This window comes from Convolutriloba macropyga, chromosome 14 (assembly GCF_964194025.1).
Source record: "Convolutriloba macropyga chromosome 14, txConMacr16.3, whole genome shotgun sequence".
Lineage (NCBI taxonomy): Eukaryota > Metazoa > Xenacoelomorpha > Acoela > Convolutidae > Convolutriloba > Convolutriloba macropyga.
In genome coordinates, this window is record NC_134481.1 from 11,630,434 (window position 1) to 11,741,026 (window position 110,593).

The following is a 110,593-nucleotide window of genomic DNA, read 5'->3' on the forward strand; positions in this document are numbered from 1 at the left end:
ATGGTCTCCAAAAACAGTTCTCTGCCGAGGAGGGCTTGTTTTTTAGGTGCTGACTGCCCTATGCTATGTGATACCTTAGTCCGTAAAGTATGTAATTGAAGAGCGAATGCTTTTCTAAGATTTGTTACTGGATTCGAGGCGTGCATCCAATATAAATGATGTAGCTTGAAATCACAGCTTTCAAGATTATTGTGGAATCCTGTTACCATTCCAATTTTATTCTCAAGTTAATGAAGGCTGATGCGATTCGACTAACAAACTATTCTCAGTCCAAAACAGAAGAGATTGACAAGCAACTTAATTTGAGAATAAACTGAAGAAGAAGGAAATTACTAGGGACAACAAAAGTGGGACGCATGAACATATATGAGAACTTGACGTTTTAACTGGAGGTTAACCTCAGTGAATAATGAAAAGTTAACGGATGAACGGAATGGTTTTTGAGAAGTAATATTTTAGTTTATGTTTCAATCATCTGATATCTATATATCACACTCACTTCCGTTGTTTTCATTTTCCGTCTTTTTAGCTGAAATTTTGCTTAAAATATCAAAAAATATTAACGATTCTCTATTTTGCGCAAAAAGATAAAAATTAGTTGCTGAATTATACGGGGCATTTTTTGTTAAAACTTTGAAAATGCTGCTGTTTTTTTTTTTCATTTTTTATGAGAAAAGATGCCAAATATGCGTCTTTAGCCCAAATAAGCTTCATATTGATTTCTTTTGTCAAATTAACTATTTCAGTTTAGAAAAGTCAGAACCAAAATTTGTTTTAAAGGAGGAGCAACATTAGCAAGGCTAGTTTTTTGGAAATTAGAAATTCAAAATTTATTCGGACTGCATTGGCGCACGGTCATTTTTTTTTAATTCGCTTTATTTTTATTTTAATTGCAGACAAGAATATAATTTCAAAATGAAATTCAAAAAATGACAGTTCAAATGTACTTGCAGATGAAGAAGAAAGAACTTAATTTATAATTTCAATCGTTTGTGCCATTCTTTATTGGAACATGAAAAAAGCATTGTTGTGGTTATAAAGATAGCACAATCTAGCACAGCCTAATCTTTCTTTTTGGTCAGTCTTTTTTAGGGATCTTTATTTGACATGTTGCCGTAGTTTATCGCAGCTTTATTTGAAAAATATCGTTGTTGTTTTAACCGAAATATTCGCAATAAGAAGAATCTTTATATCCATAACTTTTTTTTCATTAACCAAAAATGTAAAGTATTCGACCATTTGCTTGAATCTGCATGACCAATAATGGTGAAAAAAATTTTCTCTTTATCATCGTCCCTTTTTGAATTTTTAGTTTGCTGGTTTCAAAGTATGTTAATTGCTCCGAGCCGTTTTAATAGGAGAAGAACTATATGTTCAATTGGGTATTTTTTGTTCGGTCATTTTTTTCCAGATGATATATTTGTCGTACAGAGCTGAGATGTGAATGATATCATTAGAAAGATTGTCATGATTAAAATATATCATTGAAATTTTTTTCCCTTTTTCCAAGGAGCCATTGAGGTTCAGAGCTTTGTGAGCGTTAGGCTCACTTCCGTTGTTCTCATTTTCCGTATTTTTTGATGAATTGGTCTATTTCGCACATGAACATAAAAGTCAGCTGCTGAACTGCTTGTAACGGTTTTCTCGGCGAAAATTTTGGCCAAATTTTTGAAAATTCGGCATCTTTTCATTTTTCATGAAAAATGGCACCAAATAAGCCTCCTTAGCCCACTTTAACAAAAGTAATTGTTAATGAAAGCAACATCATTGCTGACAAGATCATCTTGTATTCAGAGGAGAAGATTTGTCTGATTGCTGATTTTTGGAATGAAAAATCATTTCGATTGGTTTTGACTCTGTTTCTTTTATTTTTTGTTCATTTTTTCCGTCCGAATAACAGAAAAGTCTGTTGTCACCTAGATTTTAAATTAATGAGAGATCCCATTCGGGTTCAAATGAGCCCAATGAAAAAATTATAGTGGTTACTGGGTATAAATCAAAGCTCGTGATCAGTATCTATAAAACTGTTAAAGAAAAGGTCTAATGTTTTCAGTTGATATCTAAGTAGTTTTGGTAACATAATTCGATAAAATCCAAATTTCATCTTTTCTTCGATATATTGATTATATTTTGTCAAATTAGCTATTTCAAGAATATAGAACAAATATTTGTTTAATAGAGGAGCAACAACAGCAAAGCCAGTTTTTGGAACATAACTATTCAAATATTATCCGGACAGTAATGGCGCAAATTTACAAGCAAATGAAGGCCAATGCACATAAATTATAATTTCAGCAAAATTTCATGATTATTGGCTTCAACACTGTGTTTGCTTCAAATCGAAAATTGTGTGTAAAGTTTTTAATTCTGCCTGTATTTGTGGTTATCTTAAGCAAATAAAGGTTTTAAAAAATGTTTTTTTAATGATTTAATAGTTTTTCAGATTTGCCAATTTTTATCATATTTCTGTGAAGTTGTACCGTAGAGTCAGTAAAGTTTTGTAACATTTTTCATAACAATTTATGTCTTCAATGCTGTTTTTATGTTAAAATTTTGAAAAGGCTGCTGTTTTTTTCATTTTTTATGAGAAAAGATGCCAAATATGAGTCTTTAGCCCAAATAAGCTTCATATTGATTTCTTTTGTCAAATTAACTATTTCAGTTTAGAAAAGTCAGAACAAAAATTTGTTTTAAAGGAGGAGCAATATTAGCAAGGCTAGTTTTTTGGAAATTAGAAATTCAAAATTTATTCAGACTGTATTGGCGCACGGTCATTTTTTTTAATTTGCTTTATTTTTATTTTAATTGCAGACAAGAATATAATTTCAAAATGAAATTCAAAAAATGACAGTTCAAATGTACTTGCAGATGAAGAAGAAAGAACTTAAATTATAATTTCAATCGTTTGTGCCATTCTTTATTGGAACATGAAAAAAGCATTGTTGTTGTTATAAAGATAGCACAATCTAGCACAGCCTAATCTTTCCTTTTGGTTAGTCTTTTTTAGGGATCTTTATTTGACATGTTGCCGTAGTTTATCGCAGCTTTATTTGAACAATATCGTTGTTGTTTTAACCGAAATATTCGCAATAACAAGAAACTTTATATCCATAACTTTTTTTTCATTAACCAAAAATGTAAAGTATTCGACCATTTGCTTGAATCTGCATGACCAATAATGGTGAAAAAAATTTTCTCTTTATCATCGTCCCTTTTTGAATTTTTAGTTTGCTGGTTTCAAAGTATGTTAATTGCTCCGAGCCGTTTTAGTAGGAGAAGAACTATATGTTCAATTGGGTATTTTTTGTTCGGTCATTTTTTTCCAGATGATATATTTGTCGTACAGAGCTGAGATGTGAATGATATCATTAGAAAGATTGTCATGATTAAAATATTTCATTGAAATTTTTTTCCCTTTTTCCAAGGAGCCATTGAGGTTTAGAGCTTTGTGAACGTTAGGCTCACTTCCGTTGTTCTCATTTTCCTTATTTTTTGATGAATTGGTCTATTTCGCACATGAACATAAAAGTCAGCTGCTGAACTGCTTGTAACGGTTTTCTCGGCGAAAATTTTGGCCAAATTTTTGAAAATTCGGCATCTTTTCATTTTTCATGAAAAATGGCACCAAATAGGCTTCCTTAGCCCACTTTAACAAAAGTAATTTTTAATGAAAGCAACATCATTGCTGACAAGATCATCTTGTATTCAGAGGAGAAGATTTGTCTGATTGCTGATTTTTGGAATGAAAAATCATTTCGATTGGTTTTGACTCTGTTTCTTTTATTTTTTGTTCATTTTTTCCGTCCGAATAACAGAAAAGTCTGTTGTCACCTAGATTTTAAATTAATGAGAGATCCCATTCGGGTTCAAATGAGCCCAATGAAAAAATTATAGTGGTTACTGGGTATAAATCAAAGCTCGTGATCAGTATCTATAAAACTGTTAAAGAAAAGGTCTAATGTTTTCAGTTGATATCTAAGTAGTTTTGGTAACATAATTCGATAAAATCCAAATTTCATCTTTTCTTCGATATATTGATTATATTTTGTCAAATTAGCTATTTCAAGAATATAGAACAAATATTTGTTTAATAGAGGAGCAACAACAGCAAAGCCAGTTTTTGGAACATAACTATTCAAATATTATCCGGACAGTAATGGCGCAAATTTACAAGCAAATGAAGGCCAATGCACATAAATTATAATTTCAGCAAAATTTCATGATTATTGGCTTCAACACTGTGTTTGCTTCAAATCGAAAATTGTGTGTAAAGTTTTTAATTCTGCCTGTATTTGTGGTTATCTTAAGCAAATAAAGGTTTTAAAAAATGTTTTTTTAATGATTTAATAGTTTTTCAGATTTGCCAATTTTTATCATATTTCTGTGAAGTTGTACCGTAGAGTCAGTAAAGTTTTGTAACATTTTTCATAACAATTTATGTCTTCAATGCTGTTTTTATGTTAAAATTTTGAAAAGGCTGCTGTTTTTTTTTTCATTTTTTATGAGAAAAGATGCCAAATATGAGTCTTTAGCCCAAATAAGCTTCATATTGATTTCTTTTGTCAAATTAACTATTTCAGTTGAGAAAAGTCAGAACAAAAATTTGTTTTAAAGGAGGAGCAATATTAGCAAGGCTAGTTTTTTGGAAATTAGAAATTCAAAATTTATTCGGACTGTATTGGCGCGCGGTCATTTTTTTTAATTTGCTTTATTTTTATTTTAATTGCAGACAAGAATATAATTTCAAAATGAAATTCAAAAAATGACAGTTCAAATGTACTTGCAGATGAAGAAGAAAGAACTTAAATTATAATTTCAATCGTTTGTGCCATTCTTTATTGGAACATGAAAAAAGCATTGTTGTTGTTATAAAGATAGCACAATCTAGCACAACCTAATCTTTCCTTTTGGTCAGTCTTTTTTAGGGATCTTTGTTTGACATGTTGCCGTAGTTTATCGCAGCTTTATTTGAACAATATCGTTGTTGTTTTAACCGAAATATTCGCAATAAGAAGAAACTTTATATCCATAACTTTTTTTCATTAACCAAAAATGTAAAGTATTCGACCATTTGCTTGAATCTGGATGACCAATAATGGTGAAAAAAATTTTCTCTTTATCATCGTCCTTTTTTGAATTTTTAGTTTGCTGGTTTCAAAGTATGTTAATTGCTCCGAGCCGTTTTAATAGGAGAAGAACTATATGTTCAGTTGGGTATTTTTTGTTCGGTCATTCTTTTCCAGATGATATATTTGTCGTACAGAGCTGAGATGTGAATGAGATCATTAGAAAGATTGTCATGATTAAAATATTTCATTGAAATTTTTTTCCCTTTTTCCAAGGAGCCATGGAGGTTTAGAGCTTTGTGAACGTTAGGCTCACTTCCGTTGTTCTCATTTTCCGCATTTTTTGATGAATTGGTCTATTTCGCACATGAACATAAAAGTCAGCTGCTGAACTGCTTGTAACGGTTTTCTCGGCGAAAATTTTGGCCAAATTTTTGAAAATTCGGCATCTTTTCATTTTTCATGAAAAATGGCACCAAATAAGCTTCCTTAGCCCACTTTAACAAAAGTAATTGTTAATGAAAGCAACATCATTGCTGACAAGATCATCTTGTATTCAGAGGAGAAGATTTGTCTGATTGCTGATTTTTGGAATGAAAAATCATTTCGATTGGTTTTGACTCTGTTTCTTTTATTTTTTGTTCATTTTTTCCGTCCGAATAACAGAAAAGTCTGTTGTCACCTAGATTTTAAATTAATGAGAGATCCCATTCGGGTTCAAATGAGCCCAATGAAAAAATTATAGTGGTTACTGGGTATAAATCAAAGCTCGTGATCAGTATCTATAAAACTGTTAAAGAAAAGGTCTAATGTTTTCAGTTGATATCTAAGTAGTTTTGGTAACATAATTCGATAAAATCCAAATTTCATCTTTTCTTCGATATATTGATTATATTTTGTCAAATTAGCTATTTCAAGAATATAGAACAAATATTTGTTTAATAGAGGAGCAACAACAGCAAAGCCAGTTTTTGGAACATAACTATTCAAATATTATCCGGACAGTAATGGCGCAAATTTACAAGCAAATGAAGGCCAACGCACATAATTTATAATTTCAGCAAAATTTCATGATTATTGGCTTCAACACTGTGTTTGCTTCAAATCGAAAATTGTGTGTAAAGTTTTTAATTCTGCCTGTATTTGTGGTTATCTTAAGCAAATAAAGGTTGTAAAAAATGTTTTCTTAATGATTTAATAGTTTTTCAGATTTGCCAATTTTTATCATATTTCTGTGAAGTTGTACCGTAGAGTCAGTAGAGTGTTGTAACATTTTTCATAACAATTTATGTCTTCAATGCTGTTTTATCTATCAAAAATGGTTTTCTGCTTTGATAGTACTAGTTTTTATATTCATTTTTTTAGTTTCTGAATATTTTAAAAAATTTGAAGCTCTTTTACCACAGTAATGAAGAATCACATATCACGTCAATGGCACTAGAGATGGCTTAATTGATAGCGTTTAATGTTGTTAGTCTATTAATTCATGTTTTATAGATATGCCCAATTTTGAGCATGATTATTCTTTCTATTTCAATTTTTGGCTGCTCTCTCAATTTGGTTTGCGGCAATCGAATAATTTTTAAATTACAAAATCAATGACAAAAAATTGTCATCTTTTTCAACCGTTTTCACATTTAGATCAACTCTTATAAAGAATAAACAGCAATTAACACACCGCGTTTTTTAAATTAGACCATCTGACTGTGAATTGCACTCAGTGACCATCATTTTAATGGCGTCAAACATGAATTGAAGCATCAAAATTAAATAATAAGCGTCAGAATATTTTAATACGAATCCCGCAGTGCTGTTTTCTTTTAAATAAAAAAGCGTTTTGAATAATATAATGAAAATCCTCATTGATGTTAATAACAACCCGCATCGCTGTTTTTGTTTATGGATAAAATTGGTCTTACGATTATTTTGATAAAAGTCCCTCAGTGCTGTTTCCCTTTATAGAAAAAATTGGTACTATGGTTTGCTTAAAGAAAACCCTCAGTGCTATTTTTTTCAACAACTGATATTTGGGTTCAAAACAGATTTTGAACAGATTGCTAAAATAATAAAGCAAATGCAAAAAACATTTCAAGAAATTTTCCGAAGTGTATTCTAGTGCGATGAGCATCTAAATTGGAACACGGAAATGGTCGGATCCAGCTAATAAAGACTGCAACATGTGAATATATTTAATTAAAGCCGTTTTTGACTCAAAAGAAAGTATTTACTGAGGGTTTTTTCACAAAAAAATACGTCATATAGTTCATCAGTCATTGTTCATCACTCCTTTTTCATCAGCTTAATTGTATCTTGATGATTTCCTTCAATTTTGAGCAGATTTGAACTAGTTTCCCGTACTGTTACTGTTGTCCGCAAAAGCCTGTAAAGCCCTTTTTTAAAACATGGGAGAGCGGACAATGCTGAATTCAGTTAGCAGGTTTGCTTGCTCAGAATGTAGGATTGGCGGCGTAATGAAGAAAAATTTTCCTTACTGAAACAAGCTATCAAAAACGCATAAATTTGTACCTGATTTTTGTCGAATGAATTCTTCCGTCCACATTGAAAGTCAATATGAAATCTACTTCAATTATTTAAATTGGTGCTTCTTGTTTCTTGCTTGCCTCAAAAGTTTTTTAGGCATGACTTAAAAGCTCAAAGTGCAAAGATTGTGATTACACTTTTAATTTGAATTTTTAACTGCTTGACTGGCAATTTTTGACCCCAGGCTGAATTAAATATACCTGTCCCAACACCAAAAATATGCTGTTTATATTTGTTACGATAATTTTGTCATCTGTTCTTGCAGTTTTCTTGTGCTAATGCTTTTCTCACTTATTACTGTTCATCAAGGGAATTCAAAAATATTTAGCTCGAATTGTCTCGGCGGTTTCAGAAGCTGTATCCAAAATATCTTAAATTGGATTCCAACACCTCTACCCCCTCCACTTCCAGTTGTCGCCTCTCGATGCCACATGCCACTAATATCGCGAAATTCACAATGGCATGGCCAGACATTGCCCAATAAAAACAAACTTGATAGCCTAGATATTAAACACCGAATTTCATTTTCACCCCACAGTAACCCAACGGTAACCCCACAAAAACCCCACAGTAACTCCACAGTAACTCGAATTTCAACTTCACCCCACAGTAACCCAACAGTAACCCCACAGTAACCCGAATTCCAACTTCACCCCCACGGTAACCCTACAGTAACCCCACAGTAACCCCACAGTAACTCGAATTTTAACTTCACCCCACAGTAACCCCACAGTAGCCCCACTGTAACCCGAATTTCAACTTCACCCCGCAGTAACCCAACAGTAACCCCACAGTAACCCCACAGTAACCCCACAGTAACTCGAATTTCAACTTCACCCCACAGTAACCCAACAGTTACCCCACAGTAACCCGAATTGCAACTTCACCCCCACGGTAACCCTACAGTAACCCCACAGTAACCCCACAGTAACTCGAATTTTAACTTCACCCCACAGTAACCCCACAGTAACCCCACTGTAACCCGAATTTCAACTTCACCCCGCAGTAACCCAACATTAACCCCACAGTAACCCCACAGTAACCCCACAGTAACTCGAGTTTCAACTTCACCCCACAGTAACCCAACAGTAGCCCCACAGTAACCCTAATTGCAACTTCACCCCCACGGTAACCCAACAGTAACCCCACAGTAACTCGAATTTCAACTTCACCCCACAGTAACCCCACAGTAACCCTACAGTAACCCCACAGTAACTCGAATTTCAACTTCACCCCACAGTAACCCAACAGTAACCCCACAGTAACCCCACAGTAACTCGAATTTCAACTTCACCCCACAGTAACCCAACAGTAACCCTACAGTAACCCGAATTGCAACTTCACCCCCACGGTAACCCAACAGATTTACAAACCTTTAGGATCTGAATATTGTTTCGAAAGAAACGAACTCTTAAATGGAAAACTGGAAAAATTATTCATTTTCTTGCTAGATTATTGTGGCAAAATGTTTGTAGATATCCTAATCACTCAATCATGCGAATTATAACTCCCATACAATCGAGTTTATAATTCACGATCCGATGCGTTCACCCTTATTCCATCGTTATTAAGCAAAAATAAGGACCTAAAGCCAATTCCACTCACAATTAGCAGAGGAAAAGCATTGTAATTTTGAGGAAATCAGTTTTTCTACACTCTTTGCACTTTTTAGTCCAGCCTTATTACACTCTTAAAATTACACTGTAATTACATTCTTCAGTCCAGTTCTATTACACTCGTTTCCCTGGTGAGTTAAAGCAAAAAGGAATGTACAATATCCACTGAAAGTGTAAAAAATACTTAAAACAAGCTGGCTGTGCTGCATTATTGAAAATATTCAAGGAACACCTAAATTTAGAGCTAGCTAGCACTGTAGATTAATAAATTCATAAACGCATATGTTCAGGCTTTCGTGTGCTTTTCAGATGGTTTCCGGGCAGAGGATTTTACCGCAAAATAACGGGGAAAAGAGTGTAAAGAGTGTGAAAATGTGTTTGGACAGTCATTGCTACTTTTAATAAGGGTGGAAAAAGTGGGAAAAAGATTGTAATTATAAGAAAAAGGGCAGAAAGAGTGTAATAAAAAGATTAAATCGAGTATATTGAAAGTGTAAAGAAAGTTAATGTTGTGTAATTAAACCGATTGTAAATTGAACTAATTCCACCTTTATTTCAAATTTAATTCTTCCTTTTGCACTTTTTTTTCCAATTTTTCCACCCATATTAAGGTAGCACTAACGGTGTAAACATATTTTCACTCTGTACGTTCTTATCTCCGTAACTTTTTGTTAAAATTATGGATCCGGGTTTCTGCGCAAACTGGCTTAGACTAGCGTGCGTCCAGTTGGCGTTGATTAATTGAAGAATTTCTTCGTCAATTGGTTGACAATTAAGTTAAAATGTGGATGTGCCGGCTCAGATCATTATGTGCAAATGAATATTACCGAGCCTGCATGTCACACTTCCAGTTAAATCAAAGAATAAATTAAACCGAATTGGCGTTGAAAAGTTTCCACTCATATAAAATTTTCCCAGCACTTTTGAGAAAAATATTGATGTATTTTGAACTGTCAAAAAATCAAACCTCTAAATGAATTATTTATTGCCACAATAGTGAACTGTTGAGACCTGCCATAAAATTAGGGTCCTGCAGTTTAGACCTGCCGGACCATTGGGGCCTACACAAATAATGATAAACTTTAAAAAAACGAAAACAATATTTACGGACGAACTAAATGGTCAAATAACTTATTCAAAGAAGCTCTTAGCAACAAAGTAACAACTGAATCCTACCCTAAATAAATCAACCTGTACTTTACTTAAAAGCGGATGCCACTTGCTCAAAAATCAATTGGATTTTGAAACCGAACAAATCTCGAAACAAAAACAGCCGTCAGTTTTCTACTAAACAATGGATTCACTTGTAACTGCTTGAGATTTAACATCACTTGTCTTTAGAGACACTTAGTAATAAAACTAAAACTAACTAATAACAGTAACAACGAATACAGCCAAGACTAAAATACCACAAAGAAGCACAAAGTTTGTATGCAAATAAAGCATGAGATACTAAGAGAAAAATTTTGAAACAGATTTTGTGTACATAACTCGAACATCATTAGGACTGGCTTCCAAAATGGTAATATCAAAACACAACAAAAAAACGAGGAGAACATTGACCTGTTTCAAAAGCCCACAACTTAATTTTATCGAAACTCAGTGTCAAAGATATAAAAATGTCATCCAAAACGCAAAACAGATAAACATTTTTAATATCTTCTCGACAAATTGGATGAAATTTTCAACATTTATGACTCTAAAATGTTTTTTGAGAAAAAAAAGAAAAATTACAACTCATCTTGATTCCTTTAAACAAGAATATTCAAAGGCATTAACACCATCAACGGTCAATTATTAGATTAAAATAAGCAACCGAATGAGTACCTAAATAGGGACCTACACTTTAGAAGGAAGCTATTGAGACTCTCAATTAATCACACAAATTCACATAGCTACAAAAAACATCAATTACAGGCAAAATCTAAAAACTTAGAAAAACAATTGTGAGAAAAGTGTTACAATAATCAAAAACGTTCACTATCCACTAGAAATGTTTTATATGTCTAATTGAGCTTCCTTTCAGCAGCAATGGGACCTGTAGATTGTGTGAGATTGAGAGAAGTGAACGAAAAACAATCACAACTACAGGCAAGTAGTTAAGAATATCAAAAAACTTTCATGAAAACCCATAGTATAATAATAGTATATTGTCGTTAATTAAACCATAAAACCGCAAATAGATTACAATTTGCTTTGCTAAAAATAATTTGATGCTGTTCCTTAATTGCACTACGTTACAAGTTGACAGAAATAAAGTTATGAAGGCGGCAATTTCAAAAACTCAAGGATGTTTTCAGAGACAAAATTTTCCACGTCATTGGAGCCCTTAGTTACAAAAATCTCCACAAAAGTTAATTTTGGTTTCACTAGAGAGAATCTGTGACCTGTTTTTAATAAAACTAAACAACAACTTGGCAAAAACCAGGTGAAAATAAAGGCAAAGTATTACACATAGTTGCTTAGTATAGACTAACGTGCAAAAGGAAATCTGAATATATCAAGACAAATCATGCTTTTTGTTAAACCTCAAATGAAATTAGTGAAAAGCCGGCTATGTGTTAGTTCCAGAACGTTTTCTTAAGAAAAGGAGCTAAAATAGCCCTCATATTGCTATACATTTTTTTTGTGTGCGATTTTCTTTCTTTACTACCGGGAAAGTCGTAAACTAAGAGATATAGAAGCATTTTTCATGCTGTCTTCAATTAAAAATGAGAATAAAAACGGTGAACTTTTTAAAATATAGCAAAAGTTTTAACCAATGGAGCCTGTTCAAATAATTCACTAAGTCGTTATTGTTTTTGAACGTAAATCCAAATACACTTTTGATAACATTTTTTTCATATTTTCAGCAAAATGGTCAAAAATTGAACAAGAATGAGGAAAAACGTGAATCTTTTGAACCAATCACCGGGAAAGTCTGTACTACAATCACAGGGAAAGTCGGTACTACAATCAATTGCTTAACATCTGAAGCAATTGACTGAACCAAAAAAGCAGGCACCGTTGAGCATAGTATTCTGTCTTCCTCTAAGGTGTGACCGGAATGAAAAAGTTTCCTTACCGAAAGAAACACTAAAAATTGTATACAAGTTTAACTGATTTTTAATAAGTTCTTCAGTAAACGTCAGATGTTAAAACAAAATCTAAGAACCAAAAAACAGCCCAGTTGAGCATATTGTTCATTCCCGCTCTAAAGTGGTCGGAATGAAAAAGTTTCCTTACTGAAAGAAGCACTAAAATTGTATACAACTTTAACTGATTTATAATGAGTTCTTCAGTTCTTAAGTAAACGTCAGATGTTAAAACGGAATCCATTTCTCTTTCCTATCTAAATTGATCCCGTTGGAAAAAATTTTGATTGCTTCAAAAGATACATTTACGCATGTTCTAGAAGTTATTTGAACAAAATTTTGATTAAAATTTTGGTTTATTTTTCATTTTTTCATTTGCTAGATGGGTAAAATTTGAACACAGGTTTAATTTAATTTACTTGTTGAAAAACATAAATGGTCATCTTGTATTAACTTTTTATGGTACTATTGTTACCTTCTCTTGCATTTTTTGCACACTGGTTTTTCTCAGTTATTACTGTTTACGAAAGTGAATTCGGTTTGCTCGCATTGTCTTGTCGGTTTTTAAATCTAGCCAAACGTAAAGAGCTCTATCTTCAAAGAGCGGTTATAAAATACTTCAGAACGCTTTCGAATCAAAACTTTTCAAATATATTGTGCTTGTATGTACACGTTCTAGCTTCTTTAACCACGATGTGTTAAAAAGCAATAAATCAAGCGCATAGTTTTGTTTTTACTTTTTGCCATCAGGGATCCATAACACAATAAAATACTTTCAAAGTAGACATAAACTTCAAAATACCTCACGTTAAGAGATCTCCGGTGTTATGTTGTAAGAGGCGTTGTCGATTTTTTCGGCACACTGAATTCGGGACTAGTTTTTTGTTTGATTTAACAACTTAGTTTTCGAACAATGTTTAAACGCCATTGTTGTGAAAAAAATTTTATGGTTGAGATAATAGTTAAAATCTAACTAGTTGATATTTTGTAGATTTGTTATTGTTTGTATCACGCAGTGCTTTGGCCCTTCCCGTCTAAATATTTAACATAAACATCGCACTCTAAATTCTTCTCGAGTCTGAAGCAAACAAACATAAAATTTTTTATTGTTTTGGTTTGTTAAGTTAAATTTACTTAATATTATCTTTGTAATATCCGGACTGGAAAACGTTTCCCATATTTTCCCAGCTTTTTGCAATCACTTTTTATTGTTACGCGGCTTTTTCGAAAAAAAGTTATTTCTTTACTTTAGTGGTTAACTTTCAAGTTTTTTTACATTTCTCGATTTATTTTATTTTCTATGTTTATTTTTGCTCCCTTTGTTTATCAAAATTGATACAATCGAAATACAACTAAATTATCAACTCATTCATAGATCTAATTAATCACGTACAATTTCTGGGTTCGATTTGGGCAAAATTGAGCAACCTTATTTGGATTTTTTTCTGGGCCAGTCTAAATGTCGGGAGGTGGTGGTCCTGGATACTATCCGGATGAGCCGGGCAGATACAGGTCTTACTACGATGCCCTATACGGACCCAATCCCCTTATACACCAGGTACACAAAACGGGGCTCAAAAATTCTGTTTCCCACTTCAACATAAAAACTAATATTTGGGACTAACTATCATGCAAAAGCACGCCCTCCTTTTCCAACAAATGAAAATAAACCCTGAAAAAAACTTTCATCTTTTCAGCAAGACTTTTTCTCTGAAAAGCGTTTCCAAAATCAATCGCGACGCAATTCAAAATTAACACTGTCTTACGTAATTTTTCTACCGTAGCAGAAATTTTGCGGTCGAACAATCACTTTGTAATTTTACTTTGATAAATATGATTTGAGTAGTATACTAAAATGCACGTATTGTCACGGGGGGGGGGGGGGACATCCCCCCCCCCCGTGACAAATCGTGCATAACGTTTTGTCACCGGTGGGGACGTCCCCACTCGTGACAAATCGTGCGGTACATTTTTGAGGTCGAAAAATTTTGTCTCTCAATTTTGCCGGTGGACAAAATTTTGTAAAATTTTCTCAAATTTGAGGGGGACAAAAACTTGTAAAATTTTTGTCAATTTTGTGCGGTGAGAAAAACTTGTGAAATTTTTGCCAAATTTGTTCGGTGGGCAAAAACTTACGATATTTCCAGCTATTTTGTGCGGGGAATAAAAACTTGTTAAAATTTCACAGTTTTCTGGAATTATTGAAAAACTTGTGAAAATTTTGCAATTTTTGGGGGTCCCTTAAGTTGGTTTTAAAAATTAAAAATTCTTAAACCCTTTTTTAGACAAAAAGACTATTCATGGGTTTTCAAAAGACAGAAAATTTACTAACCTTTTCATTATTTCAATCTCTTGATCAGTTTTATGTAAAATAACTACATTTAAACGAAAATGGAGTCAAATTTTGGTGGTTTTGATCCAACATCTGGTTTTGATCCATCATCTGGTTTTAATTTGATAGTTTTATTGCCCATATGTAATCCCAGATTAGGGAGTGTGGGCAGATTAGAAAACCAATAAAATTTAAGTGCCAGGGCTCCAAATTGAGAATTGTTGTGTCTGATAAGATATTTGCAGCGTCCAAGGTGAAAAGAATGCAACTTTGCAGAAAATGAGAAGAAATATACGTATGAAATGCACAAAATAAATGCTCGAAACTGTATGAAATGTTCCAAAAAAGTACTGAAAAAGTGTTTGAAAATGTGCGGTAAAGCAATTCATATACCACAATTGTATGACGGGAGAGTTAAAAATCGAGAAAAAAATAGTGTATTTTTAGAGTAAAAATTGTTGTTTTTGAACAATTTTATGCAAAATACTTCCTCACAAAGCAATTCCATTATGCACAAACTGTTTTGCATTGTAAATGACAACAAGTGCAGACCAGTAAATTGTGTAAAACAAGGTGTTTGAGGGACAATGCAAATGTGATCACGTAATATAGTGTAAAACTTGGGGAAAACTATAAAAATGACAAAATTTTAACGGGAAAAACTGATGTCCGACTGAACCTTACTGCGTAACTTAGGCAAAATGATAGAATGAGCAGTCTATTTCCCTTAAGTACTTAAGAAAACTAACTTCTATTTTTTTGTGAATGATATTCTAATTTTTTCTTTACATTAATAAACAGTTTTCCTGTTCTGTTTTTGTTCACCAAAAATCTTCATAGCACTAACAATAACTTAACTAAAGCTGTATGTCTACAGTGTTTATCAATTTTTATCTAATCTGCACTTGTTTTTTCCGACCTGTGATTGGTTGAAAGCTGACTGAAGATTAATTTTAGACTGGTGCATATGACAAAATATGTTTTTGATTTTTGTTTGTTTTGCAAGTTTTGGTCTAGTCTTTTGTGATTGTTTGGCCGAGTTTTAGGAATTATTATGTCTACTACATGTGCCAACATATGTCTTTCATTTCCATAAGCAATTCAGTGTGGTCGTCTCAACTTCTCTGATTGGTCAGTCGGGTTTAGTCTTGTCTTTATTACTGTCTTGCACATGTTTGAACACGTATTGTTTTATTATCAAAGACAAGGTGTGTTCTCTTTTATTTACATAAGCAATTCAGTGTGGTCGTCTCCGCTTCTCCGATTGGTCAGTCGAGTTTAGCCTTTATTATCGCCTTGCACGTGTTTGAACACGTATTGTTTTATTATCAAAGACACGGTGTGGTCACAAGTTTGAGTTTGTATTTAAAAAGAAAGTAGTATTTCGTCGTCTCAAGATTACTTTGATTTTTATCACGATATAGCGCGTTCTGACAAACGATATGTAGTTGCCTGTGTGAAAACATATGATAATACTGGAACTTATATATCGCTGAATTTTTTCAAAAAAGAGAACGGAGACAACGAATTTCGTTTCAACCAAAAACTCACTCTCTCTATGCAGGAATTGGAGCAAATGGGAGAAAATATAGATGCTTTTAGAAAAATAGCTCTCTCAAAATTTGCGAACGAGCAGAGCAGCTCTGGCAAAAGGAAGTTACAGCCTGGTTCCAGTTTAGAAACGAATGGTCAAAATCGTAGCTGCAGATTCAAAAAATCAAAAAAAACCTCAGAGAGTGATAAAGAGAATTAAATAGCAAATGAAAATGGTTGAAGCAACGTTTGAGCGTACAACTGATTATTTTCGACAATTCCAAAAACTTTATCGATATTTTATTTGCAATAGTGAGCCTCAATTTGATTCTAATCTTACAAAAAACTTCGCATACAGCCAGCACAAAAATGAAGATCATTGCAAAATACAACAATTTCATTACCATGTCATTGCTGCTGTTGATCAATTACCGCAGTCCTTCAAGGATACTTCTTTTAAACCATATACAATACCATGTCTCTTCACTTGTTTTCAATTGCTCATTCAGGGTTCTTCTCACATAGTGCATTATGGCGAGGTGATGGAAAAACTTCAAGAGGCAGTCAGTTACAACTATCAGCACAATCTAGCTGTTTCAGTTTCTAAGAAAAAATTACCAATTGTAAACATGCTAATGACACAGGATGTTCAAACGCAAACTGACTTTTTACCTATTTGCACTATTGATAGATTTTATAGTTTTTATAATGGTTGTATGTACGGTGAGCTTTCCAAAATACTTGATATATTAAATAGTGGCTATGGTTGTTTGCATGTTGATAATAGTTTGATTTTGATAAATTTTAATATGGAATTGAAATCTTTTAATTAACAATTGTCTTGTTCTCTTGTCTTTGAAGAAATAATTGAGCAAAAAAAGTTAATTAAAAAATGCTAGAGCATATGGTTAGCAAAACGTAGCAAATCGTTCATGTTCAACATCAAAGGATATTCATAACCAAACATCACATGTGCAATATAAAAGCAAAATGTCCAAAAGGTTTTGAGTTTTGATTTTGAACTGGCTTAAGTTTGAGTATTTGAGTTACTTCATTGTAAAATTTTAACAGTCGGCAATACAATAATTGGTAGTTTTGTATCGGGATTCCAAGCGGATCTGCCAAATAAACTTTGTTTTTGTGAAACAAAAGAACCATCCAATGACTTCCTGCATGTTGCGACTGTGAAACATTGACTATGATAAATCCTTCTCTTGTTAACATTGGGAAATTGTCCGCGGCAAAAACTCCATAAAAATAATGCTTCAAATGAATACATTTTCCCAACAAATAGCGTATTTCATCACTCTCCATCTGTGGGGTAGGTGATAATCAAGTTTTTTGTCACCTATCGTTCCGAATTAACATAGAATGTTGAGCTTCTTTCACCCAGAAATAGAATTTCTACGTTGGCTGCCAATGTTCCGTCAAATGTAAGTTGAACTGAAATTGAGCAATTTGTAAGTTCTGGATGAACGAAATCATGAGAAGCCTCTTGCGTTGATGTTAAATCAAAAACTAGAATAAATTTGGGATAATTGTCCAGAGTTATGCCATGCCCACTTTTGTCAAGAAAATCTAGGGCTTCTAGAGTATTGAAATAAATGCGGTGGTTGAAAGTTGTTGAGACAGGAGTTCCAACAATAGGTTGACCATTTCGATAAACAACAATTTGGCTCAAGTTGAATTTCAGGTAGTGAAAAGGATTTGTGCGATTAGTTCCGAGGTATGCTTGATTTGTTGCCATTGCAATTATCATACGCCGTACAGGTTCTTTCGAGAAAATATCCTCATGGCTCCATCTTCTCATTCCAGTTGTAGCTAAAAAAGTTCGCGGCAATACTTCTGTATAGCGATACACGGCAGGTGTTTTTAGTAGAGTTTTCTCAATTGCCGTCAAATCATGATCCGCTATTGTCATTTTTCTAACGTAGACATTAGCTTCAATTATTTTGACTTTGTAATGTTTGTTTGACTCTGAAATTACAGCAAAATCATTTGTAGACCTTCTAAATGAAATTCGCAGAGTAACACCACTAAGTAAGTGTTTATCACAAGTTAAAATATCACTCGCCGGCTTTCCAATAAAACAGTTTTCCTGGCAATTAGCAACAAGAGCTTTTCTGGCCGCTACGTTGTCCGGGCGACCGTCGGCGCCATCAATTTTAGCTGGCTCATCCTCGTAATAATATCCCTGACAAACTAGCCATGTTCTTTTGCAGTTTTTCCTGACGAAAATTCCGTTTCAATGAATGCTTTGTTGAAACGGAATTTTCTTGAATGCGTTGTTGCTAAAGTATGGCGCGTCTGTATTTGTAGCATCAGTTCCTGTTCTTAAATCGCCGTCATTGTTTCGGGAGATTTTACATTTAATTTCGAGGAGAAGTTTCTGTAAATCTATGAAATTGTTTCTATCGCCCAAAACTTCAAACTCAAGCATTGGACCGTCCGGTGAATATGATGGTCCGACTTTTTGAGTAAAAGCATTGTCAAAAGTAATAAGCAGAGGTTGTTTTTCAAACAAATCAGGTGTGGTGTGTGTTGCCTCTGCGGGCAGTAAATTATTAATCATTTTGAACTTTAGAAAAGAAATTTGACCGACTTCTCGTCAAGGGCTTCCTCTTACGAATGCCTTGTTTTGGGTTCTCACCGTTGGTTTTTAATTTACGTATTCTTTTTGATCCGCCCACTTGTTTTCTCACAGTTTAATGCACAGTCGATTTTAATGCTTGTTTTGGAGACTTTTTCTTTGTAACAACCTCTACCAGCTCAGGAGCTGCTTGAACAATTAATTCACGTCCAATCTTTTTGACTACAGGCCAAAGAAACTTTCTTGCAATCGGCAATGCCGCTCTGCCAATACCTGCTGCTAAAGCCCCAAAACCGCTTCCTCGTTGCCGATAGTGCCCTGAAAAGTATGGTGACACCGATTGCTGTTGATAGTAGGCTTCCATTTAGTCGAATTTTTTTTAAAATTTAAAGTCAAAATAACTTTTCCTGTTCCAGCGAATGGAACTAATTCTCCAGTTTCTGTCCGCAATTAAATTTCAATTGACTGAAAATTTTTTGATATTAATTTTTTGTATTCCAGGTTGCTGAAGACAATTCTGTGCGTTGGCTCTATTTCGCAGGGGCTACCGTTTTTCAGGCGTTGTTTTGAATCAATGACTCGAATAAGAGGAACTTTAGTATCACCTACGTATTGATACTCAATTTTGTTAACGTAAATAAAAATCAGTTGCTTCCCTGCAGACAAATCAAAAGGATAATCGCCAACAAAAGTTTTTTCTTCGTCATCAGCCATTGTCAGATTTTCAAAAGTGTCCAACATCTTGTATCCAATATGATAACCAGACCCACCATGAATACCGTTGAAACCTAGTATGCTTGGAATTTCGTTATCTGGAAAAGTAATTCCTTCGTTTTTACCAAAAAGAGGAATAAAACTCCGTTGATTTTGTTAAATTGAAAGCCAAAATGAGGCAATCCAGTAGCTGTTTTTAAGGATCTCAAAAGATGGTCACGGTTTTCATAGGAACTAGTTCCAATAATAGCTCGTTCTCCACCGTATGGTCTGGAGACAGCATCAAATGGAATACTTTTCTCAAAAAACTTAAGGCCTTCAGGAGAAAATATCTTTAAATCACTTTTGTTCACTTGATTTATTGTTGCCGGGAAGATAATTTCACTTAGTGCAACTGGCCAATCCTCCTCCAAATTAATTTCTTCATTGAAATATTTTTTGAATGAGAACAAGGTGTTTTGAGGAAAAAAATTCATAGAGTCTGATGAAACTAAGTGAACCGTGAATTCATTCATGTTTTGTTATTTCACTACTGTTGTTTCTAACTTTGACCAACTCTAATTCATAAAATTTTCCATTGACTGGCTCCTGGGATGCGTCAATGAGACTATAAATAGGAGGATTTGTTGTAGGTATATCGTAAATCTCAAAAACTTCGTTGGTAAATGTTTGCTTGTATCCTTTTCTAAAAGGAAGATCCGCTTTTGATGTTCGCACAAAGTCCGCAACGTAAGACTTTGGTCGGCAAACTAGAATTGCTGAATCATTAAAAATTAATGATATTATGTAAGGAACGTCTTTCTTTGTCACTTTATTCGGCGCCAATTTCGTTACTCTGTTGACTCTAAAGTTAATGGTTTGTACAAAGCTCTGCAATTGATTAATATACGAGTATGTCCATTTGTCCTCTAAATACTTGTATATCAAATTCTTGAGCGATCGTATATTTCTTTCCACAAATGCTGATTTTTTCTCGCTGAAAGTTTTATAAACTTCGATTTCATTTTTCTGACATAGAGTGCTGAAAGAGCCCTTAAATTCTGTACCAGCATCTATCCACACTTTTTTAGGTCGCTTGTTCCTTATCATTTTCTTAAACGCATCTGCTGTTGTTGTGGCGTACTTTGATTTTAAGGGTTCGACTCGTAGATAACGTGAGAGACAGTACACCGCAACCAATAAATATTTTACATCTTTGTTCTCTTTTCCTAATTTATCCACAAGAGCCAAGTCTAGCGACCAAATTTCGTTTACATCGTAGGCAATAACCTTCAGTGTTGGAAATTTTTTTCTATATTTTTTATGCTTTGTGTGGGCATTTTGGGGACAATTTCACTTTACTTGGTTTCAAGTTTGTGATTCTTTGTAGATTTTTTACGCTTCCTTATGCTGCGGGACCTTTCGTATATTTCAACTCAAGCAATTTTTTCTCATTCGTCAAAAGACTCCCAGTTCTTCTCCTCTTGCTGAGTTCTGTCTTCCTTCGAAGTTTCGAAACCACTTCCGGCGTCTGAGGATTCTTCTGTAAGTAATTGACTGGTTTCTTTGTGCTTGATTCCTTTTGGCGAAATAGTTTTCCTTTTCTTTTTTGGTTTGGCAGTTCTTTGAGTTCTTTTCCGGATCGCAATTTTAGCATTTCTGTTGATCACCAAGTCCTCTTTTATGTTTAAAACCTCAGGAATCTTAAAATAATCTGGATTACTTAGTTTTTTAGTTGGTTGTTGCAAATCATAGAGAAAAATAGGGACATTTATTCCTGTTGCTGTTCCGTCAACAATGAAATTTTCATTTTCGTCTATAACAAATTTTTTTGACTCTTTAATGAGGCTAACTATTTTCTCCGTCCTGTTGAATTTCGCTGGCACTAAAACGTTAAGATTTTGAAGCATTTTGTCTGCTTTCTTTTTTGACAACTCAGTGGGATCAATTGTTTCCCTTGTATCTAAAATTTCCTGGTACTCTTTATTAGTGTTTTCATTTGGTCGCATACGGTTCAAAAAGAAAATTGAGCACCTCTATGCTGAACTCTGGGATCAATTAGAATTTGTGAGGAATATGGTTGCTCTTTCATATATTGATTTTTGGGAGTCAAATTAAACTCTTCAGCAGTTGACGTGGTTTTACTCAAATGGATGAAACAAAATTTTATAATGAGTTGTATCAATTCGAAACCGGTTTTTGTCAGAAAAAGCGCTCGTCGTTTATCCATTGATGACATTTTCTTGAGAACACTTTGAAATATGTGTCTGTATTTTTCTAAGTCTCTTACTTTCACTCTAACATGACCCAGCATGACATTGTGAAGGCATTCACATAGAATCAGTATAACATCACTATCACAATCACGCAGGTTTTTCCTTAACTTTTTTGGTTGCAAATGCACCATTCGCTTCAGTATAGATAATTTTTTCTCTTTCATTGTTTAGAGAGGTTGTTTCTGCTTTATCAGATGGAAGGTAGAACACTGTAGGACCTGGCTCAGTAATATTTGAACAGTATCGTAAAGAATCCGAAGTTTTTGGATCAAGATCGATAAGCAAATGCTCAAATGGTTCTTTCGTTGCCAATTGATAGCAATGTTTTAAAAATTTAACAAGATTTAACTGCTTGCCTAAAAATTCGACTTGTTGAATATCGCGGGCTGATTTGAACAGAATGATGTGTGATGTGTTCAAGTCTATTGTACGAGACCACTTGCTCTGCTGATAATGATTGTGCTTTATGTAAATAACATTAATCTTTTTGTGACACCCTGCAGCGGCCAGCTTAACAAATTCTTTGTCGTTATAAATTTTTTCGCACGAGTCGTCGATTATCAAAAGACAGTTTTCAAAGTTATTCAAAAATTCTAAATTGGCATAATTTTTGAAAATAACTCCAAGTTTCTGCTCCATTTTGACGTATATTTGTTGCATTTCTCGGTATAAAAGTATAATGTGGTTAAATTTTGGGTAAAATGTGTTTCCACTCAACATTTTGAAAATTATCTCTGTTTTGCCACAACCTGAGGGCCCTACAACGGCCATGAAGACTCTATTTTGCGTAGATATAATATTATTGATAGTCTTGGATTTGGTAAAATGTATCCAACAAAACTTGACAATATGGATATCCAAACTGAGGTTTCTTCACATTTTGGGTTTAACACGCTTAATTTCACAATACAAAGTGATATTAGTAGTAAAATAACAAACATTTGCACAAAAAATACAACTTCCGAGCGTGGCAAAGTTGTTTGGTTACAAAATTTCCAAGACGATTTGCTGCTACTTTCTTTTTCAAAATAATTTTCCTCGGCAACGGCGTCAAATTGATCGACTTTTACTCCCTCCATCTAAACAAAAAAAAATCTTGTTAAAAAAGTATCAATTGGGTATCAGATTACATAAAACAACTCATAGCAATTAAGCTCAGTTAGAAAGTCTTTCATATGAACCATGAAGCACTCAGAGATTCTCTCAGTTTTGTTATAATGAACAATTTTGTGCACTCTTCCTTCCTTCACTAAGAGTTGAATCTCTTTTGGCAGTGAAGGATCATTTTTGTCAATTCCCTCACCTACCGGGTGCTTCGACATCAGTAAGAATTTCGGAGGACAGACTCTGGGTTGATTTTTTGACATTCTGCTTTCTCCACTGAAGAAAAGGTTCAATATAATACACTAAATGAGTGAATGAGCGAATTTCGTCCTCAGTCAGCAACAATTTAACTTTTCTCTGTAAAAACTGATTTCCGGTTTTTATGGTTTCGTCTTTGGAAATTGAAAGACTCAGATTCCCGTCCCCCGTAATCAAGGCACAAATTGTTGAACTCGGTGACAACGGTGCCTCCACTTTCGTAAATTCCTCTCTCATTGGTTAACCAGTTGAAATAGAAAATGGCTTTTTTTGCACAATGTTTGTTGAAAATGTTTTTGCCCTTTGAATGATTTTGACAATTTTGTGTAAAATAGTTCAAAGATATCGAAGGACACTCAAGTGAATTCAGATCAATAACAGGACATTCAAGCAATTCTGACAAAAATTTAACTTTTTCCGCTCCCTTAGCGTAGAATATTGCACCAGGATTCCGCAAGCGAACGCTTTGAATTATTTGTCTTAGATAAATATAGGGATAATTTCCTATGTCGCAATCAATACCGTGCAAATTTCTACTCAACCAACTGAAAGATTGCTTTTGTTGAGCTGTTAACTCAGTATAACTTGTTGGTGATAAAAAAGACACGCAGTCAAGGTAGTCTTCAGTACAAAATCCAAACTCTTTAAAAAGAAATATTTCTTTTCTGTGACGAAATCCTTCAACGTCTAACACAACCGTTTTGCTGCTCAGCATTCCAATAAGTGAAAAATTGACGGATGAAAAATCTTTATATATAAGCAAATTAATATTCCCGACAAATGCCCGCTAAAACAATTGCTGCTTTTCCACGGAAGCAAATAAGAATAACCAGGTCCTTGGTTATATATTTCGTATATGAAACCTCCTGCGTCGTGTAAAATAGCGTGCAAACGTAAAGTTTTTGATACTTTTAGATACTTGTCGAGAGATGAATTGTCGATGCCAATTAGACCTCCATATGGACGCAACTTTAGAGCAATATCATGATCAAAGCAGTCCAACTCACTAAAATATTCACTTGCTGCCAGGAAATAGTTTAATCTTACTGATTTTTCAGGATAAGATGTAGAAATGGATAAATATTTGTCGTGAATGTTTTCCGAACAGTTTCTACAAAGAACTGGTTGATCAAAACGCATGCCAAGTTTTTTTTCTCACTTACCAAACTGAAACTCAACAAAGTTTTTAATGCTTTTCGCTGAAGAGTCTAAAACATTTTTTATTAAAAATCTCTAAACAAAGAGTGAATAAGATTTTGTTATTCTAATAAAAGCGACAGACTTATTTATCGGGCTTTGAATTTTATAGTTTTAAACACTAAGAACCAATAACCGCAATGCTGACTGCATGTTGTATTTGTTTGTTCATGAATTCTCCAATTGGTTATGATAAGACATAGAACAACGCATTCGTATACTATGTAGTCACTCTCCTTTCGCCTTACTAGAACTAAGGTTAAATTTTAAAATTTTGCTGTATTTTGATTGGCTAAGATAAAAACCAAATATATCCAACTATTATGCTCTACGCGACAAGTATAGTTATTGCTGTTTTCTGATTGGCTAAGATAAAAACCAAATATATAAAACTATTATGCTCTACGTGACAAGTATGTTTTTGAGCTATTCTTAGAAGCAACACGCCTAAACATGTAGCAAAAACAATTGAACACAAATAATCATTTTCTTTCAATTCTTGCATACTGTTTGGTTGCTCACAAAATCCAAATCTTTTCTCTACAACAAACTGAAAACTGTTTGCAAACTCTTTTCACAGTCTTTCCTCATTTCTTTTTGTCTTTCTCCACTATTGATAACAATCTAATTATTCTCGAAACAAGATTGATACAAATTTCCTAAGTCTTAGAACAAATTGTTTTATCTTTTGATTATATAGAAAAGCTGACCAAAAGTTTTCACGACCTGACAAATTACCACAACAAATCATTAATTGCAGCATTGTCTTCAAAGCAATTATTCTGAAAGAACAGCAATGTCTCCGGTGGCAATTATTCTGAAAGAGGAGGCCAATCCCGATTTGAGAACAATAGCATATGAAACTTACAAAAAAGAGAAAGTCGTTATTGTTAAACAAGAGTTGCGGGACAACGAGTGGATTACAATTAACCCCATGGCGCTACCAATCGTAATTTTCGACTACATCCAATCATTCAGATTTGAAAAGGCGCTGATGAAAGGAGCACAGTACACGATCGATCATGTTACCGGCTACATAAGAGAATTTGTTTTCAATCCAGAGACGATTGATGAAAGTGTTAGGAAAATTCTTTATTACTGTGATATAAAAGAGATTCCTCTATACGAAAATCAGGAGGGCTATTGGAGGGACCTGGAAATTATTGATATTTTCTGGCGGATTCCAAAAAGCCCCGAAAGCCCAGACATTACAAGTCGGTCAAATTCTCCTCTACCAGACTCAACGCCAACTCCCTCAACTCCCAAGGTAGCGGAAGTTTCCATAATTGAGCTATTCTTAGAAGCAACACGCCTAAACATGTAGCAAAAACAATTGAACACAAATAATCATTTTCTTTCAATTCTTGCATACTGTTTGGTTGCTCACAAAATCCAAATCTTTTCTCTACAACAAACTGAAAATTGTTTGCAAACTCTTTTCACAGTCTTTTCTCATTTCTTTTTGTCTTTCTCCACTATTGATAACAATCTAATTATTCTCGAAACAAGATTGATACAAATTTCCTAAGTCTTAGAACAAATTGTTTTATCTTTTGATTATATAGAAAAGCTGACCAAAAGTTTTCACGACCTGACAAATTACCACAACAAATCATTAATTGCAGCATTGTCTTCAAAGCAATTATTCTGAAAGAACAGCAATGTCTCCGGTGGCAATTATTCTGAAAGAGGAGGCCAATCCCGATTTGAGAACAATAGCATATGAAATTTACAAAAAAGAGAAAGTCGTTATTGTTAAACAAGAGTTGCGGGACAACGAGTGGATTACAATTAACCACATGGCGCTACCAATTGTAATTTTCGACTACATCCAATCATTCAGATTTGAAAAGGCGCTGATGAAAGGAGCACAGTACACGATCGATCATGTTACCGGCTACATAAGAGAATTTGTTTTCAATCCAGAGACGATTGATGAAAATGTTAGGAAAATTCTTTACGACTATGATATCAAAGAGATTCCTCTATACGAAAATCAGGAGGGCTATTGGAGGGACCTGGAAATTATTGATAGTTTCTGGCGGATTCCAAAAAGCCACGAAAGCCCAGACATTACAAGTCGGTCAAATTCTCCTCTACCAGACTGAACGCCAACTCCCTCAACTCCCAAGGTAGTGGAAGTTTCCATAATTGCCAGCAGCAGTCTCGAGACGCCACCAGTGAGCCTTTGCTTTGCTCCAAAGAAACGAAAGCTGGATATCAACTTCTAACACTCATTTAAAGATATTGCTTCTTTTGTTTCTGAGACCTTCTAGTGTGAAGTCTATTTTGTTAGTATTGTTTGTTCCGTGTTATATAGCTTAATACTTCTTTCCATTTTTTGTCTCTACGCACAATGTTCCACTTGAAATTGAACTTTTGCTTCCACTCCACTTTTATCTCATACACAGTAAACAGTATACACATTCTATTGAACATGCGATATCGTGATAAACATCAAAGTAATCTTGAGACGACGACATACTACTCTCTTGTTAAATACAAACTCAAACTTGTGACCACACCGTGTCTTTGATAATAAAACAATACGTGTTCAAACATGTGCAAGACGATAATAAAGGCTAAACTCGACTGACCAATCAGAGAAGTGGAGACGACCACACTGAATTGCTTATGGTATTAAAAGAGACCACACCTTGTCTTTGATAATAAAACAATACGTGTTCAAACATGTGCAAGACAGTAATAAAGACAAGACTAAACCCGACTGACCAATCAGAGAAGTTGAGACGACCACACTGAATTGCTTATGGAAATGAAAGACATATGTTGGCACATGTAGTAGACATAATAATTCCTAAAACTCGGCCAAACAATCAGAAAAGACTAGACCAAAACTTGCAAAACAAACAAAAATCAAAAACATATTTTGTCATATGCACCAGTCTAAAATTAATCTTCAGTCAGCTTTCAACCAATCACAGGTCGGAAAAAACAAGTGCAGATTAGATAAAAATTGATAAACACTGTAGACATACAGCTTTAGTTAAGTTATTGTTAGTGCTATGAAGATTTTTGGTGAACAAAAACAGAACAGGAAAACTGTTTATTAATGTAAAGAAAAAATTAGAATATCATTCACAAAAAAATAGAAGTTAGTTTTCTTAAGTACTTAAGGGAAATAGACTGCTCATTCTATCATTTTGCCTAAGTTACGCAGTAAGGTTCAGTCGGACATCAGTTTTTCCCGTTAAAATTTTGTCATTTTTATAGTTTTCCCCAAGTTTTACACTATATTACGTGATCACATTTGCATTGTCCCTCAAACACCTTGTTTTACACAATTTACTGGTCTGCACTTGTTGTCATTTACAATGCAAAACAGTTTGTGCATAATGGAATTGCTTTGTGAGGAAGTATTTTGCATAAAATTGTTCAAAAACAACAATTTTTACTCTAAAAATACACTATTTTTTTCTCGATTTTTAACTCTCCCGTCATACAATTGTGGTATATGAATTGCTTTACCGCACATTTTCAAACACTTTTCAGTACTTTTTTGGAACATTTCATAAAGTTTCGAGCATTTATTTTTTCCATTTCATACGTATATTTCTTCTCATTTTCTGCAAAAATGCATTCTTTTCACCTTGGACGCTGCAAATATCTTATCAGACACAATAATTCTCAATTTGGAGCCCTGGCACTTAAATTTTATTGGTTTTCTAATCTGCCCACACTCCCTAATCTGGGATAACATATGGGCAATAAAACTATCAAATTAAAACCAGATGATGGATCAAAACCAGATGTTGGATCAAAACCACCAAAATTTGACTCCATTTTCGTTTAAATGTAGTTATTTTACATAAAACTTATCAAGAGATTGAAATAATGAAAAGGTTAGTAAATTTTCTCTCTTTTGAAAACCCATGAATAGTCTTTTGACTAAAAAAGGGTTTAAGAATTTTTAAATTTTAAAACCAACTTAAGGGACCCCCAAAAACTGCAAAATTTTCACAAGTTTTTCAATAATTCCAGAAAACTGTGAAATTTTAACAAGTTTTTATTCCCCGCACAAAATAGCTGGAAATATCGTAAGTTTTTGCCCACCAAACAAATTCGGCAAAAATTTCAAAAGTTTTTCTCACCGCACAAAATTGACAAAAATTTTACAAGTTTTTGTCCCCCACAAATGTGAGAAAATTTTGTCCCCGGCACAAATCGAGAAAATTTTTACAGGTTTTTGTCCCCCAGCAAAACTGAGAGACAAAATTTTTCGACTCAAAACTGTACCGCACGATTTGTCACGGGTGGGGACGTCCCCCCGTGACAATACGTGCATTTTAGTATACTACTGATTTGTTTGATTTGTATGATATCTAAGTAGTCATACAAAGGTCATGTATGGTTTTCTGGAAACCATACACGAATCATGCAAAATTTTTGACAGCCCCAAAACTTTATATTCTTCATTTTCAGAGTGCATTCATATTGAATATATTGAATATATAACTATATAATCAGATAGAGATTTTGTTGCTTCTTTCACATAAACAGGCACTTATAGGTATCAACTGGCTTCAGCAAATATCAGATCTTTAGTCATATATGTATAAACCTATGTTTCATTTAGTACCAATCTTTGCGCTTCAGGTTCTTTGATAGTGATGCAGGGGAGTCACATAAGTGATCTCAGTCGATAAAAACTTAAAATATAAGTGGAAGGAATTGAAGGATGTACAGGGTATAATTATAGCTCTGAATGAGTAATGATACATAGACTTTTCTATGAGACTTGCCCAGTACTGATATCGACTTGGTGCTAAATACGGGGTAGGATTATTGGTAATCATAATAGGATCTTATATGATTTGTTGGTAATCATACAAGGATAATATACGATTTCTTGGTAATCATATAAGGATCATATATGATTTCTTAGATTTCATACCAGGATCGTACTAAGAAATCAAGTAGGCACATTTTGTAATGTATGATCCTTACATGATATCAAACAAGTTTCAACCCAGTCAGGTGAAAATATTGTTCAAGAATAGGAAGTTTCAGTTTCAGTTTTGAAACCCATCTTAACGCAGTTGTGTTATAGAAGGGCTTTTCAACAGTTCAATGTGATGACAAGACATGGTCTTAAAAGGCGCTGCTGGGCCGTTCCATCTCCATTTATATTTTATTATACATGATGGTGGTTTTGTACTTTCACGTAAAATAATAGATAATTCAATGATCCCACTATTGGCAGTATTAAAAAACTGGATTACAAGTTCCAATGACTCAACCAACTGGTTTAAACTTGTCACCGATACAATAATTGACCTTTGGCTACTGTTCTCTCACAACAAAATTTGAAACTTTGGCAATTTTTTTCAAAAATCTGCTTTTGAATACGAAACAGAAAACAGTTTCGTATCTCTGTTAATATTAAAAGTTTTGCATCATTTAAAAAATTCATTTAAAACTTCATCAACTGGAAAAATTTTTTGCGTACGTTATACAAAGTGTAAGTTTTTTCGCAAAATCTTTTACCACTGCTGAGCAGCGGCAATTCGTATGTTTAGATCAGTTGTAATAGACCACTTGTCATCTTTTTGTCAGTGCCTATGCCGCGATGAATTTTTTACATCATGAATTTGGAATTAAACTATAGAATTTGAATGTATGCTAGGCTCCCATTGTCAACAGACAATGCAAAAACAGTTTTTATCTTTTTAAAACTTAGAAAACTACTGTTAACACTAAAAAAGACATTTTAGATTACCAAAAATTAAGTAAATCTTAATTTTGGATGTTTTTGTTATTCGTGCTAGCCACTTGCATATATCTGATGATGCTGATAGCAGATACCTTGACTTGAAACATTTATAAGTTTGTCTCTCGCAATTTTTTATTCAAATTTTCTGCACTATGCGATGTTAACGCATATTATTTTGCAAAAAATAGATTTTTTTCCCACGTAATTTACCCTTAAAGTTACTATAAATGATCCATGTAAAATTATTTTAATTTCACTTTGTGCAGGTTAATTGCAGGCAACTTTTGTAGGAGGACAACACGAAATAGTTAACTTACTTGCAATTGGGCAGATAGTGTGCAGGTAGCGCGCGGAAACGCTAACTACGAGCACAATTCAGGTCACTTCAGCTGATTTTTAATTATATTTTTAATTGGACCATCTTTTACAAATAAATGTCGGGTTGGGGTTGCCTTGTAAAAAATTCCAGCTGTGTCTCTGCACAGTCATGAAAATTTTTAGCTTCATTATCAACTAAATAGAGAGAATTAAAAATACGCAGCAATATTCTGCTGAGAGAATGCATTACGTTGACGTTCGTTCGTGCAATTGTTTATAGAAATGAAGCGCACCAAAGACTGTATTCTGGGAGCCCAGCAAAACAAGAGACACAAAAACATCGAGACAGAGGCCCTCTTATGAAAGAACGTCAATAAAATGTGTACTCGCAGCAGAAACTTGATGCGTGCCTTAAATGGCAGATTAAATTTCAAAAAGTTTTTTCCGTGAGTTCTTGGACTCAATGAGTTTTTTCTTCTTTATAATTCTGTAGATAATTTTTTCAAACAATACCGACCCAAAATTCTGTATATTTTTATACCTTTAACGTTAGATGGAAAACTGAGTGTAAAGATCGGGGTTTTTGTTACTGATTCCAATTACAAAGTAAGAAAAAAAGTGAGAAATAGTAAGGAAAAGTTTTGAAATTCGGTAACATTTTTAATTCAAATAAAGAATTCTTCTTGATAACAGAAGCTGAAGCTGTGACGGTATCAGAAAACAAGTAAAAGTAATCTTTGAGCAGAAGTTAGCCTTTATTCTTTTCTAAATTGCTAATTCCTTTCTTAATTGGTGAAAATGGGATAAAACTTTAAAGAGTTTTTTTCCCCAAACTTTTATGAAAAATATTTCTTAAATATATTTTTTTCTATTTTACTATTTTAAATCAATGATGTGTTTGTGTGTTTTAGCAGCAGTATCCAGAGTACAGGTCAAATTGGATGCCACCTCCTCCACCCCCTCCGCCTCCTCCTTTTGCATCTAGATACTACATGCCACCAATAGCCCCACCAGCACAAAGGCCAGGTCAGTCATTACCAAGTCGGGAAAAAAATTGATAACCTTGATCAAAATATGCCCAGCCATTATTGAAATCCAAAAAAAGACTTTTTGAAATGAATTAGCTGAAATTTCCACGTTTTACAACCCTAATCTTGCATCTCTGACAGTCGAATTTTGGATATTTGATACGGGTACCAAAACACTATAAATATATAAAATTCTGTTATGTTACATGGCAAGAGAAAACTGCAGTTTTATCATACTCTTGATTTATTTTTCTCGTAACAATTTTGTTCTTTACTAGAAAACCCACTCAATTGATTTTTACTACTTATCCACATGGTTTTTGTGTTATATCTCTCATCTGTCAAACGAAAAAGACAATTAAATGGAAGTGCTTTCAATGCATTAATTGAGTCTTTCCGATGAATAGGCAGTCAGCGTAATTTAAAATCTCACTTAAGTCAACTATTCACAATATCGTCAGGTGAAACTTTGATTAAGCATGATCAAACTATCAAATTAGTTGTTTTTTTTTAGTTTCTGAGAACTCTTAAGCAGTTTTATTTTGTCAAAAGTCAAAAGTTTGATGAATTTTCACATTTTTTTGTCAGCCCCAGTGATAAGCATTTGCACCTCGCTTTTTGGTAAAGAATACTCCGTTTTCATTTTTCGTATCATCCCGAGTAAAATTAGCGTTGCCTGTCACTTGAATATTTGGCCACCAAACCAATGCTGATGGCTGTCCTCTCGTGAGAGAATTCAGTTTAAGTCGTCGCATGAAAAATGTTCGCATGTCAGAATGAAATTGGTTGTCGAATTTTGCGTAACCGGGGGAAATTTTCTGGTGATTTTGTGCACAGATTGCTATTTTGCTGTTTATTGTGAAAGAAATTATTAGAATAATTGATATGTGCAAGAAAATTGAACAAAATAACTGGAAATATTTTAGATTCATTTTGGTAACAACCCTGTTTGAATATTTTGGAATCGTCTTTTTTGTTTGAGGCAGTTATCGATTGAATAAAAGGTTGAACAATTGATTGAACAAAAGTGAAATAATATATTTTTTAATTTGTTAATAATTGGTAGCAGCAGGTTAGAACCAAGAAATAATAAATTTTTGAATTATACAATCTAGATGTAAAGATGTTGTAACAATGCTTCAAATCTATCTGATTTATTTCGTAGTCAACTTTGTTTATTCAACAAAAAAGACGAATTGATGGATAAGATAAAACTTTACCTCTAATTAAAATGTTGCTTTTTGATTAGAAAAGTAAAATCAATCACGTACGGAAGTGAAATTTTTTCTTTCCTGAAAATATCTATAAAAAGTTTAATCAGAGGTATGCTTCCTGTTTTTGAGAATAATTTACCCTCTGTAATATCCGGCAGTATGAAATGATTTCACTGAGGATTAGTCAGGATTTTCAGTCGATAAAGTATCTGCTGTTTAATTAATCGAGACCAAAAAGTATGGAGCATAATTTACAAAAAGGCAATATTTCAAGCTACGCACGAAATGCTTGTTCAGTTTTTTGATTGAAACACTCTATACTTATTTCCTAACTCTTATGTTAGTTGCAAACTATTTTGGTTGACATTTAACCAGTAAAGTCTGGATGTACTTTAGGGTCAAATTAACGGGTTTACATATTAAACTGAATGTTAATTGAGATATTTTCGAAGGGGAAGAAGTGTGAACTTGTCAGTATTGGATATCAATTCATATCTATATATGTTCTGTTCGACGTGGAAAACTCCCTTTCTTTTTGGATCAAGGCTTTCATCAACTTTTGTACCAAAATCATTGAATCAACTGCCAAAATTTGAACAGATTATCAATAGTTTAGTTTTAACTTATTTGTCTTTGACAAATTTCTCGTAGTAAACAACAATAAGATTGATCAATGTGTTGATGCGAATCTTAGCTGCATGGTACAAATTTCCAAAAAATTTGTTTACTTGTAAACAAAATTTGCTCGTTTTGCACAAAACGATGCCTGAAAAGGTGAATGAATATCATAAAGGCAAACAAATAGTCAAATTTGAAGAATTGGTGTAATTCTTACCATAAAAGGAAAGACAATAGACTCCTTATTCACAGAACTTCAGCTGGTTTCTCATTATACGAGTTGTTTACAATTTGATGTAAACAATAACAACAAATCTGAAACAGATTATAATCATAAAAGCACTTGCGAGTTTTGCAAACGGTTGACAATTCAATTCTCGATCGATTTCAGATTTTTAAAATTCGTTCTTTGTAACTTTGAAATAGTTGATCAAATTCAAATCTAATCAAAAATGGAAGACGATGGAATTCAAGCTTTGGTTGTTGACAACGGATCCGGAATGTGCAAAGCCGGATTCGCTGGAGACGATGCTCCGCGAGCCGTCTTCCCCTCCATCGTTGGACGACCCCGACATACCGGAGTCATGGTAGGCATGGGTCAGAAGACTAGCTACGTCGGAGACGAAGCTCAAGCCAAGCGAGGAATCCTCTCATTGAAGTACCCGATCGAGCATGGAATCGTCACCAACTGGGATGACATGGAAAAGATCTGGCATCATACATTCTACAACGAGCTTCGAGTTGCCCCCGAGGAGCACCCCGTTCTGTTGACCGAGGCCCCCCTGAACCCGAAAGCCAACAGGGAAAAGATGACCCAGATCATGTTTGAGACATTCAACTGCCCCGCCATGTACGTCTCAATCCAGGCTGTGCTGTCATTGTACGCATCTGGACGAACAACCGGAGTTGTGTTTGATTCCGGCGATGGTGTGTCCCACGTTGTGCCAATCTACGAGGGGTACTCCCTGCCCCACGCTATCATGCGAATGGATCTGGCAGGACGAGACATCACTGACTACTTGATGAAGATCTTGACCGAGCGAGGATACTCGTTCACGACCACCGCCGAGCGGGAAATCGTGCGAGATATCAAGGAAAAATTGTGCTACGTCGCTTTGGACTTCGACGCCGAAATGGCAACCGCAGCTTCGAGCTCCAGCTTGGAAAAGACCTATGAGCTTCCGGACGGTCAAGTGATCACAATTGGCAATGAGCGATTCCGAGCCCCAGAGGCCCTGTACCAGCCCTCACTTTTGGGAATGGAAATTGGAGGAATCCATGACCAGTCGTACCAGTCGATCATGAAGTGCGACGTTGACATCCGAAAGGATCTCTACGCGAACACCGTCATGTCCGGTGGTACCACCATGTACCCCGGAATCGCCGACAGGATGCAAAAGGAAATCACAGCTCTGGCTCCCCCAACCATGAAGATCAAGATTGTTGCCCCTCCTGAGAGGAAATATTCCGTCTGGATCGGTGGATCTATCCTGGCTTCCCTGGCTACCTTCCAGCAAATGTGGATCAGCAAGAACGAGTATGACGAATCTGGACCTTCGATTGTCCACCGAAAGTGCTTCTAATTGGTCAATTATTGGCCAATCAAAACAAAACTGAATTACACCAACCAAGTATCTGTAAATTAGCATTTTTAATGTTGATTGTTGAATTTTAAGTTATTGCCTTAATTTAATTAAAGTTATTGAAGTTTAGTCTTGTATTATATTTCTTCAAAATGAGATTGAACAAGAAGGCAGGGTAGTTGATTAAAAGATGGAACAATTTATACAAAAGCAGCTACCGGCGTCGAACTAAACTTAGTTTGAATAAAAATTGACCCAATTAATTACGAGCCAATTAGAAGGTGTTCATTTGAGTTTGACTTTGCGGCGGGACATTACAAGTGTCTACGGGTACCCAGTATTTGAGTAAATTTCCTCGCTTTTGAAGATGGATTCCACTTTGTATATTAAAACATTGTAGAAGTTTTACTTACTTACACTTAATGAATAAGTAAATTCCACTGTTACAATGTAAAGATACAAAAGTGGAATCCAGCTTCAAATGTATGGATTCCACTTTACTCAAATTTACTCAAATTCTGGGTACCGGCAGACACTCGCAATCTCCCGCGACAAAGTCAAACTCGAGTGAATACCAAGTGAATGGAATTTTGATATACACCATGCTAAGAAGCATTTTAAAACATAATAAATCTTTGCTAAGATCTCGAATTGGCGCTTGATATGAAACCATTGAGATATTATATACGAACTGCAACCATAACATGGCACGATTTACCAAGTTGTGAAAAGTAAAAAGCATCTTTAAAGAAGATATAGCACGAATTCATAAGATTATTTGTAGTCTTCTCTATTCATTTTCCTATCGAAAAACTTACAGTCCTTCTAATAGAAAAATGGATACGAAAGTCTAAATGACGTCAAGAGTACAATATGCAAGTTTTTACACTGGGCGTTTTCAACAACGATATAATGTAAAATTGGCTCATAGGAGTGTATTTTGAGAGTTAAAAATGCTAAAAATCTAAAAATAGCTAAAAGAAAGCAAGTTTTATAAGGAAAATTATCGCTTCTTTAAATGTCTCAGGTAAATTAATTAGTAGAAAAATGGTTTGATTCTTATATCTGCCGCGAAAACCATTTTTTGGCTTTCAATTTTGATTGCTGAACAAAATGAGCATATTGCCCACAAAAAAGCTCACAATCCAGAAAATTATGAGAATCTATTGATGAAATGGTAGAATGATAGTTAAGAGTTTCATTGGAAATATTAGTAAATGCTTGCCTGCTTTATAACGAAAATTTACTGCGTTTTAAAATGGTTTCCATGGTTGGCTTTTGATGAGTCTTGAACAAAGACAAGAAAAAATATAAACCTAAACAATTTTTAAAGATTTGAAACGTCAGCAAATTTGTATTGATCGAAACATTTTTTATAAGCAAGAAAACATTTTTTTAATCATGGAAAAATTGCTAAACTAATTGACCTGAGCTATTGAATTTCAACATGAGAATTTTGTGAAGTAATACTCTTGTACTCTCACACAGAAAATAAAGATTTAGCTTCACGTTAAGCGGGGTAAGAAACCGATCTGAGCCTTTAAACTGAGACAAGAAAAACCGTGTGGAACAGACACAATTTATGGATTAGCATTAAGAATGCCCTTCTGAACGTTATGAAATAATGGCCCCTTTTGATAAAAATTACGCTTTTTGATGAATGCAGAAAAATATCTATAGATATCAAGTAAAGTCTAAATGTAGTATGTTGACTAAATTTATCATCTTGACAATTTGTTAAAACTGTCCCACCACTGTTGGTGTAGCTGAAAAAAAATCTATTCGAAATAGAAGAGAGAATATTTTTTGAAGGAAATTGAAACCCTGATATCTCTCAAAACCTGCATTTTGTTGCTTTTCGGAAAGCAGTTGCTTTTGTTCTGCCTTTTTTGATAATTCCTCTTATAAAAAAATAAAAGATTTTTGTAAAAAGTTGCCTATCTTAAAACAAGTAATTATCAGACTAAAAAAATAAGTTCAAAAAGTGAATTAATTGTGCGTTTGTTAGCTGGTTTGTTACCTTTTCAATGCATGTCTAAAATTTTAGGCAACAAGATCAGCAAAATGCCAAAAGGGGTTTTAATTAAAAACTAAAAAATAGAAAGTCTAGAACGCATGAAGCTATTAGCCTTTTCTGGTTGAGAAGAAAAATGAACTTTTAGGTTAATTAAATTTTCAGAGGTATTGCACATTTGGAGAACGTTAAAAACCTTATTGATTATAAAAGATTAACTGTAGTAGTAAAGTTCTCAAAAATTGGGTATCAATAGGTCATTTTGTGTGTTTGTTTCATATGAAATAATGGAAATATTTTGTCCTATATAAAAAATCAGAAAATTTAAACAAAGATAACTTGGTAACCAGATTTTAGCGCTATTTTAGGTGTCTCTATGAAAAGTTTTGCTTAAATTGCATGTTTACTTTCTTTTTTATTTATTCGAACAACTTTAAATGTAACCAATTGTACAAAAAGGCTTCGTTAGTTTTTCTGGACTTTTGTTCTAGTTTGGTCAAAATTAAGAGATTTTGAATAATTTTGTGTCCAACATCCTTTTCCTCCTCAAAACCTGTTTACGAGCTGCTTTTATTTATTCAACGTGTAGCAGCAGTTTTTTTTTGCTTCATAAAAACGTTGCTAAGCGAGCCAATTTCACTAGTTCTCATGCACGTTTTTTGAACTTTAATCATTCTTCTTGGTTTTTCGTCTCGATTGAGTCTTCCATTCTCTTTTTTATTTTTTGTCAGCTTCAGCGTTTTTGTTTCAATTTTCTCCTCTGAACAAGGAAAGTTGAAATAAATTCAGAATGAAATCTTGCAAACAATTTACATGCTAAAATACAGTGATTAGCGAATGTTTCCTTGCATTTGATTGAAATTGTTTTTCCAACACAAGGGAGCTCAAAATTCTCAAAATTGCGCTATATTTAATTTTTGGTGAGAACAGCCAAATTATTGCCAAAAATGAAGAATTGATTTTTTCCCTACCTGTAGTAACAATTTCTGAAATAGAAATGAAATTTTTCCCTTTTGAGCTTCGTTAGCTTTCACAGTTGCTTCAGAAAGACACAAGAGTTTTAATTGCCGAGGTTGTTTAATGCAAGATTGTATGAGATATTTTTATTTAAATTTTTAGAGAATGTTTAAGAGAAAATCTAGAGTTTCTCCTGTTTATGGAATTTACCAATTTGCATAAGAAAATGAGTATTGTAGAGAAAATGTAGAGAAAAAATTTCCTGTTTGCTTGGTCATTGGTGCTTTTAATATATTCATCAAAATTTTTCAGGTTGCAAGGGATATTTGTTTCTGGTTCCAAGAGAAAATTATCACCAGATGCTTGTTTCCAACTAAACTGCTCTATCAAATGTTCATCTGAAAACAAATTGACTGCTCCTTAGGAAAGTGAAAAAGAACCTCTGTGAGTCGAAAATGGTTTCAACTACATGGTTTTGAGCAAAATTACTCGGGTATTTTTCCGGAAAAGTGTTTGGCGAACTAGATTTAGTTCAACCTCATTTCCTTGTAGACTTTAAGTTATCTTGACGTGTTATTGAATGTGTTGTGTCTGTCTCATAAAAAAACTTTTTTTTGCGAGCAACTCTCTATTAACAACAGTTGTCTTGGAGGAAGTGTTTAGTGTCAACAATTACGTTTAAAGATGAGGAAGTGATCCTTTTTATGAGGAAGTGATTTCACAGAAAACTTCTTTGAATATTTTGTCAAAGATTTCCATTATCGAAAACAGTTCTTTTCACCGTTCTATAAATTATTATGACTCGTTTCAACGTTTAATGAATAAAAACGTCTTGCCGTTCACTATAGTTTTAAGCTCTAACTTTTGTCTATTTATTCGAAGGAAGAAAATGTTTATTATTCATGTAAAAAAATAACAATGGTTAGGAGAAGTATTTAAAATAAATTGCTCTCGTATTCTGTGCAAAATATTTTAACAATACATTACAATGTGCAACAAAGAATTTGTTTTGAATCGACTTTTTTTGTTTCTTCTAACATTTTTGGTGACAAGGTGAAGAATTTTAGTCGCAGAGAAATAAACTACCACGTTGAATGGTCATCTCTTTCAATCATATAGAGGCTGTCCATTCTGTTGTTGTCTATTCAGTGTTAGAATTGGATTTGTTTTGCCAGAGTTAGGCCGCCACCACACACAAAAAAAAAACAAAATTCTTCAATTTATGGTCATATTTTTATGAGGAATTTTCCTACTAACCTGAAACATTAGCTAGTCATCGAATTTGAAAACCAGGGCAAAACAATAGTGAATATGACCAGCACATCAGTTCATTGTTGAAACCATTAAAAGAATAAGAAAGAGCTTTTAATTTAAAATTATATATTCCTTAAATGTTATTTTTGAGTGTTCCTTCTTTTTTGCAATTCTTAATCGTTCTTTCTCAATTATTTTTTTGATGCTATCCCTGTTTGTTTTTTGGTATTTTCAAAGATACAAATTTTTGAAAATTAATTAATTTAACAAATCTTCAAAATAAATTTAACGATGTTTTTAGTAAAATTTTTAGCATTTTTGTGCAGTATTTTTACTAATATTTTGAGGGAATATTATCCAATCAACATATTGTAATCTTTATCAATCGAACGCCCGTGTTTTTTCAAAAGTGCTCTAAGAGCATAAAATGGGGCAATAATTTTTCTTGTGTTGTCATTTTCTGTTGCAAATCTTAAACAACAGCGTCGATTGTGTTTTTTTCGCAGAAAGGTTTTGTATAAACGATATGCAAATATCTAGACATTCAAACTTTAACTTTTGGTGAAATTTTTGTTCAAATGATATTTAATCAAATTTGGTCATTTTCTAACAATTTTTGTCATTGGTTTTTTTTCGAAGTAGTTAATTAGATCTTCAAAATTATCTGAGGGTGGTTTCTTGTAAAGACCTTAGTTCTATAAAGATTGCATTTCATGTTTGAATCCTGGATCTGTTTTTCTTTGCTTAGAGTAGAAAAGCTTTGGAACAGCATTTTCAATTTCATATCAGCGTTTCTTCTTGTCTCTTGCCAAGTCGAGAATCTTTCAAAAAGTTTTTATCCCAAAAATATTTTTTTGTTCTGCTATTATTTTTCTTCGTTGCACAAAAGAGAAAATTCAATATTAAGATGTCTTTATTATGCGATCATTAAACACTTATTCATCAAGGACAAGGACTATAAGTGACATAAAAACACTGGGGGGGGGGCATTGTCAGACTTTGCCCATTTATCGTTACTTTTACCAATTCGTTTTGAACTAAATTCTACAAAGTCTGACAAAATTAGTTCACTGCCTTTTCTGAAGGATAACTTGAGTTGACATTCACGGTGACTACATTCGTAAGTTTTTGGTACATTTAACAAATTAATATCGAACAAGTATTTTTTGCCCTCCAAAAACTCATTTTTACAATCATCTCCACAGCTCGTTCAGACTAGAAAGCGTCAAACTAGAGCGGAAATATTAGCCAATCGCCGGATGTAAAATACGTAATCTACTACCAAGACACACAAGAAAACATGATGAATCAACCTTACGTAATATCGAATAAGATATGGAGTAATTAAGCCAGGAAACAAGAAGTTGAACATCTATCGATGTCACTAAGACGTAAGATAAAACGCAATACTAAGTCAGATAGTTTCAGAACTATATCGGAATGTTTCGCGTTGACAAATGCTATTTCCTTCTTCACTTCACCAACTTTATGATGTCACTATGTCACAAGGGAAAAAAGTTATTAATTTTAGTTCAGTTAAAAAATTGTTTCCGATGACAAATTAGACAACCAGCACACATACGAATACACACACACACACATACACACACAGACACACACATACACACACACACACACACACACACACACACACACACACACGCAAACACACACAATCATACACACAACACACCCACACACACATACACAAAAACACACACACACTCACTCACACACTCTCTCGCACACACACGCACGCACAACACACAACACCAAAACACACACTTAAAAACTCACACACAAACACACACACAAACACGCATATATATATATATATATATATATATATATATATATATATATATATATATATATATATATATATATATATATATATATATATATATATATATGTATTTATATGTATATGTCGTTTTGGCTCGTATTCATAGTACTTATCTATGCGAAAATATACATAGAAAAATTAGATTAGCTAAAAAAATTTTACTTGATTGACATGTGAATGGATCTTAGTTCCTAATCCCGGAGGTGACTTTCGGTTTTCCTCATTAAATCATGAGAATCATATAAGGCCTAGATAAAATCGAGTTCACTAGTTGGATGTCGGTGGATGTTAGAATCAGATTTTTGTTGGTGGGACAATTTACTTCTGACATATTAATGATAGGCCAATAAGATAATGATAGCACCAATAAGGAATTAAAATTGAGTTTAGTTTTGTTGCCATTACTTATTGAAAAAGTTCGTCAGGTGAGTTATTCTTTCGTTCATTGAAACTTTAATAAAACTTTTGAATTTCTTGATGTTGGTTTGAAACCATGGCATCCTCCCTCTTTTTTTAAGCAAGTTTGATGGTATATGTTTTCCAAATCTGTCGGTTTGTTTTCTGTTTCTTGTTGATATTCGTGAAAGCTCGGATGGTTCGGGTTGATGTTGCTCTGCAAATGATGTGGCTGCAGAAGCTTCATCTTGATGTGAGGGCCCCACATCTGTTTTCTGAAGTTGTCGTTGTGTTTGAGATATGGTCTCCTCCACTGGTGTTTTCACATTGTCCTTGTCTAGTCTCGCAATTTGGTTGTCGCTCACTAGATTAGTCCGTGATGAGTTTCGGGCTGTATGAAAGATGTGTTCATACCAAAATTGATACTAAAATTTTTGGTATTCCAAATCTTGCAAAGATTTGATTAAGATATATTTTAACTCTTTCTTGTGTTCTATTTCCCGCGGGGAAAGCTTCTATCCAGTCAAAATCCGCGTCAATAACTAATAAGATATTGCCTTGGTGCTTAACATAACACCAGTCCTTTTGAAACCGTTCCCAAACGTCTGATTCTGGTCACGTAGAGGTTGTTTTTCCCAGGCCAGGCTTGTTTATTGCACAATTTTTACAGTTACTAACAAAATGTTGACGTCTTGAGTAATGCCAGGCCACCATGCTATTATTCTGACTGATGCTTTAGTTGCATTCTTCCCAGAATAGATGTGTCTTATGCGCTTTTGCCAAAACCAAGTGTCGTAGTCTGGATGGAAAGAAAGGAACAACACCTTTGAAGATAATTCCATTGTGTATTGTCAGTGCATCGTTGTGTTGTTGGAATGTTTTTTCCGCTTCTGAACATTGTGTCCAATTGCCGCTTTTGATTCGTTTCATTATGTCCTGGAAGTGTCTGATTGTTCCAAGTTCAGTTTTGATTTCTGCTTGGGTCACCAGTAATTATTAGCGAAGTAGATGTTTTTGATTGCTATGCACACTTGATCGTTGTCGGATTCGTCTTCGTCAAACTCAATTTGATAGTGGGCATCTGAGAGATAATTTTTCTCAAAGTATGATGCACCATGTAGTTTATAGAAGACCGTTTTCATATCTGGTATCGGCTAGTCCTCATCCACTACGTTGCCATTGATATGCACTTTGAAGTCCACAAAAAGTCTTGTTTCCCCGTTGGTTTTTGAAAGTTTTTTTTTTGAAATTGTACCCAATTCTTTTTCACAGTAAAAGGCTTATTACCTGCTGACTTCCATTGCTTGACTTCTGAACTGTAAGCTCTCGGTCATTTCAAAAACCGACATTGCTGGTTTTGCTTTATTACCGTCTAGTCGTCTAAGTTTTGCTTCATGGTCCCTAAAACCTGAGATAAATTTATTTTTAACAACTTTTTATCGGGGTTAGCCGCTGATTTGAATTTTTCGATATCAAAATAGCGTGTTACTTCTCTAGGACGTGCTAGGAAATGCTCGTCTGACTCCCCTACACCTTGTTTTACGAACAGAAATTCGGCCGTTTCTGGCGTTACTACACTATCTTTAGGAGAAATATAATTTTGAATAGCCAATCTGATGTCTGGTGACTATCAAATTTCTAGAACTAAATAGGCTGCTGAGTTCAATGATTGCATCTTGCCCGCACATACTGGGAAAAAAATTGGTTACCTGTAGGTCTAGTACAGTTCTATCGGCGTTGATTTTGTCCTCTTTCTTCTCCCCGCGACAATTTGCCACAAAAGACATAAACCACGCAGTAGCTGATCCTGCATTCTGAAGACCCAAGTTTTTCCTGTCTCTAGGTGGTCTGGGCACCATTGTCGTGGTCGTTCAATCAATAGGTTGAAATTTCAATTAAGATGGGATTTAAAAATATACAAATTTTGGCTCGTATTTATAGTACTTATCTATGCAAAAATATGCAGAGAAAAATTAGGTTAGCGGGAAAAAAATTACTTGATTGACATGTGAATGGATCTTAGTTCCTAATCCCGGAGGTGGTTTTCGATTTTTATCATTAATTCATGGGAATCATATATGGCCTAGATATAATCGAGTTCACTAGTCGGATGTCGGTGGATGTTAGAATCAGATTTCTGTTGGTGGGAAAATTTACATCTGACATATTTTTGATAGGCCAATAAGATAATGATAGCACCAAGGCTGAATTAAAATTGAGTTTAATTTTGTTGCCTTTACTTATTGGCAAAGTTTGCCAGGTAAGTTCTTCTTTCGTTCATTGAAACTTTAATAAATCTTTTAAGTGTCTTGATGTTTGTTTGAAACAATCACATCCTCCCTTTTTTATGCAAGTTTGATGGTATATGTTTTCCAAATCTGTCGGTTTGTTTTCTGTTTCTTGTTGAAATCCGTGAAGGCTCGGATGGTTCGGGTTGATGTTGCTCTGCAAATTATGTGGCTACAGAGGCTTCATCTTGATGTGAGGGCCCCTACATCTGTTTTCTGATGTTGTGGTTCTGTTTGAGATATGGTCTCCTCCACTGGTGGTTTCACATTGTCCTTGTCTAGTTTCGCAATTTGGTTGTCGCTCACTAGATTAGTCTTTGATGAGTTTCGGGCTGTATGAAAGATTTGTTCATACCAAAGTTGATACTAAAACTTTTGGTATTCCAAATCTTGCAAAGATTTGATTAAGATATATTTTAACTCTTTCTTGTGTTCTATTTCCCGCGGGGAAAGCTTCTATCCAGTCAAAATCCGCGTCAATAAATAATAAGATATTGCCTTGGTGCTTAACATAACACCAGTCCTTTTGAAACCGTTCCCAAACGTCTGATTCTGGTCACGTAGAGGTTGTTTTTCCCAGGCTAGGTTTGTTCATTGCACAATTCTTACAGTTCCAAACAAAATGTTGGACGTCTTGTGTAATGCCAGGCCACCATGATATTATTCTGACTGATGCTTTAATTGCATTCTTCCCAGGATAGATGTGTCTTATGCGGTTTTGCCAAAACCAAGTGTCGTAGTTTGGATGGAATGAAAGAAACAACACCCTTGAAGATGATTCCATTTTGTATTGTCAGTGCATCGTTGTGTTGTTCAAATCTTTTTTCCGCTTCTGAACATTATTTCCAACTGCCGCTTTCGATTCTTTTCATTATGTCCTGGAAGTGTCTGTTTGTTCCAAGTTCAATTTTGATTTCTGCTTGGGTCACCAGTAATTATTAGCGAAGTAGATGTTTTTGATTGCTATGCACACTCGATTGTTGTCGGATTCCTCTTCGTCAAACTCAATTTGATAGTGGGCATCTGAGAGATAATTTTTCCCAAAGTATGATGCACCATGTAGTTTAGAGAAGACCGTTTCCATGTCTGGTACCGGCTAGTCCTCATCCACTACGTTGCCATTGATATGCACTTTGAAGTCCACAAAAAGTCTCATTTCCCCGTTGGTTTTTGAAAGTTTTTTTGAAATTGTAACCAATTTCTTTTTTCACAGTAAAAGGCTTATTACCTGATGAAGAAATTGCAAAAACCATTGCTTGACTTCTGAACTGTAAGCTCTCGGTCGTTTCAAAAGCCGACATTGCTGGTTTTGCTTTATTAGGCTGCTGAGTTCAATGATGGCATCTCGCCCGCACATACTGAGAAAAAAGTTGGTTACCTGTAGGTCTAGTACAGTTCTATCCGTGTTGATTTTGTCCTCTTTCATCTCTGCGCGACATTTTGCCACAAAAATTATTAACCACGCAGTAGCTGATTCTGCATTCTGAAGACCCAAGTTTTGCCTGTCTCTAGGTGGTCTGGGCACCATTGTCGTGGTCGATAGCATGGGTCAAACAGATCAATAGGTTGAATTTTAAATCAAAATGGGATTTGAAAATATACAAATTTTGGCTCGTATTTATAGTATTTATCTATGCAAAAATATACATAGAAAAATTAGGTTTGCGAAAAAAAATTACTTGATTGACATGTGAAAGGATCTTAGTTCCCAATCGCGGAGGTTGTTTTCGATTTTTGTCAATAATTCATGAGAATCATATATGGCCTAGATAAAATCGAGTTCACTAGCTGGATCTCGGTGGATGTTAGAATCAGGTTTCTGTTGGTGGGAAAATTTACCTCTGACATTTTTTTGATAGACCAATAAGATACTGATAGCACCAAGGCTGAATTAAAATTGAGTTTAGTTTTGTTGCCTTTACTTATTGGCAAAGTTTGCCAGGTAAGTTCTTCTTTCGTTCATTGAGACTTTAATAAAACTTTTAAGTGTCGTGATGTTTGTTTGAAACAATCACATCCTCCCGCTTTATTAAGCAAGTCGAGGGTAAAATTGTTCCAAATCTGCCGATTTGTTTTCTGTTTCTTGTTGGTATTCATGAAGGCTCCGATGGTTTGGTTTGATGCTGCTCTAGAGTTGATGTAGATGCAGAAGCTTCATCTTGATGTGAAGGTCCCACATCTGTGTTCTGAAGTTGTGGTTCTGATTGAGATATGGTCTCGTCCACTGGTATTTCAAATTTCACATTGTCCTCGTCTAGTCTCGCAGTTTGGTTGTCGTTCACTAGAATAGTCCGTGATGATTTTCTGGGCTGTGTGAAAGACGTGTTTAAGACTTTCCACATGATGAAGGTAGCAGGAACTGTCTTCGTCTTTTCATTGACCTTGAATGGAATGTGTTCACACAAGTCGAAATCTGCTATTGCTGTTATTCCACCTCTGCGTCCCAATAGAAGCTCAACTGGAGTTTTCTCCACGTCTTTGAAGTGCTACATTTTGTCATCAGTGCCATCTGCAGGAATGCTTAAGTGACACATTAAGATGGGACTACAAGCTTGAAGTGCCCGCTCCACTGTCTGAACTGTCTGAACCAAAACTTCTAAGTTTCTGGATAATTGTTTGAAAACATCACAATATTTATAAAAATAAATAAATGTATATATATATATATATACATATATATATTTATATATATACTTATATATATATATATATATATATATATATATATATATATATATATATAGTTTTGTGATATAACGTGACCGTGCCATTAAAGGACTTGCAACTTTTTAGTTTTCTTATCTTTTAAGATCTTACACAGTGATCGGTTATATAGCAAAAAATCAAGTTTCTGCAAGACGAAAATATATCTCAAACAGCTAAATTTTTAAAAAACAAACCCGTTTTCCTAGCAAGAACTCGATACCAAGAACATTAATTTAAAGGATGAAGGCCCTTAGTCTCAATTTGTTTTTGCATATCGTTTTTTTAGCAATACATCATTGTTTGATTTTTTCCAAGAATTGTTTTTTTATCCCGTACTTTAACGGAGCATGTAATAGAGATCTTTATTAACGAATAAATCTTTTGAGTAAGAAAAGAAATCAAAATTATTGGCTACCAAAGTACCTTAATTGAATTTCTAAAACACTACTTCTCGAGTAATAGACGTTTAAATTTCATGGAGCAATTTAAAACAAATGATTTTTCTCAGAGATTTGGGGTTTCTTTTTCGAACGTGAAAAATTTAATCAAACCAAAATTCTATTCAAATGTGTTTCTCATTGGTATTTAACATAGCTATCCGGAAAGTTATTGATTTTCTAATTCTCAAAGTTGTAAATTAGATAATTGTAAGTTCCTACGTTGAAATACACGCCTTGAATTGACAAATCAGTATTGACCACGTCTTATCTCAAGTCACAAGATTTGTGAAGACCTGTCAAGACTTGTCATGTCTGAGTCACGTTTTGGCCGAAATTTGGTAAGTTTTGAGGCAAGTCTTGACGAAGAGTTGAAAAATTTTGGTTATTGCGCAGTTAGGCCAAATAGAGTTTTGAGAACAAATTTATAATAACAAACAATCAATGCCTTCCAAAACGAGCAAAAATTGGTAAAAATTTTATTACGAGGTATTTGATATTCTGGCAAAGCTAGTTCTGAGGTGAGCATATACTAACTTCAAATGTTCCACATATTCACCCAAAAACCCAATTGTGTTTCAATGGGCGGGAGAAAAATGACCCTGACTGGTATCTTTGGACTGCTATCAGATTTTTTCTCATTCTCTATCAATTGATCTTTGGGGAAGCGCAGGTGTTGTCTTTTGTTTCTCTTTTTACTTTGTGAAGTTTTTTCACCCTTTTCACTTTTTGGCCACGAATTGTGCAAGAGTTGTCAGGTCTTTGCCACGGCCTGCCCCAGTCTGACCAGGTCTTGGCCAGGCCTTGCGCACAACTTGTCAAGACTTAAGACCTAATTTAAGACGTGCTAAGTCCTAGAAAGTGACATGATCAGAGCTCTGATGCAGTATTGATCCAAATCTTGCAAGTTCAGTGAATCAGCACTGATTTTGACTTGATGTTCAGTCCGGGAATTTGGAAGCAGCAGCAATATTCATCTGAAGTCTTTTTGTACGTAAGATCTTTTTTTATAAAATTAAACAAATTCGAGTCTCTTTAATACAACGTTTTAATCTTCTTTTGAGTTTAATCAAAATTTTAAGTTTAAAGACCTGATCTTACTAAAAAAAATCCTTTTCTTCTTTTTTGAAACATGATGACTGGATCGCGAAAATCCTTTTCCCGCTTTTGTGTTTGAATTTTTTTGCATGCATTTTTTTGAACGAACAAACATATTCATCTAAATTTTGAACAAACTAAGCTTTCGATCATGGATTAATCACATCTGACAGAGTTTTTTTCATAAGTAAAAGTGGTCTGAATGGGTATTTTCTTACAACGTTTTGAACGAAGACCTAAACCATTATAGACCGATACAAGGTATGAATTGTCATAATTAAGAAATGAGTAAACTACTGTAGATTAGAGAGCAAAGTCCATTTTACAATCTAAAACATGGCAAACAGTGTTTCAAAACGCATTTCTATTACGCTTTTGTTTTTTTCTGTCTTTGAGCAATTTTGATCACGGAAAGGAACTGAGAATATTCGTCTCATGTAATGTGAAGTATGGAAGTTCAGGCGAAACACGGGGTGGGGTGATCAAAATGTAGTTCGACGACTATTGTCTGGAAGAGGTACCCCCTAGACTTTAAATAAACGGTCTGGCCCATACATTTGTCGCAAAATTTCAATTCACAATTGTTCAAATTGAACTTGGATATACTTAAAATATCAATTCAATCCTAGTTAGGACTGAATCCAGTCCATTTTGGCATTGAAAGAATTGGTCTCGACTTTAGTAATGTCCTCGACGATGTATTGAAATTCAATTCCATTCCTCAACCTTTTTAAGTCTTTTCATAGGTTCTGATGTCGATTAGGGGATATAAGCTATGATTAACAATGGTAACATGTATTTGTTGGTTTGTTTATTCTTTTGTTTGTTTAGACATGATGGAGTTGATGATGATGCAAAGTGCACAGATGAATCAGGCTATAATGCAGAACATGCTCATGGAGAGGCTTGCACCACCACCACCACAAACCCCCAAAGAAGAAGTAAGTTACAATTAATTAAGCACTTTGTAATAGATATTTTCATTAATTATAACTTACAACTTAAATATAACTTACAACGTCCAGGTCTGAGTATCCTAACATACTGATGCCGGTCGAGGTGTTCCGGTGATAATTTAGCGTTTTTTTGCAGTAAGAGCGATGGAAAGAGCCTAATCATTTTTGTAAATGAAACAAACCATTATGGGGAAAATTGATGGAAATAAAATGAAAAATGAAAAAAATACTGTAGTGGATTAAAAAACAATATCGGATTAAAGGTTTCAAAAATCATTTTTGGAGACGAACCACTTTTTGTATAAAATTTTTGTTCACACAGAATTTTATCACTTCAGCAGCGCTCATAAGCTTTCAGTTAACTTTACATCGGCAATTGGTTTTTGTATTTCAGAACAATAAATGTGATTAAATTTGGTTTTAGCCCAAACCTGTTGTCTACTATGTGCAGCAACCACCTGTTCGCATGCCTCCAAGACCACAGTAAGTTATTATCACTAATAACAATAGAGACAAAAGAGAATTTGACAAGGATAGTTAAGGCCGTCTAAGCAACCCCATCTATTGATTTGATCATTGAATTAATAATGGAGTACAATGGTTTATTATAAATTAATCAGTTTCGAGTTTTCAGTTTTACTGAGATTGGCAGTTCTTGATGATTTATGATGTTGCAGTTTTCCTGAATACTTGCTTAACTTTTTCTTAACCATGTCCAATCAACATAGATCAAAGATACAAATTAGTGCACATATGGCAGATAATCAACTGAGCATCAACGTTGATGACAGGTGATACAACAGAGAATTATTATAAAAAGGTTTTTCAAGATGGAAGTTTTCATCTCGTTTAATCACATTAGTTTCAAATTGGGAAGGAAGAAATTGGAAACTCAATATAGTGCAGATTCTCGAGTCTTTGTCGCAATCCAAAAAACATGAAATTGAAAAAAATCCCTGTGGGGGCTTAAAATTTTTGCGCCGCCAGGAGCACGTACAATAGTTTGTTTTCGTTAGACGCGACAAATAATTAATACCGGTTTGATATGGGAGTGAAAGAGTGAAAGAGAAAAGATTCTCGGACATTAAAAAAATTGGCTATTTTCAAGAATTTTTTGCCACTGTTTACGCTATCATATCCGTTATAACAAACGATAAAAAATCATAGAAAAATATTATTTTTCTGTTCAGATTTTTTTTGGGAAATAAAATGGTTACTGGGAAGAAGATTTCCTTTCTATTGATTGTTTGGGAGATCGGCAACTCTTTTTACGCTTAAAAATGATTTTATCATTTTTATCAAGAGCGTGCTTCTGCTTTCTGCACGACCAAGGGATCTTGTGAAACTCCATTGAACACAATTGAGGACTCTTTTGTCATCACATTGATGAAAATCAGGAAATGCTACGGTTACAATCTGAAGAAAAAAGTTTTTGTCTAATGCAATCATATAAATTGAGTCCAATACATCTTGCTAAGCCTTACAAATCAGGATTTTGTTTCGCAAAAACATCATTTTTTATCAAGATCAATGTAATTTTCTGATAAAGGATCAATTATTTTTGGTAAAATTCGGCTTGAATTATGGAAATTATGGAAATTAATGGACTTAATATGGAAATTACTGCACTAAGTTTACACGTTTCGACTTTTTCTCTTTTCTAACATTTTGTTTTTTTTTCAAAATTTTAACAAAGAATTTTATTGCTTAGCTTTATGTACGCCTGGTTTCGGATCGTGATTTCTTCCTTTTGAAAACAAAGAATCTTTTGAAAAAATTAAATGATAGCCTCGAAGCGTTTGACAAGATTTGGGAACAGCATTGTGCAATTTTTTCCAGCACGCATTCTAAACGATTTTGGAAACACCTGTTCTTTGCATTCCCTCAAACAATTAAAATTTGAGGAACGAAATGCTTCCCAAGCCGGATCCGAATGGTTATCTTGCAAGATTTTGCCAGAATCTGGCAGAATCTTGCAAGACGATACGTCGTCTTGCAAGAATTTCTGCCAGAATCTTGCAAGATCTTGCAAGATAACCATTTTTTGCAAGAATCTTGCAAGATAGCCATTCGTTCTGTCAGAATCTTACAAGATAACCGTTCGTTTTGAAAGAATCTTGCAAGATAGCCGTTTGCAAAAAAAAAATTCTTACACTTGAAAAGAAAACGCTAAAACGGTTGCAGTATTCGAATGGCACATATTGCACATATTTTGCGCATCGACAAAAAAGCGAAAGACAATTATTAAAAAAACATCAGAAAAGTATTAATCTAAGCATCAAATTTTTTGGGCATTGGCAAGCCTAAGGAGCTAAATTAAACGAAATAAAGCTGTTTAAGATGCAAAGAATAATAACACATAATTTTTTCATCAGAAAAGGTAATATAGACGTGAAGTTTTGTAAATCTTAATAAAGTTGAAGGAAAATAATTTTTGATAGTAATTTATTTTGTGTTAACAGTTCTCAAGGGCAGATTTTAATTTGTTTTCTTCAGATAATTCATATTTCCAGATTTAAAATCTATTCAAATTTATTTTTTTTTCTTAAAAAACACGCAACTGATTCTTAAGTAAGTTTCTGGTCGAAATGAAATGTGTTGCCTGAATGAGAGCCAATAAGAGGACAGCTCGACCGGAACGAACTTGCAAGAATCTTGCAAGATAACCATTTTTCTGCCAGATCTTGCAAGATAACCATTTTTCTGTCAGATCTTGCAAGATAGGCAGTTTTTGCAAGATTCTGGCAGAATCTTGCAAGATAACCATCTGGTCTCGACTGGGGTTGCTACACGAATGAATGTCATTTTAAATTTGAACATGATCATTAATGACTTATGGATTTAAATACAATTCAAACTCACAGAAATTTCTTAAAATTAAGGAATATATAATGGGGGAAGTTGTGGCAATATTGTGTCATGAAATTTTCAAGAAATGAGAGTCTGTAACTGCAAATTGCTATTAACGGCCTCTTGATTCATCATAATGAAAAAAACTTTAAATTTTAATTCAAAGCAAGCAAAGCTTACCAGCAAGTTTTAATTGCTTTGCAGTACAAATAATTATGATAATTTTAACTGCAATTTTTTTATCAATGAGTCTTTAGGAGACTCTAAATGTCACCACAATAAGAATACTGTACAGGTTTAAACAACACTTTTTTGAAAAATGAACCTTAAATGTTTGTCATGATCAAATCCAGGTAAAATCAGTGTATTTTTTGGGATGCTTCCCAATAAAACGTAAACAAGGTTAAAAATTTCTCGAAAGTTTTACTTCCATCAGTATATGGAAAAATTAAGTTGACCAAAGACAACCTGCATGCAAAATGGCCTTTTCTATAAAAATAGTTTCCAAAAAAGACTTTATGCTGGTAACAGGAACTAATAAGGAAATTGTTGATGCTTTTCTGTGTCCTTTAGTTTATCTGTTTAATCACAGAAAAAACGTTAACTCATTTTTCCCCCGGATGAAGCGGAGGATTAAGATCTGTAACTTCTGTAAAAGGAATGGGTTAGCATTTTTTTCGTAATTGACCGGACGTCATTTAATTTAACAAGACTAGTTTCAGTAAATACTAGAGTTTTAGTATTTACAATGATCTTCTGGCATTTCTGAAGATTAAGGTTCTCATGTTTACTATTTCTGTCTTCCCTCATATTTCCGCATAATGAAAATTAATTGTTCATGAATTGTTAGGTTTGAAGATGTTGTTCTTGCTAAGTATATTGAACTGCTTCGAGGCATCAATTAACTAGGCTTCATTAAAGCTCATGGAAGACCTGTCAGACCTGTCTTGGTTTTTATTGAATTATTAACATGTTATTAGATTCTGAAAACCAAATTATTCTTTCATTTCAATTCTTTATATCAATAATATAAACGGTCGTTGTTAGACGAAGCCACTTTTACATAAAATTTCCTTTTCAAATGAAACTGGAGACATTTTTGACAGTGGTGAATCATCGGACGGGCAATTTGACCCGAGCAGTTTACCCCAGCAAGATCAGACGGACGGCTTTTCCCCCTTCGCAAATTCCGTCCCTTACGACCCCTACCTCGGGTACCCAAAAGGCATCGGATCAGAAGACCCCGAACAAACCGAGTTAAGTTCCGGTCTTCTTGGAAACCGAGACGAAAGCGATAGTTCGGGTCAAACTGGCGGACGCAATTCGGGAGGAAATTCGGCTAATTCAGCATCAGCTAATAAAGAGCCCGAAGATTTAGTTGAGGATGAAGAAATACCGCCGCCGCCCTCAAGAGAGTAAAATGAAATTAGACGAAAGTGAATTTGGACGAAAAGCCAGAATCGGTTAAACAGACATCTGATGCACTCAAACACTGTAAAAAGGTACATTTTGAGTTAACGAAAAAAAAACTGATGCTCAAAATTGTTTTCAAATTCGATTCGCGCCTAAATATTTCCAAATTCTGTATTTCTCCATTTCTGATTCTATTTGAACTGATTTTAAACTTCCTGTTAGCTCAAAATGTACCTGTGTCAGTAATATGGTTGGCCCTTCGCTTGATTGACTTTACTTCGTGTCGCGTTGATTGTACAATTTGCTTTTAATTGATTAATTGATTCGCTTAGATTGCAAAATTTTAATCTTTATTGCTTGTCCCTTCTGTTTATCCAACAACATCTCGGCTGGAATAATTAATTTTACTTATGTTTTCTTATATAATTCTCGTAATAAGGAAATAAATGATAAAATAAAGGCTCAATCAAAACCAAAATTAACGTTGAACATTTCGTTCTTAACTAACTTCGGTGCTTCTGGGGCGTTTATTTCATAATTTGTTTCCATACTGGGAAATACATTTTAAATTAATTGCCAAATATTGTAAAAATAATCTTCAAAACTCAATCGGGAACTAAATCTTCTTCTAACTTCAAAATTCTTTTTCACTTCAAATTCTTCTTTTCACTTCAAAATTATCGTCGAATAATATGTTCAAAGTTTGTTGTTAGTGATGATAAAACTTTTGAGGGTTGCTTTGTTTTCAGACCTCTACCTCCAACACCCAAAGCAGAGCCCAAATCAAACAATATTGTGTGTAAGTTCAATTCATTCGAAAGTTTTTCTTTGTTTTAGGGATTGGGTTTAGGAATTTTCTGACCTTTCTATCGAAAAGAAATTCTGAGTTCTGAAAAGTGTCGATCTTGGAAAAATTTTGTAAAATTCTTGCCAAAAATTTATGAATGCGTTGAAAAGCGCCGAAATTATGTCACAATTGCAGGGGGTTACCTTGTATTGTCAAAACTCTTTGTTTCAGATCTTCCGCAGCCCAAAATCAAGAAATGAAGAAAATGAACGACTATTGATCAAAAATCAGCAATGTACTCAACATTTAACCCTCAAAAATTTGCTCTGTAAATAGTTCCCACTCTTTAGCAAAAAGAAATTATTGTTTGAATATATTGTTTTGAATAAATCACTGTATGCTTTATTGCAAATCAATTATTAAAGCTCGACTTTAATATTAAAACCAGGCATTTAATTTTTTTCGACGAGGTGGTTTGAACGACAAGTTTCCTTCGAAGCAAAATTTTGTGTTATGCGAAAAATTTTTGCTTAGAAGATTTTTGTTGGTATACGTTTATCGGCTGCTGAAACAAATTAACTCACTGTCGGTGCTGACTGTTTTTGAAATTTCATAGTCACTTATTGCAGAATATTTTTCCGCAATTGAAAACTGAACTTCTACTATGTTTTTATAACTAAACTGATAATGCCAACTGCAACTGAAGGCAATCAAAATTCGAGACAGTAGTTTTAGTTTTTGTTGACCTAAATTTGAAATCCGATTTAGACATCAGTTTTTGAACTGAAAACTATAGCGTTTATGTTATTCAGTTTTTGATTTGGACAAAAGTATCTTTTAGAACGCTTAATATTTTTGAAAGAATAAAATTTCATTTGTTCAGAAAACGTATTGAAAAAAAGATGAAGCCATGAATTCAATTTTATTCGGAAGCCCGCAATTTATACTATGAATTAACGAATGAACACCTTTGAAAATGGCTGTACGAATCTCTGAAAAAAGTAAAATGTAGAATAGTAAAACAGAAAGCAAATCGTCCCACATTAACAGAAGACATTTATTCGAAAAAACAGAGCCTGTTTTCTTACACCAATGGGAAACAGGCTTGAAAACTTATCCAATATTTTTTCTGCATTTCTTCAACGTGTTTTTCCCTTATTGGGTAAAACCCTCGCGAAAAAAACTCATTGACACACAATCTCTGCTTCAAGCTGGAAACTAACATTTAAATTGCACAAAAAATAACACAAAAGAAAATTCTAAAATGCTAAGTGCTCAGGACAAAAACGAAAACAAAAATTCGATTTCCCATGCGTTACATATTCTACGTCCACACCGAATCGAAGCCTCAAACCAATCTACCAAAGCATCGAAACTTTAATGCAAAGTTTCATTACCACTCAAATTAAAAATTTTAATAATCTGTTTTCCACTTAATTTTTCCGTCACTTTGAAAATTTTTCCGTCACCTCGAAATACCTAAGAGCGAAAATAGAGTAGGAGCACGAAAACGCATTCTGGATGTGATTTACTAATACTCTTTCTTTGCAAACATTCTTTGCAATATGATACCTCAAAACCATTTTTTTCTCACCGGAATATTTACTATTTTTTCCTGCTCAGCGTTGATAAGGAGAGAAATTCATAATGATAGAAGAAGTTCAAATTGATAGGAGAAGGACAAAAAAATTATTTAAATAAAAAATGCGTTGCCTTGATATCAGTAATTATGAGCCAATAAATTCTCCATATTCCTTCGGCAGTAAAAATCAAGGAAATCGATGTTTGCAACAAAACGTTATTGTTGGAATTCAGGAGTTTTTTGCTCTACGAACAGAGTGTGCCGCTACAGGAATTTTTGGGCTCATTTAATGGCTGGAATAATTGCTGTAAGCGAATAACTTGAACGCTCAGCTATCTAGCTCGCATATAGATGAATTTGAGGCATTCAGTAGTGTCTCCTCGAGGGCCATGGTTATGCCTATGGGCCTTGTTATGAATCTATCACAAAAAGAACAAAATATCGCGACCAAAAAAAGCTTTTTCGCGATAACATTTTTCCGCTTTCGGTTATTGTCTCCTTTCAGTCTATTATTCAGTCTCATTTTAGTCTCCGTTTGGGTAATATTCACGGAAACGACGTTTCACGTCCCAAATGTCCTGTAACTGGTTATCACAATTAAAGTACTTTTAAAGTACTTTTGTTTTTAGGTGAATTTGCACTTCCTCACTCAGATTGAACCTGACAAGAAACTATATCAATCAAACAAAGTATCACAATACCCGTTATGAGTGAATAAAAAGCTGAAAACGATTTTGATAAAATGTTTCTCAACTATGGAATGTAAATATCAAAATAAAACAGCTTTTTATTGGGCTAATTCGGAGTACGTGCTTTTAAAGTGGTGGAACACTGTTTAAACTGCGTCTAACTTGTGGTTTTTTGCCTGATCAAAATCATTTTTTCAGAAATTGCGAAGTGGACACAGAATTTTTCAAAAGATTGGGAAATTTTCGAAACTGAACCAAAGGGCTACTCTATACCAGAGCCAAATCATGCAGGAAAATTGTTTAAATCACAAAATTATACTCTACTGGAATGTCTGACTCAGAAATTTTGCAAATTGATCTCAGCTTTTTTTCTAAAGCTGCTTTCCTTCTTCAGTGTGGCAATAATCAACACCAGTAATTTCACAACAACATGCAAACAACTTACAGAAAAGAAGTTAAAAAACGGCTATTGCACCAACAATGTGGTAAAATTAGCCATCAAGCAAAAGTTGAAAATAAGAAGAACCGTTAATGAGCGTTGCATATGAGGCGTTATCTCAGTTTTAATTTCTTATATTTTGAAGCCTTGAAGATATAATGTTTCTTTAAATGTTCCAATAGATCTGTTGAGCAATTTGTTATCTGTATTCAGTAACAATTTTATTGGAGTAAAAAAAATTCGGACGTTACCGATTGAAACATAAGCAGGCTGCCTTAAAAAATTCAGTGAAATGGGTAATTCTTTAAAAATATGTCCGAAACAACATTCTCATCCACAAAAATAGCTGTTTCAAAACTGCCATTTGAATTATTTGTGTAAGTGCTTTGTTGCAGTATATTATTGGAAAGAAAGCTATTTAAATCAAACAAAGGATCACATTACTCATTATGAGTGAAAAAAAGCTGGAAAAAAGTTTGAACAATTTTTTTTCAACTATTGAATCTAAACGTCAAATAAAACAACTTTTAATTTGGATATTTTGGAGAAAAACCTCTATTGCACCAACAGTATGGTAATTTTAGCCATGAAGCAAAAATTGAAAACAGGAAGAGCAGTTAATGAGCGTTGTGTATTAGACCTTATCTCAGTTTTAGCTTCTTATATTTTCGAAGCCTTAAAGATGTAATGCATCTTTATTTATTCCAATAGATCTGTTCAGCAATTTTTATTCTCTGTCTTTAGTAAAAATTTTATTAGAATAAAAAAAATGAGGACACCATAGATTGCAATATAAGTGGACTGCAATAAAGAATAGGTCTATTAGGTACTTCTCTTTAAATGCGTCAAACGCAACAATGTTCACTGAAAACTGTCGAAATTGTTATTGAAAAGATTTGTGTTAGTGCTTCGTTGCAATACATTATAAAAAACGAATCTATTTCAATCAAACAAAAGAATAAGTTACCCGTTTTGAGTGAACAAAAAGCTGAAAAAATTTTGATATTTTTTTTTTCATCTATTGAATATAAAATCAAATAGAACATTGTTTTAATGGGCTATTTCGGACTGAATGTTTTGTCAGATTTAGTTTGGAGATGTACTGTTTAAACTGCGTCCAATTTGTTATTTTTGCTTGATCAAAATTATCAAACAAAAATAGCCACAAAATGCGAAGCAGACACAAATTTGGCAAAAATATTACAGAAGTGTTGAAGTTGACCCAAGGGGCTAATCTAGACCAGCGAGAAATCAAGCAGGAAAATAGTTTAAGTAGCAAAAATCTACTCCGTCGGAATGTCTGACTCTAATTTTGCAATTAGATATCAGTTTCCTTCAGTTTCAATGGAAAAGAAGCGTTATAGAAGCTCGTTATGTCGCAAAACCACTAGCCGTAAACTACTTTTTTTCTTCAGTCCGAGATCAATCACCATCAGTAATTTCAATCACAATACATAAACATGTTTTAGAAAAGAAGTTAAAAAAACTGCTAATGCGCCAACAATGTGGTAAAATTTTTAGACTCAAGCAATAGTTGAAAATAAGAAGAATAGGTAATGAGCGTTACATATCAGGCGTTATCTCAGTTTTAGTTTCTTATATTTTCGAAGCCTTGAAGATGTAAGGCATCTTTATTTATTCCAATAGATCTGTTGAGTAATTTCTACTATCTGTCTTTAGTAAAATTTTTATCAGATTTGAGAAAATTAGGACATTATGGATTGCAATATAAGTGGACTGCAATAAAAAAATTAGTCAATTAGTTACTTCTTTTTATATGCGTCAAACCCAACAGTTTTTCCCAGAAACTGTCAAAACTGTTATTGAAAAGATTTGTGGAAGTGCTTCGTTGCAGTACATTATAAAAAACGAAACCATTTCAACCAAGCAAAAGAAGACATTAACCGTATTGAGTGAATAAAAAGCTGATAAAAATTTTGATAGATTGTTTTTCATCTAATGAATGTAAAATCAATCAGAAAATTATTTTATTGAGCTATATTGGACTCCGTGTTTTTTCACATTTAGTGTGGTGAAGTACTGTTTAAACTGCGTCTAACTTGCTGTTTTTGCCTGATCAAAATTATCAAACAAAAATAGCCACAAAATACGAAGCAGACACAAAATTGGCCAAAAGATGACAGAAGTGTTGAAGTAGACCCAAGGGCTAATCTAGACCAGCAACAAATCAAGCAGGAAAATAGTTTAAGTAGCAAAAATCTACTCCTTCGGAATGTTTGACTCAAATTTTGCAAAAAGATATCAAATTTACTTAGCTTCAATGAAAAGAAACATTATAGAAACTCACTATGTCGCAAAACCACTAGCCTTAAACTACTTTTTTTCTTCAGTTTGAGAAAAATCATCATCAGTAATTTCATTCACAATACATAAACATGTTATAGAAAAGAAATTAAAAAAGCTGCCAATGCAACAAAAATGTGGTAAACTTAGTAGCCATCAAGCAATACTTGACAATAAGAAGAATAGTTAATGAGTGTTGTATATCAGGCGTTATATCAGTTTTAGTTTCTAATTTTTTTGAAGCCTTGAAGATGTAAGGTATCTTTATTTATTCCAATAGATCTGTTGAGTAATTCTTACTATCTGTCTTTATTAAAATTTTGTTTCAGATTTGAAAAAATAAGGACATTATAGATTGTAGTATAAGTGGACTGCAATAAAGAAAAAAAGTCAATTAGGTTCTTCGTTTTAAATGCGTCAAACCCAACAATCTTCACAAAAAAAACTGTCAATTTTTTTATTGAAAGGATTTGTGGAAGTGCTTCGTTGTAGTACATTTTAAAAAACGAAACTATTTCAATCAAACAAAAGAAGACGTTACCCGTTTTGAGTGATAAAAAAGGTGGTAAAAATTTTGATAGATTTTTATCGTCAAATGAATGTAAAATCTATTAAAAAACGATTTTATTGAGCTATATTGGGCTGCACATGCTTTGTCACATTTAGTGTGGTGAAGTACTGTTTAAACTGCGTCTAACTTGCTGTTTTTGCCTGTCCAAAACTATCAAAAAAAATAGCTACAAAAATGCGAAGTAGACTCAAAATTGGTCGAAAGATTACAGAAGTGTTGAAGTTGACCCAAGGGGCTAATCTAGACCAGCGACAAATCAAGCAGGAAAATACTTTAAGTAGCAAAAATCTACTCCTTCGGAATGTCTGGTTCTATTTTTGCAAATAGGTATCAATTTTCCTTAGTTCCAATGAAAAAGAAACATTATAGAAACTTGTTATGTCGCAAAACCACTCGCCCTGAACTACTTTTTTTCTTCAGTTCGAGAAAAATCATCATCAGTAATTTCATTCACAATACATAAACATATTATAGAAAAGAAGTTAAAAAAAAACTGCTAATGCACCAACAATGTGTTAAAATTAGTAGCCACCAAGCAAAAGTTGAAAATAAGAAGAACAGGTATTGAGCGTTGTATATCAGGCGTTATCTCAGTTTTAGTTTCTTATATTTTCGAAGCCTTGAAGAAGTAAGGCATCTTTAATTATTCCACTAGATCTGATGAGCAATTTTGTTATCTGTATTTAATAAAACAAGGCGGCTCGGTAATGTGCGATGGCACATAAAGTTCCGACCCCGCCCATCCACAATTTTGGCATAATTGTCTACCAAATAAGGAACAGATAGAAAAATCCAAAAATTATTTTTTGCGAATCCCAAAAAAACCCAAGACTTTTTCAAAAAATTCTGTATGAACGATAAGATAGCCTCCAAAGCAAATAACTCAGTGGAGAAAAAATTGATGCATTAGATTGCTGTAATATGTCAATATTAAGAAAGCGAGTCAAGACGAACAGCAAAATTAAACAACAACAACAACAAACATCAATTACATCAAAAAATTTATGTCCTCTTAAAAACTAAATTTAATAACAAAGTCAACATACCGCCAGATAAACCTAAAACTAAACAAAAATAACTTAAAAATCACCCGAAAACATATGCGACCAGTCCATAAAGAGGTTTGGTAACAATTATACAAAAGAACAAAAACAGTAAATTAAAAAAGGTAACTTATTTTTTTGAAACAGTTAACTTCAAAGTAATAAATACCAATAGGAATCAATCAATATTATCACAAATTTACGGTTACCACTGCTTCTCTAGAAAGGCATTAGGACCTGTCCTTATTCATTTTTTAAAACGGCTAAATAGAACAACAAAGAATAAACAAAATTGAAACTTGCCAGAAAACGCCGTCAAAACCGTCAAGCCAAATTTTGGCACTAAAAATGTATTTGATTGCGCCTTCTTCAAACAGCTATAATGTAGCACGTAGCCATTCATTAGTAAGACTAGGTAACAAATAGACAAAAAAGCGAAGTGCTAAAGTATGCAATACTTTTAATTTTTTTTTCGAAACAAAATTACATTCAATGTCATGAAAGGCTTTAATTACAAAAAGAGCTAATTAAATAGGGTAGTTTATTCATGAAAATGAAGCCCTCGAGACATGTAATTATCCAGAATATTTCTTGCGTCTACAAAGAGAACGTCAAATATGACAAAAATCAAATTAATTTACTTTTTTTTTGTGAAAAACCGGTGTCGAAGCCAGTAAGGTCATAACAAATTCTTTTTAAAAAAAGATTTTGGGACACTAATCCTTTTATTCCCTTGACACCCATAATGTCATATTTTACCTGTAATTAACTCACGAGATTAGGTAACAAAAAGAAACATAAAAAGAACAAAATTGCGAAGTTAAAAATTTTTTTTTTAATTTTGGAAAACGATTGTTTTCAAAGTCATGAAAGCCATCAGCTATCAACTAATATCAGAATTTCGGTTCTTCTGTTTTTTCATGAAAAGCCAATGAAAGCTATCACTCTACAGGAAATTTTATACGACCGAAACGACAAAGTATAAATGACAATTAGAGAAAAAATATAAAAATTCAATTGATTTCTTCAAGAAAGAGGCGTCGAGGCCATTAAAACGATGATGTATATCTTTCAAACTTTTAATATGTTCAATTGTGCCTTATTCTGAATGCTAATAAGGTGACATGAGAACTGACAACAATGTGATAATGTGACAAAATTAGAAAACGTGAAAAACTGGCAAATATCAAAACAAACAAAAATCTAAAATCTTGTAGTATCAAAGCTATAAAACAATAACTTCAGGCTTAAAACTGCAACCGAGAATAAATGTTAAATCAGTAGAAAGAAGAATCAGTCTTTCTTTGCTGACACGGAAGTTGAACAAATTAAGAAAAAAAATAGAGGAAAAGTTATTTGAGCCATTATTTATTGAAAAGTCAATTATTTTTAAAAAAAGAAACGACCATAAACTTTCAATTAAAAAACTAAATGCATTAGCTTGGAGCTGCTTAGCAAGCGAATTGGTTGGACCTATCACTCCTGAACTTTGATTTGATATGTTCTGTTCTTTATTATTAAAAAAAGTCTTTTTTTTTTAAAAAAAGACCGACTGATTACAATCCGATTTTTTTTGGATTGTAACAGTCCAAGAATGGCCCAAAACTAGCCCTGCTAAAATTAATTGTCCGTTAGGAACAATTGATTTTTCGAATGTTGTAGATTTAGATAATTTGTTAGTTAAAAACTCAAAATAAATTCTGCTTTTTTGATAATCAACGAGTAAAGTTAGCAAAAAACGGCAAAGTTTTAACTACAGTGCACTCTCAGCGGACTTTGAAGTAGAAATAGCCCCCCTCTGAGTCTACAAAGATTGTATGAGTGTTGTTTGGGGTGTAATTTTGGCAAATTTAAGCAAAGTGGACTAAAGTAGCTTATTTCGTGCTGTTTTTGATGAAAATTTTGAAATGTTTATCCAGATTTTTTGACCAAATAAATTAAATCAAAACATTCAACAATGCTTGTTCGTCTTCAAAAAAAAAATCAACGACACTATTCTTAAAAATTACAACAAATTTTAGCAAAATTGACGAAAATTTAGTCAAAAATTCCGGAAAATGTGAATAAAAACAACGTGAATTCACGCTTCTTTTCTCAGAAGTTTAAACCTCGATAACTCCCTGTAGAAAACGAAAATTAAAAAAATCTTTTTTATTCCATATTTTACGCTGGACGAGCTTTCTAATGATACCAGTCTCAACTCTCTACGATGAATATATCGAGCGGCGAAAATTCACGGAACAAAAAAAACCCATTTGAGTATATAGTTCCTCCCCCCTCAATAGGGTGGGAACAATTATATTGAAGTAAAAAGATCGGACGTTAAAGATTGCAATAAAATGGGAGTGCAGTAAAAAAAATAAATCAGATAGGTCTTTTTTTGTAACTGTGTCAGAAACAACACTCTCGTCCACAAAACTAGCTGTCAGAAATGTTATTGAAAACAATTGTGTTGCAGTACATTATAGAAACATGAGATTAGAGGACTATAAAGAACCGCCGAATGTCAACTTCTAATTGATCACCCATTACCATTTTTCCATGATTAGACATATAAAACCTTGAAACAGGAAATTGAAAAAAATGAAGAAAAGTACAAGAGAAATCAAATAAGTAGTAACAGAGAAAGCAAATCAGAAATCATACAGGGCATTTTGATTACTGAGTTTTTCCCTCCCTATTTTTGGAGAACTTCTTCACAGGCCACGGACGACAAAATGCAAAACGGCAAAAAGGAAGAACACAAATACTAAGAATCAGAAATCCACCGATAGCAGATTTTGTCTCATATTAATCGACATTGTTAAAGGTGAATCAAAACGGAAAAAGCAGGACACCAAAAACCAAAAAGCCCGTAGTGGGACTGACTGATAGAATTTCAGTCTTTGATGTCTTTTTGTCTTTCAAAAAACCCCAGCAGCAGATATTAACAACATCAAATTCTTAATAACAGCTGCAGGTTGAAATTTATTTCTTATTTAGTTCAAGAACTACCATTTTTATACTGCTTCTCAGTCTATTATTAGATAACGTTGTCTCTTTACCAGGCAAACTGCTTTCTAAAGTTAATTAACCCCACAAACTGAGCTAAATCTAACAAACTTTAGTATGAAGCTCATGCTGAATTTACTTAGGACAACTACTCGTAATAAAAGCATCCACATGTACTGTACAGGACATTAAATTTTCATTTGCCCTCTCCCGTGTATTATGATTGCAAAATGAATTTCTGTTGTATATTCGACTAAATATAGACGCTGCCCATAAATTCCAATTCCCAGCTAGAGATGGACTGTAATTTGGAGTGACGTAAAAGGCTTTATGTCCAATAAGGAATAATCTAGTAAAGAATAGGAGGGGAGGGGTGTCAAAGTTCGCATGAGTAAGATATTTCAGACCCAAATTTGGTACAAAATCGAGCTGTCAAACACTGGTCGAGGTATCAACGCTAAAAACTGCAAGCATAGGTTTGCGGTGAATAGGGTGAATTTTCGGAAGACTTGCAAGGAAAAGCAATCAACGCGATGAATGAAGTGAAATTTTTTCTCACCACTAAAAATTGCAATTCATACGAAAAATCACCGTTTGCAAAATTTGCTAGACATTTTAGTAACAATTGTGGAGAAAGATAGCGGTGACAATCTTAGACCATCAATAGTTCGATAACTGTATTCCAAAAATTTTGCTAGATCTTGAAATGATAATCTTCTGCAAAAATCTTGCAAGATCTTACAAGATAGTCATATACTGTTTAGCACCTCGGAAACCTCGACCCGTAAATTAATGCTTCATAAATTAATGTGACAGAAAAATTACTACAATTTTGGTCGCATCACAAGTCGGGCTCCTTTAGTTTTCTCTTCCTTCCCGGCTGTGAGTTCTTTCAAGTTGCCTCTGGAGAATTTCGGACAGTTTTGAAGGGGGACTCGTCTCTGGGGTAGAAATATACCCATGTCAATCATCTTCCAGTGTAAAACTCGGAGGCTGAAGGGGTTGGGTTTCTGTTCACGTGACAGTACCCAGGATCCGCTCTGTTTTGATCTTGATTACCAAATGCCAGTGTTCCCTGTGTGTTTCGATCTTAGAATAATCATTTTTTGAGTTCATTAAAATTACGTAAACATTTTAAAAAAAATTAACGAATGGAATTGACAGTGAGAAAACTAGCAAAAACAATAATCGTCAAAGATGACAGCAAGATTGCACGTCAGACATTTGTCTTATTTAATTATTAAAAAATTAATTGGATAGTTTATTCACATTCTTATGCATTTTCCCCTATAGATGGGGATCTCGTAAAAAACTGAGCATTTAATTTACTGGGTTGAGATTTTATCGCATGATTATCCTTTTGAACGATCTTAATCCGACTGTTTTCAATATTGATTATTAGGACAGTTTTATCTGACCTTAAGTGTTTTTAGTTCTGTTACAGGCCATCGGCCCGGATAAGTTGCCTTTGCTGCAAATTGCCTCTGGAGTCATAATTACCTGGATTACCTCCCACCACCTGGATGGTTAATTAAAAACGCGTGAAACTTACTTACAACACTTTAAAGCGTGTTCTGATCTTCTGATGTATGCAACAAAATTTCATTTGGCTATTACTTAACAACAATGATACATTAATAGTAAAAATCTTGCATCCTAAGTTATCACTTGAGCAAAAAAAAACAATATGGCTTAAAATTGCTATCTGCTGGTACTGGCACTTCTAATAAGGCATCACCGACGTAAACTGAAGGCTATGGTTTGCATTTTTGCGCAATTCTAATGTGGATTGATTGTTCAATTTATACATTGCTTTTTCCGAGGGTACAATAATCCCAACGCACTTAAGTTGGCAGTCTAAGTTTTCAAAACTTTAGTGAACTTTTTTTTCAGTATTGTTCTAGTTCTGGGGTTATGGTTTTGGTTTTTTGTGGCCTTCTGAATTTTTAGGGTTTCAGCTCTCAACGTTTGATTCTCCGATGCAGCTGCTCCAACTTTACTTAATTACTAAACATTGAATTCAATCAGAGCTTTTTGGTTCACAATGTGACATCAAAAAAGATCTGCGAAAAGCAAAGTAATCAAAATTGCCAATTTCGATGCATGCCTAGAAGACAATTGATCAATTCTTAGCTGATTTTGTAGACTTTTTCAAAGAATATCGTTTCTATTAAAATATTATTAGCACTTTTAGCATTATTTACAGCTATTCAGCGCTTTTGAGCGCTCTTTACGCAGAAAAATGCTGAATCGGTGCACGCACCTCGCTTCGGGAGCAAATATTTGTTAATAAACAATATGCTCCCGGGGGAGAAAAATTTCGGATAACACTAATTTTCAAAAACATATTACTTCAAATTTTTCAGGGAACACCTATTTTGAAAAATATTTTTTCCTTAATTGGAATTTTTTTTCAGGGAACACTTCCCCGTGACGGTCGATCCTGCAGTGGAATATAACAGTGAAAAGGTGATCCAAATACACGACAAATATATTCGGTTGCTCTATTGTTGGCAACCGGCCTTCCGAATCCATAATGAAAGAGCCCAGATTGGACATGGGGTAAGGAATTGCCTTCTGACAGATTATTTCTGCAGTTGAGAAAGTCTGGTTGTCATAACTAGTCACGTTCATTTGAAGAAACCAACCTGAAAGTTAGGAACAACATCAACTTCCCGGGTTGAATTTTTCCGCCCAAAATGATGTAAGAGTGGGGCTGCAATGGGAGGATTTTTTAGGAAAATGCAGCTCAAAACTCTTACGTCTTTTTGGGCTGCATTGGGCTTCCAAGGGGGGTAAAATGGTGTAAGAGTGAGGGGGTAAAAGACAAATTAACCCCCCACTCTTACATCTTTTTTGGTCTGCCAAGGGGGGTAAAACGATGTAATTTGTCTTTTACCCCCTCACTCTTACACCATTTTACCCCCCTTCGCAGACCAAAGAAGCTGTAAGAGTGGGGGGTTAATTTGTCTTTTACCCCCTCACTCTTACACCATCTTACCCCTCTTGGAAGCCCAATGCAGCCCAAAAAGACGTAAGAGTTTTGAGCTGCATTTTCCTAAAAAATCCTCCCATTGCACCCCACACTTACATCATTTTACCTTCCTTGGCAGCCCAACTCTTACATCATTTTACCCCCCCTGGCAGCACAACTCTTACATCATTTTACCCCCTCAATCTTACTTTTTTTTAGCCCCCATACCAGAAGACTGCCAGTCTTGAACCCACAACCTCTGTACCCTCAGCTGCGTCATCTTATCCTCCAGACCATCAAAGCTTGTCCAACTCTTGACGGTCTATATATATGAATAATGGTTGTTAGAATTTCCCCATCTCAACAAATTACCCCCTCACTCTTATATCGTTTTACCCCCTCAGAAAAATTTACCCCCTCATTTTTACACCATTTTACCCCCCTTGGCAGCCCAACTCTTACATCATTTTGGCCCCTCTGAGCAAATTACCCCCTCACTCTTACACCATTTTATCCCCCTTGGCAGCCCAACTATTACATCATTTTACCCCCTCTGAACAAATTACCCCCTCACTCTTACAACATTTTACCCGCCTTGGCAGCCCAACTTTTACGTCATTTTACCATCTCTGGACAAATTACCCCCTCGTTCATACACACTTTTACCCCCCTTGGCAGCCCAACTCTTACATCATTAAACCCCCTCTGAACAAATTTGCCCCTCACACTTACACCATTTTACCCCCCTTGGCAGCTCAAATCTTAGCTCATGTTACCCCCTCTGGACCCCTTGGCAGCACAACTCTTACCTCATTTTACCCTCTCTGGACAAATTACCCCCTCACTCTTACACCATTGTACCCCCCTTGGCAGCCCAACTCTTACATCATTTTACCCCCTATGAACAAAAAACCCACTCACTCTTACAACATTTTACCCCCATTGGCAGCCCAACTCTTACATCATTTTACCCCCTGTGAACAAATTACCCCCTCACTCCTAGACCATTTTCACCCCTTGGCAACCCAACTCTTACATCATTGAACCCCCTCTGAAAAAATTACCCTTTCATTCTTACACCTTTTTACCCCCTTTGGCAGCCCAACTTTTACATCATTTTACCCCCTCTGGACAAATTACCCCCTCACTCTTACACCATTTTACCCCCCTGCGGCAGCCCGACTCTTACATCATTTTAACCCCTCTGAACAAATTACCCCCTCACTCCTAGACCATTTTCACCCCTTGGCAACCCAACTCTTACATCATTGAACCCCCTCTGAAAAAATTACCCTCTCACTCTTACACCATTTTGCCCCCCCTTGGCAGCTCAAATCTTAGCTCATATTGCCCCTCTTGACAAATTAACCCCTCACTCTTACACCATTTTACCCCCCTCGGCAGCCCGACTCTTACATCATTTTAACCCCTCTGAACAAATTCCCCCCTCACTTTTACAAAATTTTACCTCCTTGGCTGCCCAACTCTTACATCACTAAACCCCCTCTGAATAAACTACCCCCTCACTCTTACATCCGCTTTACCCCCCTTGGCAGCCCAACTCTCACATCATTTTACCCCCTCTGGACAAATTACCCCCTCACTCTTACACCATTTTACCCCCTTGGCAGCCCAACTCTTACATCATTTTACACCCTCTGAATTTCAATCAGGGGGAGAGGGGTAATTTCTGAAAAATCCTCCCATTGCAGCCCACTCTTACATGGCAATTTCAGTCATAGGTGGGGTAATTCCTGAAAATTCCATCCATTGCAGCCCATTGCAGCCTACTCTTACATGGCAATTTCAGTCAGGGGGTAATTCTTGAAACTTCCTCCCATTGCATCCCTTTGACACCCACTCTTACATGGCAATTTCAGTCAGGGGTGTAATTACTTAAAAGACCTCGCATTGCAGCCCATTGCAGCCCACTGTTACATGGCAATTTCAGTCAGGGGGGTAATTCCTGAAAAGTCCTCCCATTGCATCCCATTGCAGTCCGCTCTTACATGACAATTTCAGTCAGGGGGTAATCCTGAAAAGTCCTCCCATTGCAGCCCACTCTTACATGGCAATTTCAGTCAGGGTGGTAATTCCTCAAAAGTCCTCCCATTGCAGACCAACTCTTACATCATTTTACTCCCTCTGAACAAATTACCCCCTCACTTTTACACCATTTTACCCCCCTTGGCAGCTCAAATCTTAGCTCATGTTACCCCCTCTGGACCCCTTGGCAGCACAATCCTTACCTCATTTTACCCTCTCTGGAAAAATTACCCCCTCACTCTTACACTATTGTACCCCCCTTGGCAGCCCAACTCTTACATCATTTTACCCCCTATGAACAAAAAAACCCCTCACTCTTACAACATTTTACCCCCATTGGCAGCCCAACTCTTACATCTTTTTACCCCCTGTGAACAAATTACCCCCTCACTCCTAGACCATTTTCACCCCTTGGCAACCCAACTCTTACATCATTGAACCCCCTCTGAAAAAATTACCCTCTCACTCTTACACCTTTTTACCCCCCTTGGCAGCCGAACTCTTACATCATTTTACCCCCTCCAGACAAATTACCCCCTCACTCTTACACCATTTTACCCCCCTTGGCAGCCCGACTCTTACATCATTTTACCCTCTCTGAACAAATTACCCCCTCACTCTTACAACATTTTACCCCCATTGGCAGCCCAACTCTTACATCATTTTACCCCCTGTGAACAAATTACCCCCTCACTCTTAGACCATTTTCACCCCTTGGCAACCCAAATCTTACATCATTAAACCCCCTCTGAAAAAATTACCCTCTCACTCTTACACCTTTTTACCCCCCTTGGCAGCCCAACTCTTACATCATTTTACCCCCTCTGGACAAATTACCCCCTCACTCTTACACCATTTTACCCCCCTTGGCTGCCCGACTCTCACATCATTTTACCCCCTCTTAACAAATAACCCCCTCACTCTTACACCATTTTGCCCCCCTTGGCAGCTCAAATCTTAGCTCATATTACCCCTCTTGACAAATTAACCCCTCACTCTTACACCATTTTACCCCCCTGGGCAGCCCGACTCTTACATCATTTTAACCCCTCTGAACAAATTACCCCCTCACCCTTGCACCGTTTTACCCCCTTGGCAGCCCAACTATTACATCATTTTACCCCCTCTGGACAAATTACCCCCTCACTCTCACACCATTTTACCCCCTTGGCAGCCCAACTCTTACATCATTTTACCCCCTCTGAATTTCAATCAGGGGGAGAGGGGTAATTCCTGAAAAATCCTCCCAATGCAGCCCACTCTTACATGGCAATTTCAGTCATGGGTGGGGTAATTCCTGAAAATTCCATCCATTGCAGCCCATTGCAGCCTACTCTTACATGACAATTTCAGTCAGGGGGGTAATTCCTGAAACGTCCTCTCATTGCAGCCCATTGGCACCCACTCTTACATGGCAATTTCAGTCAGGGGGGTAATTCCCTAAAAGTCCTCCCATTGCAGCCCATTGCAGCCCACTGTTACATGGCAATTTCAGTCAAGGGGGTAATTCCTGAAAAGTCCTCCCATTGCAGCCCCTTGCAGCCCACTCTTACATGGCAACTTCAGTCAGGGGGGGTAATTCCTGAAAAGTCCTCCCATTGCAGCCCATTGCAGCCCTCTCTTACATGGCAATTTCAGTCAGGGGAGTAATTCCTGAAAAGTCCTCCCATTTCAGCCCACTCTAACATGGCAATTTCAGTCAAGGGGGGGGGTATATCCTAAAAAGTCCTCCCATTGTAGCCCATTGCAGTCCTCTCTTACATGACAATTTCAGTCAGGGGGTAATCCTGAAAAATCCTCCCATTGCAGCCCACTCTTACATGGCAATTTCAGTCAGGGGGGTAATTCCTGAAAAGTCCTCCCAATGCAGCCCATTGCAGCCCACTCTTACATGACAATATCAGTCAGGGGGGGGGGGGTAATTCCTGAAAAGTCCTCCCATTGTAGCCCATTGCAGTCCACTCTTACATGACAATTTCAGTCAGGGGGGTAATCCTGAAAAGTCCTCCCATTGCAGCCCACTCTTACATGGCAATTTCAGTCAGGGGGGTAATTCCTCAAAAGTCCTCCCATTGCAGCCCAACTCTTACATCATTTTACCCCCTCTGAACTAATTACCCCCACACTCTTACATCAATTTACCCCCATGGACAAATTACCCCCCCCCCCCCATTCTTACATCAAAATGGGAGGATTTTAGGGAGGACATTCGACCCGGGTTCAGAATCAACCCCTTATCTATATGAATCTTGTCATTTTCTGCATTAACGAATAAAAACATTGCGCCGCAAAACGTTTATATTGCTCTAATAAATTTACTGGATTTTGTCACTGTTTTCCAGGATTGCTCTTAGCAACGCAACAATTAGTCATAAATGATGGGAAGCCTAATTTATAAATAAATACCTAGAAGAGCCTCGCATTAAAAATCGTGGATTAAAAAGACAAATTGCATATAAGCGCTTGCCAATAAGATGGCGCTTTCCAAATTGTATCTGAAATAATTTATTTACAAATACAGAGTCATCAGCCATTAAGAGTATGTTTTGCAGCAAATGTGTGCATTTTGAGGTAACCGTACTCCTAGTCCGCCGCTTATATTGCAAGATCTTGCATGGTCCTTGCAACACACTCACAAGATCATACACAATATTTCCAGAGTATTGCAAGATTCTTGCACGATAACCCGTACCGAACTCCAAGTCTGAAGAAGTACAATGCAAGTCTAAAGGCAAGTCATTTATAGTTTTTCAGTTTTCCCTAAGCTATCGTAAACTATGAACTTGGGAGGAGGTAATATTAATGAGTTTTCAGCTATATTTCAGACACTTTCAGCAGTTTTCTGCCAAATTACAGCCTGAAAATAGCCGAAAACATTTTTTTGTAATTTTTATATCCAGAAAATGTCGAACTTTGCAAAACCTTCCCAAGACAGAAACATATGGAATCAGACCAAAATTCACGAAATCTTCCAATGCCTCTCAATTTCAACTAGACTGTGAGCCAATGCTACCCTCAGTTAGTTCTAGTGGGTTATGATTAATTGGATTACAATGAAATAATAATAAACCGTATGAGTTTAATTGATTTTATGACTTATTATCGATAATTTATCTTGATGGGGGCCATCACTGGGTGGTGTTTATTTCGGGAAATATGTGTCAAATATACGCGTCAAATGTCATATATATGCTCTTAACACCTATTTCACAGGCAGTCGGATAAACTGTGTTTTGTCCCGATCCCGATCGGATTAATATTATGATCAAAATTCCAGATTGTCAAAATAGTCAAAATACCCTAGGAAAATTGAGTCTGCCTGATTCTCGATTTCTAATAACTATTTTCAGTGTACGTAGGAAACTCTTTATTCAATACGCGTTAGCTTTTTATGTCTTCTAAGTAATGTTACTAATTCCTTCTAGTTCAATAGTTTGATTTGGATTTCGAAAAGTTAATAGCGACCGAGCATCAAGCACCTTATGTGCTCAAATGTTGAGGGAAACATCGCTCGTTGCTCTTCATTTTGTGAAATACTTGTCATTTTTTAAGGTTTCAGAAAGGAAGTTTGTCGGTGGTTTTGTACGTTTTGGCTGCTATAGAAACGTTTTCAAGCTGAATTTAGGCACAAAAGTTGAGATAAAGCCTACGACTTTGGTTGTAGCTTTTTTGCAGTTATTGTTGGATTTTTACACGGTTTGCCGGCTGTTTTAGTTGTTTTCTTCCTGGCTATTTGTGACGTTTTCTTGAGGATATTTTACTTTTTGAGGCTTTTAGGTCATTTTTTTTTGAGGCAACCAGGATTTCGGTTGAGACTTGCCAAGTCTTGGCCAAGAGCGGGGTTTAGACTTGCCAAGTTTTGGCCAAGACCTGGATTTGTGACCACAGTAAAAATAGAGAATTGGATCTAAGTTGTAAAATATCCTTGTGCATGTTTGGACGCACCGAACCCCTTATATGCTTTCAAAAATATTCTTCGTCAGATACGAGCTCAGACGCGTAGCTCGACCTGGGTGTAAACAAACCAGAGTTTTTGAATGTTCGGTACCTTTGAGTCACACTTACCATAACTGGCTTTGAGCAGAAAGAGGTCAACAACCAGACATGGGTCATCACTTCCACGTTTGCCAGGATTGTTGGCTGTCATTACAGGGTACCATCTACCCAAAAATTTCTCAAGTATCAGAGGAACTGCCGAAACATATGGACAGTGATCCGGCTCCTGATGATACGACCGGGAAAATTTTAAGTTCTTGACCAGAAAACAAAATGAAAGAAGTAAAATGCTCCTAGCATCGACCATATTGATTGGTGATTTACAAGAGTTGGATTCTGGCAAACAATCAAAAGGTCGATTTAAAGTTCATTTGACTGTTCTTAATGTTAAATGATTTCAGTATTTTGACAAACATTATGATCGGTGAAATGGCAACTCACTGAATGCAATTTGAAAGAGCCGCGAAACGGAGAGGAGAGATTTACAATCAAATGATGGCGTATTTTTGTCATCATTTTTTCTTATTTTTTCTTTTCCGAGTTGGGATGGCAATTTTTGTTGTGCTCCAGACATAGTTCTAGTGGATAGGAAACAAAACAACTGTTGTGAAAGTTTGCCAAATTTTCTTGTCAAATCAAGTACTGGTCTGTTTTTTTATGTTTCCGCAATATCTAAAATTCAAGTGGTATAAAAGATTTGAATAAGAAGCAAAAATTTAGGAAATTTTTTTCCCAGTCAATTTTTCCCACATTATTCCTTAATTATTACATTAAATTAATGCTAAAGGCAATCACATGAGCAAATATTTATTCGATAAAATAGGTTTTTAATTTTTTGAGGGCGGTGTTTTGCAAATTTTGAATTTATGATTTCAAATCATTTATTTTGAGAAATAATGAACAAAATAAACACATTTTGTGTTTATCTCTATAAATGTTGGATCGTATTTAATCCTTGTTTTGATCACTGATTATTACTCTTTTGGCAATTCAAAGAAGTCTTCCTTTTGTTCTAACTAAGTAACTATAGATATTTTTATGCTCAGTGTTCATATACTACGTTTCCGCCTTGAGAAAACTTCCGTTGAAAAAGAGGGCAACGGTTTCAAAAGAGTATGTTTTGATATAAGATTACAAAATTTTACATCAAGCGATATTCTAATGTTATCACTGCATGCCAACGCAATTTAAAACTAAAATTCTTTGGATTTTGGTTCCTTAGTCCATTTTAATTTTGATGGAGACTTTTTTCAAAGTATTTTTTCTTAAAAACTGAAATTATGGTGGCTAGCTGTTTAAACTGTTTTTGGCGACTAGTATATCTAATTTCTACAACAAAATCAATGAGTTTTCACACAAACTGTGCCAAAGAACTCTTCAGTTAGCAGTTAGATGTTTTATTTGTTAATTATTTGTTAATCAAATTGAATTTTCTAAAAGACATTGAAACTCATAGTTACAGTCTACAATTTTCGTAGTCAATCCTATGTTAGTACAGCGCCGATTTTTTATGCGATAATTATCCTTTTGTCCTCGATTTTTGTAATAGACAAGTTTTCCACGGATGGTGAACTTTAGATATATAGATATACATATTCAGAAATAATTGTTTGAATTATTTACAGCCAAAATTTTATTGGAGCAAGTCTTACGTCTCATTCGAGTCCAGGTCAAATTGTATAAGCAGTATCACCTGTAAAGGCAGCTAATTTCACTGCATAAGCCACAACTTAAACTTTATTAACAAGAACAATATTTTGATAAAAACCATTTTTTTTATTATAAGTAATTTTTATTGATAATATATTATAAAAAATTGTTCAAAAAATTGCAAATGCGAACTTCAATTAGCCAATTTTAATCTCCGCAGGAAGTGTTTCATTTAAAATGCCACATCTTTCTTTTAGAGAGACCTATATGTGCTATATTCCTATTATTTTCTCCCTTTGATTCAAATTGGGTAAAGCTGGATTTAATTTGGCTGAAAATATTTGACATTTTTTTGCTCTTTTTTCAATACAGGTTCATTTCCAGAGGCAGAATTGTACAAGTTCTTTGAAGAAATTGAACAAGATTCCTTGACAAATAACACAAAAACTTAAGAACAGTTTTGACGCAGGTGTTGTTTAAAATTTTCACGAAAAGTATACAAACAGTTTACTGTATGTCAAGGAATTAAGGAATTAGAGAAATGATTTGAACACAAAATATGATTTAATTTGATGCTTATGGCGTACAAAATTCTTCGGGTGTACGTAACTGTTTGAACCAGGATGTAAATTTACGTTTTTCATTCTTTTATGTTAGCTATTCCTGAAATAGGTCATTTCATTTGTTTATTAAAAGTCGGTCTTTTCTTAATAACGAAACGTTAATTGAAATGTTTATATCAACCTATTTTCTCTTGATAAATGAAAAACAATCACCTCAAATCACAACATCTCATTTTCCCATCACCTCAAATTGAATCCATAGCCCATTTTTTGCGCAATATTTGAATGCCGAGTTACTTTTTCAGTTATTTGACATCTTTTCAACCTCTAGCCAGTCCCCCTTTCGGGTACTCGCAAATAACGTAGTGGTTCTGGAAAGAATCACAAGGGTAGTCATCCAGACCTATATACTGGTCCAGTTCGCCCGGTTTCTTCTGGGCGGTGCATCTTTCGTCCTCTCTTCCCTCACCATCTCCTTTTTGTTTATGGTTTCGCCAAAGGTCAACTGGCATGTAGGTTCCAAACCAGAAGTCCAGGAAAAAGAACCTGAAAATTAATTCAAACTTCCTTGGCTACAAAGCTGACTTTAATAACCCAGCTTGTGGTATTTGATGAAAAAACGTTTCTAGTTCAGCTGACCAGATTTGCAGCTATAATCTGACGCCTCTAATTGCGAAATTTTTTTCCAGAAATTGAAGGTAAATAATTTCAATGATGGCTTATGCTGCCATAGCTAATAGGTCGACTCACGAAAAGGCGGTGGTAGGCCATCATTTGGTATGATAAGACTAAAGATCGACTTTTGTGGTTTTTAGTCGACCATGTGTCAACCTAACGATGGTCATAGTTGGCCATGGTACGGCCGTTAAGTGTCAGGATTGATCGTGGATCAACAGATAATTGCTGGGGTTGACTACAAGTATCAGAGTAAACAAAATCAAGTAATTGCAACATGTGCTCGACCCCCCCCCCCCCCACCCACACCGAATGAACGTTTCAATAGGTAGTGATGTTTTAGTCTGTTTAAAAAATTGTTCCGATCAAGTCAGACATACAATGAACATGCTTAGTTTTAGCTATTGAACTTCATTTATTTATGCTTCTGTTGCCATTGATGTTTTATATATATACCTTTGGGAAAAACGGGCAAAAAGATTACTCTGACTGGTGTCAGTTAATTGATATATCTGGCGTTGTATGTTCTATCGAAAGTATGGGCGATAAAAAGACCATGGGTCGATTTATCAAAAGGCTTTGGGTCGAAGTCACTCGTGTCTTTGGCCATATAACTTTTGTGGGAAATGTACCCGCACCACGACTATATCAATCTTTTCGTAAGACTGATCTTTCAACCTGGATAAAAGTGACAAGCCAGACACTGAACAGGATTCTTTCAGCATAATTGATCATTATTTCTTCATTTAGATTTATCTTTAAAAGGTTTTTACTCAATTCCTTAAAAGTGCAAAATCGAAAAGTCTGGTTTTCGAATAAATTTCAGTGGGTGAAGAAAAAAGATCAACTATGCTTAAAAAAATTTAGTTCAGTATCTGGCTGGTCACTTTTATCCAAGCACAAAATATACTTGTATCATTTAGTTAGCTTTCTCACTCCATAACTGTAGTGGTTCAAATTTACAAGCAAAATTGTGCGCAAATAAGTCCAATCAATCTGAGCCAGGTGCGTACAAGAAAATAAAACAGCAATAAGAAACAGAAGTTTTTTTCAGCACAAACTTGTAGCATCGGTTCAAACTTTGTTTTCATCTATGTAATTCTAATTATATTAAATCAGCATGTCAACAAAGCTGAGCCAGCTATCTACAAAATTTAAGCTTAGTTTTATCGTTAAGATACAGTCCATTGTAATCAAGGGCATTAAATGAAGGTTAAGAGCAAGATGACAGGAAGAAACCTAACTTTTAGTATCTACATTTTACATATTTTTCTACATAAATAAACAATATCTGAGATCATTAACAGTTAAAAAAGCAATTTGAACAAAAAAAGGGACACAAACCTAATTGTTCCCTCAAAATTTAACTGTGCCCTCAAACAACTTGATTTTACCGTCCCAGGGTGAAATGATTTTATTAACAAAACATATCATTCCTTGGTCCGGCCGCCTTACTTCGTCAACGGAAAATGGTCAAATGGTAAAACATTTCATTTCACGCTGAATTGAACAGCAACCAAGAGCCAAAACTAATCTTGATAAAAACTGTAAATTTTTCAAGCAAAATATAATTTTTTTGTCGCCTGCTTTTTAAAATTCAAAATGACATAGCTGCTTTGAACTTACTGTTCTTCAGTTTTTGAGATTCTAGTGTAGATTATTCTAGAAAAACAAAATTTTTCAGAAATTTTTTAAACTTTTTTCAATACTCTTTAGATTGCAATGTCAAAAATGGCAGATTTTTTCAATTTAATTTCGAATAAATCTTTTTGATTCCCGTTCAATCAGCGCAAATTTTTTGCGGGATAATATAATTACATTGTAGACTTTTCAGTATTAAACGAATATATATTAAGCGTGCTCCATTGAAGAACGTAGCGTAATTATTTTTGACAACAAGCAAAAATGTAGTCAGGTCAGGCGAAACGGAAGTCCGTAGTGCTCAAATATTCAAATTTGTACCTGATAACCTTGCAAAGAGGCTCAAAACGCAAACTGGCTGACTTCGATGTCAATTTAATAAGTAAAAATGCTAATCGTATTTCTAATTATTCCATTCACATAAACATTACAGACTAGCGCCCCTATCAAATGTAACTTGAGCTACATTAACAAAATAGCTTGTTTTGTGGAATATCTCGACAAGTTTTGTCATTATTTTCCACATGTTGTATTTTGTAGAAATCGAGAGTTTGGGACCGTGTAACATTGTTACACAATTCATCGCAATATTCCACAATTGATCATATAACGCAAAACTAATTCATCTTCAGAGCTAGTTGTCTATACATTTTATCATACTAATTTTGTATGCAACTAAGCTTCTTATCCAACGCAAAAGATTAATGAAAATAATTAAAACTACCAAACCGACAACTCGGAGCAATTGTGCAATGATGAAGAAATTATCGATTAGGTTTGATAAAAGTTAATGAAAATTTTAGAAAGAAATCAGAGGAGGCTCTCGCTTGCCTATAGGACTTACGGTTAAAATGTGTATTCATACCAAACTGAAATCCAAAAAGTGAAGCAATATTTACAGATTAACAACAGAACAATTAAAAAATGAAAGAGTTCAAATAGACAGTTGTGATTCGGTGTCAGTAGATTTGAAGGACTCTTTTGAAAAATTTCAGATGAAGTTCATGGCAGTCTTAAGCACTTACTGTTACAATTTTCATTCCAATAAAATTAATTCTTTGGAGTATAGCAATAAATTCAGATTAACAGGAAAATAGAAATTGTTCTCCCAAATAAATTTTTGAGATAACTAAATGTACAAAGTACAAAGAATGTTTGTATAATTCAACATGTAATTTGAATACTCTGGAACAGTAGGCTCAGTTTGTTGTGTTCAAAGCGTCTTTGAAGTCTGATTAGTAGCTATTTAATCGAGCAGTATTTACTTGCTTATTTTTTGGATTCTAACGTAAATAATGTATAGAAATTGAATACCGCAAACTGTGGAATAACGTAGCTTTAAAGTGGGGAATCCGAGTAAAACATTTTATCACGAGATTACCGGAAATGGCCAAATTGTCTATTTTGTCTAATCAGGTAACAAAAAAATTGAAGCAATTTCCAAACAACTTTTTATGTAACCGTATTTCACATTTTCAGCTAATTTTACATCAATTATGTAAGGATTTATGTCAGTTATGTTGGTAAATTACAATTATTTCTTACACGGTTTTGTTCTGTATAATCATTTATTACATTTTTGGACTTCAAGTTTGGGTCATTCTGATAAAAAAATAAGAGCGTTGACCGGATTTTGGTAAACTAGGGTGGATTTCCGATCATTTTTGGCGGTTTTCTTGTCAGTTTATTTCTCAACCCTGCAAAACATTTGATATTTTTTCAAAAATATTAGCACTTAGCATTTCGTGACAAGATTTGTATGTTATATCAATTTTTGTTTCAATGAAGATTAAAAATTTTTACCTATCGTTTGAAGATAACCCGTCCGTTCGGTTACCATCAGACTGGAATCTATGATAGTTCGCCCAAACTCCAGCCAGTCCATCAGCCGGCAAACTTTTGCCAACTGCCCAAGTGACAATAGCCCTCAACTCTTCTTTCGTTTTGGGCGCAATTAGAATGGTGGCGAGTCCAAATGCCGCCCCATCGTAGCAACACATTTTTGCACCCCAGAACGACTTGGTTCCTTCTGCCGGGTCGACCAAGCCATAGCAAGAATCAAGAGTTGCTCCTTGTATTGTTTCCATACCACTGGGGCATGATGCGTCTTGATCGGAAGTTACGATAGACAAGGTTGATACTGATATTATCAGCACTGTTAACAGTTTTGCATACGTCATTTTGATCTACGCCGATCTGTTGGTAGAAACAAATCAACGCGTATCGTTGCAAATTGAAAGAAAAATGTTGGCTTAGAAATTGAAGTTATACCTGTTTATCTTAGTACTTTTTTGTTTCGTAAATATATAATCATACGAAATTTACAATATACAGGTGTGAACCGTTTCGCTGGATAATTTGTGAGATCTTGTTCGCAGGATTCTGCAAATTCCTCAAAAACAAACCATCCAGAGATATAGTTAATAAAAACATTTAAAATATTGAGATTGTGTGAAAACGTAGGAATTTATAAGAACCTCTTACAAATATTAAATTGTTCTTTTACTTTTTCGGGGTTTACGCAATTACACGTTTCAAATAGGTATGTATCCCTTTAAAAATCCATTTAATTTTTATTTCTTTTTCTTTTCTCAGAATATATTTAGAAATTACATCAAAGTTAATTTTGCGATCTCGCAGTCAAAGAAATTTTAGTCTAGTTAAAAAATGTGTTTGTTCAAGCCATTTTCAGCTGAATAAAAATTTTTAAGATAACCGACGGTAGTACGCGTTGATAGATGAAAAATCTACTGAAAAAATTGACAATTTTTTGCCACTAATTTTTAAGGCAACCAAGTTTGCAGAAAGAACTCAAAAGAGTAAAACTTGTCAAATATTGGCAAGCTTTACTTTTCACTGCTGTGGGAATCAGGATTTCTACGTGCAATGGTTTTGTATATTTATACAGACAAAGAGGCGACATCTGATTGGATAACAATAGACCAATGGCAACAGGTTTCACACTCAGACTGTGAGCAATTGTCGTTTAACGTGAGACAATTGTTATCTAGATGAGCAGACAGCTTTCAATTGTAAAATTTTTTGGATTGACATCTACCTCGTTTTATTATTTTTAACTCCTCAAAAATGCGAAGTTTTTTATTGTGAAAGTTTAATTTTCTAACTTCCAGGAGAATTTGTACGTTCAGATATAGGTATAAAAAGTACAGTAGGTATATTTTTATTGCAGAACCCGAGATTTAAGACAGTATTTATCAATAACCCGTGGCAGAATTTCTGTATCTCAAAAAATTACAAAAGAATCATATTTCAAAAACAGGGTCTTATTAAAGTTGGCTTGTGATGAACAGCATAATATCTAAAATGCTTTACGGTTGTTTTGTCACTTTTTTCTCAAGAAGATTAGCCGAAGAGAGGGCAAATATGTGAGGATGTTTTCCATAATAATTCCCAGTTAGTGTATTGGTTAATTACATGGCTTCTTAATACATGCAGGTACAAAATGAACCCTTAATTGCCCAACCCCTCATTAATTCAGGGTTAGGATTTATATAGCAGCCCTAATTTTGGCCGACCGACGTCGTTTGGAGAGATAAAAAGGTTGTATCATTGAAGGGCTATTGATAAATTGAATCGATTGTTCCAGAGATTTTTTAATATTTTCCTTCCTGGTAGAAAAACTGCGACTCAAAATTTCCATTTTTTAGACATTTTCACTCCACTCTTCATACGAACATTTTGAGTATTTTATAGGTATTTCATAAAGTTTTAATTAATGTTAAATATTTCATTAATGTTAATTAATTAAAATTTTTAATGGAATTTTTGACGTTTTTTCGATCATTTTTGACGATTTTTTGTCTGCCAAGACATGGATTGAGACTTGGCATCTCTTGGCCAAGACTTGGATTAAGATTTGGCAAGTCTTGGCCAAGACTTGGATTAAGACTTGGCAAGTCTTGGCCAAGACTTGGATTAGGATTTTGCAAGTCTTGACCAAGACTTGGCAAGTCTTGGTCAAGTCGGACAAGTCTTAAATGTGTTATGATCATAGCTCTGAATCAGTACTGATACCTAGACTTGGAGTTAGACTTGCCCAGTACTGATTTTGACTTGGCGTTCGGTACTGGATAGCTATAGTTGATAGGAGTTGTTATTGACTTCTATTAGAGTTTTTGAAAATCTAAGAAATTGAATTGTTTTGCATCGCTGTCATTTTTTAAAAAGTGTTCTCTTTTTGGACTCTTTGTTACCAATGAGAAGTCAAAAAGGTTGTTTGTTTTGGTCACGCTGTTGACTGAGAAGAGCGAAAAGCAAGAGGCGAAAGTTCTCAAACTGCTCTTAAATCAGTGCGAGAAAAATAAACAAAAACAGTTTTTTTTGCATTTTGAGAGAATTTCTTATTTGCATGAAAAATTCTCTCAAAATCACTTTCACTGTTTTTACTTTCACTGTTTTTTCTAATTTCTCAATAGTTTTTTAAAAGAAACATGCGTTCTAATGTTTCACAGCTTTTTCTTTAACTCATAAAAAAATTATGGTTTGTACAGCTTTGATACTACTCGTTCTGATAAAACTTTTCTAGCACTTTTGAGTTTTGGCCGATTTCATAGTTAGTTGGCCACATCTCTTAGTTGCATTAATGAATGGCTATTTGGATTTTGGAGTTTTGATGCTTTCGATCTTTGAGTTTACGGCCTTTTGTGGTTCTTTTGGTTTTCCTTTCAATTAGTTGCAGTAATGGCAGGTGTCATATAATATATAGTTGACCAGACAGAAGTGTAGCTGTTTACGTGGTTTCTAATGAAATCAAATTGGCTGAAAAACTTGCCTTTATTCGATAAAATCGGTTTTAATATAGCACTACTCATTCTGTTTGGTTTGTGGCCTCTTTATTTCTGTATCAAAACCTAACATTGAAGTTCTATTGAAAAATTGAATCAATTTTTTGACTCATTTGCAGTTACTTGTTATTTATTTTGTTTTTTTTTGCTTTTGTTTTTACCTCTATCAAACTACATATTTTTTGTTAACAGGCTGAAAAAAGATTTTTTGTTACAAAAAGTACAACCAATTTCTGCTAAGAAAAACATTTATACTTAAATTCTACTGGAGATATATTTTTTACCCTAGAGCCTTGACGACAGAAACTGAAAATTAATGTTTGCAAAATTTATTTTAGACGAAAAACGGGGCTTAATTTAATTTCATAAAAATTTACTTTCTCGGATTTATCTAACCATCTTTGTGACTCCCCTACAATTTCAAGACCTCCTTTGAGCAAAAGCACCGTAATGCAATATTGGCGACCCAAGACTATTCGCGACTGATTGAATCAGGCCACTACATACCACTGTTGGTTATCAATCCAATGAAATTTGTTTCAATGTTTTATTCTGAAAAGAGATTAACATCGAGGGGCTTGTCAGTTTTAATTGAAAAAAAATATACAAATTGATTATCATTTGAAGGTTTGAAAAATTATGATCAAACGCATATTTCCAATTCTGTTTTGTGAACAATCTTCCCAATAACAGCCAAATTGAGTTGTTGATCCACAGAAAAAATGTATTTCAAAAAAAAAAAGATATAAATTTTTTTCAACACATTCTGTTTTATAAATTATTGCAAACTTATTGCTCAAGTCATCTTTAGAGATCAAGAAAAGGAATATCTAAAGAAGAATTACTGTTCTCTAAAGTGCAAGATTTTCTAAAGTAGGCCTTTTCAAGTTTAGTTCTCTAATTTTTTATTTAAATTTTGTGCCTTCTGCAAATTCGCGTGAAGCGAATTTGCACAAGGTACAATCGTAATTTGCATAATTGTAAGGTGGAGCGAATTTTATTTCGCGATCACAATTGGACGGACGTAAATTCAGGCAGTGGAAATTTCAAAAAGGTTAACTTGTACAGTAAATAAAATTGAAGAGAACTAAACATGTTCAGCTGGACCAATTTATGTTTTTAGTTGTTCCCACTATATATCGATCAGCAAATACTGAGAGGCAATCGTGATAAACGTTTTGAATTGGTGTATTGCGAAACGTCTTTAAGCATATGAGAAGTTTTTCAGCGGTATCTGCCGGCTCAAGTAGAGACCTGCATTTTGCTATTGCATCATCTATCATTTGGAGTTTTGTATAGTATCAAATTAGAGCGGGCTGCTACAGATCACACATTACTGGACCTCTTTATGTATGCCGATCGAACTTGACAAAAGATATAACAAATCGAAGGCAAAGATATATGCCTAAAACCTGTTTGTGCAATAAGTCCGAATTTAAAGATTGGGTGGCTGAAAAAGTTAACTTATAAAAGAATAAGCATAAATATAAACTCTTACTATTTATCAAAGATATCGGGTTGAAATGATTTGCAGAAAAGATTTAACACTTCTTTGCTTAATTTGTTGTACAATTAGTTCGTGAGCAAAATAGAACTTTAAAAGCAGAATTATTCTGTACGTGAATTTCTTCACAAGAATTAGATTATATTTTAGAGTTTTTAGGTGGCGCAGAACCATGTTCACGTACATAGTGAAACATTTTCCTATTTTTTTATTGGCGGAAAAATTGAGAGAATCAACTCTACTCATCTCAAAAACTTGTTACTCTTTTCTTGTAAAAAAAGTGGGAGCCTTCCAGCCTCTTTTATCCTTGCATAGGCGCCTTAATTCTTCCCCTTCTGCTCATATATCTTTGAAGTTTGTGGGAGAATTTGTTGCTTTTCTTCTCATCCACTTGATTTGCTCTAAGTAGTGTCCTCGAGTTGCAAATGTCAGTTAAGGAGCAAGGAAATTGAACAGTTTTAGCGGCGTCTACTTATATTTAGTTCTAGTTCTAATTTGGATTTGGTCCAGGATAATCCAGGCCTAAACTGAGGCTTGTTTATTAATAAAAACAGTAAAGACTCAAAGCTTAATATATTGTCAGCCTAAGCACGCGAAAATTTGCTAAGAGTAGTGGTTATTAACGATTTAAATTATGCGGTCGATGTGATATATTTATTATTCGTTCAATTCCTTCAGCTCTAATACTACAATGGGAATAAGCTTTACAGGTCCGAGTGTGATGTGTCGGCAAAACATCTGTGATGAAATAATTTTCAGAAGCAACTGCCACTGTTGGCGTTTAATTTCTGCTTATTTTGCTATTTCTTTTATTTTTTACGTCTACGTCTCGTTGCCGATTAGAGCAGCTTGATTATGTTCTCTTTTGATTTGAATGATTTTTCGTTTTTTTGAAGGGGTTGCGCGGGTTGACGATGCGAAGCAAAATGCGCCTTCTAGTAAAAAAAATGACGAGGTCACTAGAATCTGTTGCCGACTATTGTTTTAATCTTCCCATTTTTTTTAATCCACTGCAATTTAAGCATCTGACCATCTGTGTTTTTTTATTAAAAGTTTTATAATACAGATACTGGCACCACTTGACTATAATCATCAGACTTTTTGATGACCTATCATTTAAATGGCGGTTTTGCAATAAGGGATGCATAACGTACTATGTGGCCTGGTTTGTACAGCAATGCAAGTTACTTAGTTGAGAACAATTTTTTGATATTACTATTACCATTTAAATTTTTGATTTTCCATGCCTTTCTCTGCTCTGGAGATTTTTTGCAGATGTTATGTTGATCGGACTACTTGTCATCCTTTATGCGCATTTTTTTATTTCAGAAAACCGGTAAATTAAAATTGCGTTTTATGGCGCTGAGTTGAGAGACAACTTTAGTAAAAAAATTAGTAACTTCCTATTTTCACCCTTCAAGTACGTTATGCAAACCTTATTGCAAAGCAGTTGCCAAAACATAGTACATGATTGAGTAGAAATATAGCACGTGCTGATGGGGTTGCAAATAATATGCATCCACTAAGCTGGGGGAACAAACGGAATGGATCCAATAAATGCTTGCATAATTATAATTTCAGTTCTGAATTTGATTTGAAGCACTAGATATGTCAATTAATGAGGAATAAATTCTGGTTTTAGTTTTTTTTTGAGTTTTCAGCTTTACTTATTGAGTTTTCAGGTTTTTTTTGAGTTTTCAGGTTTTTTTTTTGAGTTTTCAGCTTTACTTGTAAAACTTTTTGAACTAGTAGGTTTCAAATGGGCTGAATTGACCGCAGTTAGGAAAATAGTGTGCATTATTCAACTGACAAAGACCCCTTGTTTAACGCAACCTCAATAACTAATTTAATAACCTAGCATCTCATTCAACCTCAACAGGGACGATACCTTTAGTTCGTCAGTTTTAAAGGGTTTTACTGTTGTGTTGCTAAATTCTGCAGAGGTTTTTGAATCGAGTTTAAATAAAAAGGTTAAAGAAAGAATAGCTCAAATTCGATTAAATTTGAAGCTATCATAACGCTTTCGTATGAAGTTCTATTGGGTAAAACGTTACAGGAATACTAGCTGATGGAATTAGGTGAAAAAGTTAAAAACAGGGAAATTAACTAATTTAATTACCGAATTAATTGCTGTAAGCAAACATAAGTAGGACGCGCACTTATATAACTCGCTTAACAAGAAATTAATGCTTTTGGCTATGCATCATAAGCCACAGCGTCCTATGGAACTTTAAAAGGATCTATCACAACCGAACGAATTATCAGGACGGAACATGTTATTCTCTGATTGGTTAATGTCTACTTTTCGGCCAACATTTCGTATGCCAGTCTTCCAAATATCGCCTTTTTAACCTTATTGACCAAACTAATACGTATCTTGTAGCACATTAAAATTTTGTGTAACCTTATAACTATAGCCACTACAAGATAAGCCTTCTAGAGACTATTTACTACAAATTATAAGTGGCAATTCGAAAAACAGAAGATTATTTTTAGTTGTTGTAACAAACGAAACAAATATTTTCATCAAAAAGGCTTCGTTCATAACAAAAATTGATTTCATACAATTGTATTCATTTAAAACAAGCGCAAAAAAATGTTTTTCAATCAAATCTTTTTGTCTAAAACGTGTGTTGTATGATTGCATTATATAAACTTCTGGTTCATGTTTTTGCCCTGTTGTTAGCTCTATAACTCAAAACAGATGCTTTCATTTTGTGTAAAATCAATGGTTTTTAAAGCGCTCAATACAGCCGTAGTCTTCGGTGCTATTTTGTTAATTAAACAATCTTTTTTTTTTGCCGTTGATACTAAGGGTTTTTTTTTTAATTTTTCTTGTTGGATATTTTCAAATTTTTGAGATTCAATTTTCCTCTCTTGCCGGATTACACCTTAATGACAAGTCACTTATCTCATTGATGGTGTTAATGGCGCAGTTTATTCTATTCAAACTCTTTAGCAAATAGATTGAGGTTTTATTGGTGTAAGCAAACATAAGTAGGACGCGCACTTATATAACTCGCTTAACAAGAAGTTAATGCTTTTGGCTATGCATCATAAGCCACAGCGTCCTATGGAACTTTAAAAGGATCTATCACAACCGAACGAATTATCAGGACGGAACATGTTATTCTCTGATTGGTTAATGTCTACTTTTCGGCCAACATTTCGTATGCCAGTCTTCCAAATATCGCCTTTTTAACCTTATTGAGCAAACTAATACGTATCTTGTAGCACATTAAAATTTTGTGTAACCTTATAACTATAGCCACTACAAGATAAGCCTTCTAGAGACTATTTACTACAAATTATAAGTGGCAATTCGAAAAACAGAAGATTATTTTTAGTTGTTGTAACAAACGAAACAAATATTTTCATCAAAAAGGCTTCGTTCATAACAAAAATTGATTTCATACAATTGTATTCATTTAAAACAAGCGCAAAAAAATGTTTTTCAATCAAATCTTTTTGTCTAAAACGTGTGTTGTATGATTGCATTATATAAACTTCTGGTTCATGTTTTTGCCCTGTTGTTAGCTCTATAACTCAAAACAGATGCTTTCATTTTGTGTAAAATCAATGGTTTTTAAAGCGCTTAATACAGCCGTAGTCTTCGGTGCTATTTTGTTAATTAAACAATCTTTTTTTTGCCGTTGATACTAAGGGTTTTTTTTTAAATTTTTCTTGTTGGATATTTTCAAATTTTTGAGATTCAATTTTCCTCTCTTGCCGGATTACACCTTAATGACAAGTCACTTATCTCATTGATGGTGTTAATGGCGCAGTTTATTCTATTCAAACTCTTTAGCAAATAGATTGAGGTTTTATTGGCTTGGACACAGTTTCGTCGCAAAATTGATTTGACTTTTTGATTTTTAACGTACTTTTTGATATATGATTTGTGACTGTTCTTTTTGTAGTCGTCTAAGGTTCTGGATGATGGACGGTCTGAATGGCTTTGTATGAAGGTATCAATGAAGTCGTTTTTAATTAGTAATTTTTTAATAAGTAATTTTTAATTATCCTCATTTGCGATTGATTCCGTTTTTTGCTGGTGGAATGCAATTCCGTGGGTTTTGTTTGGTTTTATCTTATAATTGTTTGAGTTTTTCAATAAGTTTGTGTTCTTAAAAAAATAGATGGACTTTGAGTTTTGGTCTTCAGTAATGCTTTTTGTTTTTATTTGATTTTGTTGTTTCTCTTGTTTCTTACACTATTTAATTTGTATAGTGGTTTGAGCTTGAATATTAATTTTTAATTAATTTCAAACAATTTATGAATTTTCTATCTAAGCCTCATTTGACAGATATTTAAGTAAAAAATATGGTTGCGAGCAGTCGGAGCATTAGGTGCAAACGTACCTTACTGAACCTCCTTGTTGTTTAATTAAACCAGGCTTATTCTCAATTTTTTTGGCACAATGGTGTGCTTGTCATTTTGATAAAAAACAGTGAGCAAAAGTTTTGAAATTTTGAAAAACAACAGTGTAAAATTTTACATTGTAATAAGTGCCATTCAAAAATGCCTGGGTTTAAGAAGTCATTAAATTTGCACAATGCTTGTTTTGAAATGGTCACATGGTTTAACAGAAGTCAGTTGTTGGAAATTATGGCACTAGCTAAGGTCGTAAAAATGCCACAAAATCCTGGCGACTTCACGACAATAACGTTATCTTAACATTAAAAATATAGGTTTAGTTGCCCTGTGTTAGCTAAAAGCACCGTGATCGCAGAATTAGGAGCACATTGTTATTAAATTAAATATTAATGGTTGTTTTACAAACTGAATTAAAATATATATTTATTGCTTTGCAATATTTTGACCTCCACGGTGACAATGCGAACTTAATCACTACAGTTTCAGTTCATGTTTACCAATTAAAAGAACTTAATATTTCCGAAATCACAGAATTGACCGTTTTTAATTTTTTTGAAGATATTAAGCAAATTGATCCGAATTACTTTTGGCACTTGGCAACTTTAAACTGAACCCTCAAAACTTATAAATATCACAAATTAAACAAATAAACATTTATAAATTGTCATTCGGTTAACAAATAAAGGCCTGACAACATCATTGCCAAATAAATGGCACGATCTAAAGTTGTTTTCGGTTTTTAGACTTCAATATCAAATATTCTAACAAATTGTTTAGGTTCAATCGATCGACTTATTACTTAAGAAATACATAACCCAATATAACCAGCATTCTTTTGGAAAACGCCTTGGCCTTAACTGGTTTTTTACTGATCAGTTTATTTGCTTCATTTTCAGAAATTTTCATGAGTTCAACAGTTCAAAATACAAAAACCCTCGAAAAAAATTAAAATTATAATAAAAAGATCGAATAATTACAGCAATATTGTGAGCAAAATCATGAAAATGATACAATTAAAGTTAAATTGTATTCTTTTTGTTTATTTGTTTATTTTTCAACATTTCCATGATGTGGGCGCTGGTTTCATTCAAGAACCCGACTTCTGCCCAATGGTGGATGCTGTGCAAGTTAGCCCAGAGTCGCTTGGGGGGAGGTGGTTCATAGTCAAAATGTCAGGCTATGTTGGTCATGTGGACGATACGTGTGCATTTGTGGAGTTGGAGTTACGGGAGGGGGTCGTAGGTAAGAAAATGAGTCATGGGGGGGGTGACAACCAGATATCCTGGCCATTTCAACTCAAGTTGAGGCTTTCTAGACTTTCATCTTGCTTTTTTATCCGATCATCCTGGGCCACACATAAGGGTGCTGTTAGACCCAAACTTATACAGTCCGGACGAAGAATGGTCCATTTAATGGTTTGAACAATTATCTGTTAGTAGCACAAAATCTTACCACATAGGTAAGAATAAGTCATTCTAAGGCAGAAGTTAATAATAGTTCTTGCATAATTTTTCGTTATTGGATCGCTTGAAATATTTCAATTAATTGGTCGAAAAATGAAAAAAATTGAATATTTTTTAAAGTAAAATTGCAACTTAGCAAAAGCTGATTTTTCACAAACTTTCGCCTAAGTTTCTTGATTGCAGTGGGATGCAGAATTCAATTTAATATTATTGAAATATTTCCACTTTTAAGACACAGTTTGTTGATATCAACACTATAATGGTCGGCTAGCACAACATTAAAAATTGAACAACAAAACAGAGACGTAAGTCTCCCGGATAGATTCGAAGTGAAACTTGAGTTACACAGCAGAAAGCTAATAACAACAAATAATTTTAGTTTTTTACACTATTTATTACAAAAAAAACCGCAGGAACTCTCAAGAACCTAAAACTGAAGATTTGCACAGGTTTTCGAGTTTTTCCCAACAGTTACGCTCAATAGAACGTCAGATATTGTCTTCCTCCAATCAAATAATTAAAACATTACAGAAAAAATATTAAAACATAAAAACCAAGGAATATCGCTACAGTAAAAACTGGCTCATCAATCGTCTGGCTGTCCCTTCAGAGTAAAAACCAATGGAATACTTTTTGATGCACTGTATTAAAAATAAAAATTTTTTAAAGCACAATAAACAAAAATCTAGGCACAAAAATTTTAAAAAACGGACAGCAGATGCCAAATTACTACTCGATTTAATCAATTTTATTTAACAGAACATATGATTGAAATCGGTCAGGATCGATTGGCAGCCAAAAAATGGGAAAGAACGTATCAACAAAATCTACAATACCAAAAAGGGCTCCATTGTTAAGATTAAAACATAAAAGCTGATGAAAGCGTCTGGCTGACAAAAAAGTCATTTTATTGATGATTTGCATTGTGATTCCACCGCATACTGTTTTGATTAAAATGTTTTAACAAAATTTCGTTTTTTTTGCTCTATTTTGAACATCGCCAAAAACAATCAGAGAAAAAAATAGCTCGTGATGGTTTTAAAGTTAAACAAAAGGTCTGTACCATTAAAACCCCATGGGAATAATATATTCCAGAAAAAGTAATCATCAGATACAAGAGTGTTCGGTTAAACACAGAGGTTTTGTACTCAATTGAAATGATTAGTTTAACACATCAGAACTCTTGTTTCATGTGCATCGAAAAAATAAGTAAAGTTCAAGAATGGTTCCATATAAAGAGCAATTACAGAGTACCGTAAGGGTACCATATAAAGTTGAAGCTTGTCCTTTGCCAGTGGAAGGAACTGTTACGGGTTGGGTGTGCAGCTGAAGCTGGCATGAAATATCAGCATGGAACAAAATGGAATTAGTAGCAATAAAAAAATATAAAAAACAGCTGAATGGGATAACAATGATGGCAAAAAACTTACTTCCTCGGAAAAAAGGAAATGGTGCAAGTAGGAATAAACTCGCATGTGAAAAATTAATAATCTCAACGCATTCACGTTTTATTCCACAAACACACTTTGTTTGCAAAATCGTGGGTTTGCTTTCGACATGTGCTTGAGATTTTTTTTGCATAAAGTTTAATAAGTGAGTTAATTAGCTTCAATAAATAAATAGGGTTTCAGAATAAAATTTTTGGTTCAGAACAACCACATCGGCTATTTTGATTATAGAGATAATCGTTGTCTTATCCTGATAATAAAGATTATGTCATTCAGATCGGAATTCATTTTGGTGCTCAGAAACATATTCGAGCACGCGGAGACTCTTACAACAAAAAATGACAATCAATTTCTTAGACAAAATGAAATCCATGTCACATCTATTTTTCAATGAAAAACTGGCATTTTGTTTTTCAAAGAACTTGGCGACAAAAAATCAATGCCACCAAACTATATACCGAAAAAGATACAAAAATATAACATTCACATTTTTTTCTGTCAGATTCTATTCAACTCAACTCTGAGCTAATGGCGTTCGATAGTAACTCACAGTCCTGTGCAGTGGTTTTTCACATTTACAATTCACAATTACGCTGTCTGTGCGCCTTATTTTGAATATAGTTGTGGTCATCTGTATAATAAAATTGGTGAGAGCACATCAGTTTGTGATTTTATCTTCTCTTAATAACTACCAATTGGATGACATAGAAACGCTAGTTTTCACAGATTCTGAAGTTTGGACAGAGAAATTAAAATTGCTCCTAAATTGAGGAGATCAACTTATTCTGCGGTAGGCGATACTTATTTCTATTACACAAACTGTTATTTCGGGTTCTATTTGACTTTTTTCTTTGTTTTTTTTTCATTCAAATTCATCCCTTCTTTTTGTTTGGCAACGAATATCCATGCTTAATATCTGCAGTGCAATCGAGATTTCTTAAATTGACGGTCAATTAAAATAATAGTTGCTACATTGGAAACATGCTAAAACAATGTATTGTACTTTTGTGTTCACACAGGTGCCAGGACAAAATACGCTATACCAAAAAACCCAATAATTTATCTTGACGTTGAAACTACCAGAATGGTTGTTTAGCATAATATTTAGTTGGTGCTTTGGGCCATGTCTCGCAGGCCATGGCCATTCCTCAGCGGCCAGTGGTACTTGATATGAAGCTATTGTTAGAAGGTTGAGAGATAACAACCTAGTGTAAATTATGCATAGGATAAGCTTGACATAGCTTGACAAGAAGCTCTACTTGTTCAACCTATACTTGGCTAGAGAAATGAAGCCCTGAGGAACAAGAAACAACGTGAGAACGGGTTATAAGAGATGCCCAAGATCGAGAGATTAAGACCAGTTGGTGTAATTGAGTAGCACACTAGGCTTGCAAGTAAGAGATGCTGGTTCGAATCCAGTACTGGTTCATTTTCACAGTAGTTGCACCTGCTTAGACCCCCTAACAACTATCACAACCAAACATGTTATTAAACTATTAGCTTAATTGTGAAAAAACATGCTTGTAATACCGAATGCAAATTTGTAATAGGCTTAATGAACGAAAACAGGTATAATGGCATTGGGTATCTTGTCACATTGGGTATTTTGGCATTGGGTATTTTCTCATGAAACCACTCAAGCAATATAAAAGGTGAAATAAAGTTTGTATTGATCCTATGAAGTGCTGTAGTTTTAATTATGTTCTATATTTCAAGAACACTTTGAGTATAGGGATTTTACAGCATTTGAACTTTGACTTCGCCTAGAAATTCAAGAAACAGATTAATTCTGTGTTTTCATACATCCATATATTTTACTCTCATTTTTCTTCTTGTCATAGTAAAAATGACATGATCAAAATATGGCCATATAAAAATAAAATTGAAATACTATCATTCAGCGCTGATTTACTCTGAGACTATAATCCGGGTAGAAGCAATAAGCTATAAATGACAGATAGCAATAGCAATCCGAAAAAAAAGTTAAAAGAAAGTTGGCTACGTATCGTGTGGCTGAGTAATACTTAATACTGATCAGACAAATATGAAGATCACTAGTTGCTCTAAAAATCAATTTTAATACTTAAAATAATTAAAGAAACTTTTGAATTTCGTCTTTTTCAAACCTGATCAAAAACGAAACCAGAACTTTAACCACATTGGCAATTCTGCAAGGTTTTATTTGATAGAAATCAATTATTTTTGCCACCGATATTTATCAATTTTCTGCAGCCACCGGGTGAAGTTATGTTTACGGAGGATGAAATATTTGATAAGCTATGGGAACAAATATTTTGGAACCGTTTTTGATTTAACTGTTTTGATTTAGGTTATTATCTATCAATGAATATAACAAGTCACAACGGTCATTATTACTGGAGCCGTTCTGACTTAGCCCAAATGGCATTACACTACACCAGATCTCAATTCGGAAGTTTCGTCATCGACTCTCAAGGCCGCTTCCCCTCGACTGAACAACCCAACTTATTTGTAGTATACATGGACTACAATTTCACCGTGCTTTACTATTGCAATATTGTAAACGGAGTAAAAATACACGGGATGTGGTTGTTGTCACGTGAACAAAAACCTGATTACTTCCGAGTAAAAGTTGTGGAGTGGGGTTTGGAACCGAAGGGGTTGTTTTTGAAACCCCAAGTGATCAGACAAACACGGTGTCCTTCTATAGATGGAAAAAGCACTTCTAAAAAGCGAAGGACAAACAGGCGAGTGAGACAGCAGATAACTCCAGACATGATTCACGAACACAGTTTTTGATTTTACTAACTATATACTAACTATAGTTTTTGATTTTTACTGCAAACATTATATTTGTAATTTAATAATTTTTATTCACGTGTCACGATCGAAAAAAGTTGGGAAAAGTGTTTGTTGTTACAGAATAGTGCAGAACTAAAAAGGAAAAATAATTACTCTTTTAATGTACCAATGGTGAAAACATTGGAAAGACTGGTAAATATCATATCTTTGCCACGGTGTCACATCATTCAAGATCCTATTCTGGGTTAAGAATCTTCGGAAACGTAAAAAGTCTTTACGTTCCGAGCTAGAAGGTTAATTTATGAAACCCATAGAAAAACAGAAGTGAGTTTTACAGTATAACTATCAGGCTTATTGGAGAGATCAAATTAGCAAATCAAGATGGTTTTTTGTAGATCCAAAATCCAACTATTTTTCGGGATAAGAAAAGGTTCAAAATTGTCCCCAAATATACCCATTAAAAATCTGGGAAAAATCTATTTTAACATCAGAATTCAGTTCCGGAGCAGGGGTGGTTCTGAAAAACTAGCACATTATTCTCTCTGTTCCCGGAAAATAATATTACGAATGAATTCCCTATGGCAATTGAAAGTTGACTATTTCAGTTGATATAGGGTGCTCGTGGTGAATACTAAAACTTTTTGAACTTTGGACTGGAAACACTTCAAATATGCTCCAAATGGGAGGAGGCAGACATCAATGAAAAAACAGCTCAAAATTAAATTGACATTTGCGTCATACAAATACGTTGGTGTACGTTTAAATTAAATACAAATTAGTACTTCAATTTTAAACCCAACATCTGCCGTAGATTTGGAACGTTTGATGGATATTTGACATGATTAACGTCATGATGGAATTCAGGACGTCCATCTAGCATGGAATAAAGTGGCGATTTTACTGTCGCCATCTTCCACCAGCCAACTGTTGAGAATTGACATGCACAATGGAAGGATCAATGTAAGAGTTTCACAAGCTATCGAAAAATCAGTCAAAATTTGTTACTTTTATCCTATTAGATTGACATACTGAGCGTATTGAAGCACAACTCGTGAGCAGTAAATTGTTGCTGTCTTGTATTGAAAGTTAATCTTGAGTAGTAAATTGTTTCTTTAAAATTGTCTCCATTTGTGCACAAATTGTCTGAGCTGCAATTCAACTTTTGATACCCGCAGCTTTTAGTTTTTTGGACTTGAGAGCGCAAAGAGCAAAACACATATTAGGATTAGGGGTGAATATTTTGTGTAAAAACAGTTCATAAACATGTTTGCCTTCGAGTTTTCCCCTGTCGGATAGAACTGGCATACATAAAGGGATCCGTATTGTGTGGTATGTAGTAAACCCAGTTGAGTTCGATATGGAAAAAACTAAGATTCGCAACTCATCATGAACTGAAATAGTGAATCAACGGTAACCTACAATATATCGGATAATACAGTTCTCGAATGTTAACCGCTAGAACGTAATATCCAGACAGCTTTGAAATTGCTGGAACGAATTAGGCAATGTAGTGATTTTCTTTTTATAAGTGGGACAAAAGCGGTTACAAATCTCATTGGATTTGTTAGAGAGAAGAGAGAGAGAGAGAGAGAGAGAGAGAGAGAGCGAGGTCAAAGATTCAAATAAAATTCTTTCAAAATGTTTTCACTTTCAAACAACCTGGTCAAACAAATAATCTTTTTCAGATTAAAGTAGAAAATGAAAGTCAACGTGATTGAAGATAAACGGGTTATCACTAAGCCACTGTCCAGCACTCAAGAAGATTTGCTAATGGACACAGTCTGAGGTTTTTGTTCAACTGGAAACGAACTGCAATGCTTATATCAACTGAAATTGTTATTGACTGACCCAATGCTACTGAGTTTTTTCTGCTCTTCTTTTGCGTTGTGCTCGCGCTGTCTGGGTTACAACTCTCATCATACTTGCTATATACCACTCTTTTTATATTTTTCTACAATCTTCGGCAAGGCGTCCGGAGAACCAACCTAAATAACAATTGTCTGTTAAGGTTTCCCTGGTTAGGGTTTTGACTACTAAAGTAACTCAATAAGGTTCTCTTAATATGTCCTCTGTGAAAATTGTTGTCACGATAAAACAATCTTGATTTATTCCGCATTTTTTTCAGTGCAGCTTGTGAGCAGGGACTGTTTTCCGATTTTGAAGCTGAGAATTTTCCTAACTCCTGCAAATTATCTGAAGCGCAATTGCAGCGCATTATTATGTAAGGTTTTTGCGCTGAACTTTTTGAAAAATCAAAATTTTCTTTTCTTTTTGTTTCTACGTTTTCTCAAAAGCGCTAAATTTTTTTTGCGAATGCGCTGAATGTAAACATTATAAAAAATGCGCTGAAATTTTTTTGTTTTTACTTTTTCTCAAAAGTGCTGAAATTTTTGTACGGATGCGCTAAATTTGCGCTAAAACTTTGTGAGAAAAGCGCTGAAATTTTATCATATTTACGTTTTCTCAGAAGCGCTGACCTTTTTACGGATGTGCTGAATCTGCGCTACAAATTTGATAGAAATGCTCTGAAATTTTATCGTTTTTAAGTTTTCTCGAAAGCGCTTAACTTTTTTGCGGATGGTCTGAATCTGCGCTGAAAATTTGTCAGAAATACGCTGAAATTTTATTGTTTCTACGTTTTCTCAAAGGCGCTGAAATTTTTTTACGGACTCACTGAATTTGCGCTGAAAATTTTGTAAGAAATGCGTTGAAAATATTTGCTGAAACTTATGCAAGATTTGTACCCAAAATGCGCTGAAATTATGTGAGAAGTGCGCTGAAGATGCAGAGTAATTTTGAATTTTCAGCATTTTTTCAACGTTTCAGCAAAGTTTAAGCTCATTCAGCGCATTTCCTACATAATTTCAGCACATTCAGAGCAATTTAACAAAAAATGCGCTGAAATGGCGCTGACATCTCGACCCGGTTAATGAGCCCAAACAAAAACAAAGATATTCGCCTTAGATCTTTTTTATTTAAACAAATGAGTCACCTCAAATGTTAAAAACTCCTTCCAGCTACTCACAATGCTATCGCCCGAGGGATAGCACAATTATTACATAGTAATAAAAGGAAAACAACTATCAATAAAACAGTTCTGCTTTAGCAATTAATTATTGGGAACTTTAAAACTGCTCAGCTTATTAGTTGACTATCTCTGAAAAGCCTTACTTTAAGATCAAACTAACAGTCTCCATATCATAAATAATCATTATATTCAACTCCTTATATTCAAGATTTTATATTCTATTTAGCCCTATTGCTTATTGAGCGAATTGGAGTTCTAACAAACTATGAAAATATTTTTGTTTGAATAGGTAGTTATTTAATTTTTTGCTGAAATCCTGACCGATACAGCGCACCTTAATTTTTTATGTCTATTTTTGCATTACTTTTTAAATTTTATTCGGAGCACCCCAAAAATTATTTTTTTTGTCAAAAAAGTTTCTTCAATTACATTAAATCTACAAATCTATTGGAGTTGTTCGAGTATTTTTAAGTTTGTTATCTCTGGTCAAAATTTTGTCACCTAATTAGTTCCGAAAGTGAACAAGTCAAAATTACAAAATGTGGTTCCTAAATTCCAGTCTACACCGTATTTTGAGCGTTTTGTTGAGACAACATCAAAGACTACCAAAGATAAAAACAGATAATAAAATGACGTTTAGACTCACAAATAGAAAAAATTGTTCCATTTGACCGCAATTTTTGCGTTTTTTGTTTGCAGTTGTATTGCTTTGAACCTTTGAGCGATGAAAAAATTAGGGATCTGCTCTTGAAAAATATGTAGGAACAAATTAAGAAGCACTTGTATGACAATGCGACGTGAATGACAAATACACAAGATGGAAAAAGTTAAGTAAAGATCTTTTATAGCGGCTGCTTTTAGACTGCTTCCTCACTTATCGCAAACAAACTTTGCAGCTACTAGGTCTGGATATAAGATCTTAAAAATTTTATTTCTTTAATTGTTTATCCACTGTTTTGTCACGGTTGCACAAGATCAATGACTTTTTCAAAATCAGATTGGACTGAATTTACTGCAGATAATGAGCCCAACGGAAAACAAATATACTCGCCTTAGATCTTTTTTTGCAGTTATCTCAATTTCTGAAAAAAATTCGAACTACTCACACTGCTATTAAAATCGTTGCTAATGAAAAATCATTACATAGTAATAAAAGGAAGACAACTATCAATAAAACAGTTCTGTTTTAGCAATTTTTTATTGGGTGCTTTAAAACTGCTAAGTTTATTAGTTGACTATCTCTGAAACGCCTTACTTTAAGATCACACTATCAATCTCTTTATCATAAATAATCATTATATTCAACTCATTATAATCAAAATTTTATATTCGATTTAGCACAATTGCTTTTTGAGCGAAATGGAGTTCTAACAAACTATGAAAATATTTTCGTTTGACTAGGTAATTGTTTAACTTTTTGCTGAAATTCTGACCATTGCAACACACCTTAATTATTCATGTCTATGTTTACATTACTTTTTAAATGTTATTCGGAGCGCCTCAAAAATTAATTTTTTGTCAAAAACAGTTTTATCAATTACAATAAATCTACAAATCCATTGAAGTTATTCGGGTATTTTTAAGTTTGTTATTTTATCACCTAATTTTATCACCAAATTAGTTCCGAAAGTGAACAAGTCAAAAGTCGAAATTAGAAATGTTTTGATTGCTCCGAATATTGCTCTGAACCCTTGAGCGATAATAACTATTAGGGGTCTGCTCTTGAGCAAGATGTAGGAACAAATTAATAGGCATTTGGATTCGTGAATGTCAAATACACAAGATTGAAAAATTCCATGAAAATCTTCAATAGCAGCTGCTTATAGGCTGCCTCCTCACTTATGGCAAAAAACTTGTGCAGAATCTAGATCTGAATATTAGATATTTCATTTTTTTCAAATTGTTTATCCAGTTTTTTGTCACGGTTGCACAAAATCAATGATTTTTCCAATATCAGATTGGACCGGATTTACTGCAGATAATGAGCATAACCGAAAACAAAGATATTCGCTTTAGATCTCTTTTATTTGTGGAAATGTCTAATCTCAAAGGTTAAAAAATTCTTCGAACTAAACACAATGCTACTCGCTTGTTGGTTAAGAAAAATCATTATATAGTAATAAATAATAGATTTTTGATGTAGTTTTTCAATAAAAGACGCTATAACCTATAATTCACTGTTCAAGAAAGGCTTTAAAAACAAAGCAAGTTAACAATTTACTCACTGCTCAAGATTACTTTGCGTACAACCTAGAACTTGTCCTCATAAAACTTTTCCTTAAACACTTGAGACTCCATTCAACAGCTGAAATCTTCATTCGAGTAGGCATAATATGTGTAGGTTAAAGCCTAAATCTTGCATCAAAATTCCGCTATTTAATTTGAGGGATTTTAATGCAGTTTTTCATTCATATTTCTTTCTCTCCAAGAGAAAAGGTGCTATCAATTTGTTGAAATTAGTTATGTCAGCCGCCAAAAGGAGGGTCAACCGTTTTTGTTAGTCTCCATTTAAAGCTGCGAAAAACAATTTTCATAGTAGTCTGAGCAGTCAGTCTGAATATTCCTGTGAGTAGTAGTAGTCATGACGCACTGTGTGAGTAGTCATGAAGCATTGTGTGAAAAGTCTGTGTCATGTGAGGTCTCCCTCATTACAACAGACTGCATTGCCAGCGGTATCCGTCCACTAAACAACAACAACCACAGTTCTCTCAATCGCTTTAAAATCTTTAAATAACTTTTGCATGCTCAATGAACAAGGCTCCAAATCACTATTGCATGCTCATTTAATAAAGTTTTATATCAAGCTTTTTATCAGGCGTGCATTTGATTAGGCTCAATTGCGGATTAGAGGTATATTTGATGCGAAAAATAGATACCTCAAATGAGCGAAAACGTTTTACAAGAGTTCCACCTTTATTAAATTTTAAAGTTTCTCGATTCCGCAAAAAATGGCAAAACCACTTTTGCGAAAAATGAGATACAAAGCTTGTCTTCTAATCTGGCTTACTTAAGGTATCTGTATTTCGAGCAATTTTGACTAAGGGAGAAACTTTGAGGTGTACTTCTGAGGCGTTATGCTGGCGCCTGGTCATGGCTTGCGAGTTTTCATGTATTCGAAAAATGGTGAGCATGTTCTTTAATTTTATTGATGATCTCATTTTAGGGATTATGATGCTGAATGGTTTTCCTGTTACTTTTTACAATAGCGCAAAATGTTGGGTACTTCTGGGTATTTTTGTACATTCAGTATCACTCTTTCTATCTTATTTCATTGTACGTTTGAAGCGTACGTACAAATTTCGAGGATAAAAAAGCGGTTCCCTAAACGGAAATTGCAGTCTGTGGTTTTCAATTTCAAACTCGAAGTTGAAAACGAAATCTACTTTCCGCCTCACATTTTTTTGTGAAAGCTCATTCCGCAAAATTGCCGTAATTAGAATTAAATTAATTTGGGAACGCATATTGCGTTTTCAAGGACTGGAAACAAAACTCACTCCTAAAAAAGCCGAATTAGCTTTTAAGTGAATTTTAAATGTTACTAGATTTCGTAAAGTCGCGGAAAGTATAATAGACTTATAAGGTAAGCATAATCCAAAAACATCATAACTCAAAATTAGTTTTTTTGGTACCATTAGACGCTCGTAATATTCACGATTGTCAATTACAGTTTAAATCGAAAGTTTTCATATAACGATTCACAGTTAGATAAATTTTAGAAGCAAAAATTTTTGAAGGAATCTTAATTCAATAGGCAGCAAATTAGAATGAGTTATGTACTTCATATATATGTATAATTATATTTTCATAAACAGTTGTTCATTTTAATTAAATTTGATGAACTCAGGCAATCTATTCCGTTTCGGCCTGTTTCCAAACTATGTAATTTTGAACGCACGGTGCCCCCGCCCTGCGTTCATCTTTGGTCTGAACATATTTGATTCCATCTGAGATCCCAAACTGGTCACTGTCTGTTATGCCCCCATCCAATTATGTGTTATGTGCTATATATAACAGGTTTCTATGTGAATAGAACGTGCGCCGGGCGTTTCGACTATGAGTTAAATGCCCGCTATAAGATTGGGGGGGGGGGGAGGAGTGGAAACGAATAGGTTCAATGCACACAAAATTGATTTTTTTAATAATGCAAATTTTGAATTCTTGCAAATTGAATTCTATTTACGACTCTGCAAATTGGCTGAACTGAATCCTCCTCTTAACTTCTGGTGAATTTTCCTCTGGACAGTCACTGTGATCCATTGGCACCAGGGGCGCAAAGATCCCGTTTTTCCTCAACAAGGCTCTGAGTTTGAACATAGTGTACCTATCAGGGAAAGGAACACGGGAGAGGACCCAAATACCCACACTTTTGTAACCTCTGGGTAATATTTATCTGTTTCCTTTTCTATTATTGATCTCCAAGGTTTTTTAAGACACCCTTTTTACTTTTTCATAGCAGTTTTGTGGATTTCTGGGCCTAAACATTTTTTTATAATCCCAGTGAAATTAAACTTGATAGCCAAACTTGATAAGAAACATGATAAAACATGGTAAATCTTGCCAAGATCTTGCCATGTTACATGGCAAGAAAACATCAAAATATGTACGAACTTGTATGATCTTTGCATGGGTATCAAGAAACAAGATCTTGGCAAGATCTCCAAAAAAGATTAATCTTGACATGGCAAGAAAAATCAAATAATCTGAGAAGCCTGTCAAGATCTTGGTAAGAAGTTCCATGTTTGGTCAAGACTGTCGAGATCTTGCACGCCGTGGAAAGGTGCATGAAGTTTTGTTTCAGTTGGGTCTGTTCATTTCAAGTATCCCTGCGAGCAAAACTATATCATGTGACTTAATTCACTAGATCAGAAGAAAATAAGCTCGGAAAAAAATTGGAGAAAAATTGGTGTTGGAGGATGTATGATAAGATTTGCATGACTGCTACATGACTGATAATTCGGTTCCCGTCAAAGAAATTTAAGAAGTTTTAGGTTACAAGTGGGGATCATCGTGCTATTTTATATCTTTGTAAGCGAATTCCAAATTTACCTGACCCCGAGCAAAAAAATACTCCAAATTTTTTGCTGGGGAATTTAATTCTTTATATGTCAAATGCCTTTTCGGTGTGCAAGAAAACTTTAATACAATAAAGGTATGGGTGAAGCAAAACAAACAGGATTTTACGATGGAGAAATGTGGAAAAATATTGTTTCCCGGAGAAAGCTCAAATTATAATTTTTGTATCAACATCCCTGCATAACGCGAAAGATCTTCGCATGAAATATCACATTTCAGCTTTCTCAGAAACTCTGCCTTGAGTTACGATTGAAAACAAAAACTTTTATTATCCTTACTCTGGAGGAAGTTTGCGTGCCGAGAAGGATCCTGTAAAAAACTAAAAAAAAATGAAAAACTTAAAAAACATAAAGCTCAAAAGTTTTGAAACATCAAAAAACTTAAAAACATAAAACTTAAAATAACTTAAAACTTAAAACAGACCCGAGGTATGTCAAACTGGGTCTTTAAATGTGACTTATTTTACAGAGTAGAAAACTTAAAAAAACTTAAAACAGTTTAAGATATAAAGTTTAAGATAATAAAATTAGTTTAGGATAAACTAATTAAAAAATAATCTGTTTAGTTCTTGTAAAATTTAAGATAAATCTAAAATAACGTAAGGGTTTCTCCTATTTATGAAACTAGTTTTGCGGTGGTAAGACATCCGAACAGAAAGTCGCGATCAGAAAAACATTCTTGTGAAAATTTTCAAAAAATTTTTAGTTTAATAAATAAAAGCGCTGAATCACAGAAAAGGAAACAGATTTTTCCTCTCGTGTCCGCAGTGGTAAATCAGAGCTGAATTTTCATCCAGATAAATAAGGAAGAAATTAGGCTGTGCATGTGAGGGGTACACGTCATCTGGGTCAATGATGAAGCTGCCCACTTGTCTTTCGCCCGCTTTTTGGGCAACGTCAACGTGACTGTGATAAGTGACCCCAGTGAAGATTGTGATGTTGACTGCGAGGTAAGAGCCCAAATCTGAAACACAAGAAAATACCAGTTATCGAAGGCCCGTCACCTTGGGTATGTTCGTTTTCCCTGAGATAATTTTTTTTGTTGTTATGCATAACGTGTTATAGGTGATCAAACTAAAACGAGTCTTTATAATCAGAGGTGCACACTGGACTTCAGAATATATGAGCCAGTGCCCCTAAAAATGGACCATTTTGTGTATTAGACGTATTTTGTTACTTATACTTCTTCTCAATCCGATTAAATTAACCCTCTATAATTTAACACCGTATATATTTTGAAATCTAAGAATAATGACGACACGTTTTTTTCAGCTGTATGATTCTGGTCGAACAAGAACACTTCAATAATCCGATCTCTTTTATTTTGAACCTTTTTCCGAATTGAAAAAAAACTCTCTTAGTGTAGAGGACAGAAAATTTTTTCAAACTTAACGATGTAAGCTAATTCACAGAAACTTATTTATAAAGCAATTGTAAAAGAGCGTGAGAAGAAATAAGTGGGGTTAAACATTAAGTTCAATGAGGTCGAAATTGATATTATTGCTAGCGGTCACGCTCTAAAGGTTTCATATCTAAATGTTGCGATGCTATTTTCACGATTAGGGATCCTATTATGAGTTTAATACCTGGAATAAAAAATCCTAACGAGTCACGATATGAAGCTTCAACGTAACTACGCGAGGGAGGACGCAAAGAGAGTGCCTCCTCAAAGAGAATAATATTGATTTCAAAACTGACAAAAAGCCCCAATAAAAGTGCAAAAGGAGTTTAAATAAACAATTACCGCAAGTTGGCATTGACTCTAAAAAATTGATATAGATTTTGTGATAGTTAGCCTCCATATAAATCTTAATTATTCCTTTTAAGCTATCATGCTCTTCCAGCCGAGGCTTTTTAAAAATCAAATATTGTAAGCTGGCTCATGCATTCAAACTGTTGGTAAATTCCTATATAAATGTCGAGGTTTTTATTTCAAATGAGGCTTAAAGTCAACTGTAGTGGGTCAAGAGAACTGCTGAAACTAAAAGCATTGTAGAACTTTGTTATATTTTATGAAGTTTTCAGTAGCCGGCTGTTCATTAAAACTTTGTGATTGTGTTCAACGTTTACGCGATTAAATTGACAGTCACGTGTAAACGTGGAATCGCGGCTCTTAGAACTTTGATTGTTAGAGCAATTCTAGGCACGGGTAAAATTGTTTAATCTATAAAAATGAAAATAAAGGCTCTTGTACTTCTAAACTTTCTTCGTTTTTGGCGATGATCAAAAATGGAGGTTACAATGTTGATTTCGAAAAACAACGAGCTGAAAAAATTTTTGGGGTTGGATTTGGTTATCAGTTGCTATCAAATCCGCTTTTGGGGACAAGATGACAAAAATATTTCGCTCATGATTAAAATTTTGCTTTTCAAAACCTTGTCTCTGCTCAAATTTCCGGTCAGATGTGAGCCTTTGTTTACATATTTAAATCATCAAAATAAATGGCGTGTGGAGACAATTCGTTCCCCTCAGTCTTTTCACAGTGCTCCTCATCTTTTCAAATGTATCTCCTTAGAATTGAAACAGACTTGATTATCCTCTGTTAAAGGAAAAATAAAATTGGGATGAATGGTTGTAGAGGCTAATTTATTCCGTTGTTAAGTGATACCAGGGTTTGAAATAGGGGTTAAATGGTGGAGAGTCAAAATTTAGCAGTTTTTGGATTGATGAGTTTTTCTTGCTATCAAAATCGGTTGCCAAGATTTTACATCCAACTTCACTATGTTAATTGCTTAAACTAAATAGATTAAAGAATGCGCTTATGCCTGTTTTAGTTTTTATTCTTCTTCTAAGAAAATTTTTTAATTTGCTGTCTGCTAAGGATTATTGAAAATTCATAGTTCATATTTGGAAAAAATGTTGAAAAAATTCCCGATTTTAAACGCTATCTACAGCTTATCTGAAATAATTTTACCTATTTAAGCGTAGATCTTATATTTTTCTGGGTTTCCGAGCTAAGGTTTCACATAATTTTTAAGCGTTTTTAAGCGAAGAATTTACTTAAGTTCAAAATTCTATGCTTAGATTTTTTTTCACGGTGAGCGTTTCAACGTGTTTGTCTGGTTCTCTGTCATTGCTTTGACCTCTGTCTTTGAGACTCGGACCATTAAACCCCGGCCAGTTTGTGGACCCGCCGTCTACCACCGTGTCACTATAATTTAGTTTGTTTAGGGACGGCATTCTTCATAACTCGGAATCACACATCACTTTCTGAGCGTAGATTGGACATTATTGGCGTTTGTAAGCAGAGATCTCAAATGATTTTGTCTGCTTTCAGAGTAAATCTCAAATAAATTCAACGTCTAACTTTTATTGCTAATCTCAATTTTCAGCGTTTAGTTGAGCGTTGATCTGAGGTTAATTTACCGTTTAGATTTTAACGTCAACCTTTTACATTTTATAAGGTTTAAAACAGAGTTGATTTAACTTATAATTATCTTCGTTTTAAAATTATCTTGCAAAATTACCATTTAACTTAACCTCAATATTCCAAACATTCGATGCACATTTTTGATTTTTCATTGTTCCAGAGATAATTATTGAGTTGCGTTAAAATGAGACGGGAGTATATTTGGCAAAATTTTTTAGTTCAAATTTTTTTCAGTTCAAATTAAGTACAAAATTGTTCAAATTGTGGGTGTCGAGTGTGAATTAAGGTTCGGTGAGGTATTTTTAAATCTAACTCATCCTCCGAACATAACATTATGGAAAAATCAAAATATTGAGATGGCGATTTTGAAAATTGACAAAATGGGCCGATTTTCAGACAGTTTGGCATTCGCAAAAATTATTCGTTTGTTGGGTTAATGATTGCTGCATTCATCGGTAATCAGTACTGTTTTGTAGATAGTGCCAAAATTGAACAATTTTTGCTAATATTTTTACAGATAATACGAAAAATCTTAATAAACCAATGAAAACAAAAACCAGGTTAGCTAAAATGAAATCTTTTACAAAATCTTGCCCTGGTAGCTCGAACAACCTTTTTTTGACCCTCATATACATTCCATTTATTAAATTAGATATTCAGATATTACATACATTAATTGCCAAATATTACAATATCCATATAGCTCCATTTCTCTGATATTTTCATTTATCTCGATTACAATCAATTTTAAATTTTGTATTGTAGTCCATCTTGTGGGAAGCAATTTTTTTTGTAACCAGCTCTTGAATCGTAGAAATTACAAAAACTTGCCGCTCAATTTTTTTACTTAATGCTATCCACTTCTTTTCTTTTTTCACTTGACGCAATTTTGCTATGTGTCTTGCCTACTCATGCTCTTGAACTAAATATGGAAAAACTTGAACCTACTGCAGTTTAGAACCACCGATTAGTGCAGCTTACGTGGCGCCCGGAATTAGCGGGCTCAATAGTCTCTTTTGTATTATTTTCTCAACTATCACATTACAACTGTAATTAATTAAAAATCATTAGTTGTTCTGAAACCTTCTCAGGCCTTCAGGTTATCTGCAAAGCATTTCATTCTTTATATCTATGATTTTTGACAATTAATATACATCTCAGGGACACATTATTATCAGACTCCATAAAAGTTGACTATAAATGGAAGAAATATGGAAAAAATCTATTTTTGCACTTGATAAGTGCAAATAGCCTCACTTGGCCATGAGATAAAATTCAGTTTGTCGGGTCCATGTATAGTTTAGAGGACACCCTAACCACGTGGCAATATCTTTGGTTGCTCCGTGTTTCCATTCCCAAAACCGTCGAGGGGCCGGGGTGTAAAAATTGCATCTCTAACTTTTAAAATTTTCCAGTTGTATTCATTTTTGGGTTTTGATCTGCTGGTTTTTGCTTCTGTTCAGAAATGACGCCAACAACGTAGACTCATGCATTGCAGCAAAATTTGTTTGCCTTGTGTGGATGAACCTAAAAGTACTTATCGTCATCTCATTTCAGTCAAGACCATTGTGCGATAAAGCATTAAAAAAATTAGAACCTCTTTTGTCAACTGGGCGCCGTGTTCATCAGGGCAATGGTTTCGTTCATTTTTTTTCGAAACCACTAGATTCAGAGGTTGCCTTTTCGGCTGGTTGTTTCCCATGCTTTTCGTTCATTTCCAACGGCTATCGATCAGTTTTGCTGACAGCTTGATTTATTTTTTCGCAGTTGAATAGAAATGATGCAATTAGTTGATTAGCAAAAACCCCTATAGTGTCAGCCACGAAGAAATCATCAACCAAAATATTGTGTACAGTTTCCTAGCCCACCAGTTGGCTTCCGACGCTTAATTTATGAACAATTGATTACGTACACGAATTTTTTTATGGAATAGCTATTCCCAATGATTTTAAATTTTTTATTTTATATATTTGATAAGCACACCGAGCAAACTTTCGTTCGACTTATCCTCTATTCTTTAGATGTTAAGCGGATATTTCTGTTTCAGGCATTCGGACAGGGTTACCAATTTCGTTCAATACATCATCTGAAATGCCAGCAGAAGTGGTAACGCTTTTCTCGAAGAAGTTATTAATCACCAAAAAAGTTCAACTGCCTGCCTGTATCTATGATTAGTAGTTAGTCCCAAAAAATCAGAAGCCAATTTGTTTTTTTTTGTAATCTGACTTTCACTGTTTGCGGCTTTGCGCTGTTATTCTTACTCCTTGAAGATCGTGTTGGTCATGGTGAACAGACAAAACACTCCAAGACAAAACAAGATCAAAAAGAAAATGCAGCTTTGATCTTGAAAGAAAGCTTTGAAGTCGGAAACTCAAAATCACCGTGTCTTAGTAGTTTCCGAGGTCGGTGGTTCGAGTCCGATTGAGGAAAACTATTTTCGCAAAAATCAAAATTTGAGGGTAAATCAGATCAGAAAGTGGGAAAAACTGGGAACAGTGTTAAAATCCGGAGAACGCGGCCATGGGTTGTCGTGATAGAAGGGAGAATGCAAAAGCTAGTTCCTGATTGACATTTTATAATAATCAGATCGCTTCTAGCGTTATTTTTAAACTTAGAAAATTTTGGAGGAAGATGAACGAATTGAATTACAGAAGAAAAGGATATCAATAACAAAAGCAACACCCGTTGCAGTTTAATATTAAAACTGCAGCCTCTCAAGAAATCAATCATATTCTGAAGCTGGTACTTTTGAACAAGTTCTTGTAATTTTGCATAAATTTTTGCGTAATTTGCTGTCTTTGGCCTCTTTACTTGCTGGCCAGCTGTTATCTTCTCCACCATTACTTCTGAGTTTTTAGATCGTCTTTGAATTTCTCAATCGTTTTGTGTAGTGAAGGATGTTTTGTATTAACCAGTTTTCGAAAATTAATGTTCCAGCCTTCGACTGTGTTGTTTGTTCTGACATAGCCCTTCTTTATGAGCTCGCAGCAATTCAATCGTTCAATTGCAAATCGCGGTTTCTGTCTCTGTCCGGTAGAGTAGTATCGGCCGACGTAATTGTCTTCAAAGTAGATGAAAATTGGCTTACAGTCCTCTGGACAAGTTGACTGCAATCTTTTAATGCAGCAATTACATCTTTCACTGGCAAGAAAGCCGTGCAAAGCATCATTCTGATATGCTCTCGGAACTCCAAGTTATTGTTGTATTCCGATACTTTGCCGGCTGACTGAACATGTCTCCACACGTTCTCACCAAGGTGAAAAAAACATAATCGAATTAGAATGTTTTCATTCCATTGAAGGAATGCGTTCCGAACTACAATTTCGAAATCGATTGTTACTCGATTAACCGATTTGGTGATGTTTCCGGAAGGGAGCATAGAAGTTTTCGATAGCTCTCTTTTTTATCCTGAACAAGAGCATACACGAGAGGCAAGTTGACGCCGTCAAACGAAGAATGAATTATGTAGACCTGATAGAAGACGTTTAAAGCTGTTGAGAATTTCCCATCGCAGAACCAGTCGTCTGATTGCTTGAGCAAATCAATGGCTGGCAGAGTTGCAAAAACAATATTTTTTTTTCATCTTGGGACCCTGAATCATAGTACATGTACTTCTCACAACTATCTGCCATTTGTAGTAACTCGGGAATCTCAAATTCTTTCAGCGACGAGTGCTCACTCATTTGCGGACGATTTTGTTGGCGCGTTCTGTTAACTGTCCTTTGGTTTGAGTTGTAATCTGGAATACTGGGTGCTCTTTCTCTGTTGATGTCGTTCTGGGCAGCAGATATTGCTTGGCGGGAGTCTCATCAGACATTGCTGCTCTGTCTTTTAACGCCGAGCGGACTTTCTTTTTTTCAATATATGCTGGATCAGGTAAATGGCTGTGAACTGTGATAACTTCTAGTTCTTCATTGCGTCGCCTGACTCTGCCATTGCATTTTGCAATACAGCAGAGCCGAGAAGATGCGCCATCTGTAAGTTGTCGGTGCCTAATATAGCCATAGCCTTCAAAGACGAGCAATGCCGATTTTTTGTTTCTCTGAATGAATTTCATAGTAACAATTTGCGTCAAAATTATGGCGCTAAAAATCGTGAGGCACTCTTTTATATGCTTCCCAATTAAAACAAAACCCGTCATTGAGTTTAACAACTAGTTTTGCGTCCACTTCTAATGCTTTGATAATTTGATTCGGTTTAGATTAATTGTTGGATTATTTTGCATTAATTAATGCGTAGAGTCAAAATCCAAAAAAAAAATTGAGACTATTTTTTCTGGGACTGTTTTGTCTGTTATTGGGTCTGCTTTGTCTGGGACTGTTTTGTCTGGGACTATTTTACAGTTTAGGACTATTTTGTCCTGGACTGTTTTGTCTGGGACTGTTTTGACCGGACACGGTTGGTCATTGCTGACAAATTTTTATCCACTGCCAAACTTTTATTCCTATCAGGGCTTCAAAATTGTTTTGGGTTTGAGTCTTTGTCTTTTTTAGTTTAATGAGGTTTGTAATTGTTTTCGAATCACTGAAATGCTCTATCTCCCTGTGTTTAACATTTTGAGTTTTCGATTATAGCAGCATGGTTTTTGTTGCCTGGAATTATCCAATTTTGAATCACTGCAAATTCTTCCACTTGGTCATAATTGTGTTTGAATTCGAGTTTTGGGCATACCTTTGCTGTCAACAATTAGCTGACAATGACAAAGCTGTTTGCCTCGACAACGACATCGCTGATTATGGTGTTTTTTTAGGCTGCTTTTGTTCACACAGTGGTTAGTTCAAACACTTATCGAACGGTTGCCAAATACAATTATTTACGAAAAAAAGTTTCTGTGATGATCCATCAGCTTGTTCTAGTTCAACTTTCCGCCGTTCAGTATCTTTTCTTGTTTGATGTGAAAGAGCGTCATTGCTTCAATAATTTTCCCACAATCATGACATTCCTTGAAAAATATTTTTGACAGAATTTCGATTAATGTATTGATTTTTACGTTAGGAGGTTTCCATAGAAACAGCTGGTGCGAAATCGCCCAATCCTTCACGAGCTTGACTGGAAAATCTTAAAAACAACACCGGAACAATTGTACTAATTGGAGGCTCCCAAAGCTCACATCCCATTGGTACTGTTATTAATTTGAGTTGTAGATAATTTTCAGCTGTAGTCAAGACTTTATAACAATGCAGCAAAATATTATTGCCATGACTTGTGTCAAAAATATTTCATATTTTTAGTGAAATAACGCACTGCTCTTGATATATAGAAAATACTGGTGGTACATCTTGGTCCATCACAACCACTGACGTGTCTTTCAGTAAGATTGTTCAGTTGTCTGCTTTGATTGTAATGTCAACAAAAAACTTTTGAATAACTGCAATCTGGCAAAATCTGGCCAACATGAGTCGCTCAACTGCTTAAAATCTGGCCAACATGAGTCGCTCCACAAAATTTATTTATCTATCGCAGGGTATCCTCAAGCTCTTCAGTAGGGATTAGTTTTGATGTCATCAATAATTTGGCTCTTCTCACATTACCCTCTCTGTGACAGTCACTATAACATAGCTTTTGCTAGCACCGACACTTTCTCTGTAGAGAAATTCTTCTGCCAATTTCTGTTTGTCCCTCTTCTTCTAAGTTTTAGGTTGCTCCAATTCAGTTGTTACTGCTGAGATTAAAGGAAGTTGAGTTGTCCAGCTGGAATATTTATATGAGATCTGGTATCAATTTTTCTTCTCCTTTTTTGTATTTTGTCTTCACCATCATCTTCATCTTCTTGTTAGTTTTCTTTTTCCCCTTCTCTTCTAAGT

General features: G+C 34.5%; 5 protein-coding genes across 9 annotated transcripts; 3 read left to right on the top strand and 2 right to left on the bottom strand.

Moving 5' to 3' along the window:
* The first annotated feature begins 12,885 nt into the window (after positions 1-12,885).
* Positions 12,886-54,182, top strand: LOC142353685 (uncharacterized). 2 transcript variants are annotated; one of them, XM_075405994.1, is made up of 7 exons: positions 12,886-13,855; positions 31,244-31,358; positions 48,603-48,712; positions 49,152-49,210; positions 52,684-53,079; positions 53,740-53,789; positions 54,009-54,182. In XM_075405994.1, the coding sequence occupies exons 1-5, from the start codon at positions 13,757-13,759 to the stop codon at positions 52,994-52,996; spliced, it is 696 nt and encodes a 231-aa protein (XP_075262109.1). In that variant the 5' UTR covers positions 12,886-13,756; the 3' UTR covers positions 52,997-53,079; positions 53,740-53,789; positions 54,009-54,182. The 2 variants fall into 2 exon arrangements, with proteins under 2 accessions (XP_075262109.1, XP_075262110.1); XM_075405995.1 differs by lacking the exon at positions 52,684-53,079 and having other exon boundaries at positions 12,916-13,855.
* Positions 33,516-34,904, top strand: LOC142353294 (actin-3-like). Its single transcript, XM_075405527.1, has one exon. It carries the CDS (start codon positions 33,645-33,647, stop codon positions 34,773-34,775), a length of 1,131 nt encoding a protein of 376 aa, XP_075261642.1. The 5' UTR covers positions 33,516-33,644; the 3' UTR covers positions 34,776-34,904.
* A 9,811-nt stretch (positions 54,183-63,993) lies between the features above and the next one.
* Positions 63,994-72,741, bottom strand: LOC142353152 (uncharacterized). The gene is made up of 3 exons (XM_075405364.1): positions 72,482-72,741; positions 65,825-66,044; positions 63,994-64,446 (listed from the first exon to the last, which is right to left on the bottom strand). The coding sequence occupies exons 1-3, from the start codon at positions 72,717-72,719 to the stop codon at positions 64,221-64,223; spliced, it is 684 nt and encodes a 227-aa protein (XP_075261479.1). The 5' UTR covers positions 72,720-72,741; the 3' UTR covers positions 63,994-64,220.
* Positions 72,742-74,793: 2,052 nt separating this feature from the next.
* Positions 74,794-81,503, bottom strand: LOC142353306 (uncharacterized). Of its 4 annotated transcripts, none has more exons than XM_075405540.1 (3): positions 81,491-81,503; positions 78,745-79,137; positions 74,794-75,171 (listed from the first exon to the last, which is right to left on the bottom strand). In XM_075405540.1, the coding sequence occupies exons 2-3, from the start codon at positions 79,119-79,121 to the stop codon at positions 74,946-74,948; spliced, it is 603 nt and encodes a 200-aa protein (XP_075261655.1). In that variant the 5' UTR covers positions 79,122-79,137; positions 81,491-81,503; the 3' UTR covers positions 74,794-74,945. The 4 variants fall into 4 exon arrangements, with proteins under 4 accessions (XP_075261655.1, XP_075261652.1, XP_075261654.1 ...); XM_075405537.1 differs by lacking the exon at positions 81,491-81,503 and adding an exon at positions 79,693-79,822; XM_075405539.1 differs by lacking the exon at positions 81,491-81,503 and adding an exon at positions 79,735-79,816.
* Positions 81,504-88,329: 6,826 nt separating this feature from the next.
* Positions 88,330-93,388, top strand: LOC142353179 (uncharacterized). Its single transcript, XM_075405398.1, has 2 exons — positions 88,330-88,869; positions 92,868-93,388. The coding sequence occupies exons 1-2, from the start codon at positions 88,626-88,628 to the stop codon at positions 93,314-93,316; spliced, it is 693 nt and encodes a 230-aa protein (XP_075261513.1). The 5' UTR covers positions 88,330-88,625; the 3' UTR covers positions 93,317-93,388.
* Positions 93,389-110,593: the final 17,205 nt, after the last annotated feature.

Bases quoted from the DNA above. Each gene is read 5' to 3' on its own strand.
- LOC142353685 (XM_075405994.1), top strand. From the start codon at position 13,757: ATGTCGGGAGGTGGTGGTCCTGGATACTATCCGGATGAGCCGGGCAGA. The intron at 31,359-48,602 runs GTCAGTCATTAC...TTGTTTGTTTAG, and splicing joins CCCACCAGCACAAAGGCCAG to ACATGATGGAGTTGATGATG. The intron at 48,713-49,151 runs GTAAGTTACAAT...ATTTGGTTTTAG, and splicing joins CACAAACCCCCAAAGAAGAA to CCCAAACCTGTTGTCTACTA.
- LOC142353294 (XM_075405527.1), top strand. From the start codon at position 33,645: ATGGAAGACGATGGAATTCAAGCTTTGGTTGTTGACAACGGATCCGGA.
- LOC142353152 (XM_075405364.1), bottom strand. From the start codon at position 72,719: ATGGTCGATGCTAGGAGCATTTTACTTCTTTCATTTTGTTTTCTGGTC. The intron at 66,045-72,481 runs GTAAGTGTGACT...CCTAACTTTCAG, and splicing joins TCTGCTCAAAGCCAGTTATG to GTTGGTTTCTTCAAATGAAC. The intron at 64,447-65,824 runs GGAAGTGTTCCC...TTGGTAATCAAG, and splicing joins TGCAGGATCGACCGTCACGG to ATCAAAACAGAGCGGATCCT.
- LOC142353306 (XM_075405540.1), bottom strand. From the start codon at position 79,121: ATGACGTATGCAAAACTGTTAACAGTGCTGATAATATCAGTATCAACC. The intron at 75,172-78,744 runs GTAAAAATTTTT...ATTAATTTTCAG, and splicing joins GGGTTATCTTCAAACGATAG to GTTCTTTTTCCTGGACTTCT.
- LOC142353179 (XM_075405398.1), top strand. From the start codon at position 88,626: ATGAAAATGATACAATTAAAGTTAAATTGTATTCTTTTTGTTTATTTG. The intron at 88,870-92,867 runs GTAAGAAAATGA...GTTTTGATTTAG, and splicing joins GTTACGGGAGGGGGTCGTAG to GTTATTATCTATCAATGAAT.